General features: G+C 39.3%; 4 protein-coding genes across 4 annotated transcripts in view; 2 read left to right on the top strand and 2 right to left on the bottom strand.

Moving 5' to 3' along the window:
• The window catches only part of DHRS9 (dehydrogenase/reductase 9), a 19,216-nt gene extending 8,245 nt beyond the window's left edge, over positions 1–10,971 (bottom strand). The window contains exons 1-2 of the mRNA XM_045867412.3: positions 10,791–10,971; positions 558–930 (exon numbers count right to left, since the gene is read on the bottom strand). Of these exons, the coding sequence (XP_045723368.1) occupies positions 558–930; positions 10,791–10,949 (532 nt within the window). The 5' untranslated portion in view covers positions 10,950–10,971. The remainder of the gene's footprint in view (positions 1–557; positions 931–10,790) is intronic.
• Positions 10,972–42,972: 32,001 nt separating this feature from the next.
• On the top strand, positions 42,973–121,958 carry ABCB11 (ATP binding cassette subfamily B member 11). Its single transcript, XM_045868488.2, has 27 exons — positions 42,973–43,048; positions 44,878–44,899; positions 47,757–47,808; positions 49,011–49,249; positions 61,568–61,655; positions 62,815–62,948; positions 64,642–64,813; positions 67,736–67,860; positions 69,419–69,593; positions 75,365–75,478; positions 77,905–78,015; positions 80,470–80,595; positions 82,010–82,213; positions 84,178–84,348; positions 84,857–85,058; positions 86,121–86,196; positions 90,936–91,038; positions 97,770–97,934; positions 102,714–102,818; positions 102,906–103,067; positions 108,617–108,820; positions 110,292–110,533; positions 112,893–113,049; positions 114,174–114,371; positions 117,890–118,096; positions 120,022–120,168; positions 121,017–121,958. The coding sequence occupies exons 1-27, from the start codon at positions 42,973–42,975 to the stop codon at positions 121,215–121,217; spliced, it is 3,978 nt and encodes a 1,325-aa protein (XP_045724444.1). The 3' UTR covers positions 121,218–121,958.
• Positions 43,320–43,496, top strand: LOC123838396 (ATP synthase membrane subunit K, mitochondrial-like). The gene has a single exon (XM_045867400.1). The coding sequence runs from the start codon at positions 43,320–43,322 to the stop codon at positions 43,494–43,496; it is 177 nt and encodes a 58-aa protein (XP_045723356.1).
• A 13,213-nt stretch (positions 121,959–135,171) lies between the features above and the next one.
• Positions 135,172–141,939, bottom strand: G6PC2 (glucose-6-phosphatase catalytic subunit 2). Its single transcript, XM_045867413.1, has 5 exons — positions 141,722–141,939; positions 141,041–141,150; positions 138,601–138,715; positions 136,480–136,595; positions 135,172–135,683 (listed from the first exon to the last, which is right to left on the bottom strand). Exons 1-5 carry the CDS (start codon positions 141,937–141,939, stop codon positions 135,172–135,174), a joined length of 1,071 nt encoding a protein of 356 aa, XP_045723369.1.
• Positions 141,940–144,179: the final 2,240 nt, after the last annotated feature.

Below are 144,179 nucleotides of genomic sequence, written 5' to 3'. Positions count from 1 at the left end.
TAGTTTGGAATGCTGTCATCTTAGCAGAAGCTGGAGGAAGAATGAGGTCCAATGGCTTACTACCCTACCACGATGATCCTAGGTACCTTTACTCAGATTCTCAGGCTATTTTCTACCTTTTCCATAGAAAATATGTGAGTTCTGGAATCATTTTGTATTGAGAAGTGGGTCCCAGGTATCCACATGGCAATTTGGGGATTGCTTGCATGATTTCCTGTAGCTTTTAGCCCTAAGTTCTTTTGCTGTGAAGGTGGCCAAAGTAGAATTTCATGAGAGAAGAGCAGGAAAAGTCAATACCTCCAACTCAGTTCTAAATTCACTCACTGGGACTTATAACTGAGGATAATGTGGGCAGTGTCTCTCATGCAAACAGTGAGCTTGCAACTTGAAACTACTGAGGGCTCTATCCTAACTATGATTTTTCCAATATTCTCCAGTACCATAGCTGGTATTTAGGAGACATTTTCTTGAAAGGCCGTTTAAGATCCAAACACATTTTATTTAGCTGTAGCTACTTCACAACACCCCCTCCATTCTGCCACCCCCACATCACTCACCTTTTTCCCCAACTTGATTTTTCACCCACTGGGCAGTCCTCTTGACATTCTCTGGGTCAGTTACATCCAGAAGCACGGTGTGAAGTCTTTCTGAGGTTTCTGCCTTTAAAGCTGTTGATTCTGATTCAGTCAGACAGGCAGCAATTACATGAAATCCTTTTTTATCAAAAGTTCTGGCTGCCAAATTTCCAAAGCCCGTGTCACACCCCGTTATGAAAACGTACTTATCAGTAATGTCGGCAATCTTTAGCTGTCTTTTATAATTCCATAGAAAACCACAAAGGATTAGGAGGGCTAACACCCAAAAGAACATTTTTTCCCCCTGTATATGATAGGGACTCTCCTCTCTTGAACAATAAAAGAAGATGGTGACCTGAGAGTTCAAAATTAGAAAGAAAATTTAAATTAGTACCATCAAAGTGCTATAACCCAACATTGATGAACTTCAGATATTTTAATGCATTCGAATGAATAAATAGTTAAAAAAATTAACTATTATTTGGCTAGGAAGATAGCCACTTAAGCGATAAACCATTCCTCTAAAGTAATGCAAAAACTAACCAAACCATAGCCAGAGAAGGTAAACAGGAGAGAGGTGCCATGGCAAAGCTGACACAAGTCATTGGGTTGATGTGACAGTAATCTCATGTATGAATTCATCTATCTGAAACATAGACTGTCACAGTAAAATCTTATCTCTTGCTACTTCATGAAATTCAAGAGTAGAATAGGCAAATCTATTAGAAAATGTTCAATTCCAATTGATTGATTAGGTTCTTAATTATTTTTATACTATCAGGCAAAGTAGTTGCCACTATGAAAATATTTCCAAGTTGGTTTCCATTTTCTTATTTTCAGTGGGCTATTGTCATCCTTCAACCCAACTCTGAGACCATCCCAACTCCATGCAGAGAGTATGCAAGTGCGTATCCACCAGGGAGTTCATGGAGAGAGGGTGGGATGAATGGGAAGCTACTGAGGGATGATGGCCGAAGGCACAGCATCCAAAACAGAATCAAGAAGCCTCAGGTTCTATTCTCTTTGGACACTAGCTTTCTATGAGAAAAAGAAACACATGACGTAGGACAAAGGAAAGCAAATTCTTTCTGGAAAATCATGAGGCTTTGACCGTAAATGCAGCAGAATGACCTGGAAAACTAATTATTCCGGGTAAGAGGTGGCCTACGGCCTAAAATCAAACAGGTGGAGGGTTTCCTTTCTCCTTTCCTCAGAAGACTACCACTTGCATTTTCCCTAAGCATGTATTACCTTTTTATCTTTTTCTAAACAAAAAAAAAATATTATTTCATGTAGGCTGACTGTACCAATTTAGAAATACCACAGTTGTTTTGGATTAAAAACAAATGTTGAAGAAAGAATACTATATTAATTTTATAGTTCTTTTTTTTAAAGTGGCTTGATCTCATGACCTTGAGATCAAGACCTGAGCCAGATAGATGCTTAACCAACTGAGCCACCCAGGTGCCCCTATTAATTTTATAGTCTTGGCCATTTAAATGCATATGCCATCTTAAAAGTTATACTAATTATTATACAATGTTTGGCTGCAAAATAACAGTCGTGAATGAATCAAGCTCTTGTATTATTGAAAACAAGTGTGATACTAATTTGGAAGTGTAATATCAAAAGTATCACAGGGTGAAATTTCAGACTATTTTGGGATATGAAATCCCATATATTACAGTGTCATTTACAAAGACAGCCAATACTATCATTTTATTGTGGGTACTGATGGCCTGGGAAGAGCAAGCTATCCCATAGTAGGAAGTGAACAAGAACCAGAGGGCATTTGACTGCTTGCCTCAGGTCTGACCATCACAGCGGCTCAGCCTCCTAGCTCAGTCATAGGCAACGCAAAGGAAGGAGATCATTAGGTCCTACCCCACATAGGAACAGCTCTGGGTCTGTAGCTCTCTTTGACTTTGGAAGCAAGAGGGGTCACAGAGAACATCACCTGTGGGAAAGATCTTACTTCCTTCCCTTTTGACTCAGAAAGTTTCATTGCTTTGCCCTATGTGCACACATATCTCTGCCCTTGATCTAGATTCACCCTTAGAATCAAGAGGGGCCTTGAGTGCTTCATAGAGGACAATGGATAAGCCCTGGAGTTGAAGTTCAGACCTCACGGATGCTTCTGGAATCATGACTGTTCATGGACACGGTGTTCAAAGTACTTGCAAGGCCAAGCAATTTTATAAACTTTGGGCTTTCTTTCTTTCTTTCTTTTTTTTTTACAGGTATTTCCTGGTTTTTCATTTGAACCATTAAAAAAATTGTTCATTTTTTTTTTCTGCTTGTAAAAGTAACTTATGCTCATGGTAAAAATAATTTGGCAAATACAGAAAAAATTAAAGAACGAAGTAATGATTATCACATTTGACTCTTAATATTTTTGTTACATATTTTCTTCCAGTTTTTTTTCCTGTATATGTAAATATTTCTTTCCCTAATAAGGAATATAAACATACACACAGAATTATACACATATACTCATGTGCACACATACACACAACTTTGTTTCTACTGCTTTATAAGGAACAGATTATTTCAGACAAAAAAAATCACTCAATGTAATATATCTTCTTCACTTCTCAGGGAAATTTTGGGCTCTGCTTTCATCTTTCTTCCTGGCAAAAGATCTTTAGCTAAAGAAAGAAGAGGTAAGAGAACTGTCCGTTGATAAAACTAAGTCAGAGGTAAATATTAAAATATGGTAGGTTTGAGCAAACTGGTTGATTCTTTTGATAATAGCTGTGCCTATTCCTTTTTTTGTTGTTGTTGTTAAAGCTTTTATTTATTTATTTGACAGAGAGATAGAGAGAGAGCACAAGTAGGCAGAGCGGCAGGCAGAGGGGGAGGGAGAAGCACGTTCTCTGCTGAGCAGGGAGCCCGATGCGGGGCTCAATCCCAGGACCCCGGGATCATGACCTGAGCCGAAGGCAGATGCTTAACCGACTGAGCCACCCAGGCGCCCCTAGCTGTGCCTATTTCTGAAGCAGTCAAGTTTTTAGATGATCATGGCTTAATAATTTGGCATAGTTTCCCAAATCTTTCTTGTGTAGGAGTTAATGAGTTGTGGCAAATTAATGTCCATGTAGTAGAATTTTCCTTTCTCAAATATATAAATATGTTAAAAAGTGTATAATTTTGAGGTGAGGTGTTGGTGTACCTACCTCTTGGGAAATTTCATGTTTAGACATTTTAAGGAAATTTCATATTTATAAATTCAACTAGTATAGTGCTTTCTTCAAGTCTAGCCTCAATAAATTGAATAATTGAATAACTAAATGTTGTATTGTTTTCTAAGTGGATTCTGTAGCCTTCATTGCAATCCAGATCTCATGGAGTTATTTGAAGAAGCCAAATGCTCATGGGGTTTAATGTGTCCTAGATCAGAGAGTAGAAACTTTCTATGTCATCATGTTTTGCTGGGGGCAAGCGGAAGGCGAGAATAGTGAAAGAATGGTTTGCATTTGTGAAGCATTCTACACTGCACTTTTACATATAGATCTCATTTGATTCTCCCAACAGCCTTTTGAGTTAGGGCACATTATTTGCCTCATTTTATAGAAGAGTTAATATGCCAACTAATAAATGTAAAAGAAATGATGGAGTTAGAAAATCACCATTTGGCAACTGTAATAGTAACAATTACATCAGGCAAGAATGATCAATGGATGCTAACACTAGTAGGTGAAATTCTGATAAGACACAATAATTACAGAATCTCAAAAAAAAATCTCCCCATAAGATATGTACTAAGGAAAAAGAGAGCAATAATAATTTCACAGTGGAGAAATCTGACAGATACTGCTTTAATCAAGTGATACAAATTAACACTGCTAGCTGTGGGACAAACCAACATGATGTGCCTCCTGGTGTGTTGCACTGGGAAGGACACAGCAGCACTTTTGTGCATAAATGGAAGCTAATCCTGCATGAAGACATATCTCCCAATTCCGCACAATATGTGGCTAAGTCATGAAGGAAAAGAAAGATTGAAGACTTCTCCAGATAAATGGAGAATAAAGAGATGTGATAACTCAATGCAGTATGTGACACTGGACCAGAAAACTTTTTTTTTCTTTTGCCAGAAAGAACATTATTTGTTCACCTAGTGAAATTTGAGTAAGATTTGTTCATCTGATAAATAATATTGCATTCTCAATAAATATTAATTTCTCAATTTTTATAATTTACTATGATTATGTAGAAAATGTCCTGTTTTTAGGAAATACATACTGAAGTATTTAAAGATTAAGTAGCACCATGTCTTCAACTTACTCTCAAAGTTAAGAAAATAGTAAGAATATTTAAACACGTAAACATATTAAGGAAGCAGCCTAAGTGTCCATTGATAGATGAATGGGTAAGGAAGCTGTGTTTGCCAAACCACAAACAGGTGGTTGCTGGGGCACTGGTGGGGCGGGGGGGGGATGGGTGAAATAGGTGAAGGGGATTAAGAGAGACAAACTTCCATTTATGAAATAAATAAATCCCAGGGATAAAAATAGAGCATAGGAAACATAGTCAATAATAACATAATAACTTGTATGGAGAGAGGTGGTGAGCATTTTGTAATGTATATAAATGTCAAGTTATTACCTTGTATACTTGAAACTAATATACTATTGTATACCAACGATACTCAATTAAAAATAAAACAACAACAGCAACAAAACCCCCACATACATATGGATATAAAGAGAGAATGACAATGCAAATGTGATAAATGTTAGTATTTGGGGATTCTGGGTTGTATTATTCTTTCAACTTTTCCAAAAGTTTGAAATTATTTCAAAATAAAAAAGTAAAAATTTGGCAAGGGAAAATAAAGAATTTTTTTTCTTTTTTTAGAGGAAGTGTTTTTTTTTTAATCACACATGGATTTCTTTCTTTTTTTTTTTTTTTAGATTTTATTTATTTACTTGACAGAGAGAGACACAGAGAGAGAGAGGGAACACAAGCAGGGGGAGTGAGCAGGGAGCCCGATGCGGGGCTTGATTCCAGGACCCCGAGATCATGACCCGAGCTGAAGGCAGACGCCTAACGACTGAGCCACCCAGGCACCCCGCATTTTTTTTTTCTAAGAAAAGTCTTCATTAGATCCACAGGGGTTTCATGCATGAAATAAGAACTCCAGCATTTCAAGATCTAGTGATCTTGGACTTCTACTCTTTGGTAAGTTCACCTTCACAACCACTAGAGAAAAGCAAAAACTCAAACCGAAACAGTCAGAATCCCTCCTCTCTCCTCATGCTCTCCATTTCCCCCCTCACTTCCTCTTTCAATAGCCAAACTCATTTTTCCTCGGTGACAGGCAACAGAGAGAAGCTTTTTAGTTGTTAAGGAGGGGCTCACATTAAAATGTGTAATCACAGACCTGTACCTCTGAAACAAATAATACATTATATGTTAAAAACAAAAAAGAAGAAGGTAGTAGGAAGGGAAAAATGAAGGGGGGAGAAATCAGAGAGGGAGACGAACCATGAGAGACTATGGACTCTGAGAAACAAACTGAGGGTTCTAGAGGGGAGGGGGGTGGGGGGATGGGTTAGCCCGCTGATGGGTATTAAGGAGGGCATGTACTGCATGGAGCACTGGGTGTTATACGCAAACAATGAATCATGGATCACTACATCAAAAACTAATGATGTGATGGATGGTGATTAACATAACATTATAAAATTTAAAAAAATGTGTTATCTTCATTAGGTAACCTCTGGGCTAAGAGTCATTTCAGATGCTGGTGTCCCAGCCTACAGCCTGAATCCAGGCGACTACCAACTCCGACCTAGAGTTTTATATAGTCTGTTCTTACCCCAAATATTATTGTCCAAAAAATACTGGTTCTTCAATTCCTAAGGTTCACATTCCTCTAGGTCATTGGATTGAGTCAGTCACAAACCAATACCTACATACCTTTGACCTCTATTTTAGCCAAGATTCCATGCGTTGTCATGTTTCCTTACAGCAGCCCTTGGTTAGAGTCATTGGGAATACGACCTGTACACAGAAGCTGATTGATGGCCGATTGGTTCATCGACCACCAAGAAGTAAATGAATGACTGTAACTACTCTGGCCACCTCAACCATATTCCACCAGCCTGGCCAACTCCACATGGCTCCTTCGTCCCGATAATTAAGAGAGTGGGGGCACTGACCTTAGTTGCTTGGGCTGTTTGCTCATCTGCTTTGTCTTCCAGTTTATCTCACAACAAAGTGCTTAGCAGGGGTACACATAACTTGGCTCAAGGCCAGAGCCCCTCATATGTAACAGTCTTCTTAGGACCCAGTGGCTGTGAGCCTGTGAGCTCATCAAAGCTGAGGGCAGAGTAAGGGAAAGCAGATCAGCAGGCCCCCCGCCTCCCCAACCACAGTGCATGAGGACTGCTGCAATTCTATATATGCATCCTCTGAACTGGGCCTGGAGAGGTTTCCTAAGCCAAAATAAACACTAGCCACTTTGCTAGTAAAAATAATGTGGGAAGGGAGGACTGAGGCCACACACACACACACACACACACACACACACACACACACACACACGACAGCAGGGCAGCGGTTAGGAGCCCAGGTCTCAGAATCAGGCAGGTAGAGGTCCAGTCCCAGCTCCTCGATCACCAGAGGTCTTTGAGCAAATTATTTATCTTTTCTTAGCCTCCATTTTTCTAGCTGCAAAATGGAAATAATAACTTCTCTGTTGGAGAGTATCTGGTAAAGTAGAGTGACCAATGCTTGCTGCCCGCGAAGAACCTTATCATTATGGTGGGATCAGTCAGGTTTGCTTGTGGGGGGCCTGCTCTATGTATTGCTGATCCCTCAGCATGGGTTCCTCACCTGTGGTACTTTTTCCTATTTGGGGTGAAATAAATATTTGTTGTGGGGTCTGTCCTGTGTATTGCAGGATGTTTAGCAGCACCCCCTGCCTCTATCCCTGAGATGCCAGGAGCACCCCCTGCCCTGTTGTGACAACAAAAAATGTCTCCAGACATTGCCAGATGTCCCCTAGGGGACAAAACTGCTCCCAGGTGAGAACCACTAGTTTAGAGCTTCTTTGTGTTGGGGGTCCAGAACTTCAAAGTATCAGAACTACTTTTCTAGAAACACAGTCATTAGTTCTTTGGTAGTGCCACATTGATAAGAGTTTTAAATAAAACTGTCCTTTCTCACTTCTGCTTTTTTTTAAATTGCTATACTGGGTGTCTTTTCCTAGCAAAAAATAAAAATTAAGATCCTTCAATTTCACTTCTCTTATGTTCCTTTGCCCTTTAAAAATAAATGACAGTTACAAACAAACAAAAAGAACTGAGAATAATGTCTCCATGTCTCATGTCATGGTGAGCCCTACTTTTCATAAGAAATACAGAATTCTTTCTAAATACTTCCTCCCACACGACTTGATTTTATTTCTACATAATTCCATGAGGGGCTTTGTTTTAGAAAGCAATACTAAAACTAGTCAATCACACTGATCGATAGGAATTTGTAGAATTTTTATTTACTTTCAACTTGTTGCGATCACAGCCCAAGTTGAATCAACAACTAAGTAGTTTCTTAAAAAAAACATCAAATAGAGAGCATTTAGCAGTAGCTTTCTCAAATATTTTCCTTTTGAAGTTCTCTTGCACAGCTTTCTTAATATCGATGGCATTCTGGACATGTATGTCCTCAGTACATTTAAATTTTGTTAACCTAGCTAAGTTATACTGAATTCCTTTTTATTTTGACCTTTTCCTTGAAGTAAGAAGTTGTTTTTTTAACCCAAGTGAGCTTTCACAGATTTCTGCTGCACCTCTAAGAAAAATAAATAGTTCGACCTAATGACACAAACTAATTCATATGATGAATAAATTACATTTCTGTGGGAAAAAAGTGTTCAAGTTGGGCACCCAGAAATCTAAGGAAATTTTTTTCAACGGAGCCAAGGGATCCTATATGAAATATGCTTACATGGAGCAACAAATGCTTCTCTGAGGGTCTGATTAAAATAATAGTAATAGTAATAGTAATAATAATTATGATGCTGCTGATGATACAATTGAGGTGGTCTTCGTCATCATGGAAACAGTAAGTTCTCTCACCTGATGGAATAAAGAAGCTCATCCACCAGTTACATTCCCTTGAACTCTGCTTCCACCAGGACAGAGGGAGCGTGTGGTACCCAGAGTGTACTCTGTGTGGTGGGACCAGTGAGGCCTGGAGGAGTGCGTGTATCCTCTGCAGATTCATTCATTCAGAAAGTCTCCTAGAAGAGGTAGGGCAGCCACTCCTAACGGAGGGAAGGCCTGATGGACTTACATTTGGCATTTTTAGTTCTAAGGATGAAAGTATCTCTGATTTTCTTTTGCCATCTCTCAAAACTTTTAAATTATAATTCACCATAATAACCACAATTATTAATTAATGAATTATTCCCCATTCCCCCTAGGGTGATGACTTTGCCAGCAGGTTTCCTGATGGTATTAAGAATTATTGTTAAAGCCATGCTCGCTTTACTTAAGAGATGATATATTGTATATGATTATAGGTTGTTATTACAAGGCTTCAAAGAAAGCTTAGATGGGTGCCCGGCTGGCTCAGTCGGAAGAGCACGCGACTCTTGATCTTGGTGTCGTGAACTCAAGCCCCACATTGGGTATAGAGATTATTTAAAAAAAGAAAAAACGACTTAAAAAAAAACAAAGAAAACAACATGGAGACAGTGTTATGTATAGATGCAGAAAGTGTGTTCAAAACTTCAGTGTGTATCTTTTGTACACAGTTATCTTTGAGCAGAAGGAAAGGTCTGAGGTTTTAGTCTGTACCTTAAGAAAGTAACATTTGGTATACGGGTTTTACAACCAATTCCCCCTTTCCTCATTTGAAATGTATGAGATAATGATCTTTTTTTCTTGTATTTAAGCATTGGGATTTGTTCTAAAAATCGGACACACTTTTCAAATCTCAAAAACACAATACAAAAATGATAAGACATTTAAATTTCATTTTATGCAGCATCTAGCCAAGGATATTCTTTTTTTTTTTTTTTAAAGATTTTATTTATTTATTTGAGAGAGAGAGAACACCTGAGAGGGGATAGGGTCAGAGGACGAAGCAGACTCCCCGCCGAGCAGGGAGCCCGATGCGGGACTTGATCCCGGGACTCCAGGATCGTGACCTGAGCTGAAGGCAGTCGCTTAACCAACTGAGCCACCCAGGCACCCTAGCCAAGGATATTCTTAGAGCATCTAACATATGCCAAAGGATTCTAAGATAAATAACGCATAATCATTACCCTTGAGCTAGTAGTGTAGGGGGACATTTCAGAGCTATTTGAACAACCCAAGTTTATTTTTAATTTAAAAATATATTTTATTTAAACTTTCCCCCCAGCTGCTAAAAATCAACCCACTGAGGGAGCACACCACACCACCATTTAAATCATAAAGCCTTTAACAGGGGCTGCCAGGATTAAGTGGCAACAAAGCTACTAAACTACCCATTGTATTTTGTGAGTCAAAGTGAAAACAGACTTGGACTTGGAGGAAAGCCCAATGTCTCCTTGGTAAAATGCTAACCACAGGGTCATAAAATGGAGAGTAAATATCTGAAGCAGGTTTATTGCTGTCGTCTTAGTGTCCAGGAATCCAGTGTGCACTGTGAGGAAGTTTCCTGATTCCTTCTGACCTAGAAGGCGTTTTTCTCACTCGCTTTAATGTGCCTGTGTGCATTCGCCTCAAGAAACGTCTGGTAACACTGGCAAAGCGGGTAGACAAACAGATCAGACCTATAGTTAGCTGATGGCACATCTTTGCTTCCAGTAAGAGACTCAGCTAAGATTCCTACTCTTTCTGGAGCCCCTCCCCCATCCAGTTTCCAGTTAATTGTAAGATTTACAGATGGTGTCAAATAGGCACAGAGAGAATAACTAGATACAAATTTGGTTGTAACTCTAGGGTGCGAAGAACATTCAAAGAGAGACCTGGGGAGCGTTCTAGGAAGGATCCAGGTGACACTGGAATCACTTCTATGGTAAGATGGACTCAGTGTCCATCACAGCCTTCTAACATCATCATCATCATCATCATCATCATTATTATTACTACTATTATTACTTTATAGCATGAAAGACAACTCGATTAATTCTGTAAGAGTGTGGAAAATCAAAAGCAGTTTGAAAACTGACATGAGAAACGAAGGGATAAATGACAGAATTCAGTCACTGGTTACCTTACTGGAGATGAACTGGAGTGGAGAAGCTGTTGGGGACCTGGGCTGGGTGCAGGGCGGTTCTGCCCGCTGTGCTGAGGAAGGAAGGATTGAGCCACCTGACACATCGATCCTCTGGAGGTGGAGGTTCTCTGGGCTTCCGTCTAGCTCTGAGTACATACATGTGTGAGGAGTCCTCGAGTTCCCTCCTCACTCTGAGTCACTCTTGTGTGACACTGGCTGATGATTAAATCTCTCTTCAGTGGATAAAGGAAGCCCAACAGCTGTGGGTCATGTGTTGTTGAAGGAATTGGTAGTACCTTCAGTAAATTAAATTTAACAACTTTCAGGAGGGACTTAAAAAGGATTAATAACATTCCTTTAACTCTGAGTGCAATCTCTTGACCAGATTCAGCAGTTGAAATAATGCAACATGGAAGCGTTGTGTAAACTGCCCCGTGTGTTGTTTTAATCAATTAATTTTGAATTATAATTACTGTTCATAGTCTCTAGGGTTTTTTTTTTTTTTCCTTCCTGTTAACACATCTGTACTGATTTAGTACTCCTTCCCTGCTAAGAGAGTAGGTAGGGGACACCAATCTTTGAGGATTCTTTTTCTCTCATTTTTTTTTAACATTGATGAGCAAGGAGATGAAAACGATTTAATGCAATGAGGTTCTGTACTTATTTATGAGTTTTAATTTGTGTTTGAAGGTATGACAAGGAGATCTTACTGAAGCAGTCTCTGGAATGGAGATCACTGAGAATGGGAGAGGATGCTCCTTCCCTGCCCAGAGCTGGTCTGTTTCAGAGCTTATCACAATTGACCTGCCATATCCTGGGGCCACAATGGAAAACACTGAGGTTGCAGGTGAGGAGGAGAAAGAGACAGTGCTAATATGTACCTCCTTCCCCCAGGCTACCACCTCCCCCTTAAGCACACAGCCAGGTACAAACTTCACAGATTGCTTACTTTCAGTATGTGTCAATTTATTGCTATATGTCTCGGATTTCCCAGGCTTTTGTCTTCCCTCTTTGAAAATGCAATTTATTATGGTTTAGCTGGGATAAACAAATGAATGACTATATACATCTAGGTAGAGTTTATACACTGCTTTCATCCTGTAAATTAAATGGGGATCTTTTTTTCCCCCCCAAAGAACAAAAAACCAAGACTGAAATTTACAGAGGTGAGGATGTAGGGTGCCAAAAATATGCCAAATGTACTTCTTCCCCTTTACATTCCGTGGGTCAAAGTAAGGCTTAGATAGATAAACCTCTTAGAGAAGTAATACATTGACTCAGATCCACATGAAGGAAAGTATAAATGATTAATATCAGACCCTTCCTGTGAGCAATTTATTGTCACTGAGAGATGGAGAGAACCATAGGCACCTGGGTGGTCATGGAGGAGAGAAGGGAAAGGAGCAAAGAAAAGGCTATAACATTAGATCGTTTCTCCCCTTATCAGATGGTCCCATATAGAGGTTCAGTTAATGGAATCATTTGTCAGCAGTGCCCTATCTGGACTACATTCAAATTCACATCTTAAGAGCTAAATTTCCTTTCATTCTATTCCTTAACAAAGCAACTTATGAAGGGCTACTTGTTTAGAACTCTCCCTACATTCGATTTCTGGTCATCAAAGGTAACATAAAAAATACAGAACCAAATTGCCATTCTATTTTTTCCTAGTTCTTTTTTAAAACAGAAGATTACACTGTGGAAACTGTAGAAAACGAAACACTAAGCATATGACTGTCCTTTTTCTTTTAAATCTCTATGTCGTGAACAGACATTTCTGCAAAGAAGACATCCAAATGGCCAACAGAAGCATGAAAAAGTGCTCAACATCACTCGGCATCAGGGAAATACAAATCAAAACCTCAATGAGATACCACCACACCAGTCAGAATGGCTAAAATTAACAAGTCAGGAAATGACAGATTTTGGTGAGGATGTGGAGAAAGGGGAACCCTCCTACACTCTTGGTGGGAATGCAAGCTGGTGCCCCCACTCTGGAAAACAGTATGGAGGTTCCTCAAAAAGTTAAAAATAGAGCTATCCTACGACCCAGCAATTGCACTACTGGGTATTTACCCCAAAGATACAAATGTAGTGATCCGAAGGGGCACCTGCACCCCAATGTTTATAGCAGCAATGTCCACAATAGCCAAACTATGGAAAGAGCCCAGATGTCCACTGACAGATGAATGGATAAAGAAGATGTGGTATATATATATATATACACACAATGGAATATTATGCAGCCATCCAAAAATGAAATCTTGCCATTTGCAATGATGTGGATGGAACTAAAGGGTATTATGCTAATGAAATAAGTCAATCAGAGAAAGACAATTATCATATGATCTCACTCATATGTAGAATTTGAGAAACAAGGCAGAGGATCATAGGGGAAAGGAGGGAAAAATGAAACAATGCGAAACCAGAGAGGGAAACAAACCATAAGAGACTCCTAATCTCAGGAAACAAACTGAGGGTTGCTGGAGTGGAGGGGGGTGGGAGGGATGGGGTGGCTGGTGATGGACACTGGGGAGGATATGTGTTGTGGCGAGCTCTGTGTATTGTGTAAGACTGATGAATCACAGACCTGTACTCCTGAAACGAATAATACATTATATGTTAATAATAATAATAAAAAAATCTCTATGTCACTCCTATTTCCCCCAATTTCTGCCCAAGGGTGCTTTCTCCATCTTTTCCAGACACCAAAACACAAGGAGCACATCCAGATTCAAGGCTGTCTCAGGCGACATGTCTCGGGCTTCTTGCAACTGCACCGTGCTAGGTTCCAAGCCAGAGATAATCTTGAAATGAGATCAGATGAAGAACAGCACTTACCCCAGCACTGCAAGCTGTGATGGATCCAGCTCCTGGAGCATGGCTGGTGTCACTCTTGTAAGGTGGCCAGGGGGGCAAGGCTGTTTATGGAGAGTGCATGCTGGCCTTCCTGGCATAGTATAATCCTCTCTCTAAGGTCACTCTCAGTGCAGTGTGTCTCTCTGAATAACGATGAATTGGTATTATGACATTGCATTTTTACAAGTGTCCATCGTAATTTGTACTTCTTCCCTTTGTCAACAGACAGCTCTCTTATTTTCAGTATAAAGATCCCCTTATGACACCAACAATGACTTTGATATTCGAGCAGCTTAATGCTTCCCATAAATGCATAGCTAGGCTTAGTCAAAACTAGGAGCTTTGTTACTCACTTGGCATTTCCTGATTCTCCCAACTGTAAGGTGAAGCTGGGCTAATCTTTTGTTCCCCCTTCACTGTAATAATCCTTAGCTAAACTAATAGTAAAGGACTGAATTGTGAGAACATTTGGTAGATTCATTGAAAAAAGATCTTTCTTATTTGCAGAAGGCACAACATTTTAGCTTATTCAAATAAGAGGTCTTGGCTTGAAAGGTTCGGTGAGGAGTATTGTATTAGGGAGCATTGTCCTGGAAGGGCAAATGGAGCAAGGGAGATGAATGAAGGCTTAATAAGAAAAAAGTGACTCTCACAGAAGTAGGGAGGTGGGTGCTCCTTTTGGTGTGATCATCACAGGTAGAACATTAAAAAACAGAATGTTCCATGACCTAGGAATGATTCTCTTGCCAAGTTTCCTGGTTTCTTCCAATCCAAGAATTTTCTTGAAAACCAAGTTTCTTGGTTTCTTCCCAGAATTTTAGTGGAGATGGATAAAGACTCAAATGAGATTAGGAGCAGATGCTAGATACATTCTATCGTGTAATACGCAAGTACCACCCAGTAGGAAAGAACTCACTGGGATCCATGAAATGGAGAGGAGTTAAAGGTAACTCTTAGCAGTTAGAGATAACTATTTTCAGACCCTGTTTTGGGGTATTCGGAATTGTTTGTTTTGTGCCAGGCCTGTGTTAGGCTCATGAGATACAAAGATGAATAGGGCCTTTTCTACTGAAGAATCGCTTACGGATAGCTCACGGATCGCTGATTAGGGAATCCCATCGAGCTCTTCCGCTCCTTAGATGACCCTGCTCCTTGCTGGCTCCCAACATGTGACTTTTACTTGTGACTATTTTTTTTTCTGCTCCTTGAGACTGTTTTAGATTGTGGAGGAAAGGGTAACCTCATCCTCTGCTGGTGGATATGTGAACTGCTACAGCCTTCCTTGAAAGCTATCTGGAAGCATCTATTAAAATAAAATACACAGCATACTTTCTGACCCCGCAATTTCACTCTGAAAACAAAAGCCAGTAGATATGTGTGTATGAACAAGATGTGGCAACAAGACCCAAGAATAAAGTATTTGCCACCTGAAATACGATGGCTGAATAAATTGTGGTAGATGTGCACATGGAATATTATTTTGGAGCCATTAAATAGGACAAATTAGAGCTCTACTACTTGGCTTGGAAGGCTTTTTATGATGTCATTTTTGTAAAGCAAACAATCTCTGCACGTGCATAAAGATATTTACGTGAACATGGAGAAAATATGGAAGGATATGCCTTGGAGTGTAAATATAGGTCATGGGAGTTAGGAGGTACAGGTGAAACAGGAGAGGATAGGCAAGAGAAAAAGGAAAGGATTTCTTTTTTTTTTAAGACTATATGGAGAATGAGGGCGCCCGGGTGGCTCAGTTGGTTAAGCGACTGCCTTCGGTTCAGGTCATGATCCTGGAGTCCCGGGATCGAGCCCCACATCGGGCTCCCTGCTCGGTGGGGAGTCTGCTTCTCCCTCTGACCCTCTTCCCTCTCATTCTCTCTCTCAAATAAATAAATAAAATCTTAAAAAAAAAAAAAAGACTATATGGAGAATGAAATGATCCAACACAATGGCAGCTAGGGAAAAGTCCTGCCCACCCCCATCGCCCCCCAGAAAAGCACCAAAACTTACAAAACTTGAATCTGTTAGAGCCTTTACTCTACATCCAATCACCAGTGTACAAGAAATACAGAGAATGGAGGAAACAGATTAAATTATACTCTGGAAGTCCCATCAGCAAACCAATGGAGGAAATCTTAAGGACAAGCAACTTGAGTACATAGAAGTAAATTGCACACAAAAAATAGAGAGGAAATCTATCGATTAAAGGAGGCTTAAATAAGATGTAATAACTGGGGTGCCTGGGTGGCTCAGTCGTTAAGCGTCTGCCTTCGGCTCAGGTCATGATCCCAGGGTCCTGGGATCGAGCCCCACATCGGGCTCCCTGCTCCGCCGGAAGCCTGCTTCTCCCTCTCCCCCTCCCCCTACTTGTGTTCCCTCTCTCGCTGTCTCTCTCTCTGTCAAATAAATAAATAAAATCTTTAAAAAATTTTTTTTTACAAATGCGTATAGTTTTAGAAAGACTAATTTTATATATATGTGTATATACACACACACACACACATAATCAATGTTCTTCTGAACTAAAGTTCAAAATTGAATTAAAGGCATTGTTGGGGAGGAGAGGGGCATACTGAGATTAGCTTCAGGCCTCATAACATGTGCCTGGAATAAATACCTTATTAAGAACAGACTGCTCCCCTAATGGAAGGTGTAGGTTTGTTGTAGGTTTTTTATACTTCTAAATATGCTTTCAAAATTTTCCTACTTCTTTGTCATAATGATATTTAAAAAGTAAAATACCTCATTGCTATTTTATAAAATACATCAGATGCTTCCCTTATGGTCATGGAGTTGAGCCTGTATTTGCAAGCACCCAAAGTGCTTTGGCTATTAATCAACAAACCCAGGCAGGCCCCAAGTATTTCTTGTGCAAAATACTTTGCCAGGTGTTATGGGAAATACAAGTAATAGGGAACAAACTTGGCCAGCAACAAGCTTGCGATGTCTGGAACAATTGTTGCTTTTAAACCTAAATATCTTTATCATTGAGATGCACTGGATTCATTTAGTTTGCAAGATTTATGGACATTATTATAGTGACTGAAATTTGTGAAATGCTATTAGCTTTTCTGAATTTCTGAATATAATGTTCTTGTTCTGCTTGAATACAGTTAAGTAAATTTGGCTTTTTGGTGGTTGTTTATTTTGCAATGTGAATTATTAGTTTGAAAGCAAACTGCCTATAAGCTGATTTGAGTGCAGAACGTCACATCCTGGAAATGGAAATGTTGTTATTAATGTTATTAATGAAACCTACCCCAAATAAAGGACACGTCCCTTGTTTTAATAGCCTGTTGATGTTGATTGGCTGTAGACACAGAAAATGACCCACAGTGAAGTATATCTGGCCTAATATAGGTTAGCTTCCAGTGGACCTCTGGTGCATCACCAAACATCTGTTAAATCAATGTCCCAAGTGAACTTTGTTTCTTATCTTTACAATGTACTGGGAGTACTGCCTGACAGCTTCTCAAAGCAGAGGGCTGGTTTCTCCAGCTTTCCCCTGAATGAGAGCCTTTCCTTTGCTGAACTGGGGCTACAGAACTTGGGTTTTGGCTCTGTTCCATCTGTATGGAGGCTTGTTAAAATTTAAACGAAATCCCAATAATTCCAAGAAATTTTTTTTACTATTCCTTTAGTTTTGTTATTAAGTAAAAGTAATTTAATCTCATCAGAGAAAAATCAACAGAAAAATCATTCCTTATTAGCAAATCAGAGTAATACTAACAAACTTCAATTTAGTTTGCCAAGCACCATACTACAAGCATTAGCTTCTTTAATCCTCATAACAACCCGATCAGTTGTTACACTACAAACTAATTTATAGTTGAGAAAACTGAGACCCAGAGAGGTTAAATAATTGATCTAATTTACTTATCTATTATTCAGACCCAGATCTGTCTTCAGAGTCCATATCAGCATACTTAAAATCACTATTACAATTTAGAGTACATTCATTCAGTCTTTTTCTCACATGATATATGTTTGTCTCCATGTGTTTTATCAAACGAGTATCATATGTATTGTTGGATGCTTTCTTGAGAGAAAAAGAGAGAGAGCAGCAGCGGGGGCGGGGGGCGGGGAGCGGGTGTTAGGGGAGAGGGAGCAGGGAGCCCAGGACCTAAAACAAAGGCAGATGCTTAACCAACTGAATCTCCCAGGTGCCCCTGTTGGCTGCTTTCTAAAAAATTTACCATAAACTTATCTAGAACCTTTCTGCTATCAGTATTCTTTTGTTAAGTGATTTAAAAAACAAAAAGATGTATTGTATCCCATCATATAGGTTTGCCTCCTAACCTTCACGAATTGGGCATTTAGAACGCTTCTAATTTTTCATTATTATGAATAATCCTTTGAAGAACATGTTTTGTTTTTAAGAATTTATTTATTTATTTATTTATTTATTTATTTATTTATTTATTTATTTATTCATTTGAGAGAGAGAGAGCACGCAAGAGCACGCAGAATTGGGAGGAGGGAGAGGGATGAGCAGACTCTGAGCTAAGCGCAGAGTCCAATGTGGGGCTTCATCTCACAACCCTGAGATCATGACCTGAGCCGAAATCGAGAGTCAGGTGCTTAACTGACTGAGCCACCCAGCTGCCCCTGGGCTAAGTTGCTAGAGTCCTATGAAAGAGCAATCTGCCAGCAACAACGGCCATGCGTGTGAGCAAGCCACCTCAGACCGTCAGTCTGTTAGTCCATGAGACCCTGGGTTACCAGATGACTGCAGCCTGGTGCGTGAGCCCCAGGGACGTGAGACCTGCTTCCACTCCCACCCCAACTACCGCCCAAGCCAGCAGAGCCCACCGCAACACTTCCCTCACAGAATTGTCGGTAAATAAAACAGTGTTTTAAGCCACTAAGTTTTGGGGTGGTATGTTATATAGAAAAAGCTAACTGATACACATTTGAATAGCAGATACTTGCTTTTATGTAAGGTCATATGCAAGTCCAAGATGGAACATGGCACTGGGAGGGCTTGATAACATTATACCTGGCAGTAAGTGCTTTCTTAGTCTTTTCTAATTATCAGGTCATTTATATGGATTTTTAAATATGCAAAATATCTTTTAATTTCCTTGGCATTTCCATTAACTCTGTGGGAAGCAACAGTTTATATGCTTACCTATTCAAAAAGCAAATTTTCTGTGGTTCTCTGGACAAAGACAATGTTCTATATTTGCGAAGAGTTGAAAAATTATTTAATCATTACTACTACAGCACCAATAACTTTTTTTTTTAAAGATTTTATTTATTTATTTGAGAGAGAGAGAAAGAAAGAGAGCACATGAGAGGGGGGAGGGTCAGAGGGAGAAGCAGACTCCCTGCCGAGCAGGGAGCCCGATGCGGAACTCGATCCAGGGACTCCAGGATCATGACCTGAGCCGAAGGCAGTCGCTTAACCAACTGAGCCACCCAGGCGCCCAGCACCAATAACTTAAAAATGATCGTCAGCCATGGAAAGCAATCCCACTCAATAATAGTCTTAAAGCTTAACCTTTTTTTCAGACTGGAAGCTTTCAGGACTTTTCCCCTCTGTCCTTGTAATTTGATTTTTTTTTTTTCTTTGCCAAGAACTAACTAGATATGGTTCTGTTTTTGTTGACCTTCAATCTTTACACTTCAGAATTTTTCAACTCCAGATGTTAATTTATTTCAATGATGATTACTTCAGTTTTTTTGGCTTTGTTTCTTCCATGGAGGGCCTTATAATTCTTCTCTTGTCTTTTTTTCCTATCACTTTTATTTATAATATCTATTTCATCATTTTCATATTTTTGTCTTCTTCCTCTACAGTCTGGAATAATTCCCACATTTATGTAATATGTCAGTGATTCCATTTCCTACAGTGTTGGCTCCTTGTTTACTGTTTGCAATGAGAATTTAATTCTGATAATACATTTTTAGTTTCTTAGTTTCTTGTTTTTCTTCCTTATCTCACTCTATTATCTTTTTTTTTTTAAAGATTTTATTTATTTATTTGACAGAGAGAGATACAGCAAGAGAGGGAACACAAGCAGGTTTCCCACTGAGCAGGGAGCCCGATGTGGGGCTCGATCCCAGGACCCTGAGATCATGACCTGAGCCGAAGGCAGATGCTTAACGACTGAGCCACCCAGGCGCCCTTCTATTATCTTTCTAGGTCATTGTTCTGTCTCCTCATATATTTTACTTCTATTTCACTTAATCTGTATCTTTCCATTTCTTTTCTTTCTACTAAGACTGCTGAACAGTTTTCTAAATATGTGTGTGTGTAGATTCTATAGAAAGTCACTTTCAGATCTGTGCACCTGTATTCTTTTGCTAGGGCTGCCATGACAAAATACTACAAACTGGGGGACTTCAACAACAGAAATTTATTTTCTCACCATTCTGGAGGCTGGAAGTCCAAGTTCAAGGTGTTGACAGAGTTCATTTCTTCTGAGGCCTCTCTCATTGCCTTGCAGATGGTCACCTTCTATGTCCTCCTATGGCCTTTCCTCTGTGCTTGCTCAGACATGATGTCTCTGTGTGTCCAAATTTCTTCTTTTTAATAAGGACATCAGTCAAATTGGATTGGGGACAATCCACCCTAACAGCCTCTTTTTATTTTTTTTTTATTTTTTATTTTTTTTAAAGATTTTATTTATTTATCAGAGAGCGAGAGACAGAGGCAGGCAGAGGGAGAAGCAGGCTTCTTGCTCAGCAAGGAGCACGATGTGGGACTCGATCCCAGGACCCTGGGATCATGACCTGAGCCGAAGGCAGACGCTTAACCGACTGAGCCACCCAGGCGTCCCAGCCTCTTTTTAACATAATACTTCTTTAAAGGCCTTATCTCTAAATACACTAACATTCTGAGGTACTAGAGATGAGAGTTTCAACATATGGATTCTTGGGGGACACAATTCAACCCATAACAGTACCTCAGTTGTAAAAATGATGTTCCCTTTTCCTCGATGCTTAGCCAGGCCATTTATAATTCCAGATTGGCCTTCACCTCCTGCTTATGCTAAGCCTAAAAATCAACCAGAAGTGAAAGCTTATTGTCTTCTCTAGTCTTCTCTGAGCATGCTTGCTGCCCTGGGCATGCCCACAGTTTTCTAGATGAGCTAGTATACTCAAGAACTTTTCAGTTCTTATTCCCCAAAGAATCTCACTCCCCAACTTTTTCTTCCTGGCTTTTGTCTTGTCTACTGTATGCTTCAGTTATTAATTTTTGTGACAGGTGGCAGCACTTGGCTGTCAATATTCTTGAGGAACATCTCCCACCCTAGGAGGGTTACAAGTTAGGTGAACAAAGACAGGCTCCTTGTGTTAGTTCTTCAGGAAAGCCACAGACAGGTCAAAACAAATGTGACTCCTTGGGAACAAGGTTTTCTCTCCTCCCTCTAGTACCATGTATTCATCCTGAGGATTCAAGTTGCCATCTTGAAGAATGCCACCATACTGGGAAAGGGATGGGGTGAGGCTAAGTCAAAATGCCACAGAATTCTCTTATTGTGTTCTAGCAGACTTTCTCCTGGTTAACTGTTCCCTTGATTGCTGTAAACACTTGCCATCTTGCGGCGTTCCAAAAGATTGGTTTTTACAGTTTTTGACAGGTTATTTGGTGTTTCTGGGGAAGCACAAGCCCCTTGAAGTCCTTACTCTGTGATCTTCACTGATGTTATAAATCCAGTTGGATGATGTTTGAAGCCCTTTTGTGTATCTCCAATTAGATGGCAGATTGATCTAAATACTACTAACTTCACTTCTACAGTCTAGCATACTTTCTTCTTTGATGATTATGGAAGATAATGGCAGGATTTTTTTTTTTTCCTGGCTCAATGTCTGGATCTCTGTTATCCTAAAAAGATGGACTATCTGAAAAGCTTAGTTTCCAGAATGTGCTACTAGAGAGGCTTCTGGTTTTTAATCTACATTTCTGGCAGTCAGCTTTTAACCTCTTTTGCTCATTTCCCCTTCCTTGGCCCAACCTTAAATGATGGAGTCCTTCAGGGACCAATTGCAGGATTTTTTTTTTCTTCATTTTATGCTTTTCTAGGGGGGTTTAGATCCTCCTAAGCCTGTAAATGCCATGGATACTCTAATTATTCCAAAATTAATATCTCCAGTCCTGTTACCTGTTAAATTTCAGACCCAGGTGTTACTCAGTATTTCTTTTAATAGCTCACAATATCCCAGAATAAACATATTTAAAACTGAACACTTAGTTCTCACTCTTGCAACAATTTTTCTCCTTGGTTCTTCTCCATTTCACTAAATGACACTTCTATCCATCTAGTCATTTCTTCCAGGGATTTTGGACTTAACACTCCTGACCTCCCCAAACTGTTAAATTTAATAATTAATAAATAATAATTAATCATATATATACCTATTTCTTGAAAGTGGCCAATTCTTGACAACTCTCTGTCAGTACTATAAGATAAGCTGCCATATCATATTTTGCTTGTATTCCTCCAATAGTCTTCGACCTGTGTCTCTGCTTACAAGCTTGCCACCCACAACTCACCCCACAATTACAGTGAATGTTTAAGAGCACAAGTCAGATCACATCACTCTTCTTTTCAATCATAACTCATTAATGTGGCTCACAAGGTTCTTACATGATCAGCCTTCCACATACCTGTCCAGCCACAGGCCATGCCATGCTCTCCTTTTGTCACTACGATTCAGCCAAAGTGGCCTCCTTTAGTTACTTTAATCTACAAATTCTCTCCTGCCTTAGGATTTTGTATGAGCTCTTTTCCCTCAGCTCTTGTCCTCTTCCTCCCACCCTTTTCCTGGCCAATTCCTCTGGCCTCCCTTCTTTAGGCCAGTCTTCTCCAAATTCTCAATCTAAGTTAAAATGCTCTGCCCGACTCTCTCACAGCCTCTTGAACTCTTCCCTAATAGATCTTATAAACTTTTCTATGGTTATTTGTATAATTATTACTTACCATTGGTTCTCCTTAGGACTATAAACTTTATGAGACCATGTCTGTTTTCTCATCATCTCTATTCATAGTGCCTATCAAGATGCCAAGTTAGTAGTCACTGATAAATATTTTTGCATGACTAAATAAAAGAATGGGTGGATTAGGGGTCAGAAGCTGTCCTATTCTGCTTGTTTTCAAGGAGTTATGAGCATTAAGTATTTCCTGTGTCCCTGCCCACACTCCAGTAATGAGAGCAAACCCCTAATTTCCCTTGTTTTTCTCCCCCTCATTTGTGTCAGGAATGTTGTTTGCTTTGTTCAAAGACCTTGCGATGTAGGAATTGAACACCAAGATGAGCCAAAGGTGAGAGAGGACTGAAGATGCTTAGGATGTATTGGTAATTGCCAATGAAGAAGGAGAAAAGCCACTGGATTATTTAGGAAGTTTAAAAAGCCATGCATTTATACAAAAGATTTATCAGAAATGTTATAATAATATAAATGAAACAAAATGAGAGAAAAGAACACTGGAATTAGGATAAAATTCAATAGTTGTGTCAAAAAACACAGCTCCAGATCCTTACAAGGGGAAAGAAAAAAAAATGTGAATCCAATGGGAGTGTGAAGAAAAGAGGAAGTGGTTTCTCAGAATTGGAAGTTATCAGAAATTTAAAGGCCACAACTGAGAAACAATGCTGGAAGTCATGAGGAAGGCTGTGCAAACAGCATTGCTGTGAATTTTATCCCTATTATGACATTTAAATGAGAATGTTTTGGAATTTAGGATCTAGTAGGAGATATTAGAAGTTATAAATGGGGTTTTATGCATGAAGAAGGTATAGGTATTTTTTATTACACTTTATTTTATTCAAATACCAGTGTGATCACACATGGTCCATGAACATTCAAATAGTACATGAAATATGATCAGATGTTGAAGACTGGTCCTCAGACATTATCGCCAATGACGCAGTGCTTGCCCATGGTCTCACTGATATAAAACCACATCCATACATCAGTGGCCACCAAACCACTCAGCCCAGCTTCCTTACCTGTGAGCTGTTTGTAGCTACCAGTTTGAGCACTATTGATGATTATTTTTCAGACTCTAAGTAGTTCCAGGAATCTCAGCAGGGGTTGGAGGAACCAGCTCAACCTTAAAATCATGCCCAACGGTGGCTAATCCAGGCTTTGAGTGATTCACAACAGCATTGATCAGCACCAGAGCCTTCTCAGTGAGGTAATGGGCAAATAATACCATGGGGCTAGGGTGGAAAGTTTGTCACCCTGAGTGGCTGGCTGAATTAGGTCTAGATATTTTCAAGATTAGATATTTTACAAGACTGATAATTCCAAAGGTGATCCAGGAAGCAGAGGAGTGGAGGAAAGAAAAGCTTAATGCTTCAACAATAAACTTGAATTGGCAGTGACACATCAGGAATCAAGGTGAGGGATGAGGGGAAAGTCAATATTCACTTAGGTGGGGGAATTACTGGAAGAAGCCCTAATGAGTGATGGGAATGAAGATTTGAGATGAATCATCAAGGAGCCATTTAGTTAGACTGTTTTTTTCCTTATTAACTCTTACTTAATTTCTTGTGGCATCTTCTGAATTCTCCTTCATAAAATCTGCAGAATGCATAAAATTGTGTGTGCATGTGTGTGTGTGTGTGTGTGCATGCGCATGCACCTATACTTCCTTGAGAAGTAATGATGCGGAGCAATTTCTGGAGCTATCTAAGAATGAAAGGAGTATCAGTTAGCATATATCTGGCTGCATATCCTAGTGATGGTGACATTAGTAATAAGAGCAATTATTTCACATTGTATGAAATCTGGAGGTATTTGGTTTCAGGGTTGGTTCAGTGGCCCAATCCTATCATCAAGGCCCATGCTCTTTCTTTCTTTTTGCCCCATTATTCTTAGCATGTAGCCCTTATAGATATATGTAGATATAATTCCTTGAGGTCTGACTTGGAGGGAAATACTATAACATATATACTAAGTTATATGAGATGTTATGAGTTGTGCTCTGCTTGGAACACTTGTATACACACACACACACACGCACAACTCCATACACACTCATTTATACTAAAAATAAAGACATATACAACATTCCAGAAGAGAAAGGAACTAGCGACTGTCATTTGTACATGCCCATAAATGACAGGGGAAATCCCAAAATGAATTTCTGAGAACTTAGGCAGCCACCCTTCCATACTCAATAAGGAGGTGAGGATGTGCCAAATCAGCGAACGTGGGATGGACTGTGGTCTAAAGGTAAGCATGGCTGACTACATCCTGGGAGAGATAAGTATGGACTGTGACATGAGGTCTGCTGAAAGCCTGGTCTGAACTGGAAGATTCCCTAGTACTATGGCAGCAACCTCAACATTTCTAGCAGAGTCAGATGCAGGTTTAATTTGGCTGCAAGTCCTTAATTTTATCCTACTTTAGTTTGAGATTTGATGCTTATGACCAGGGTCCCCTAATCAATCACTCTTAATCATTGTTATTTGGAATTGTGACATTTTCAAATGTGTGCCTAGACAAGTGTCAATGAGAAGCAGTGAATTAGTGAATCAGGTCTAGACAGCTCCCTGCTTTAAAGTAGCGTTTCACAAACCAAGAGTCCTGTGTAGTAAGGAGTTACCCTGAGTTAGTAAGAGTAGAATTGGGGAGCTCTGAATGGCCATTTGCAAGAGAGCAATAAAAATAATGTAACTTCAATTTTTCTCCTCAAAGCTAAAGATATTAGTTTACCAACATCCACCTGGATTGAAAAGCTTACTGAAAAGAGAAGTGGATTTTGGTTTTATGAGGCTATTAGATTGTTGTCCAAAGATACGATTGGCTAATTTGGTAAAACTGGTTCCTTGTTGCCAAGGCATGTTGTATTAAGAATGAATTGCCTTGCATTAAGCTAGGGTGTAGTAGATACTCCCTCCCACTCACATGTTGTTTATAACCACTTGGGATAGATCATCATGACCTATGCTTGACTATAGTTTCCAAAACTGATACATCACTTTAAGAAGGGAGGTGTTCTGGGTGAAGCTGAGATATGAAAAGCCAGTCTTCCCAGAGCCTCAGCAGGCTTGTCCCTCTCCAGTGAGAAATGAATTTATTTTACAGTTCAAATGACTACTTAATGCCATAGACACAATCCCTGGGTAACAAATGTTGTTCTGTAGCAGGATTGTCTCTGATTTTCTTTCTCTTTATTTTTTTTTTTCACCTACTCTTCTCCCTTCTCCGGATACTAATGTTCCCTCATAATTTTTATGAGCCTCAGGGAAAGATGAGAACTAGCCTACTTGAAGGTATGAAAAGATTTGCTCATGAATAAAGTCTACATTTTTTGTGTCAGTTTTCCTCATTAGAAAGGGAATCAGAAATAGAAATTCTGGCCAAGTACTGAGAGCTGAAGAAGATAAATAGCTGTGGATTTCAACGCATTTCATCAGATAATTGTAAGCTACAACTTGCTGAGAGTGTGATGAGAAACTCTCATTTGGTGTTGTTAGTTCCATAGGGGGAGCATAAAACATCTAAAAATATACTGAGGTGACCTAATTCACTATTTTTAACTTTTATCTCCATAACCATCTTAAAGGAAGCATGATTTGAAGACCATCATGAAGTGTTTTATGTGCCAAATGTTTTACTCAAAATGGCCAAACAAGTGGGGCTCTGGAGGAGTCCTAGGAGCCAAAGCCAGACACGACATAGGGTTGAGATAGACTGTACAAGAGCCAAAGGGGACCCCAAAGCCTGTTCAGATTAGAGCCAGCTTTTGGGAGAAGTGGGCCCAGGGGCACAGGTCTGGAGTAGGATGGGGCTGCCTCTAGATTTAGGACCACTGGACCACACCACTGAGTAGGAGCTTCACGCACCACCACATGGGACTTATCTGCGTTAGGATAAACCAGGATTGCAATGCAGACAGAGACTTTGAATCCACAGAAATTTTGCCTGTGATGTTCAAATGAGGGGTCAAAATTTTTTGCAGACACTAGAGCCTTCAGGGAGAAGAGCATCGATTGAACAACAGCTCATATTTGGAGAGCATTCAAAACCTCCAGATAGATTTAAAAAATTATTAGTAGTTCAAATTTTATTAAGCATTATTTTTGTCATATACTTTATTCTTTTCATTTAATAAATCTTAAATTAAAAATAGTTTGCTTTTATTGTATGCAGTTTAGAAGATGCAGGAAAGCACAAAGAAGCAGATAAAACTCATCCACACTCAATTTTTATAACTTGCAGATAACCACATTTATATTTTTCTTCTAGTCTTTTTTACATGTCTACAAAACAAAATTAGGAATATACGGATTTTGGTAGATACAAGCTATACAAAATTCACCTAACTGCCTGCCTGGAGAAGAATCACAGGGTAAGGAAAGGGGAAGAGAAAAATGTACAGGTCCTTGGTTCACAGTGTTCCTACTACACTAACACTGAATCACCCCTGCACAACGAGAGAGCCAATCTTTTTTGGATATCACTGACTTATTTGGAAGGGCTTCTGGGAAAATACGTGCTATTAATACCTTATCATGGGTATCAATTGTGGATACGTTTGACTAGACGGAATGAGACTGAGAAAGTTCATTTAAAAAATCTTAAGCATGTATTTTTCAGGGCAGAGCCAGGCAGACTCACAGTGCAGTATGATTAAGGAGGGTACCCAATCATTAGCTTGGGGCATGTTGGGTCGGGGATGAATATCCACATGCCATCCAAATAGACTGAAATCTCAGATTCCAAATTGAAACTTACCCATGTTAGGGCATAATCCCTGGGGGTCAGATCAACTAGTGGTGGGCACTTCTGGAGGATTCCTTTGAGGATTAGGTAAAAGGATGTCCCCACATCCAAAATACTTTCTTTCCCACATGCAGCATGTTTGCCCAGGCTCTTGGCACAGGTAAGTTCAGGCAGACTTCATCACCCTCTAATGACGCTATTACTACTTCCATTTTACCGATGAAGGAACTGAGGCTGGTGGAGATTAAGTAACCTGCCCAAAGTCACGTGGCTGGGAAGTGAATTCAAATCATTGTGATTCCAAAGCCCATCTCTTGAGATTGGCTGCTTTTAACCACAGCTCCTGGGTGCACAGCTAAACCTCATCTCCTATTCTCTTTGGCAGTTAGATGGGGCCATGTGACAGAGTCCTGGCCAATGGCATATGGATGCCACTTCTAGGTTTGGTCTGTGGACACTGTCCATATGCAACACTCCATATTTTCTCTTACACTATGTGATGGCTAGATGCCAATGTCCAAGACCTAGAAAGTCACATGTTGAGGATAGCAGAGGCTCTATCAGCCTGGATCCCTGAGTGACTTATGGAGCTAAGCACCTTCTCTGGCCATCAACTTCCCTTCACTCAAAGACTGTTGAACTTGATGTGAGGGGGAAATAATTAGTAAGTATCATTACCTTAACTAAAATCACATCACAAGTAAGTGACAGAAGCAGGATATGAGCCCAGTTGTCATTACTCCATAAACCTGTGTTCTTTTCACTGTACAGTCCATTCTGCCTCCTTTTGCAGTGAACTAAACTATGGAGATTGTATCCTTCCACATGGGTTGCTTTAAAAACAGAAAGTTACCCAAGGAAGTTCTAATTCCAACATTTTCTCTCTACTAGTCTTTATGCCACAACAACAGAGCCAATTATATTGTGTCAAGCTGGATTTTCACAATTTATGTTGATTTTTCAGGATGGCAATGACCAAGCAAAAGAGCCTGTCATTGGTGTACATGTGCATGACTTCCTCTGGACTGAAGCTCCGGGCAGACTTTCTGCAACTCATCTTACTGGCGCTGAAAACCCTTCTTTGCCTGTCTTCACCTACCTCAGCGAACTTCAACGCCACTGTTGGCCAACAAACAAAACAACCCCACTGTTTTCTACCCTCTTCTCTCATCTGGTTCTTCTTAATGCTGCCTGTGTGTGTTCTATGACCTTGCTCATGCTGTGTTCCTGACTGGGCCCTCCTCATACTCTGAGACATAACTCCAATTCCCTCTCCTCGGAGACCGTTTCCCTGGTGATTCCTGTCCCCACTGATGTGTCATTTTTAAAAAATATTTAAGAGATGCATTGAACATTTTGACATTTGATGTTGTTCTGCCTTATTTTATTCTTAATTGCTTTTTATGTGGAGCTTTATCTTCCCTTTAAGATTTATACATTCTCGAAGACTCTAACTCTAATATGTACAAGTTGGCAACCAGCATAACATCTGACATGGTATCTTGCAAATAGAAGATGCTCAATGATTTGTGTTTGAATGATTCAAAGAATGAAAGTAATAGTGATTTCTTTTGTTTCTTCCAAAGTGCCCAGAATGATCCTCAATACAGTTTTTTCTTCCTCAGTACAGTTTTTGGAACAATTGTTGGCTGAATTCTGTCTTCATCATTTGGGGCCTTCCCTGAGGCATTTTTGGGTATGAGTTTGAACCATGGTCCTAATTGGTCTAAAGTGACCTCCAAGCTTCTGTGATGGTGGTTCTCAAACTTCAGCATGCTGAGTGCCACCCCAAGAGGTTTTTTCAGGACATCTAAGGTGGGCCCCAGAGTTTATATTTCTAATAGCTAACACTGATGCTGCTGGTCTAGTAATCACACTTTGAGAACCACTGACCTACTGCCATTACAAAGATACCATTTCCTACTCTTCTCTCTCTTTCTTACTCTACTCCAGCTATACTGACTTCCTTGTGGTTCCTTGAAGATAGCAGGTGCTCCCCTGCCCCAGGGCTTTGCACTTACTGTTCCTTCAGATCCTCATGTACTTGCTCCCTCACCTCAGGTCGTTCCTCGTATGTCACCTTCTCTAACCACCTCACTTAAGATGGTGAACCTCCTGCTCACCTCACAAACACACATTCACACATACACATACTCCCTATCACATTCCTTTCCTCTAATCTTTTTCTCCATAGCATTTATCACCATCTGCATGTATGTTGTGCTTGTTGTTTACTATCTATCTCTGCCCCTAGCCCCACCAGAATATAGGATACGCGAGGGCAGGAATTCTCATCAGTTTTGCTCATACTGTATCCCAGAGGTTAGAAGAGTATTTGGCACACAGTAAGCACTCAAAAATGTTTCAGTTGATGTTTTAACTGGAAGACAGCAGGCACCACAGCCCTATCTGTTTTTAGGCCATAAACCATAAAGAAAGCTCACCTACTGCTGAAACAAAATAGGAATGATTAACTTGGTATTCATCCTGTCCTGGCTAGTCGAGGGACCAGAGTTGAAGGAGCAGAAGAAGATGTTATTAAACCTCCAAGGCACTCAGGACAGGTCATTGCACTGTCCTCAGTTTTTGCATCTACAAGTTGAGGCGGTTGAACAAAATATCTGCAATATTGTTTCTAGCTCTAGAGCTCTCTTTTTTAAATCTTACTGTATATCTACATGTCACACAAAGGGAAGGCTTAGGACACTAGGACCAGTGAGAAGCTCCTTTCCATCCTGTGGCTATTATCAACAATTTCACCAGAACAAAGGTCACAAAATTCTACTGAGAATCTTCTCCCAATCAAGGCTACAACCCCACAGCTCTGCTGTCTTTTTGGTTTTGTGTAGAGAAAATTTCTTTGTCCTGGATCCTAACTGGTGCCAAACCCAATATTACTACATTTGTGTTGCCTCAGAAGTCAACGTGTCCCAGGTCTTCTCAAACCAGTTCAGAGAGGGGAACATCTTAGAATGTTCTTATGTTTGCTGACCTTGATATATGGAAATTTTAACATATACATATAATAACATACAAAATTTGGGGCTAAATTATAAACTGTCATATATATGGATTCCAGTAGAGACAAACAGTAGCGGATGCTGATTTTTTTAAAGATTTTTAATTAATTAATTTATTTGAGAGAGAGAGAAAGAGAGAGAGCACAAGCGGGGGGGGGGGGCGGGCGGGAGGGCAGAGGGAGAGGGAGAAGCAGACTCCCTGCTGAGCAGGGAACCCCATGCAGGTTTCCATCCCAGGACCCTGGGATCATGACCTGAGCTGAAGGCAGATGCTTAACTGACTGAGCCACCCAGGTGTCCTGTGGATTCTGAATTTTTAATAAAAAGTTTATGGCTGACAAATTTTAAGTTGAGAAAATTTGATCTGATTATTTGATCTTCTTTTCTGTAAACTGAGAAGCACTAGCTCATCACCTGCATTTTAGAGCATGGGGTGGAAGGTTAGTGGTTGGGGCATAGGCTCTACACCTTACTTGTAAGACCTTGGGTGAGTTATTTATCCTCTCTGTGCTTCAGTTCCCTCAACTCTACGATAGGGATGATGATGATAGCACCTAACCCCTATGGTTATTGAGAAATCCAAATAAAGGGGTACAAATAAAACTCTTCACCTGAACCAGGTACCCAACAAGGGCTTGACCAACATTGGCTATTATTATTCATCGCTGAAGGCCAGAGTGAGGCGCATTTAGGAAAGGATTAGCTTAGGCTAGGAGAGAGAAAAAATAAGAGCATTTGAGGGACGCCTGGGTGGCTCAGTCGGTTAAGCGGCTGCCTTCGGCCCAGGTCATGATCCCAGGGTCCTGGGATCAAGTCCCATATCGGACTCCTTGCTCAGTAGGGAACCTGCTTCTCCCTCTCTCTCCCTCTGCTTGTGCTCTGTCAAATAAATAAAATCTTTAAAAAAAAAAAAAGAGCATTTGAGAAAATGGAAGAATTAACAAGAAGGGAGAGGAACAGATCCAGATTTGTCTCTAATATGTACACAAAGCCATTGGAGAAGCTATATGTGTTTATTTGACTTGGATTTCTGTTAATTTAAACCTTTTAAAAAATCATTTATCTCTCCTTACACAAGGCTTCCTCTGGCGGGTAGAGCCTGAGGTCATTGACTGTGGAGGCCAGGGTGCAAGGGTCATGTGAGCACTCAGAGTTTTGAGCAAAAGGCTGTTTCAGGTGCTCTTCCAGGTTATCTATCTCCATGCAACAGAAATATCAGGGGCCTGCAACGTAAGGATTTTCCAAGAGTAATATTTCAAATTGAGGGGAAAAGTCTCAAGGTTTTTTGTTTTTGGTCTTGTTTGTTTTACAGTGACTTCTTAAGACCAAGGGCCTATGAAAAGAAGGGGTGGAGGGAGCCAAAATCACAGCGCTCTTGGTGGGGGGGTGGGGGGTGGGGGGGGCGCGCCGGGGTCTGTGTCCCCTTTCAAGGGAATCTGCACTTTCCAAAGCCTGTTGGCGCCCTCAGACGGCTTCCCAAGCGCACTGTGTTTGGGGTTATTGTTTCCAGTGTGCTCAACCTTTCCTCAGATGTCACTGAACTGTGCTTTGGGTTAGCCTTCGGGGCATTGACCTGTCAGCAAATAGATAATGTTTTCAAAAAGCTTGAATTCTGTTCAGTGTTTTATAATGATGAAAACTGAAGCTGGAAAAGGTTGTAAAACCCTTTGACTCTCCACAGTAGAGTCTCTTGTTTCTCTGGCTTCCTCAAGTTCACGCTCACAGGTAAGTGACTTCTATTCTCTATAGCATTGAGGACTACAGTCTGCAAGTCCATGTCCTCTAGCTTCTACTTTGTGGGGTGTTGTGTTTCTGGTTCACTAAAGGCTGTCCTCTTGTGATGCGATAATACTGTAATGCTTGGGTAGGAACTTGCAGAGTACATGATACTTGCATAATATGATGTACAGTATAGATAGCTCTTGGTCGCTGTCTCATTTAGAGCAGTGCTACTTTATGCATCAGCTGTCTTGAGAATCTGTGTGTGTGTGTGGTGTATGGGGTATGTGGTGTAAATGGGTGAATGAATCAAATAATCTGCCCAAAGTAAAAAAGCTAGTGAACTTTTAAATCTTGGCTTTATGAAAGCACAATGCTATTTGCACAGATAACCACAAATCCCATCCCAGAAAGCTGGTGCTGGTTTAATAGAGAACGATACCGACTTTCTCTTTTCTCCAACACCATGCTCATTTCCTCATTCTCCCAGTTTTCAGTAATTTAGATACTAAAAAATATGAGCCCTGGATGCATGGCTAGAGTGGGGAAAGGTTGGTTTCTAGAATCTACTTCCCCGTTTTAGGTTTCCCTAGCTAGTAAAAATCACATGTTGCTGATGATTTGGACATCTCTGAAGGATGTGCCTGCCGATCAAATATCGGATGATATCTGGGAATAAAGTGTGCTATTTACAAGTGTTTTGAGGGAAGACTAGCTTACTAGACATATTAGAGACAAATTATAATGACTGCACCCCAAACTCTTAATATTGGGATGTAATAGTGGTTATCATTAAACTTGTAAAGTATTAACTTATTTATAGGCTCTTGTTTAATAGAAGTTCTTTCTGTGTGCAGCCACACCCCCACCTCAGCCCCATGCGCCCCCTACCCGTCCAGACTTGGGTACCCTCCTCCTCTGCTCTGCAACCCTCTGCTGTTATCTCCGGAGCCAGCATTTCCCTGCCTGGGAGTTAACTGTTTACATGCCCTGCCCCCCACTTGATCGTAAGGCCCTTGAATAATTTGTGTGTCCTCTTACTAACAGTAATGGTGACAAATATTTGCTGATGAATGCTGGAAATAGATTAGGAAGTAATGTAAGGGGAAAAAAAAAAAAAACCCCTGCTCATTCCATGGTTTTAAAAGACACTGAAATTGCTAAAAAAAATAAAAAGAAAAAAAATGCCCAAGTTCCATTGCAAGAATTAAGTGTTAGAGTTGGGTGTTGGTTTGCGCAGATGGGAAAACTGTTCGTGTAGAGACCAAGAAAAGCTGGGAGTGACGTTGACCTTAAACTCTTTTGTTTGAGAGCAATACTTTAGTCCTCCATTTCATTTCATTCCCTTGCCCATCAGCTGCAGCCCTCGGGGCGAAAGGGGCCTCATTTTTATCCTACCCTAACTAATATTACTTTCCTCCTTTTAATGATCCTTGGGAGAAACAAATCATTTGTTGGGTTTAATAATATCAAAAGTGCGCTACTTGCATTTCTACATGTCAGCAGTGAAAGGCATTTTCAGGGCTTAAAAAAAAAAATCAGAATTTGTGGCTTAGGAGGTGACTTTCAAATTCAAGAGGACCAGGGGCAGTTCTGCTTGTCTCTCTGAGCAGCCCAGGGAAGGGGGTGTGGTGCTGGAGGCCTTGAGAGCTTTTACAAAAGGAAAAGCCTCACAAGCGAAAAACCAAGGAGAATATTCACAGTGTGCTGTGGGCTGGGGTGAAGGCCACTCCACCCCTGAGCCTGGCCTTGTACCCCTCGCTATCCCTCCAGCATCTCAATGGCTGGTAGGGCATTTAGATCTTCCTTATTATCTTGGTCTGGATGAGACAAACCTCAGCCTCTTCCTCCTGAATTCAGTCGAAGCAAGATCAACATGTTTCAAAGATAGTATTCGGGAGAAAATGAGATGGAAAGCAGAACAAATCTCCCCAGAGACAACTGAAAACATGAAACCCTGGTAGAGTAGAGAACCGACAAGAGCCTAAAGTGACAGGAGCTGGGCACTGATGGCTTAGCCGTGGGGCACCACAAGCCCATTTCATTTGGTCGCCTCAGGCCTACCTGCCCGGGAGAGAGATGAACTGTGTGGTCCGTGCCCTGCTAAATGAGGGTGCCCGCTGCCTGGCCTGGCAGAATGTTTCACCCTTCCCAACCAGATTTCCTAGTCCCTCTGCATGTGGACTCTCAAGTTCTAAGCCTTATCAGAGCATTGGCTTTTTTTAAACAAGTATAAAAATGATCATGTATTTATCTTGCCTAAAAGTCCTTATTAGTTCCCTTGCCATTGGGATAAGGTCCCAAGTCCTCAGCGTTAAAGACGAGGCCCTGAGGAATCCAGCAGCCACATCCTTCAGAGATGTCCATCCACTTTCCCTCACACTCACTGGACATTCTTCTGTCCTTGAGCCTATGTGCTCTCTCTGGGGTCTGGGCCTTTTCATGTGCTCTTCCCTGGCTGGGATGCTTTTCTTTTTCTTTTTTTTCTGAAGATTTTATTTATTTATTTGAGACAGAGAGAATGAGAGAGAGAGAGCACATGAGAGGGGGGAGGGTCAGAGGGAGAAGCAGACTTCCCGCCGAGCAGGGAGCCCGATGCGGGACTCAATCCCGGGACTCCAGGATCATGACCTGAGCCGAAGGCAGTCGCTTAACCGACTGAGCCACCCAGGCGCCCTGGGATGCTTTTCTCTCTCCTGTTTCCTTGGCTAACTCACCCTCATCTCTTATGTCCCATGCTGAAAATGCATTGGCTCCAAAGCCTCCCCCAGCTCTCTAGACCAGGGCAGGGCCTCTGCTTGAGGGTCTAGGAGATGCTCATGCTATCCCTTCACTCACAATCACCAGGCTTGTCATTTCTTATGTGGCACCTGTCTTCTCTGCCACACTGTAAGTTCCCCAAGGACAGGGCGGGTTGGAGGGCTGGTGCTCCATATGATTTTTAGGTTGGGTAAATCAGGCAATATTTCTCCTCAGGCACCAAGCTGTCCTGGACTGACCTCATAATACAGAAGTCAGCAAACAGTTTCTGCAGATGGCTAGAAAATAAATGGTTTAAGCATTGGTGGGTGGGTGGGGGGATGTAAGTATAGTTTCTGTCACAGCTGCTCAACTCCTCCATTGTAGCACAAGAAAAGCCAAAGACAAAATTAAAACTAATAGACATGATTGAGTTCCAATAAAGCTTTCTCTACAAAAACAGGCAGTGGACCGAATGCCCCTATTATATTTGTATCTTCAGCCTGGAAGGATTCCAGCTTCTGGGAGAACTATTTTCACCCCTGACCTGTTCTTTTCTCTCTTCTTTCTCTCCCTTCCCTTCCTTCCTTCCTTCCTTCCTTCCTTCCTTCCTTCCTTCCTTCCTTCCTTCCTTCCTTCCTTCCTTCCTCCCCTCCCCTCTCTCTCCCTTCCTTCCTTCCTTCCTTCCTTCCTTCCTTCCTTCCTTCCTTCCTTCCTTCCTCCCCTCCCCTCTCTCTCCCTTCCTTCCTTCCTTCCTTCCTTCCCCTCTCTCTCCCTTCCTTCCTTCCTTCCTTCCTTCCCCTCTCTCTCCCTTCCTTCCTTCCTTCCTTCCTTCCTTCCTTCCTTCCTTCCTTCCCCTCTCTCTCCCTTCCTTCCTTCCTCCCCTCCCTTTCTTTCTTTCTTTCTTTCTTTCTTTCTTTCTTTCTTTCTTTCTTTCTTTCTTTCTTCTTCCTTCCTTCCCTTCCCTCCTTCCCCCTTCTTTCTTTCTTTCTTTCTTTCTTTCTTTCTTTCTTTCTTTCTTTCTTTCTTTCTTTCTTTCTTTCTTTTCTTTCTTTCTCTTCTTTCTTTCTTTCTTTCTTTCTTTCTTTCTTTCTTTCTTTCTTTCTTTCTTTCTTTCTTCTTCCTTCCTTCCTTCCCTCCTTCCCCCTTCTTTCTTTCTTTCTTTCTTTCTTTCTTTCTTCTTTCTTTCTTTCTTTCTTTCTTTCTTTCTTTCTTTCTTTCTCTTTCTTTCTCTTTTTCTTTCTTTCTTTCTTTCTTTCTTCTTCTTTCTTTCTTTCTTTCTTCTTCTTTTCTTTCTCTCTCTCTCTCTCTCTCTTTCTTCTTTCTCTTTTTCAGCTCTCCTGCAGCATCAATAGCCAGACTGGTGTCTTGAAGTCACACTTAAAAGCCTTGATGTAATGGTCCAAGGTGGACACTGACATTTTATATTCTTTGGATTTTTGGTTTGTCCCTGACATGGCTTATAGAACTTTATCTCATCTAGTTTTGACAGCCTCAAGTCCTCCATGGAACTGCTTATTTATCCCCTTTCTGAGGTTTGTCTGTGTGCTAGGTTCTGTCAGGCAACCCATCCAGGTGTTACTTTCTGACTTCTCTCTCTCCTCCCCAGTAGTGGTCTTCCAGAATATTGTTGCTAGTGTTCTAAAGTAGAATTATCTGTGATGTGTCTACCAGTAAAGGTCAGGAGACTGTCCTCTGTGTTGATAAGATTACACATCTTATCAAAGAAAAGTAAACTTCAACCCTGGATAGTTAAACAGAAGTACAGATAGTCTGCACATAGACCACATGCCATTTAGCAGAGAGGGACGGTGGTGCTGGCATGGACAATTAAAAATTCTTGGGGGATTCCACAATTAGGTGGCCAAAGTCTGCTAGTCAGTGCTTAGAAATCTTGATTTCTGGCTTTCAACTCCTAGATTTTCTAAGTTTATTGAAAGACCATCTTCCTGGAAGACTTGAAAATTCTCAATCTGTTTCCAAAGAGATTTTTTGCAGATTAAAATCATTTACTTTATGGAAAGGCAGAGTGAAAAGAAAATAGCATGGTACCTTATTTTCAATTCTGAGTTCTTTTGTGTGGTTAAAGTAAAATTTTGTTATTGTAAATTGTTGGGAAAACTTAATTAAAGCTTCCTGCAATGTGTGATACCCAAGAAGCCTTCACACACTTTAGGAAGCTCAAGAACCAAATTGTTAGCTTAGGTACTATAGATAACAGCCGAGAGAGTAGAATTAGATGACATTACATCTGCTGATATTGATGGGGAAATGATGTGACAAAACACCATAGCATGCTTAAATTGTGGAATGTACCTGGTGAGGAGGAGACACACTCTTGCGACCCTGTGAAACAAACCTGTAAAGTATCGGAGATACTTTCCAGCATCTGCTATGTTTCCCAGGATCTCATCTAATAAAAAGGGAATTAACCAGTGGAAGAACACATGGTCTAATGATATACCAGAATTTCATTCTATGCTTATAATGATATGAGGCAATTCACCTAACATCTGGAAACATCGCCTTTCCTGGAAAATATCATAAGCAAGGCTTTTGCTTATTCGTTCTGGTAATTTTTGTATCTCATTGCACTTTCCCAGATTGAGCATTATAAAATTGCCACTGTCTTTGTGGAAGCAGCAAATCATAAACTTTTTCAACACCATGGCCTTCAAAAGTCATCACTGCCATTTCTAAGCTGGGCAGAGATAAGGGAATTAGCTCCAGTTTCTGACTGAGCAACCAACCGAAGGGCCAAGAACCAGCAGCTCTGACATCCAAGGGCAGGAAAGGATGGATGTCCCAGCTAAAGTAAAACAGCAAATTCATCCTTTCCTGACTTCAAAAAAATTAATTAACTTTTTACTCAGATGTATTTGACATATAACATTTTATAATTTTAAGGTTTACAACTTGTTGCTTTGATACATTTATATATGGCAATATAATCACCACCCTAGCTTTAGCTAACACCTCTATTATGTCACATAATAGTCATTTCTTTTTTGTGGTAAGAACATTTAAGATATAGCCTCTTAGCCATTTTGAAGTATTGCTTCAGATACTTGAAGGATATTGAAGAGATAACTGCACTCCTGTGTTTATTGCAGCATTATTCACGATAGCCAAGATAAAGAAAAAACCTAAGTGCCCATCGATGGATGAATGGATAAAAAAGATGAAGTGTATATATATAATCACTATAATATATATTATATATATAATCACTATATATAATCACTATGTTGTGCATTAGATTTCCAGAACATACTCATCTTCTAGTTGCAAGTTGGTATCCTTTAACATCTTCCCAATCCCTCCACCCCTCAACCTCTGGTAACCACCGTTCTACTATTTCTATGAGTTCAGCCTTTTTAGATTCCACATACAGGCGATATCATATAATATTTGTCTTTCTCTGTCTGGTTTATCTCTGTCACAATGCCCTCAAGGTCCATCCATGTTGTCACAAATAACAGGATTTCCTTCTTTCTTATTGCTGAGTAATATTTCATTGTATATATGTGTATATGTGTGTGTGTATGTATATAGTTTTTTAGATATTCTATATATGTGTGTGTATATATACATATATATATGCCACATCTTTTTTATCCACTCATCCATCGATGGGCACTTAGGTTTTTTCTCTATCTTGGCTATTGTGAATAATGCTGTAATAAACACAGGAGTGCAGTTATCTCTTCAATATCCTATTTTAATTTCTTTCAGGGATATACCCAGAAGTAGGATTGCTGGATCATATGATAGCTGTATTTTTTATTTCTTTTTTTTAAAGATTGTATTTATTTATTTGAGAGAGAGAGAGAGAGCACGAGCAGGGGCAAAGGGAGAAGGAAAGGGAGAAGCAGACTCCCACTGAGCAGGGAGCCTGATGTGGGACTCAATCCCAGGACCCGGAGATCATGACCTGAGCTGATGCTTAACCGACTGAGCTACCCAGGCACCCTTGTATTTTATTTTATTTTTTTAAAGATTTTATTTATTTATTTTGACAGAGAGAGAGAGACAGCGAGAGAGGGAACACAAGCAGGAGGGGGAGTGGGAGAGGGAGAAGCAGGCTCTCCACTGAGCAGGGAGCCCGATGCAGGGCTCCATCTCAGGACCCTGGGATCATGACCTGAGCCAAAGGCAGACGCTTAACGACTGAGCCACCCAGGCGCCCCTTGTATTTTATTTCTTAAGGAACCTCCATACTGATCCATAGTGGCTAAACCAGTTTATATTCCCATCAACAGGGCACAAAGTTTCCCTTTTCTCCAAATGGTTATCAACACTAGTTATTTCTTGTCTTCTTAATGATAGCCATTCTAACAGATGTGAAGTGATATGTCATTATGGTTTTGATATGGGTTTTCCTGATGATTAGTGATGTTGAGCATCTTTCCATGTACCTGTTGGCCATTTTGATGTCTTCTTTAGAAAAATGTCTATTCAGTTTCTCTGCCTCTTTGCTTTATTCAGGCCTTCAAAGGATTGAATGAATAATGCCCATCTGCACTGGTCAGGACAGTATTCTACAGATTCAAATGTTAATCTCTTCTGGAAACACCATCACAGCCATACCCAGAAATAATGCTTTACCAGCTATCTGGGCATCCCTTAGTTCACTCAAATTGATACATAAAATTAACCATCCCACCAACCTCAGACAAACTCACTCTGAAACCAGGATAAAAATGAAACAAAGCAAGGCCAGTCCATAGTTTTGCCCAAGCACAGGCAAAAACAAGGTCATTGTGCAACCCCCCAAAATACCAAACATCCTTCTGTCTTGCTATGCGTGACTATTTAGGCACCGAATCATGAAATTGCTCTGGCTTTCTGACAGCATCCAATCTGGAGCAAACCCCCACTTTCTTGGATCCTTTCCCAAATCACCTAACTGAAGCTCAAGTCCTATAAAGATATTCTTTCTAACACCCTCTTACTGAGGCCCCCATGATCTCCACCACATGTTCTTCCTCACTGAAATAAGTAACAAATCCAGATTGTTCAACTACAGTTGTGCTCCCGGTGGTCTTTGGCTGAAGGGCACTGTCAATACTAGGGGATGGAAATCCATGTTATAGATGAATTTTTGTGTTTGAGAATATTACTCTTTAATAGTAAAATAGAGATCCCAAAAATCACTGCATTCTGAAAGAAGTGAAATGTAAGCAAACCCAATGTGAAAACAACTGTACAGAATTGCTGAGGGCACAGACAGAGAAAATGAAGAGAGTAGGTTGGTTGATCATCATTCTCCTCCTTGACAGAGGGTGGCTTACTGCAAGTGACCCCAGAGGGGGTGGGTAGGAAGACAGTTTGTAAGCTTGAAGGCCAAAAGGAATGTTAGCTGTTTTCTCCCTTTGTGCCAACTGATGTGCAAACACAGTTTCATGTCATTCTCACACTAGTCCTGCAAGGCAGATTTTATCACCGTCACCACCATTGACTTGAATGATGGAGAACAGGGCCTGGAGAGAGGTTAAAAAACATATGCAACAACATGGAGAGAAGCCAGAGGATCTGCGAGACTCTGAAGTTCATGGACAAGATACTACACCACTGGTCTCTAAGTGCTGCCAAATATTTGCACACCAGTGGAAAGAAACCTTTTTAAATGAAGAGCTAAGCCAGGAAAAAAAACCATTGAATACTGAATTTTTTTTTAAAAAGTGTTATTTTAAAATTAGATGTAATATTACAACTATTGTTAAAGTATTCTTATTTTCTCATTATCCAAGTATTTTTTTTCCTTTTGAAAAATAAATTTTTGGTTAAAATTTCAAAAATGATATAACCTGTGAGCATTGCATTCTCTGAATGTAATACTGCTATAGTGAATAAATTTTGTTGTTAAATAAAAGAATTTTGAATCTAGTTGATGTACTTTTTAAAAATTTACTGACCTCCTAAATTGCTTAATGAAATGATGTTTCTCACTCTACTTCTTAATATTGACTTTATTTTTTAAAATTTATTTTTTATAAATCATGTTGATTGGTACTATTATGTTGATAGTACCTTTGATAAGATGTAATGAGAAGGGTACTTGACCTCTGTGGTTTTCCTCCCCAAAATATACAACCCCTGTCTAATCCTGAGAAAAGTCCTGAGAAAAATATCAGTCCCATTTTAGGGGACATTCTGCAAAATAACTGCTCAATACTCCTCAAAACTGTCAAGGTCATCAAAAACAAGGAAAGTGTGAGAAATGGTGGGAGCCAAGAGGAGCTTAAGGAGATATAATGACTTAATATAATGTTTCCCTCTACATCTTTGCAATACTTTGTACTACTAGATACTGAATCTTCGCCAGGATTTCAGTTAATGGTTTTAGTATTCGTTGCTGATCATTACCCAAAATCTATTCATTGGAGTTGTAGATAATGATTTCTCTAATTTTATGGGGTTTTAGAAATCAGTAATGGATATTGATTTTTATTGAATACCTTTTCTGCATCTATCAAAATGATCATATTTTTCTGTAAATGATTATTGCGTTCCTGGGATCAACATTGCTCATTATATTTTGTTCATGAACTGCTGAATTATACTTAATATATGTAGCAATTTTAAATCTATTTTCAAAAAGTAATTATAATTCTATTTTTTCTTATAACATTCTTGTTTGTTTTGATGCCAAGGTTATACTTGTTTTAGAAAATGAATGAGTAGCTCTTCCCCTGGTCCACGCTGGACTTACCATATCCTCGATCTTGAAGATGCATTTACAAAGGAGCGCTGCAGGCTACTCACCAGTGTTAAGTGTCGTCCTTCCAGACACTGACCCAAGAGTGTCACCAGTTGGTTGTGCTGCTCTAGTGGTTTTTATTTTTACTCATGAAAGGAAGGAAGGAAGGAAGGATGGAAGGAAGGAAGGATGGATGGAAGGAAGGAGGGATGGAAGGAAGGATGGAAGGAAGGAAGTATGGAAGGAAGGAAGGATGGAAGGAAGGAGGGATGGAAGGAAGGATGGAAGGAAGAATGGAAGGAAGGAAGTATGGAAGGAAGGAAGGATGGAAGGAAGGAAGGATGGAAGGAGGGATGGAAGGAAGGAGGGATGGAAGGAAGGATGGAAGGAAGGAAGGATGGAAGGAAGGAGGGATGGAAGGAAGGATGGAAGGAAGGAAGGATGGAAGGCAGGAGGGATGGAAGGAAGGATGGAAGGAAGGAGGGATGGAAGGAAGGAGGGATGGAAGGAAGGAAGGAAGGAAGGAGGGATGGAAGGAGGGATGGAAGGAAGGATGGAAGGAAGGAGGGATGGAAGGAAGGAAGGATGGAAGGAAGGAAGGATGGATGGAAGGAAGGATGGAAGGAAGGGGGGATGGAAGGAAGGATGGATGGAAGGATAGAAGGATAGACAAGCAGAAAGGACAAACAAATAAAAAGTAACTATCCATTCATCAACTAGAGAAAGCCATAATCAATGGTTTGGCTTTATCTTTCTTAATAATTGACTCTTTCATGGAGTTATTGACCAATTTAAAAAATCTGCTTTTTAACATGTATCATATGATCTCACTGATATGAGGAATTCTTAATCGCAGGAAACAAACTGAGGGTTGCTGGAGTGGGGGGTGGGGTGGGAGGGTTGGGGTGACTGGGTGATAGACACTGTGGAGGGTATGTGCTCTGGTAAGCGCTGTGAATTGTGCAAGACTGTTGAATCTCAAATCTGTACCTCTGAAACAAATAATGCAATATATGTTAAGAAAAAAAAAAGAAGAAGAAGAAGGTAGCGGGAGGGGAAGAATGAAGCGGGGGAAATCGGAGGGGTAGACGAACCGTAAGAGACGATGGACTCTGAAAAACAAACTGAGGGTTCTAGAGGGGAGGGGGGTGGGAGGATGGGTTAGCCTGGTGGTGGGTATTGAGGAGGGCACATTCTGCATGGAGCACTGGGTGTTATGCACAAACAATGAATCATGGAACACTTCATCTAAAACTAATGATGTAATGTATGGGGATTAACATAAGAATAAAAAAAAGATCTGCTTTTTAGTGAAGATTGAAATTGTTAGTGAAAGTTATTTCTTGCACCAAACTGTTCTTTCATTTGGCTACTTTGTTTAAAGAAGAGAAAATAAATAATTACAATGGTTATTTTATTTTATAGGGTTATTGACTGCAGATTGCAGTCACCATGTCTGACTCAGTAATTCTTTGCAGTGTGAAGAAATTTGGAGAGGACAATTATGGTTTCGAGTCAGAAAGCTTCCGTAAGTGGACTTTTTCTCTTACTGTCTCTAACATAAACAGAGGTTAGACAAGCTAGTGAACTTTCAAGGGGCAGAAGAAAACCAACAATAATATGGGGAACAATTACTGGATGCATTTCTTACCCACAAATGGGTGGTTCGCTCCAGAATCAATGTAATAGAATGTTTGAAAATGACAGGTAAAAACACATGAAGTGTGGGTGAATGCGGGGTGGCTGCGTACACTGAAGGACACACCAGTGGAACTGGTACCTTTTGCAAGACTGAAATCATGGCAGGTCCAGAAATTAATGCCCAATTCCATTTCACTGATATCAAAACATGTTTCAACTCTTATACTCTCACAGGTAGAATGAATTATGTACTGGCTACGTATGGAGGCATTGCTTTGATGGTCTTATACTTCAAATTAAGGTCTAAAAAAGCACCAGCTGTGAAAGCAGCATAAACGGATTTTAAACTGTACCTCACCTGTTAAGTTCCCATGCCTGGAGAAGCTAATGTCAACTCATCATGTAATACTCAACCTGTACAATAAATTAAGAACCTAGGAAAAAGAAACCACACGAAGTGTGGGTGAATGAAAGTATCTCATCTATAAATATCCAGCACTGGTTATTATTATTGCCTTTATCCATCTATTGTTGTAATTGATTATAGTAGTAATTATTTAGTGAGAAACTACCAAGACTATGTTGGTCAGAATGAGATAATGGGAAAGAGGACCCATACATTAGTACCTAACATCTAGTGAGCACAAGTGATTCCAAGCAATTACTATTATTATTAGTTTTTAAAGAGTTATTTACTTATTTGAGGGAGGGAGAGAGAGTGCCCAAGCAGGGGAAAGGGCAGAGGAAAAACATAGGGGAAGCAGACTCCCCACTAAATGCTGAGGGGAAGCCCAACTGAGGGGGCTCCATCTCGGATCCTGAGACCGTGACCTGAGCTGAAACCAAGAGTTGGACGCTTAACCGATTGAGCCACCCAGGTGCCCCGCAATTATTAGTTTTTTAAACAAATCCTATGATTTTACAACTTACAGAAGAAAAAATGAGACTTGAGTAAATTTTTTAAAACTTGGCAAAGATTACATAACCAATAATTAATGGAGCCATCATCCTAATCCAGTTCTGATTCCTAAACACAAGATATTTAATCTCTATCTGTGCTATAATGTCTCTTTACTCTTACTTAAATTAAATTAATTAAAATGCCAGGGAATCAGGATGTGTTGTCCCATGGCGGTGGTTGACATTAATACCATGAAATTCCTTTCCCTGTTTCTTCCCTACACCCATGACCCTGTACCCCACTTTCACTGCCTACCCTCCATTTGCTCTCATCTATGCTGGGGAAAATCATATCCAGCTCAATCCTGTGGTTTCTCCTGGCATGGGAGTGTTAACATCATCTTACTGTCTAGTTAATTTGTAGTCTCAATTTTAAACAGATAAATTCTCATGTTTCTAAGAAACAAAACAATAAATACTTATTTTACTCAGTAGTTCAAAAAATTAGATTTTATTCAGCTAATTTAAAAATGTTGGTCTCCTGTTGACATTCAGAAAATACAAATATGTCATATCCTGTAGAAATATTGAAAAATGTAGTCAAGCTAGCAGTCCTGAACCTGACAGAGTGTTTTCTTGTGTAATGAGAGACAGAGAGAGAGAGAATGAAAAAAAAGGAGAGAAAGGCAAATAGTCATTTTGCTGTGTTCCATGAATAAAGCTAATTTATGGGAATGTTTTCCTGGAGCAAAATTGTTAATGACTATGTTGTTGTGTCATTATTAACTGCTTTGTGCATTGTTTTTATCCTGACAGATAACAATGATAAGAATTCAAGGTAAGTGACTATTTCAACAATACATCATCTTTTCTAGAATAGCTCCCTAATATTCCTTTTAAAGGCACAAAACAGAGATAATATTTTCATGCATCTTGTACTTCTTATAAAATGGCATAGGTAATCCATTCCTTTTCTCTTTAAAACATTGCTGTAATTGATTTCAAAAACCTTTTGAAATATTCCTTCTGTATTGGGTCCAAATCTCCTCCATGTATCCAGCAACACCACAGAATTTCTAACCTAAATGGGCAGAGGAAAAGTTGAACAATTATGATTTCATGAGCACAGGGGAGATCCATAAACCTCAAATTCTTCCCATAGACAAATACAAGAACCCTAAAATTTAATTAGTAGATACTTCTCTTTAGTTTGAGAGTTTAAATTCTCACATAAAAATATTAATCATACATTGGTATAAATGTAGGACTAGACAGAGTCTAACCTGAGAAGACAGAAGGCAGGCACCAGGCAAGTTCCTAGAAAGAGGTGGTAGGAAGGCAGAGGTTGAAGTTATAAAGGAAATTCTAAGTAATTATATAAGAAAATCTAAGTAAGTAGAGTGCTAGGGTCAGCCTGGGCCTAGAAGAACCACGCTTTTCTCACTGGGTAGAAAAAAGATGAAAACAGGTGTGGGTGTAGATGAATGGCAATGAGAGAATGAATAGGAAGTTTGAGTGAATTCTTCAGTTTTTAGAGGAGATGAATCCATCTTCTGATACATGTGGTAATGTAGAATGAGAAGATCATGGTGAAAGTTTGAGAAAGCTGTGGAGGCAAATGGAACAATCTGTAGACAGATGAAGTACAGTGCTGTAGATTGAGCTAAGACTGGAGATAATATTCATTCATTCATTCATTCATTCATCCATTCATTTCACAAATATTAATTAAGTGCCTACCAGGTGCAGGCACTATTACAAGGGCTTAGGATACAGAAAAGAACAAAATGGGTCAAAACATCTGTCCTTGAGGAGTTTACATTTTAGTGAGGGTGACATAATATGCACCATAAATAAATACAATATATAGCATGGTAGCTAGTAATAATCTATCACTTTCTTTCTAAGAAAAAAAAAAAAGCAAACATGGAATGGAGATACGGAATGATGTGGGGAGAAAGTTGAAATTTTAAAGGCTTTGGCCAGGGAAGGTCCCATTGAGAAGGTGAGTTATGAGGGAAAGTCTGAAGGAGATGAGGGGGTTGGTCATGCAGGTATCTGAAGAAAGAGCTTTCTGGCGAGAGGAAACAGCAAGTGCAAATGGTCAGAAGTGAGGATAAATTTGACCTGAACAAAGGTCAGCAAAGAGGCCAAGTGGCTCGGGTGCTGAGAATTGGAGTGCAGTAGGAGGAGCCAAGTTCAGAGAGCCAATTGGCCAGACCGTGGAGGGCCTTGGGCATCTCAGCAAGGACTTGGGATTCTACTCTGAGCTGGAGGGGAAGCTTAGGGCAGCTGACTGTCAGGCATGGCATGTGTTGGCATCAGTTCACATGATGGAAAGCTTGTCTCCGGCAGGCCCCACAGCCTGGCTTTGGGAGGACGGGGCAAACAGCTGCATGGAGGCAGAGATGGAGTTTCCAAAGATGTAGTCGGGAAAAGGATTAAGGATGATGGTAAGAATGTAGTCCAAATGGCTGGTGTGGGGTCTGGGATGCATGGGGAAGAAAGCACAATCTTGATGGGGTTTTAACATTTGTAAATTAATGAGGGTTTAAGGGACTGCAGACCTCAACTAAGATGACAAATAGGTGTAGAAGGAGGAAGGAAGTAACAAAACAGGATGCATAGGCCATCCCAGAATGCCAATGGAGTAGAGTAGTTTCTGGTGAAAGAAAGGTCCAGGGTGTATCCATGAATGGATGACTCAGGTGAAGTAGAGATCCCTGGAGTTGAGACAGTCAAAGATGGGTTAAATACAACTTTATGAGAAATGAAATGAGTAAGAAATACTAAGGAAATACAATTTTATGGGAAGTATGGGAGTTTTTAAAACTTTCCCATCATATCAATACTATTTAATGTAGTTGTAAAATTTTTTTTTTAATTTAATTTATTTATTTGAGAGAGAGAGAATGAGAGACAGAGAGCATGAGAGGGAGGAGGGTCAGAGGGAGAAGCAGACTCCCTGCCGAGCAGGGAGCCCGATGCGGGACTCGATCCCGGGACTCCAGGATAATGACCTGAGCGGAAGGCAGTCGCCCAACCAACTGAGCCACCCAGGCGCCCAGTTGTAAAATTTTTAAGTGCTAGAAGGAAGCTTTAAATCAGCTAATCCAACCACCTCAATTTACATTACAATGAAATGTAAATAGAAACAGGTTAAGGGTCAAGGCTGAGGTCCAATAGTTTTATGTTAGTATAACTGGGAGTACAGAGCATTTTTATTTTCTTTCAGTACCTCTCAGAAAAACTTCACTGAATCTCTGCTGAACATGAGATATAGCTATACTGAAATCTCTGGAAGAGGTAAATCTTAAAAATACGCTTGTTTTTAGGATGCTAGGTTTGGCAAGAATTTCTGTCAGTGGGGACTTTTATTTCTCACTAAAGGATGACTCATAAGGGCGCCTGGGTGGCTCAGTCGTTGAGCGTCTGCCTTCGGCTCAGGTCATGATCCCAGGGTCCTGGGATCGAGTCCCACATCGGGCTCCCTGCTCGGCAGGAAGCCTGCTTCTCCCTCTCCCACTCCCCCTGCTTGTGTTCCTGCTCTCGCTATCTCTCTCTCTGTCAAATAAATAAATAAATAAAATCTTTAAAAAAAAAAAAAAAGGATGACTCATAAAATCCTTACCTAGGGAGAATTTCTGTTTGTTTTGGAAAGAATGGTCTATAAATCCATATGTTTTTCTCTTCAGGTTACAAGATGAGAGGAAAGGTGACAGCAGTCAAGTTGGCTTCTTTCAATTGGTAATAAAACTGTGCTGATTTTTGACATAAATTTTGCAACTGTAAATTGTTCAGATCATGGAGGGAGTGTTAAATCTTTAGTCACTGGCAGGTTTTTAAGTATGGGTTCACTTGTTCAGTCATAAACTTTGCCTATGTAATAACATGCTAAATGGTTAGAATATATTGGTAATTAAATATAAATCCTGGGGCGCCTGGGTGTCTCAGTCAGTTAAGCATCCAACTCTTGATTTCAGCTCAGGTCATGATCTCAAGGTTGTGAGATTGAGTCCTGTGTTGGGTTCCACACTGGGTGTAGAGCCTGCTTAAGATTCTCTCTCTCCCTCTCCCTCCGTCCCTCCCCACTCTCTCTCTCCCCCCTCTAAATAAATAAATAAATAAATAAATAAATAAATAATATTAAACACATAAATATTATCTGATAGATTAGAAAAGTGTCCTGGAAAATAATCACTAAGCCCATAATTATTTTAGTAAAGAAAATCAGCACAGTAATCACATGATGTATATTTATCCTTATGACATATCTTTGGAAATTCTATAGTGGGTATTTTCCCCAAATTTTCACAAGGTAGAGGCATTTCTAGGCACTAATAGTCACTCTTGTTTGTCACTATCAGTTCTGGGATACAATTTATGCTATTGCTGAATGCTTCACACAGTATTTCTACACAGCTATTGCATCAATGCCAGTGACCACTTCCCACTGAAGTTGTGAATCAATGGCTAAGACCTGAAGTCAGTTCTTTAGGTAAAGAGAATGAATTCAGAGACTAGGAAAGAAATAACATAAACTAGCAATGTAAGAGTCTAGTGTTTTAGATAATTGATATACAACTTATTTTTTTAAAAAGATTTTATTTATTTATTTGAGAGAGAGCAAAAGCGAGAGAGATCACAGAGGGAGAGACAGAGGGAGAAGCAGACTCCCCACTAAGCAGAGAGACTGATGTGGGGCTTGATCCCAGGACCCTGGGATCATGACCTGAGCCAAAGACAGACGCTTAACCAACTGGCTCACCCAGGTCCCCCGATATACCATTTATTTTGATAAAATTAGTGAAAACTCTACTGTTCAACTAAGATGATTCCCATAAATTTGGTGCTGAATGCTATTTATCAGAATCTAGTAACTAAAATTAAATAGTCCTACTTCTCCTGCTTTTCACCATAGATGATCTCTGAATCCTTTGTTTTTCAAGTTTCGATTCTCTTCAACGACTGACATTTGGCTGATGTTTGTGGGAAGTTTATGTGCATTTCTCCATGGACTATCCCATCCAGGCGTGCTCCTCATTTTTGGCACAATGACAGATGTTTTTATTGAATATGACACTGAATTACAAGAACTCAAGATCCCTGGAAAAGCATGTGTAAACAACACTATAGTATGGATCAACAGCTCCCTTAACCAGAATGTGACAAATGGAACTCGGTGTGGGTAAGCTGCTATTTTTTATTTTTTACTTTTTTTGCTCATATATTAAATTGTAATTCAAAATGTGTAAATGGGATTTTATTAGCTGAACTGCAGTGATATCTAACACAGAGTGAACAGAAACATAAATTTAACCCACATTTCTGCAAATTACTCTGCCCTGAGGTTCTTCCTATCTTACCAGGTTTTTAAATCCTAACAAAAAAACAGAATTGGAAATTATCCATTAAATGTGTCACCCAAATTTAAGCACTTGATAGACTATAGGCTTGAGGATGAACACTACCAGTATACTAGGAAGGTAAGCCATGAATTTTACTTGAGTCCTTGTCATGTCTCATGTCTTATATGTAAGACTGCTTTTAGTTCCTTAACTCCTTTCTGCCTCTTAGCTTCTGTGGCTGTGGCTAATGGTCCACTTGATCTTCAGCCTTCTTTCTATAATAGGAAATTCATTAGTGTGCTACAGCACTTGGAGTAGGGGCTGCTTGGTCTCAGTAGTTGAGTTTCTATGGAAGAGTGGCGTGGCACTATAAACAGAAGGGGGCCACGCTGTATTAGCTAGAACCCACTGTGCTACTACTCATTTTGTGATAAGCCCAACAGGCTGCCTTGTAAGCAGTGAGTCCGTATTGTTCATGGTGCTGACTCACTGTCACAGCATGAACTTTGCAGCCTGGCTCACACTGCCTCAGGGCCAGAACAAGCTCATTTGCATGTATGAACCTGCACACTCAGGTTCAAGAGCCAAGGGCAGGGCACATCCTGACTAGAAAGACACTTGGAATAGCTCCCTAGGCAAATTTATATTTTTCACCTTCATTTAAAAATTTTTCTATGTATTTCATTTAGATTATGAACAAATCCTTCTAAACCACCGATCTGTGCCATAATATTATCTACTGTTAGGGTGTTCCATTCATTCACTCATTCAACCAAAATTTTTTGAACACCAACTACATACCAGGAACTTGTGTAAGCCTCAAGTCATGGTCCTTATCTTCAACATGGCGTTTAGGTGTAGTCAGTAAAATCATCATTAAATCAAAGACCATTCAAATATATATGTAGTTACAGCTGGTTAGTACTTGACAGAAAAATACAAGACAATATGCAAAGTGCAGCATTACCCTTTAAAAAACAATAAGCTTAATATTAGAAATAAATTTCCTAATATGTGTGTGTATATATATATATGTGTATATATATATGTTCTTTTATATGTATGTGTATATATATATGTTCTTTTCTAAATTTGGAAGTAAGATTCGGAACAGTTTGTATAAAAGAATTACTGTTGTCAATAACAGTCTTTTAAGTCTTTCTTTTATGTTGCAGGACAAAAATGAATTGTTTTTTACAGAGTAGTTCGACTACAAAATGTAAGGTTAAATTACTTCCCCCTTTGAAAAAAATGCATTCAGACTTATGTATGATGTAAATTGATCCAAATCATTAATAACGTTTATGAAGGTAAAATTTTCTAGGGAAAATTCCTGAAAGTATAGCCTGTTATGCCTTAAAATTTGGTAATAAATGTTAGAGGGGCCAAAATTTGAGACATATCTATGATAACAAGTGCTCATAAATATTTATTAGATGATTTAAAGAATGAATTTACCATTAACATCTGTATCACTAACATCCAGTAGAAAAGAATTTACTGTGGCTACCCATTACTCACACTTTATTTGTTCTTACTAAGTCATATACTTGAAGGTGAGCAAATAGTGCAAAGCAAGTAGGGCTTTCAGAAGCTCATTGGCTTTTGCTGAATTCATATGATACAGAACATGTAAATGGATATTTGTCCTTTTTTTAAAAATTTCATATGAGTATCTGGAATTGTGTAGACCACACCTTTCTCAAGCCTTTTCTTTACCAGGATCTCCTTTGATGAGTTAAATACTTTGTGAATTATTATGGTCTCTGACATGACTACTGTTTTACTTCTGGGTAAATATTTGTTTAGCTTTTATGTAGTTAAGATCACTGTGAAAATGGACTTGGGTGGGACAGAAGAGAAGGGAGTGCACACTTTGCTACCTGTAAGTAGTTAACAAGCCTCCAGAATTACTCAACTCTTTTGTACTTTTTTTCTTGGAAAAAGTATATCATTAAAAGTACAATTTCTCCACCTATTATATTAGGTATATTAGTCTTGGACAAGGCTAATCCATGATTTTATCAACATAAGCATGCATGTGTAATGGTAGGAGCAGGTTTTTCTCCTTCATTTCACTGGTTGGTTTCTACATATCAATTGTAATCCACTGGATGGAATTTTTAGGCAAAGCCTTCCAAATGGCTCTCAGTGCATAATGCTGAAAAGTATTATAGAACATCAGGCCACCCGATTAGTTTATCAGTATTTATTTGCTCCGAATAGTCAAATAATAAGGCAAAAGAATGAGAAATGACTGAAGGGGAAGTCCAAAGAGTCCAAATACCACAGTGCAGCTTCTTTTTATTTTCTTTTATCCAACTGAAGTGTAAAAATTCAAACGGAAACCACAAAGTTTTGTGACTTAATTGTGGAAGTGACATACCATAATTGCTGCCATTTTCTATTGGTCACACAACCAACCCTGGTATAATCTGGGAAGGGACCATACAACAGTGTGAATACCAGGAGACAAGAACAATTAGGGGCTCCTTAGAGGCTGACTACTGCAGCCATTGAGAAGTTTGATTCCTCATTTCCCCCACATGTGAATGCATCAAAGTAGAAACCAGCCTGCATTTTCTCTTGGATTTCAGTCAGTTTTGTTAACAATGTTCAGTTAGTGTATGCATTCAAGCACTATGTTGAAGTTAGACACTGTAAAACCATACATTTTTAAAACAGCTTTATTGAGACACAATTCACATACCATGAAATTTACCAACTTAAGGTGTACAACTCAATGGTTTTTAGTATTTCACAGAGTTGTGCACCCACCACTATAATCAATTTTAGAACATTTTTATTACTACAAAAAGAAACCCATACCCCTTAGCTATCACTCTCCAATTCCCCCATTCCTCCTTCAGCCCTAGACAACCACTAATCTACTTTCTGGCTCTGTAGATTTGCCTATTCTGGACATTCCATACAAATGGAATCCCACAATATGTGGTCCTTTGTGATTGGCTTCTTTAACTTAAGGTTTTCAAGGTTCATCATACTGTAGCATGAATTAGGACAGCCTAGCATGTGTCTATCCTGGGGAATGCTCCATGTGCACTTCTGGGGAATATGTATTTTGTTATTATTGGATGGAATGTTCAAAAGATGTCTGTTAGGTCTAATTGGTTTATGGTGTTATTCAAGTCTTCTATTCCTAGTTGTTCTATCCAATACTGAAAGTATGGAGTTGTGATCTCTGACTATTATCATTGAACTATCTATTTCTACCCTTGAATCTGTCACACTTTGCTTCATGTGTTTGGGGGCTCTGTTTTTAGATGCATATATGCTTAAAATTGCTATAATCTTTCGATAGATTGACCCTTTTATCATTACCAAATGATTTTTATTTCTAGTAGCAATTTTTTTAAGTTTATTTTGTCTTATATTTGTATAGCCACTCTTGGTTTGTTATGGTTGCTCTTTACCATGACACATCTTTTTCTATACTACTTGCAACTTGTTCAAATTTTTGACTCAAAAATGTGTCTCCTGTAGACAGCCTATAGTTGGAGCTTGCTTGTTTTTTTTTTTTAAATTTATCCAGTCTGACAATCTCTGCTTTTTGATTGGATTATTTAATCCATTACCTATAAAACTAACCTACCTGACTCTAAAAGAGTGGATAAAAGAAGGTTAGAGATCTCAGGACCCAAATAATGACATGGTTGTGAGTTCCTTGGATTTTCTTTAGGCCTCATATGTACTAGATTGGGTGTTGGGAAAGCTGTAACCTAGAAATACCAATGAGCACAGACCACAAAACTCAATAAAATTCTGCTCTCTCTAGATAATAGACCACAAAGAGGCAGCTTGACAGAAGAATTTCAGGCAATAACTATTCTACTCAAGCCAACACCACAGAACAAAACAAAACACACATAACCTCACTCTTACCCATGCCAGCAAAGGTTGAGTTGGGGGCCTAGACTTTCATCTTTGCCAGGTATCAGTGAGCCCCTGCTGTGTCTCTCCCCTACCCAACTCCTGTGGTGTCAGTGAAGAATATGTGGAGGCCTCAACCACCCCCAATGTAATGAGAAACCTCTTTCCCTACCTGCTTGGGTAGGATCAGAGAGTCAGGACATTCATCACCACCCCTGTGGAAGAGAAAATCAAGACATTTTCAGATGAGGGAGATGAAGAGAATTTATTGCCAGCTGACTTACCTAAAGGAAGTTCTTTGAACAGAAAGGAAACAATAAAATAAATCTTGGATATTAAGTAGGAAGAACATGGTAAGCAAAACCATGGGTAAATATAATAGACTTTCCTCCTCCTCCTGAGTTTTCTAAATTATGTTTGATGGTGGAAGCAAAAATGCAAACACTGTCTGATATGGTCCTATTGTAACACTGTCTGAGGTGAGTGTGATTTGGAAATATTAAAGACAATTAAAACATTAACAGGGCAGAGTAAGGGTATATAAAGGGAGTTAGTTTTGTTTGTTTGTTTTTTAAAGATATTATTTATTTATTTGACAGAGAGAGACAGCAAGAGAGGGAACACAAGCAGGGGGAGTGGGAGAGGGAGAAGCAGGCTTCCCGCTGAGCAGGGAGCCTGATACGGGGCTCGATCCCAGGATGCTGGGATCATGACCTGAGCTGAAGGCAGATGCTTAACGACTGAGCCACCCAGGCGCCCTGGGAGTTAGTGTTTTTATACCCTGTGCAAACTGGTAAAATGACACTAGCTGACTATAATAAGTGATATACCTATAATGGAATTCCTAGAGCAACCACTAAAAAAGCTATACAAAGAGATACAGTCAAAAACCCTACAGATAAAATTGAATTCTAAAAAATGTTTGAGGGACGCCTGCCTGGCTCAGTCAGTTAAGCATCTGATTCTTGATCTCAGCTCAGGTCTTGATCTCAGGGTTGTGAGTTCTAGCCCAGCACTGGGCTCCATGCTAGGCGTGGAGCCTACTTAAAATAAAATAATAAGATTAAATAAAATAAATTAAAAATTTTAAAAAAGTTTGAGTAGCCCATAAGAAAGCAGGGGGAAGAAAACAGAAAAATAAAAAACAGAAAGAACAAACAGAACACAAAAAATAAAATGTTGCACTTGAGCCCTAACATATCAATAATTATATTAAATTTAAATGATTTAAATATACTAAATACAACAGAGATTGGCAGAATGGGTTTTAAGATAATCCAACTACATGCTATTTATGAGAAAATCACTTTAAAAAATATAGGCAAGTTGAGGGGTGCCTGGGTGGCTCAGTCGGTTAAGCGTCTGACTCTTGGTTTTGGCTCAGGTCATGATCTCAGGGTTATGAGATGGAGCCCGGCCTTGGGCTCTGTGTTCAGCTGGGAGTCTCCTTGAGATACTTTCTTCTCTCTCTCCCTCTGCCCCTCCTCCTGCTCGCACTTTCTCTTTCTAAAGAATGGAAAAAGATTTATCATGCAAACATTAATCAAAAGAAAGCAGAAATGGCTATACTGATATGAGATAAAATAGACTTTGGAACAAAGAAAATTCCAGAGACAAAGAGGGACATTATACAGTGATAAAAGGGTCAATCTGCCAGGAAGACACAGCAATCTTAAATGTGTACTCACCAAACAACAGACCTGCAAAACATGTGAAGCAACAACTGATAGAATGGAAAGAAAAAAGAGACAAATCAAAATTATAGTAGACCCCTGAAATATCCATCTCTCACCAATTTATAGAACAGGTAGACATAAAATTATCAAGGATATAGAAGAACTCAACACCAGCAACCAACAGGATCTAATTGACATCTATAGAACATTTCACTCAACAACCACATAATACATATTTTTTTCAAGTGCCTACAGATAGACCATACCCTGAGCCATGAAACAAACCTCAACAAATGTAAAATAATTGAAATAATAGAGTGCATTCTCTGACCACAATGGAATCAAAGTAGAAATCAAAATGAGAGATAATGGAAAGCCTCCAAATTCTTGGGAATCAGACAACAGACTTCTAAATAATCCATAGGTCAAAGATGAAGTCTCAAGGGAAAAATTTTAAAAATTGAACTGGATGAAAAGGAAAACAGAAAATGTAAAAATCTGTAGGACACAGCTCATACAGGGCTTAGAGGAAAATTTATAGCACTAAATGCATACATTACAAAAGAGGAAACATCTCAAATTAAACATCTAAGTTTCCAACTCAAGAACCTAGAAGAAGAGCAAAATACAGAAATGTATACAGAAAATGTATGAGAAGATATAATAAAGATAAACAAACAAATAACAGGAAATCAATGAAATACGCCATAACCAAGTAGAGTGTATTCTAGAGAAGCGTACGTGGTTCAGTATAAGAAACACAGTCAATGTAATCCACCATGTTAGCAGGTTAATACAGAAAACCACGTGATGATCTCTATCGATGTAGAAAAAGCATTTAAAATTTCAATATCCATCCATAATAAAAACTCAGAAAACTAGGAACAGAAAGGAACTTCTTCAACTTGAAAAAGGACATCTACAAAAAAGTCCTATGGCTAACATTATACTTAAAGGTGGAAGATTGAATATTTTCTCCCTAAGACTGGAAACAAGGCAAGGATAGATGCTTTCACTGCTATTATTCAACACAGTACTCAAAGTTCTAGCTTATACAGTAAGGAAGGAAAAGAATATTGATTTAATACTTAATACATTACTGAACTGTACACTTAAAAATGGTTAAGTTGGTAAATTTTATGTTATGTGTTCTTTATTACAATCAAAAAATTTTTAATGAAAAAAATACAAATCTAAAAGGAAGAAATACACCCATTTATTTTGGATATGATATTATTGTCAACATAGAAAATTCCAAAGGATCTACAAAAATATCCTAGAACAAATAAATGAGTTTAGCAAAGTCATAAAATACCAGATAAACATACAAAATTTAGTGGTATTTCTACCTACTAGCATTGAATATGTGGGCACCAAAATTCAAAATATAATGCCAAAACTTAAAATAAAATAAAAACAAAACAAAATACAATGCCATTTACAATTGCTCAAAAAATTTATTTAGGTGTAAATCTAACAAAATATGTACAGGACTTACAGGCTGAAAAATGCAACATGCTGATGAAAGAAATCAAAGACCTAAATAGATGGAGAGACATACCTTGCTAATGAATTGGAAAATTCAGTATAGTAAAGATGTCAATTCCCCCAAACTAATATGTAGCTATAATAAAATTCCTATCAAAATCTCAGCAAGATATTTTAATAGATACAGACAAGATAACTCTAAAATTTATATCAAAAGGCAAAAGAACTAGAATATCTAAAACAACTTTGAAAAAGAAGAATAAAGTGTGAGGAAACAGTCTACCTGATTTCAAGACATATTATATAGCTACAGCAATCAAGGTTGTGTGGTATTGACAGAGGAACAGAACAGAGAACTCAAACATAGACCCATGCAAACATGTCCAATTAATTGTTGGCAAAGGTGGAAAGGAAATTCAATGGAGAAAATACAAACTTTTTATCAAATGGTGTATGACTAGTTGGACATCCGTAGGGATGAACCCATACAAAAAATAGCTCAAAATGGGTTTTGGACTTAAATGTTAAAAATAAACTATAAACTTTTAGAAAAATATGTGGGTGACCATTTTCATGTCTAAGGCTAGACAAAGAGCTTTTAGACTTGACACTAAAAGTACAATCCATAAAAAGAAAAATTGTTGAATTGGATTTCATCAAAATGAAAAACTTTAGCTCTGCAAAAGACTCTGTGAAGAGGATGAAAAGAAAATCTACAGACTGGGAGAGCATATTTGTGAATTATATATCTAACAAAGGACTAGGATCTAGAAAGTAAAAAGAGCTCTCCAAATTCAATGGTTAGAAAAACTCCAATTTGAATATGGGAAAAACACAAGAACAGACATTTCACTAAGGATATAAAGACGGCAAATTCGCACATGAAAAGATATTTGGCAACATTGGTGGTTAGGGAATGCAAATTAAAATCAAAATGAGATATCAGCACAAATCTATCAGAATGGCTAAAATAAAATAGTAATAACACCAGAGCTGGTGGGGATGTGGGAGAATGGATCACTTATACCTTGCTGGTGGGAATGCAAAATGGTGCAGGTACTCTGGAAAATAGTTTGACAATTTAAAAAAAAAATTAAGCATGCAAGTCTTATACAACCCAGAAATTCTACTGTTGGGGATTTATCCCAGAGAAATGAAAACCTATACATAAAGGTTATAGATCCTTTATTTGTAACAAAAACTGGAAACAACCCAGATATCCTTCAATGGGTGAGTGGTTAAACCAACTGTGACACATTTATACCATGGAATACTACTTAACAATAGAGAGGAACAAATAATTTATGAAACTTTAAAGAATTATGGTGAGTGAAAAAAAAAAAGCCAACCAACACCAAAAGGTTATATACTGTGTGATTCCATTTATATAATATTCTTCAAATGACAAAACTGTAGCAATAGCGAACAGATAGGAGGTAGCCAGGGATTAAGGGGGGAGTGGAGGCTGGATGCAAGCATGTGTAGATGTAAAAGGGTGACATGAACAATCGTTGGGGTGATGAGAACATTCTGATCTTGATTATATCAATGTCAGCATCCTGGTTGTGATATTGTCCTGTCGTTTTGCAAGGTATTACCAAAGGGCGTATATCTTTTTGTATTACTTCTCACAATTGCATGAGAATCCACACTTACCTCAAAATAAAAAGTTGCATGAAAAACAAACCAACAAAAAAATAGCTTCCTGGGTGAAAAAAAATTGTCATAGATTCTCTGAAAGGAAATTCCAGCCATTCTGGCAGTAAGCTACCACAGTGTATAGATGTTCCGTAAAGCAGCTTTACCCAGTGATCTGCCATTTGTCCACAGGCTGATGTCCTATGCATTAAGACAGAGGCTCCAACATTCTGAGAGTAGGACGTGGGCACGTTTCTGCCAACCTGTGATGCTCATTTTGGAGCTGACACTGATTTCACTCTAAAATGTTAATGCTACAGGGTCTACAGTGCATGAAAACCATTGAAAGGAAAACTCGATGTTAAGCAATGCACCTTGTCATAAAGACCTCCTAGGTATTTAAAATGAAAGTCCTATGGCTTTAGTAAATCTGAAACCTTGAGGTATAAATTGAGTACTTTGATTTTATGCTGCATTTATTTTTCATTAAAAGCAAGTAAGAATCCACATATCTTAATAATTTGTAAAATATATCTTACCTCTCCCCCCTAATTGTCATCTTTCTGCCCTCTCCTCTCTTCAACAAATGAGCCAGGAGAATCTTAATTTAGTCAAGTAGATGTATGTCAATTTTGCTGTTAAAAAGAAAGGCACCCATTTGGTGAGCCAAATCACCTGCACACTTTAAAAAATCCTTGCCAGGATTTTATAACCACAAGAAAACTTTCCACCAGATGATAAAAAATTTGATGTGCAGTCAAAGGAGCCAAGCCAGCTTGCTTGTTTCCTTCCTATCAGTTTTTCTGATAGGTTTGTCCTGTTGTTCCAGAAATATTCTCAAGTAATTTTTAAAACCCCAATAACTTCTTATCCCCAAGAATAAAATAAAAATGAGTTCACCATTCATCTCTGGGGTGCCTCAGGAATGAACAGAATCATAAACTACACATGTCCTTATCCACACCATCCAGCAATGATATAATTCTCCTGAAGTTTGCCCCAATAAATTCTGGAGATGGGTCAGTGCTCAGTATTTTCAGTCTGAGTAGGTCTGTTTGTACCTCGCAGCTGTGTCTTCCATGGCAGCCATTTGTCCCCTCTGCTTAGAGCGTGTGTAGAAGGAACGCACCACAGGAAATCTAAGTAAAACTCTTTTGACAAATACTCCTAGTTCTCTGTTTTTGGACACCCAAATTTCATTTCACAATGAAAAAATTCACAGAAAACTAAGAGTGTGGCCTCATTTACACACTAGAAGTCTTTTTCTTCATTATGCATCCTATCCAGAGATACTTATTTTTGTGAGAACCTCTGATTGTGGATACTTACATATAAGCTTTTTAGGTCTTGTTCCTTCTTGGGGTTCCCTTAAACCATCATAAAAGACCAGAAATGTGGTGAACAGACATATTAGCTGTTTTGGAGACTATCCCTCCAAAGAAGGGTTGACCAAGGCAATTATTTCCCTTCCTTATAAGTATTTTAAAAGTCAAAGCAAAATAAAGAAACATTTGTTGAGGTATTGTGTCTGTTATGTGTAAGGTATTGTGCAAGGCTTCGGGCAGCGTGAGCAAGCAGCCTAAACCAAGCCCTTGCCCTCAAGTGGCTTGCAATCTAGCAAAACAAACAAATCTATTCAGTATAAATATATTCAATGAAGATATTGAGTAATAGTGTGAGATGGCAATAAAATCTGGCATAATAATAACAATAGCTTGTTCAGAATTAAAGAAATTTTCCTTCGCCACGTAGTCCAAGTTCAGCAGAGGGAGAGAACAAGTCAAGCTTGGGTCCCAGAAGAGAGGTCTGACGGGGAGCAGAGAGCTCGGAGGATGAGAGCCCCTCTGTGGAAGGTGCTGCTTCCCGGTTTTCTAAAGAAATGGACTCGCTATCATTTAGAGCATCCTCAAGGGTCGGAATTGTTATCAACCAAGATGTCAATGTTCCAAGTACCCTATTCTTTATTTTCTGAAAGCAATTTCAGACTACTTTGTGCCTCCCCTCCCTAGCCCTGCCAACCCCCAAGCCCTGTGCCGCAGCGCGGTAGCTGCGCTGAAAAAAACAAAAACAAAAAACGCTGTAGAGCTTTCTCGCTATTCCCCACAAATTCTCACCTTAGAAATTGTACCAGAGAGTGAAACCCCCTGGGCGGCAGTCAGCAGAAGGACTAGCTGATACAGTGTTTTTGTCCTTCTTTGGGATGACGACACACACATTTTTTTCTTTTACCTTTTTTTTTATTCTTATGTTAATCCCCATACATTACATCATTAGTTTTAGATGTAGTGTTCCATGATTCATTGTTTGTGCATAATACCCAGGACACACACATTTTTGAGTGTCACTTTGAGATGGAAGAGTTGAAAAGCTGGCTTAGATTCCTGGAGGAGGTAATAGTAAAGCCTCCCGATTTACAGTCCACGCCAGTGTCTTTGCAGACACCAGTCTGGCTTTTTATTTTATTTTATTTTATTTTATTTTATTTTTATTTTTTTAAAGATTTTATTTATTTGACAGAGAGAGACAGCGAGAGCAGGAACACAAGAAGGGGGAGTGGGAGAGGGAGAAGCAGGCTTCCCGCCGAGCAGGGAGCCCGATGCGGGGCTCGATCCCAGGACCCTGGGACCATGACCTGAGCCGAAGGCAGTTGCTTAACCAACTGAGCCACCCAGGCGCCCCAGTCTGGCTTTTTAAAAGCTCTCCCTAGCACTGATTCCTCCATCACTGCGTAACGAGCCGGAGTGAAGGGCCTCAGTAGACAGAGCACTGGGCTGCCGTCTTACTGCCTCTGGCCTCCAACTGCCAGCGAGTCATTTCTGCCTATAAACAGGAAGGGGGCGGGGGCGCCCGGGGGTCTCAGATGGTTAAGCGTCTGCCTTCGGCTCAGGTCATTGTCCGGGGGTCCTGCAATCGAGCCCCGCATGGGGTTCCCTGCTCAGCGGGGAGTCTGCTCCTCCCTCTCTCTGCTCTTCCTCCCCCCATGCTCTCTCTCCTTCCCTCAAATAAATAGATAATATCTTTTATTTTTATTTTTTTTTAAAGATTTTATTTATTTATTTATTTGAGAGAGAGAGAGAATGAGAGAGAGAGAGCACATGAGAGGGGGGAGGGTCAGAGAGAGAAGCAGACTCCCTGCTGAGCAGGGAGCCCGATGCGGGACTCGATTCCTGGACTCCAGGATCATGACCTGAGCCGAAGGCAGTCGCTTAACCAACTGAGCCACCCAGGCACCCTAGATAGTATCTTTTAAAAAAACAAAATGAAAACGAAGGGAGTAGGCAGCTTTGCTGGACTTGGTACCACACCAGGTCTAGGTAGAGATTTGGTTGGATGGATGGTAATTCTACATAGATAAGAAGGCTTACGCATATTTCATATTTTATTTTCCTCTGTACCCGCAAATGTAATCTTTGCTAAGCTTGACCCTACTTCTGAATCTTAACATTTCCCCCTCCTCTTTTGAAGGTTGCTGGACATTGAAAGTGAAATGATCAGATTTGCCGGTTACTATGCTGGGATCGCTTTGGTAGTACTTATCACAGGATATATTCAAGTGAGTGGCTCCTCCATTTTATTTATACATCAACATCTGGGCTCAGAGACATTACAATGAACTGCAAAGTGCACTCTCTAACTTTTAAGTTGTTCGGAAGCCCTAAGGACTACAGTTTTATTTGGAGGTGGAGGGGGGATGAGAGGATGGGGAAGGATTCTTCTCAGACAGGGAGGAAAATACACGCAGTTGTCTAGAGGGACGGAGACTAAACTGAATTTCAATGCCCTGTCCTCCCCCACCCCCTCTATTTCATCTTCTAAACTCAAAAATAGGTGGTTGTGGGTGTGTCTGTAAAGGGAGTGTGGCACCCTGGAGAAAGCCATGCATGAGGGGGGTTGGAGGAAAGCAAACTTTACTTTTTTTTTCTCTTTCATTGATAAAATCTCACCAATCTGTGTTCCAACCCCAATTCTGTAAAGTTGATCTAGTCTAGATTTAAGCCATGGAAGGGCCTGGAGTTACTTAATCCTTATTAAAGAAGAAAAATATTTCATCTTTTACCTTCTTCTGTAGAAGAAATAATGAATCCCCTCAACCCGCATTCATTCAAGAATTCCAGGAAGTTCATGTTCACTGTAAAGAGAAATGAATCCATTTTCCCCATTCTGGTACTGAGAGTTTTAATGACAGCCTGACTTTGCTTGGTTGGGGACAGCTAACAGTAGATTCCCTGTTTATGTCATAATTTTTGTCTTCCTTTCTCTGAAAAATCATTGTCCAACAGTCTGAAAACTATGCATACATGCTTGTTGGCAGGCCTCTCGGCGGGGGGGGGGGGGGGGAGTGGGGAGTGGCGGGGGGAATACACTCAGAAGCTCCTTGCAAAAATAGGGATATAAGAGCAAGAATTTCTTTTTGGCACTGTGAGCCTTCCTTTACGCATGCAGAAAGTGAAGCTTGGTAAGGCTAGATCTACAGGTGGCAAAACCAAATTCACACCCAAACCTTCTAGCTTCCCTGGCCACAGCTGTTCCGCTCACCCCACTTTCAGCAGCAGGTGCCTGAGCTCACATGGCACGTCCCATGACTTGGCATTCTGTGAATCACTTTCCTCTCTTTCTAAAGGCTTATATTGAAAGTATTTTCTTCTGAAAAGAGAAGGAATGAATGAATATTTTTAACATCACAATGCCAAACATCCTTGCTCCATTTTCAGATATGCTTTTGGGTGATTGCTGCAGCTCGTCAGATACAGAAAATGAGAAAAGTTTCCTTTAGGAAAGTAATGCGAATGGAAATAGGATGGTTTGACTGCAATTCCGTGGGAGAGCTGAATACAAGATTTTCTGAGTAAGTGGCTGGTAGGAGGTTTTAATGTATGTGTCCGCTTTTGATCATAGAACCCTTGTTTCTAAATTAAATAACAATTAGAAACACATTTTCAGTTATTTTGGATACATTTTGTCTCTTAAGTTGGGCTTTTACAGGTAACATGCTTTTTTTATAGGTAATGCTTTATCCGATATGATTATTAACAATTGAAAGCCAGGATACTACAATTTTGTTTGTAGGCCCTGGATTAAAATATTAGAAATGAAGGATTACAGAAGAGAGTTGAAAGAAGTAGGGCTATTTGGCCTCTAAAAGAGAGACTGAGGGATGTCACAGTCCATGTATCTATAGGGAAAAACAATGTACTTAGAATGAATTATCTTGCCTTGTCTGTTGAGGTCATTTCTGCACATAAAAACAAAGACCAAAAAAAAAAAAAATCCAAAATAGTTTGAGAAACATTGAAACTAAACAATTGGATTTAAATCTGGTTTATACCTAAAGACTAGTTGGGGTAATTGATAACCCCCCCTCCCCTCCTCCTCCAAGTATTCTGAATGAGCCCTGAGTAATTAGAAGCAATTGAACCCTATTGAATTGAACTTTGGGGTCCCATGAGGTCCCATGAGAGAGTGTGTAGTATAGTGAAGACCAAAGACTGAATGTTGGGATACTTAGATTCTAGCACTCATTCTGCCCCTTACTTACTGTGATCTTGAATAGATACTTAACCTTGCTGGAATACAATTGTCAAATCTCTGGGTAATATCTTAGGTCCTTTTTTGCTATTAAGTCCTAAGCCCTATTTGCTCCATCTAAACAAGAGATTATGAGAATGTTGCTAGGAATATGAATTTAATGTAATTATATTCAACCTATATTCTAGAGGACTTACCGTATGCAAGCCATAAAAATAAACCACACAACTCCTGATCTCAGGGAACTTACAGCCTTGTTGGAGGGATAAAAACTGCAAGTAAATAAATAAAGCTGACACATTGATAGCTTACTATACTCTAAGCACTGTTCTATATACTTAACATATATTAACTAATCCTCATTACAACCCATTGAGGTAGGTTCTGTCTTTATCCCCATTTTACAGATGAGAAAACTAAGGTACAGAAAGTTTAAGTAATTTGCCCAGGAAGAGCTTGTGCTCAAATTCGGAGTCTGGCCCCAGAGTCTGTGATCTTAACCACTATTCTATACTACCTATAAGCAGAATGCAGTAATTATATACACGTACACACACAAACACAGATTCATTACATTGCTATGCAAACACAGGGAGGACTATATTAGTTTTTCCTCGAGGGTTTTTATGAATTAGGTAGCATGTGGGTTGCACCTTGAGGCTGAAAGGATTTAGCAGGTATAAAGAAGGAAAGAAGGGCTCTTCAGGACAGACCAAGAATATGAGCTATAGAAAGAAAGGGACAGATAAGATGGTTTCTGAAAGTCTTTGTCAACATCGAATGGACACCAGTTGGGAAACCTGGGTTGAGGAAAACTTTACTTGGCTGTGAGGGAGGGAGAGGCTTGATGACCTCACAAGCTATAGCAAGTTTCTTCAAATGTGAAAGGCTGTTATGTTTCTCATAGGCAATGGGGTACAGAGATGGCAGTAGAAGGGAAAGGCTGGGTTTTCTCAACAAGGCATTTGAATTGACCAAATTCAGTTTTAGTGATCCAAGTCTCTCGTTTCTAGGGATATTAACAAAGTCAATGATGCCATTGCCGACCAAATGGCCATTTTCATTCAGCGCATGACCACGAGCATCTGTGGGTTCCTGCTGGGATTTTACCAGGGTTGGAAACTGACCCTGGTCATTATCTCTGTGAGCCCTCTCATTGGGATTGGAGCAGCCATCATTGGTCTGGTAAGAATGTCTTCTCACTTTTCTCCAGGACATCTGCCCTGAGAAACAGCCAGAAATGTGAAACTTGATTCCTTTTTCCTGTGTATGTTTAGTCAACATTATTTATCACTGTTTTGATTTATTTTGTTTGGTTATTCCTCAGTATCAAATAACATTCCATCAATCCAGGGACTGATGATATTTTAATAACATAAATATTATTGTATTAGTAGCAATAACAACTACATTTATTGAGCATTTACTATTTTGCCAGGCACTATTAGGAACTTCATGTTTATTATCTCTAATCTTTACAACAATCTTATAAAGCATTAATGCCATTTTAAACATAAGAAACGGAGGCTCAGAGAGGTAAAGAGACTTGTCTGGGACTGCACAGCTAGTGAGTGACAAAACTGGATTCAAATACAAAGGAGCCTGATTCCAAATCCCCATCCACTCTCTCATATGCCTATTGCTTCCCATGGTCTCCCAAGCTCAGATGTTTTCTTCAAAAAGGCCCAACAGATGTACCCAGATCAGTAACAAACACATAAAGGAGATTTCTGCATTCACAGCTGTGCTCTCCGGGCAGTCTAATCAGTTTCAGGAAGAGGTCACTTGACCCATTCCCAGCGGTATCTCCATTCCCCAGGCATGCAGGCCAAGAAAAAGTGTAGGAGTAGGAATTTTGGGTCATCCCAGTTAGAAAATACTCCCAAGGATTAATAAATTCTTGTATCATACTTTTAGAGCAGAGACATCAGATTAGCGGGTCACGGGATCAGGCAAACTAATAATTTGCTGTAAATGAGAATAGAATTCAGGTGGAAAGCTGAATACACTCACATCACTGAGCAGCAGGAAACCAATCTCCATAATATTTTCTAGCAAAATATTCTCGACAATCCACTGGCTATATTACTCAAACGTTTCCCAGGTAGTACAGACTGACAAAGGCCAAGAGCTCACTCCTCTCAGTTGGTCAGCCCCTGACTGGCTCAAGAAAGATATTTAGCATGTCAAAACTTTAGCTTCCTCATCTTGAAGATAAGGATAAAGGTCACTGTGATGACTTAAGGCATAATCCATATTATGCATTTAGCCTGGCATCTGGCACAGAATTAATTGCTCAAGAGATACTAGTTTTTATTTTTTCCAATCCATCATAACGTGTGAGCTTTGTGACAGTCTTTCCTACCAAACACTCTCAAGCTTCACTCCAGGGAAGCCTCACCATCCATGGGGGATCTTCGGGGATTCTGCAAACATTTGATTCAGCTTCCCCCACCCCCATACACTTAATCTCTTTCCTCAAACCTGTGGTTAATATTCATACTCAGATGGGTCAGATGTCACATTTCAACATAGTGGAGATGTAGCCTGGGTGACTTGATTTTAACAGGCTTAGGGCATGGTTTCTCTTGCTATCTCAAGTGCCCATATTTCAAGTTCTTGTAAATGTGTCACTGATTTGGAATGTTGTAGCTCTGCACTGGTTTCTTCTTGAATTCAAGTCTGTGCATGTTTGTATAAAAGGATACAAGCAACTTCACTAAGCAGTTCAAAAGCAGGACCAAAATAAAAAAAAAAATTAAAAAGTAGGAGTGGGCAAAATATATGACATGTTACATGTTATTGTGGGTTTTGTATGCCGAGTCTGACTTTTATATTTTCCATGAGAATCACGAGCAATCGTAGGTAGTTTAGTTTGACATGCTAAATAAAATAGGTAGGTAGTTTAGTTTGACATGCTAAATATTTTCCAATTTATATCTTTAAAATCCAATTTACATCTATAAAAATATTTTCCAATTTACATCTTTTAAACTCCTGTATCAATTTAATGGGAGTATCCTGAGGTTATTTAATGTACATTAAATTACAGTAAAACTATTAATATTCACAACTACTTAATTTCCTCAATACATAATTTAGAAATAAATTAGAAGAGGATTGTGGTAAAAACTGTAATGTCATTCATAACACCTAAATTCATATTTTCATGTTGATGAAAATAGCCCTACTTTCCCTATTGTTGCCTTTTCAATTCACAACTTTTATAAAATGTGGACTTGTGACATAAATTTGTTGTAACAATACTACATTTACTTATTTTGTATCTTAGAGTTCCATTTAAGATTTTGTTTGAGAAGAGTTAAGCTGCTAAAAGTTCGGAAAAACTTGGAAGATAAACTCCTTTAGTCTGGGTACTATATATATTTTAGATTTCTGAGTTAATCGAACTTCTACAATATTTGCTTTTGTTCATTCTGGTATCTTCATCTGTGCCAGGGATTTCTTTGGTGATTAATTGTAATTACAACTCAATCCAAGTCCAATTTTAGAAAAAGTAATTTGTTAAATATTAAATTTAATGTCTTTTTGGTTCCTTTTGTAAAGAGCAAAGCTAGTTAGTTGAGCCCCTACAGTTGAGTCAAAATGGCATAATATTTATCTGGAGCTTTCTCCTGTGCAATTACCTCTGCGGTATCATGAGCCTCTGTATGGTCAGGACTTCTCTCCCAATTATATACTCTGACTAACCTCCAGTCTCTGTCTCTGGTGTTTGTCCATAAATTGTGCAAACATCCTGTGGTCAACAGCAATGAAATGTGATATGGAATCATCTGCAAACTTCATTAGTATAATGAGTGTAACACTGTGGTCTCACAGAATGCCCTGTTGGGGACTTACTCTGTGAGAAGGCTTTTGAGGCTGACTTCTAAAGAAGTCATTTTGGTATGCTAACAACCAGACATTCGTGGATGGGGCTTAACACGGGTCAAACTTGGACCAGATTCTTTCCTCCGTGAACACTGTTACAGCGAGAATCTAGTCTTGTACGAAACCACACCACGTACTTACTCTGCTAAATGAATCACTGAATGACAGACTGACTTACCTAATTCCCTGGTTTTGTTTTCTTCTTTTGGATTTTAGAGTGTGTCCAAGTTTACTGACTATGAATTGAAGGCCTACGCCAGAGCAGGGTCAGTGGCTGATGAAGTCATTTCATCTATGCGAACGGTGGCTGCTTTTGGTGGTGAAAAAAAAGAGGTTGAAAGGTTGGTTTATTGAAACATCCACCACCTTCCTGAATTTTGTCGTTTGACCTACTACCCCGAATCTTCCCTATTTTGTACAAAGTGGCAGATTTACCTTGGTCTGTTTACTGTGAGAGAGATTTTATTCAAGAGGTAGCTGAGGGTAATTAGTTGGGCAAAGCACTACAAGGACCCCCAAGCCTTTAGCTGTGTGTTTTTGAAAATTTTGTAGTTGGAGATTTTTAGAACGCCATTTTAGGTTCGGTATTTATTTCAACTCTGGTGGTGTGTATGTATGCATATGTATGCATATTATACCTCATGGCCTGTAACACTGTTTGCTGTGAGATACCTAAATGCAGTTCAACACATTTTTTATTCAGTGTCTTTTATTCAGCTACTGTACTACATGCTCTTTTTAAAGTCTGATGAAATTTCCATTTATTCAAACAAAATTTAGCGTTGGTATATTACAGACCATCATTCCAGAAGATTAATTCTTAATGAAAATAAAAAACCTAAATAACCCAAACAACACAGTTGTTGAGAATTTGATTTTGTTAAATCTTCCTCTTATCTAGTATTTTTTAAGTGCCAGTGCCAGGTACTGATTTCATAAAATAGCCACCAATTTAATTCAACTCTTATTTCATGAGTTTGATGTCTAGTATGACGATGTCAGTCTCAATTGTTACCAAATAAAAAAAGAGAATAGAATTTACAATCTCTATTCTCTTTTCCTTTTTTTTTTTGTTTGTTTTGCTTCTTTTGGTTTATAGAGTGAAGCTACCTAGTTTCTCACAAAAAATTTCAGTAGGATACTTCCTCCACCATAAAAGATACTCATTATTGTTATTAATAGCAGCTTTGTAAATGTTTTGAAAATGGAACAAACATAGGATAGACCTTCACTTTGTCCTGCAAAATATTAAAAGTTCTCCATGAATTTATTTTTTGAGACTAAGGAAGGCAGTTACAGAATGTCTGAGCTTCAAGACAATGCCAGTTATTAATGGCTAGATCATAGAGTCACTGCAGTCTAGTGCTTAGATTGAATTTCTACATAGTTATCCATGTCCCATGGCTGTGAACCTGACCGGTCATGTTACAACATAGCATTCTTGGTCACGGGGCAGATGGATGAGTGCACGGAGATGAGTTGCACTGGTTCTGAACCTGGGGGAAAACAGTTGCATCATTTTCTGATAGAAAGCATGCCATGTGACTTGGTAAAAACAATTCAAGCACAAATAGTACTGGATCCCTCATGTCCAAACATTTGTGTTGAAAATTCTTTTCTCTTGGGGTAAAGTTCCCACTTTTCTCACACTGTTCTTATCCAAGAAGTAATCAGCCATGAGGTTTGGTTAGGCATTGTTCCTTCAACACATTTCATTGCCAGGTTGAAATAAGCTAAATAACTACACGGAAGTTTGTCATTTTCTTTCCCAAAAGCTGCTGTGTGTCTGGGGTGATTTTTATGACCATTGAGTAAAAGCACCGCATTGTGGCTGATTTAAACATTCTAACTTGAGTTGCTGCTGCTGCTGATGTAGATACAAATGCTTTCTCTTCACAGGTACGAGAAAAATCTTGTGTTTGCCCAGCGTTGGGGAATTAGAAAAGGGATTGTGTTGGGATTCTTTACTGGATTCATGTGGTGTCTCATCTTCCTCTGTTATGCACTGGCCTTCTGGTACGGCTCCAAACTTGTCCTAGAGGATGGAGAATATACGCCAGGAACCCTCGTCCAGGTACTTTGACCTTAATGACCTAGACATAACATTTCCTGCTGGAATCTCGGAAAAGCCTACAGTGAAGGCATTTTGTTTATTCCTTTATTGTCTGAGGGAGGAGAGCAGCAATGATTTGATGGAGTCCATCTGCAGAAACAAGCAATACTTACACATTTTATAGTAAAGGAACACTGAGCATTTGAGTTGATGAGACCAGTGATTTAATGATTTCCGCTTAACTGAAAATTCTGTAGCTGTAAAACAATGATTTTCTGACTGAGTCCAAAAGATAATATGCCATGAAAATGGGAAGTCAGGGATCTCTCAGCTAAAAATTAATAGCTCATGTATTTAAGTTTAATAATAGTACAAGATATGTGCTAATGGACATATTTGTGAAACACGATGAGTTACTAAAATACCAAGCCAATGATATCTTCAACTGAACAGGTAATACGACCCTATTTTATTGTTCACTTGTGCTAGAGCCATGTTATCACGAATGCCTTGGTTGCTTTAATTTTCAGTATTTTTTCCGTTGTTCTTTCAAGAATTATTGAGCATCTACTATATGCCAGCACAGAGGATTCAATAGTGAGCAAAAGAAATGTGATCTTTTCCTGGTGTGATTTATAGATCAGTGGGGAAGAGAGGCAATAATTAAACAACCACATCAATGCCTAATGACAATGCTATAGAAGACAAGGATGTTAGCAGGGTAACCGAGTGTGGCTAGGATCAGAGAAATCTCTTCCTCCTGCTCACAAACCCAACGTCTTTCCTCCTTAGCTTACAGCTCCTCTCATTACAGCTGGACTCTTGTCATTGTTCTAATTCTCAGCTGAACAGCACCTTCCCAGTAAGGCCTCCCATGCTCACCCAATCTTTTATTCTGTTGTATGGCTTGCTGAACTTTTCCTTCAGAATCCTTGAATGGAATTGAACATTTGGGTTTGTTTATATTTGTGCCCACCCCTTCCTGCCCCCACACAGGAGGTCAGGGAGATAAAACATGAAATACATGTTTCATTTGGCCTATTAATTATTTAATTAAATATATTAATCTTTTTTAAGATTTTATTTATTTATTTATTTGAGAGGAGAGATGGAGCATGCACGCACAAGGGGTGGGAGGGGCAGAGGGAGAGGGAGAGAGAGAGAGAGAGAATCTCAAGCAGACTCTGCACTGAGGTCAGAGCCTGATGCAGGGCTCGATCTCATAGCCCTGAGATCATGACCAGAGCTGAAATCAGGAGTCGGATGCTTAACCGACTGAGCCACCCAGGTGCCCCATAATTAAGTATATTAATTTTTAAAGCATGGAGATGTGAAGCGGTTTCATATATGATTCTTAAATAAAATATTTTGGCTCAAGATTCTAGGTGGGGGGGAGCCTGGGTGGCTCGATCGTTAAGCGTCTGCCTTCGGCTCAGGTCATGATCCCAGGGTCTTGGGATCGAGCCCCGCATCGGGCTCCCTGCTCAGCGGGAAGCCTGCTTCTCCCTCTCCCACTCCCCCTGCTTGTGTTCCCTCTCTAGCTCTCTCTCTCTCTATCAAATAAATAAAATCTAAAAAAACAAAAAAAATTCTAGATGAGATAGGTGCCAATTTAAACAATGAAAAATGCCAAAATCTTATCTACTAGAAATTTGCTAGCTGATAGCTTATAATTTGAGATCTACTGCTTTAATATAAATACATTTCTAGGGAAAGTTGAATGGAATTTTATTTATTTGTTTAAATTTATTAAACAAATAAATTTATTTATTTACAAATGATTATCAGTGGTGAGGTCAAACCATAGTCAATCTGCGCTACTGACTTTATCTCATTAACAGCTTGATGATACACTAAGAACAACTTTTTAAAATTCAGTTCTTCTTTGCAAGATGAACAACTGGCATCACTTGAACTTTGTTTTAAAAAATTAAATATGATACGACATGTTAAAATGTCTTTTGAACCTTAAATGGATAGTATAGATGGAAAATGTTGCTGTTATTATAATTTAAGCACTTTCTTAACAACTCTAATATAGCTTTGCACATTTGAAAATCCAGTGAAAGTATTGCAGGTCAGAAACCTGACTACAGAGTCCCTCATCTTTGTTGGTCTAATGACTCTTAAGAACTTTAAACATTTACCAGTTGACTGCAGTCCTAGATCCTTGTATCTGCTCGTTCTGCAGAAAAACATGTGCTGAGAAAAGACATTCTTCCTTTCATTCCATGACTGCAAGGAGAGGACAGAGGTGTGCCCAAATAACAGTTCAGAGGGAAGAATGAATTGGTAAATTGAAAATTAAATAATACACAATTCTAGTTGGAAACACTGAATTTAAAAACGCCTTGGTTACTCTCTCTAGCAGGAATCCAATGTTATGGTTCTAAGATAAACTGAGGCATACTAAAATTTTTAGGAGATTCTTTAAACAAAAATAATTCCAATCAGGCAGCACCAAGCCAGAAGTGATGAGAAGCCACTCTCTACCTACAGGATCCGGAGCGGAGGTGGGGGGGGGTGGGGAGAGGGGGGAAACTTTTATAGAGAAGAGGCAGAAGCAAAGCAAAACAATGATTTGATTGGCTCTGGCTTAAGCAGTTGCCTTGCCTGGGGAAGCTTAATTGACCATTTGTGATTGGTTGCCCTTAGGTTTTTGATGTCTTAACCTTGAGGCATTTGCGCTTAGGTTTTGGTTTGCTCATGCAGGCTACTAAGGCATTAAATCAACCTCAGCCTAATGGCCTCCTTGTTTAACGAATTTGACACTCCTCAGCTTCAAGTGTCCACTCTTGTCTATACCTTCTGTAAATAATTGGGCTGAGAGAGTACTTATTACGTGCAGATGTGACAGACTATGTGTCTCTCACATTTTAATCATCGATTATTAACCTTACCTCTTACTCCAACACCTTCCTAAAAGCCTCTGCTTACACCTTAAGAAAGATCCCTTTGGAAAAATGAGAGACCTCCATTAACAGTATAATCATTGATTGTTCTTTCTCTCTCTTCTTCTCTCCCTTCCTCCATCCCTCCATCTCTCTCTTTCTCTCAGTCATGTGTGCAGGCACATTTTTGGCCATACTTCTGAGTAGCAAACTATGAAGTCTGAGTACACATGGGCTGAGTTGAGTGTTATCAATCCACGAAGTAATTAACAATTAGGTTAATCGAATATATTTTTTGATGAATAAAATCGTTATTGGCTACATGGTAATTGAGCATACATGGTAAGTTGTTCACATAAATGACTGTGATTGGTATCACCTGTACACAGACAAAAAACAAACCCTGTGATCTATTAGGAGAGAAGATGAAAGGGAATTGAAGAGTGCAGAAGGCTGCTCTTTTGTGCTTCCCAGGTTTCAGGACTCAATAATAAAAAATAACAGCAGGAATAGAGAGTAACATTATTCAGTGTGTATAAGGTATCAAGCACTAAGTGACATATTTCATACAAATACCACATGTCATATCAAAACTTCATTCTGTATTGATGTCATTGTACTACCACTTAAAAATGAAATGGAGCCATAAGGTTGAAAAATATGTGTTGAGGGGCATGGAGGGGGATATAAGCTCACATGCCTGTGCCTCCAGAGGCCTGACTCATTAACCACTGTTTTCCTGCCTCTGGATCTGGCTTCCAGGGAGACACCTTTTCCTCAGCACAGCACACCCATAGATAGATTGTTCCCCGGTGGTTTCCTTGGCCTTTCCCACTCCCACACTTTTGTCCACGGGGCTAGAGTAAAATGTTTGGGGTGGGAAATGATGGTCGGTTGGGATGGGTGCTAGCCATTGTGATGATACTAGGTATATGCCTCTGTCCTGTCCCACCCACTCTTTCCCTAAGTACCCCGAGGGAGGCATTTGCAAAGCCAGGCTGAGCAGGGTTTGACTGCAAACCTCAGCTTAGGCCCCTAGTGATTCAACCTAGAACCTAGAGCAGGAGTCAGCAAACTATGACCCACCAGCCAAATCCAACCTGATGCCTGTTTTTGTAAATAAAGTTTTATTGGAACACGGCCACAATTATCTGTTCACTATTGTCTATGGCTGCTTTTGCAGTACATGGCAGAGTTGTGTAATTGCTTCGGAGCCCATTTGGCCTTAAAAAGCCTAAAACACATACTATCTGGTGTGTTATAGAAAATGTTTGCTGACCCCTGATCTAGGACATGTGGAGGGCTTCCTTTGTTCAGTTGGAAAGAAATCTGATAAATGTGGTCCTAACCCAATTTAGAGATGTACTGTTTTGTCTATTCACCATACCACTTCCTAAGTGTGGAATCTTGCTTCTTTCAACATCACTATTATTTACGTGGCTAACACTGGATTCATCACCTTCAAACTAATTATTTCATTTAATGCTCGTGAAAGTCCCATGAGGTGTATGCTTTCAGTACCTCTGTGTTACAGATAAAGAAATTGGGGCTTGAAAGATGAAGTAATCTGCCCATGGGAGGAACTACCTTCTGTAATTCAGGGAAAGGAACAAGAAAGATGAAAAGGGAATGTTTGTCCCGCACATGGAGAGGGGAATTCAGGGAGAAGGCAAGAGGGCACTGGTGCACATCATCATGATATGTGAAATGGAGGTTACTGAAGATGAAGGGAGGTAGCTGGGAGGCTCTGAGGAGTCTCATGGTCCAGACAGAAGATTGAAAGAAAGCAGGGAAACCATTACAGACTGGGTTCATTTGACTGCCTGAAGACTACATTCAGGCAGCAGCCGATCTTCAGCTCAGCAGGTAACTCTGGTCCCTGAAGGATGGTGGCCAATGAAACATCCCCCATGAGCATCATGTGACCAGCACCTGTTTGGTCAAAAGGACTCTTGTGCTCCTCCTAGAGGCATGTGACAAATTGCCTCATTGCTTCTTCCTTTATAAACGGCACTGATAAACACAGAGCGCTATTTGGTAGGAATATCTGCTCATGATCAAGTCGCCTTCCCCTAACTTAATGAGATGACTGGGTTGGTGAGTTAAAGGCCAGCTTCCTCATCATTGCCCAGGAACCTCGCCATACCAACTGCATGCCACCAGCAGCAGATGGGTCTGTTTGTGAAACAGAATGTCAGTCAAGAGCCTGGGTTTCAAATACTGCTCTACCACTTAATACATGTTGTAATGTAGGGTAAGTTAAGGAATGTCCATACACCTTGGTTTTCTCTTCTGTTGTATGGATTAAGTGAAGTAATACAGGTAAAGCACTTAGAAATATACATTAGTAAAAGTAGTAGTAGTAGTAGTAGTAATAGCAGTAGTTATCCTAGGAATAGTCTACTAGTAGCAACAATATGGTAGCAAACCGATATTGCTTGTACCTATCTCTACAACAATCAAGCTGATCACTGTCTTCATTGCTTCAGTTACCCTTTAACCAGAAGACTATATAAGCCTGTTTATATTACAAACTGAATTATCATATCACTATTCTAACTCACTTTGTGTCTATATGTTGCCTTGCTTAGACCTCATACTCATTTCAAAATATGTTCTTCTTTGTAGGATAGTGTTCTACACTCTTGTAATGTAGTGTTCTACACATAGATGTTCATTTAAATATAATGTAGTCTTTTAAACCATAACAATAGAAAAATTGGAGATACTTTGCAGAACAAAAACTATTCCAGGTGTTTCTAAAGAGCTATTTAGCTTTCAAACTCCCATGGAAGAATATTTCTGAGAAATATCTGAGCTCACATGGATAGCCCAAATGATGGCACTATTTACAAATTGACAAAAACACGCGAAAACTATGTTTATCTCTTTTCATTTCAGATTTTCCTCAGTATTCTATTAGGAGCTTTAAATCTTGGCAATGCATCTTCTTGTCTGGAAGCCTTTGCAACTGGGCGTGCAGCGGCCACCAGCATTTTTCAGACAATAGACCAGGTATGTGAAAGCCAAAGTAAAGGCCATGAACAGGTTGGGGGTGGGGAGAAAAATGAAGTTCTGAGGAATTTACCCTCAATGTTAAGAAAAATGAGGGGCTATCACAATGCCCTAATGTCATCAGCCAGACCCCATAGTGAGTTGGGACCGCAAGAGTGAACTAGAATAAGACCCTTGCTTTCCTATCATACTGGAAAACAGGCAATAAAGAAGTAAGCACGTTTATGGATCTAGAGGGTATTATGCTGAATGAAATAAGTCAGACAGAAAAAGACAAATACCATACGATCTCGCTTATATGGAGAATCCAAAAAGCAAAGCAAATGGACAAACAAAAAAACAGAAATAGACTCATAAATACAAGACAACAAACTGGTGGTTTCCAGAGAGGAGGGGGCTAGGGGGTTGGGGTGAAGGGGATAAACTGCCAGTTGTAAAATAAATAAGTCACTGGGATGAAAAGTATAGCATAGAGAACGTAGCCAGTGATATCGTAATAACTTTGTATGACAGAAGGTAACTACACGTATCTTGGTGAGCATTTGGTAATGTAATTGTCGAATCACTATGTTGTACACCTGAAACCAAAATTACTTCAGTGAAAAATAAAAGTTGAAAAAAGAAGTAAGTACATTCAAAGCTAGGATAATATCAGTGCAATAAAGGAAATAAAATAGCGTGGTAACGGTTGGGGTGAGGGGAGGAGTCTTCAAGTGAGGAGAACATCATCTCTGAGGAGGTAGTATTTGCGCTGAGAACAGCAGGGAGAGTCAGCCATGCAAAGTGAGGTTTAGGGGAGGAGCGGTGCATGGGAAGTGAGAGCAGGGAGGCTAGTCCTGGAAGATAGTGCTTCTGGTTGGAAAAGAATTGGTGAATGCAAGGACCTAAAACAAGGTCAGTGTGTCTGAGCAGAGTGAGCAAGAGTACAGAGGCTGGAGAGAGAGGAAGGGGCCAGATAATGCAAGTCTTTAAGGCCAAGTTCATAGGTTTAGATTATCTTTTAACTGTGACAGAAAGCTTCTACAAGCTTGTAAAGGATTCTGGTAGCCTAGCTAGGATTTAATCTACTGAAGTGCATTGAAGGTCCAGCTAGAAAGTCAAAATCTGAGAATGGAAGGAGGAAGAGAGCAAGATGTTGTTCTTCCTCTCTGGAAGCCATGGAAAGCCAGAAGTGTTTCTTTGGTCCCCCAAATCTTCAGTATTTATGAAGCATAAAACCTGCGTGAGGAGACTGTTCATCACTTTATCTGTTCTATATCTGGGGCTTCATATATTGCAGTATAAACAGATTGTTGAAAACCACATAGACACATTGAGTTATCCAAACTCTACCTCATTCTTAGGGTTATTATATGCTTAGATAAGATGATGAGTCTAAAAGGACTTTGAAGCTATTACAAAAAACTAAGGCCTTTAAAAATTACTTTATTATCTTTACGAGAGACCCGAGAGGAAGAAAGTAGATTACACTATTGCCCCAGATAGAGATATGATGATGAATTTATCTCACAAGTGTAGAAGGGAGAAGAAGCTGACCCTGGAGTGTTCTGGTGGCAGGAGATGGCCCTCATTCTAGTCTGATTAACTAGAATGGTTAAATTCTAGATTAGGCTCATTACTAACAACAACAGAGGTGAAATTCAGCATAACAACTGAAAGTTGTTATGTATTTGAGGATACCACTTAAGGACATTCAGTTAGTTTTAATTATCATCTACGATAGGTATTCAGATGTAGAGTACTATTGGACCCCAGCTTGGCTGACCAGTTGTGTGGCTTTAGGAAAGATACTTAACTTCTGTTGAGAGCTCTCTACTTCCTCAGTGAACAATTGAGCATATCACCTGTCTAGTTAGGTTATAGTGACAATTACATAAATGAAAAAAGACAATTGTAAATTGTCTTCCATGGTATCCCAATAATATAATAATACATAATAATAATATATTATATACTAATGTAATTATAGATCAATACTACATATTATATTACAATATTGCTATATATTGTTACTATATTGTCATACAATAATATATGTCATAGCAATATATCAACAAATAGTAATAATAATTAAATTAATTCTATTTAATTAATGTGAAGTTATATATCAATTATATACTGACATTTATTTCATATTCATTATAATTAATTATGTATTAATTCTTTGTGTATGTTGGTTATCTATTAATATATTATGTGTGTAATATGATATGCTAATAGTATTCATATTTAGTAATATATCTCATATTAATATCTCAGTATATGTTAGTATTATTACTATTATTAATAAATATTTAATGTGGAAGCAACTTTGATGCAGTGTTTTACCTGGTGGTTGTTCTGTTTTACGAGTAAATTCAAACCAGGATGGACAATAGATGCATATGTATTTGTTGTAGCTATATTCCTTTTATATTCTACTCCAGAAATCCAACATTGACTGCATGTCAGAGGAGGGTTACAAGTTGGATCGAATTAAGGGTGAAATTGAATTTCATAATGTGACCTTCCACTATCCTTCCAGACCAGAGGTGAAGGTAAGTGTTCATCTTTTCTCTGGGAATGACGGCATTTTTCTTCTTTGATGATTCATATCCAGGGCCACAAGTTACTTGTTTTTCTGAACCACGACAGTTTGCAGGAAGAAGGAACAGAAGCACGTTTCTCTACAAGTGCCCTTAGGCATCATGTCATTTCTTAGGCAACAAGTCACATTCCTTTGTGGTAACACCAATGTGCAAATCCCTGAGGAGGACACAGTCTGGCAACCCATTCAGGTTAGGTCAAGTTACGTGCGATCCTCTGTTGAAATGAGTGGCAGGGCCTGTCATTGTAAGCATAAGCTGAATAAACTGCAAGGCAATCAGAACAATCCAGAAGTACAGATGCAGAAGGCGAAACCCTGAGTGGGTAGGGTACTTCTGGCAAAGAAAAGCTGCTGTATTTGTAGTTTTCCCACTTCCTATCTGTAAGTTCACAAGGGTCACTAGATTAGTCTTTGGAAGAAAGGTAATCTTGTGGCCTTGTGCTCACGTGTCTTGGGCTAGGTGATTGCCCGGGACACAGGAGGAAGAACATTCAGTTTTCCTGTACCTACAGAGCAAGCATTTTTAAAGGCAATTTAATCTATAGGAAAATTAGGATCTGCTCTCCTTGAGTAGGTTGACTTCGAAATGAGATTTATTCCTAATTTTTTAACAGAATACCTCTAGCCGGGGCGCCTGGGTGGCTCAGTTGTTAAGTGTCTGCCTTTGGCTCAGGTCATGATCCCAGGGTCCTGGGATCGAGCCCCACATCAGGCTCCCTGCTCAGCGGGAAGCCTGCTTCTCCCTCTCCCACTCCCCCTGCTTGTGTTCCCTCTCTCACTGTGTCTCTCTCTCTGTCAAATAAATAAGTAAAATCTTAAAAAAAAAAAAAAAGAATACCTCTAGCCACCCTTAATATTTCTGTTATGGAAACTAAATCCCTTGCAACTTAATTCTGATACTACATACCTAAAACATAGGTAAACAAATACATACACATTAGATATATAAATAAATAAATAAATAAATAAATAAATAAATAAATAAATAAATAAAAAACACAGGTACCTATATATTCTGATTAAATTGCTGAAGTGTATTTTCAATTACTGTTACATATCACATATGTATGGAAACATTAAATGTCGCAACATATGTCAAAGTACCTTGTGAAAGATAAACCACAAGGTAGTACTCAGTAAAGATTTTTTAATGGATGGCTAAAAACTTGCTTTAGAAAATCTGTTCAGAACCAGCTCATAATAGCTGTTTCGTGAATACCAGTTGAATTAAAACACATTTACTTCATTTCTGTTTTATCCTCTATTCCCAACACCAGTGGTTTGTTTTAATAAAATCTTCTTACTTACACCTATATGTACTCAGCCCTGCTGGGTGCCCCACCGTCCTGGGCTATAATGAGAAAAAGCATACACTGTGCTTGCCCGCCCTGGGGGAGATTACAGTAAGTGAAAGTATATTTGCAAGCCTAACTCTCTAGTGTGAAGTGCGAGATGTGAGATTTTGTCACACAGAGGACCCCTAACCACCTTTACATAATAAGTATAAAAATCACCACTGAATTGGTGAAAATATCCAACAGATGCTTCTGAATTAGATTCCTCTTCTTCCCTTTCTAGACCTACCAGCATTCAGTCTCTACCTTTAACAGTGCTTTAAACTTAATAAACACATCACAAACATGTGTTAAGGAAAGTTTTTCAGATAATATGTTCACACACAATACAAGTGTATGACAGCTTAAAATTTGTAAGTTAATTTATTGTTAATCCATGGTCAGTAAATTAGTATTGTATTAACAATGAATCATGGAACACTTCATCTAAAATTGATGATGTAATGTATGGGGATTAACATAAGAATAAAAAAAAATTAAAAAAAATTAGTATTGTATTTCTAACTTAATGGCTTTCTTTCCTTAACAGTCTCCTTGAGGCATCCTAGTATATCAGAAGTGTTTTATTTTTTCAAAAGATTTTATTTATTTATTTGTCAGAGAGAGAGAGAGCGAACACAAGCAGGGGGTGCAGCAGGCAGAGGGAGAAGTGGGCTCCCTGATAAGGGGCTGGGTCCCAGGACCTTGGGATCATGACCTGAGCCGAAGGCAGACAATCAATTGAGCCACCCAGGCATCCCTATCAGAAGTGTTTTAAATGTGGATTCTGGAGCATGATTTTACAAGTTGGCGTGGTTTATTTACTTCAACAGTGTTACCCCACATCATTTTCTTTCTTGGGTGCCACTATCAATTTATTAATGAGTAATGTGCTAAATGCTAAAACCTCATCATAGGCACTGTTTGCTGATTTTCTGGTTATTGACGGATATTGATAGTTACTGCTTTGAGGGCATAAGTAAACACGTACAGAGTATCCTCACAAAGCATCCTAACTTACAAGTCTAATTGCTGACAATCTGAACATTGTTCTTTTCTTTTCTCTACAGATTTTAAATAACCTCAGCATGGTTGTTAAATCAGGGGAAATGACAGCTGTGGTAGGATCCAGTGGATCCGGGAAAAGCACAGCCCTGCAGCTTATTCAGCGTTTCTATGACCCCAGTGAAGGCATGGTGGGTGTCTTCCAGAAGCCTCTCAATACATGGGGATGGGAGAGTGCAAATGGGGATATACTGGTCAAGCACAAAGGCCTAGTATACACAGAGACCGTCCTGACGTACACACAGTTGACTTACTGAGTTTTTGACTGAATTGACTGGACTGATTCCCTGCACGGTGGTCGTGTTCGTTGAACGACCAGCCCGTTCGCTCAGTGATGTGCACACACATTCAAAATGGTATTTCTGCCTTGTCAGTGAATTCGCATTTCCATTTCCTTCTTTGTATTGTAACAAAATCATTATTGTCTCTTCAAGTTTTCCAAACGCTAAGTATAGGAAAGGTTGCATGGCTAGAACGAACAGATTGATGACTGCTTTGAGAATTTAGGTTTTAAAGATAAATCATATAATTTCACCAACTACTTCGTCTCTTTTTTCCTTGTGTGTTTATTTGCCTATAAACATAGACTGAAACTAAGAAAATAAATATCCATCATTGCCATTTGTTTATCACATATGTCAAGTACTTTATGAAGATGATTACTTATTTTCAAAAATGAGCCCCAAGGTATATATGCTCATTTTATGAAAAGGAAGCAGAGTCAGAGAGGTTGAGATTTGCTCCCGATTTGAACCCAGGGCCCTGAGATGTCAAAGGCTCTGCTCTTTCTACGCTCTCAAAGTCATTCTTGTCAACATCTCCTTGATGCTTTGAGATAGAATCATCTGAGTATATATCAAGTGACTTCAATGCAAGGTGTTCCCTGTCATGGGAGCACTGTTACACTGACATGACAAACGTAATGGAATGTTTCTTTGTTATGGACAGTTCATCCTACAGGTATTCTTTGCCACATACCAGCATAACTATATTCTGACTACATAGAAATCATGGTCTCTTGATGTAAGATTTTTACTTTTTTTTGCTAATAGTGATTTTTGCTTACCCCACTTACATTTTCAATTACTTTTGAACAGCAAAGTTCTATTTGATGAATCTGGCCAGAAAGTAAGAGTTACTTTAAGCACACCTACAAGATAGGGACCGTTTCTTCTTTTCTTTGTAGCTTTGGAGTCCATTTTAGGTCACAAGTCAAACGATAATAAAAATATATAAAGTATGGTGAATAACTGACTTGACTCTATTGAAGAATTAGATTTTTTTTTTCTATTCCTGGGCCAATCATATTACATTAAATGACCTTTACATCATTTGTGTTTTTACAACGAATTGTTCTACAGCTAGACTTGATTTCAACTATATATCATCACTCCTATATAAACAACCTCATTATGGGAGGAATTATTTCTGTTATAATCCTGTGGGTTTCTATTATTTCTCCCCATAGGTCAAGTAGAACATAACATTTTGATTCAGAACCCTGAAGGGTTCCAAGAGATGTGACGTTGTGCTTATGGTCTCTAGGTGACTTTAGATGGCCATGACCTTCGCTCTCTTAACATTCAGTGGCTTAGAGCTCAGATTGGGATGGTGGAGCAAGAGCCCGTTCTGTTCTCTACCACCATTGCAGAGAACATTCGTTATGGCAGAGAGGACGCAACGATGGAAGATATAGTTCAAGCTGCCAAGGCAGCCAATGCCTACAGTTTCATCATGGACCTGCCACAGGTACCCCTAGCCTCTCATCCCGGGGTGGGAGGGGGAGCAGAACTCAGAAAGTTATAAAAGGAAAAAGAAAAAGTTACACGATACTATACATTTCTTTCCATTTGAATCCCAGATCATTAAATTCTTAATGCCATGCTAGGTTTCATTCCTGGAAATGTACCACGAGTGTTCCCCTTTGCCTGAAAGCATATTGTTGTTGATATATTAAAAATCTACAAACAGGGGAACTTTCTTTTAAAAGCTCCCCTTGACAGAGGTACAATCTTCTTACTCCATCTGTTGAGAATTTGCCTAAGCAATTGATAAATTTGTTATGTGGCAATGACTTACACAATGTTCATTGATGCCTACCAATGTCATTGTTCTTTCATTTTCTTGGGCTTAGGCAGCTAATTCTGTGGCCTCAGTACTGTATCTCGCATATTCAAAAATTCTTCATTTATCTTCATTTTAAACAACAATGACAACAAAAACCAACTCCATATTATTACACTTATACGTATTTTGTGGCTGCTAAGTCAAATGGTCTGCTAAGTCAGAGAAGAGCTGTTATTACCAGTTAACATATGTATAGTGCTTACTACCTACCAGACACTGTTCTAAGCACTTTACATCTCATTTAACTCTCACGACCATCCTGTTGGCAGCTACTATTATTATTTCCATCTGTGAAGAGAGAACTAAGGTTCCAAGAGGTCAGATAACTTGCTCAAGGCAGGAGAGTCAAGATTCACACTCAGGTGGTCTGGCTCCAGAGTCTGTGCTCTAGATCATTTCCTATTCAGCCTTCTAGATTACCTGTGTGAATAGGATTGCAGCTGTGAGTATGACATAGTCCAGTGGTAAAGAGTATAAAGCTTTGGAATCAGACTGCGTCCATGAAAATCCCAGCTTCTCCATTTGCAAGCTCTATAAACTTGAGCAAGTTACTTTAGCCCCTTACACCCCAGCATTTCCTTACCCACTGATTGAGGAGAACAGCAGTACCTGCCTCATGGGGCATCTGGGAGGACTAATGAGGTGATATGTGTAAAGAACTCAACTTCATGCTTTATACATGGTAAATGCTCAACTCATGTTGGCTAATAATAAACAAGGCAAGAGCCTGACATCATTGTGAGATTCCAATATAATGCTAAACATGAAAGATACTCAGTAACTTTTTGCTGTCAATGGTAATGATTGTACAGCTAGCTTGATCTTTCATTTGTAATATAGATACAGATTTAATATTGTGCTTTTCTGTGTTGCTTAGATAGAGAAAAGAGGGAAGAATTTGATAGGTGCTTTAACCCTTTAAAATGGGTTTTCAGGACCCTGATCAACTTTTACTTTGGTGGAAACTTTTTTTTTTAAGTAGGCTCCACACCCAGTGTGGTGCCCAACACAGAGCTTGAACTCAGGACTCTGAGATCAAGACCTGAGCTGAGATCAAGAGTCGGATGCTTAACCAACTGAGCCACCCAGGTGCCCCTACTTTCGTGAAAACATTTTATTTGAAGTTGAGCTAGAGAGAAACGTTTATACAGCCCAGTGAACCTGGGAATGAAAGAATAAATTAGTTTCTTTTTTTTCTTTCAAAGATTTTATTTGTTTATTTGGCAGAGAGAGAGAGAGAACACAAGCAGGGGGAGTGGCAGAGGGAGAGGGAGAAGCAGGCTCCCAGCTGAGCAGGGAGCTCGATGTGGGGCTCCATCCCAGGACCCTGGGATTCTGACCTGAGCCAAAGGCAGATGCTTAACTGACTGAGCCACTCAAGCGCCCCAAGAATAAATCAGTTTCTTTATCTTACACACAAATATTGATCAGACAGTAACCTGTTTCAGGAAAGGGTATTTCTTTCAGTGAAAGTTGGGCCTGTGAAAATTCATGCTTGAGAAGGGAGCTAGAAAGGATCTTGTAATGATCACTGCCAGGAGCCATCAAATTGTTCGTCTTCATTATCAGTGTCACCTTCTTCCTAGCAATTTGACACTCTTGTTGGAGAAGGAGGAGGCCAGATGAGTGGTGGCCAGAAACAAAGAGTAGCCATTGCCAGAGCCCTTGTCCGAAATCCCAAGATCCTGCTTTTGGACATGGCCACCTCGGCACTGGACAATGAGAGTGAAGCCACGGTACAAGAGGCACTGAGTAAGGTCTGTTGAAAGTCTGAGTTCATTTTACAAGACCATGTGGAAATGTGCTGTAGGAAAGGCAGCTCACTGAGAGAGGAGGGAGAGGGAGAATGGAAGGATGGAGAGGGGGAGGGAAAGAGAAGGACTACATGGGTCAGTGTCTCCAGTCTGACTGTTTAGAAAATACTGACTAGACTGTTCCTCACAGTTGAATAGAAGTCAGTATGGCTTGCTTCCAAAAGCTACAGATGCAAAATTTTCAATCTTATTAAATCTAACTTATAATATGTGATTTCAAGAATTTCCATTTTGCTTTTAGCTGTTGATTAATAGCAGCAACTGGACCAACGTGTGGGGTGTTCATGACCTTGATAAAGTGCGCTGGCCTTTTCTAATATCTGCAGAGCGCCTATTTGAGGATTTTCCCAAGGACCCAGGCTCTGATTACTTGTGGATTCTGAGACCATCCAAATGTCAATGTCAGCTCTGTCTTACTGTTTGGTTAACAGTGCACTGTACATTCTTACAGATCCAGCAGGGACATACGGTCATTTCGGTTGCTCATCGCCTGTCCACAGTCAGAGCTGCAGATGTCATTATTGGTTTTGAACATGGTACAGCAGTGGAAAGAGGCACCCATGAGGAACTGTTGGAACGGAAAGGAGTCTACTTCACTCTAGTGACTTTGCAGAGTCAAGGCAATCAGGCTGCTAACATAGAAGGCATAAAGGGCAAGTGTCTTTTCCATTACACTTGTACATTCTATAAAGCATTATGTTTGTTAGCTCTCATAGTTCCGTGGATTTCTATACATTTTAATAAACACCGTCTTATTTGTTCCCCCAAAAGCCCTTGGAGGCATTATATAGATGATAAGAGAAAGAACAAAATCTTAGGACGTTCAGTTACTTGATCAAATCAGAGAGCTAAAACCCAGGTTTTGTGGGGAAGATGATTTTAATGCCAACCCCCTTGTTCCCCCCTCCCCACTTTGCAAATAGGAAAGCCTTCCTAGAGTGTCCAGCACCCAGTAGGACCTCTATTCTTGCTGATTGAGTAAATTAATCAGTGACTAAACACTGTAATGCTTATTTTCACTAAAGCAAATAGCAAATAGATACATCAGGCCCTAGTGCATCCTTTTTTTTTTTTTTTAGTTTGAATTTTCAGATTTGGTAACTTATCCCAACTTACATTAACCAACCACCACTTCAAACTTTCTCTACCATACCACATCTCGATTTGTGAACTCCATTGGGTAAAACTACTGTCTATATTTAACACATGTGATTTCTTCTGAAAAGATATATATTTTTTTAATTTGGTGAATCTACCATAGAAATGACCTCTAGTGGGTTTCCCTTCAGTTTTTATGATTCATTCTATCAGATATCTATTTGTTGGAGATAACACAGGGGGTATCACACAGCTTAAAAAATTCAATCCTGCTGAGTATTTTTTTAAGTTTATTTATTTATTTATTTATTTACTTACTTACTTACGTAATCTCTATGCCCAAGGTGGGGCTGGAACTCATGACCCCATGTCCAGGAGTTGCATGCTCTTTGGACTGAGCCAGCCAGGCACCCCCTGCTGAGTATCTTGACATTTTTTTTGTTGTTGTTAGAATGTGCTGGATAAGTGTTAAGTTTTATTTGCCACAATGAAGTTAATAGAATGTTTTAGCATCAGACATAGTAATGATAGGCTAGGCAAGCATAGTAAGAAGTTTTCTTTTGATATGGTTCTCCTTATTGTTTACACTAAGGAATCGTTCATGTTGTGTTGAATAGGAGAAGATAAAACTGACCGGGCCTCACTTGACAGCAAACAGACCTTTTGCAGAGGGAGCTACCAGGCTAGTTTAAGGTAAGCTGAAGCCATGGGGCAGATTTTAAGGTTTTAAAATATTCTTAGGAGCCCTCTGCACTTATGATCCTCAGGCAATATCTCAGGTAAAACCAGGATAGCCTTGAGCATAGCCCCAGGTTTCATGTAATATGAACATGCAAATGAATCCTTGGTTGCTATATTGACATTTTCTGTTTCCAGTTCAGGGGGATTTTTTTTGTTTAACTTTGGCTTCTTATCTTATTGTGGGTAGGGTCATGATAGAGATGCTTTGTAATTAAAATGTTGTTAATTGAGCTTGAAAGGGTATTTAAAAAATCTGTTTGGTCTTGTCCCCTAGATCTAACCATGGTATAAAGCATTGTTTTACATGGAGGTGAAGTTCATGGCTTTAGGTCCATTCTTTCACTTGCTGAGCTGCAGTTGAATTACAAATATTCCTTCTTCCAGAGTGACCCATCTGAATTCAAATCATTCCTTAACTAGATGAAAAAAGAAGTGTATTTTTTTAGCATTTGAAAAGATTTTCCTTGAACACCAGCTATTTATTTTTTTTGTGGATGAATATAGGGGTATTGACTTTCAAACATATTTTTGGAATATGCTATTAACAAGACTGTAAATTTTAGTCTTTCATCCTGACTTAAGAGTTTCAGTAAAATAGTTCCTTTAATGTTAAAAGTCTGCATATTAAGAAGAATTCTGCCCAAGAGTATCTGTCTCTCTTCATGAAGATACTACTTAAGATTTTTTTTCCTAAGTTAGGAGGTTGTTCATAAACAATGGTGACAGCAGATTTCCTTACTGTTGCCTTTACCATTTCTAGGATATTTAATTCAAGGCTGTACTCTGGGCAAAGGCTCAGTTATAAGACTTGCTTTTTCAAGGTAGTATATTGCTTATTGAAAACTGGCTTAAAGAGGCTTAAAATAAAACATTTAGGTAACAACTCCAAGTAATTCAAACACAGATTTATCTTTAATATTCAAAGAATAATGTATAGAGTTGTTGAATCACTGTGTTGCACACCTGAAACTAATGTAACATTGTATATCAACTATTCTCAAAAAGAAAAAAAAGAATAGTTCACTGAGCTTATGCTTAGAGTTTTTATTTTTCCTTTTGAGAATAAGTCTATTCATAAAAATTTCAAGAAATGCTGGTTTTATTAAATTTATTGAATTTGGAAAATAATAAAGCAATAACTTCAAGTTACTCTGTAAAGTAAAAGCTAAAAAAAATTGCCAAAATTATTAGGTCATTTTTATAGATATTAGGCATTATGTTTAACCATGCTTCTCTGATTGGAGGAAAAAAATTATAAGGGTCATTAGAATCACAACCTGAAGCTATGACTACCTTCTTAAACACAGAAAATGTCTAGGCACCTCTTTTGATTACTGGGCCAAAGGTTGCAAAAAGGAAGTGATATACTTCATCATCATGTCAACAAGAAAATAAGTATTTTCTTAACTTTTCAGATGAACAAAATTCTACTTGTTCTAAGTAGTTTAGTTACAGTTTATTATTAGGACCAAATAATCATTTTTAATATAAACATTTCCTATTTGGCTATTAATTCTCACAAATTCTACATTTTGGTGACTAGGATGAGAAATCCAGAAATACAATCTATACCCAGAAAGTAGCTATTAACCTCCTGCAGAGAAAGATTTATAAGTTAAGTAAGATGGTCTGTTAAAAATATCTCATTGTGTATGCTGACAGATTTTTTTGCTAAAAGATGACTAAATTAAGTGTTAATTTATATCTTATTTCCTTGGCTTTGGTGTTTCTGACAGCTCAGTCTCTCTTTAGTAATATATTTTAGGTTCAAGAACAATTTAATGGATAACAGGAACTAATTTCCTGAATAATAATGTTGAGAGAGAGACAGAAAGTGGGAGAGTTATTTAGTCCCCAAATTAGCTGTTTTTATTTGCAGAGAGAAGTGGTACACAACTTCTGAGAAAGGGACTGGCCTATGTTGTCAGTTTCTTTCTTTCTTTCTTTTTTTTTGAAGATTTTACTTATTTATTTGACACACAGAGAGAGAGCACAAGCAGGGGGAACAGCAGAGGGAGAGGAAGAAGCAGGCTCTCCGCTGAGCAGGGAGCAGGGAGCAGGGAACCCAATGCGGGGCTCGATCCCAGGACCCTGGGATCATGACCTGAGCTGAAGGCAGACGCCTAACCGACTGAGCCTCCCAGGTGCCCCACGTTGTCGGTTTCTAAAAAGGTGTGTGATAAAATTCTAACTCTGGTGCTTATGGTGGACCAGAGGGAGCTGCCAGGTGGGCCCAGGGTTTCAGTGGGACAGCCTATGCTAGACAGGTAGAATGGTCTGTGAAAGATTCAGGTAGCAGAAATCAGAAGGGACAAGGATATATGTTTTGCCATGCTCAAAACTGGGAGGAAGTCAACCATATTTCCTTTTCCTCATACTCTACCATGGCTTCCAATGCTCTAGGAGTCTCTCTAGGCCCATGACTTTATGGCTCAGCCCTACCATGTACTCTGCTCTGTCCAGCTGACACATGCCTCTTCCTCGTGCATTCTGAAGAAGACTTCTCTTTTTTTTTTATTCTTATGTTAATCCCCATACATTACATCATTAGTTCTAGATGAAGTGTTCCATGATTCATTGTTTGTGCATAACACCCAGTGCTCCATGCAGAATGTGCCCTTCTCAATACCCACCACCAGGCTAACCCACCCTCCCACCCCCCTCCCTGAAGAAGACTTCTTGACCTTAGTTAACTAACCCAAAGAAGCGACTCTATTGCTGGAGAGTCTCGAGCCAGGCGGGAGGGAGTTGGGGTGCCCCAGCCGGCAGTTTGATAGCAGGGAGGTGGGGTGAGGAGTGGTTTCAGGCCTGATCACCATGAGATTTGGCAAGAGTGTGAATGTGCAAGAGCAAGGAAGAGGAAGGACTGGAGCTACATGCACCTGTTGAACCTGGGTGACTAAGAGGGTGGCAGTGCCACTAACAGGACGTGGGAACAAAGCAGAGGAATGAAGGGATGTGGTAGTGCCTCCGCAAGAAGGCCAGATGAGCACGCATAATCGACAAGCAGCACATGATGTTTGTCTTCACCTGGATACAAATGAGGGAGAGGGACTTGTGGATGGTTCCGTCTAGATCCTTGGCTCTACATCTCTCACTTTACATCTTTTTACTGCACATTAGGTGCTTTGATAATGTAATGCCCTCCTCTCGTCTTCAGCATTGCCTCTATCGCTTTTGCAAATGACTGGAAACTTAACTCAACCAGGGAGAGGATCAGTTTACCTGACTAAGTAGTCCAAGGATGCCTTAACTCCAGGCAAAGCTGGGCTTTAATCAGGTGTCCAAGATGCATGCAGTTTCTCTTCCTTTCTCAGCTCTGCTTCCCGCCCCCCCTTCTTTTTTGCTTCATTTTTCAGGAGGCTTTTTTCCTTGAGGGTCTTGACATAATTGCCAGCAACTCCTAGTGGTGCCTACTTTCAAGTTTAACGTAGAGGAGAGTAGGAGTCTCCTTCTCAGAAATCTCAGGAAGAAGACAAAACCACCTGAACCAATTTCTTATATCTGTGCTGCACTAAGTATATGTACTAAGGAACCCTGTTCTCTCCTGTCTCCATGCTTCAGTTTATATTATCCTCTCCATCAGAAATGCTCTTCCTACAAATATCCAAGTCCTACCATAGCCACCCCTTCCATGACGCCTTTCATGGGAACACCTGCCATACATTTCTTTTTCCTTTAAATTTTCATACTTTCTATTCAAACCTGCTTTATAGCACTTAGCATATTTCTTCCTTACAGGGTTAGGGTTGAGTACATGTTTTGCTCTTCTGTAAGATTTTAAACTCCTTGAGGGTGAAGTCTGTGTTTGACCAGTCTCTGTAATCCCCACACCTGGCATTGGCCTGCATGCCATAGATGCCCAATACGCTTCTGTTAAATGAATAAACAAATCAAATAAATTTTATTTCAATAAGATATTTGTTAATTAAATGTATTTCTAGGGGCAGTACATAGCCTAAAGAAAATCTCACTCGGGGGGGCGACTGGGTGGCTCAGTCAGTTAAGCATCTGCCTTTGGCTCAGGTCATGATCCCGGGGTTCTGGGATCAAGCCCCGCATCGGGCTCCCTACTCAGTAGAGAACCTGCTTCTCCCTCTTCCTCTGCTGCTCCCCCTGCTTGTGCTCTCTCTCTCTTCTCTCTCTCTCTCTCTGTCAAATAAATAAACAAAATCTTCTAAAAAAAAGAAGAAAGAAAATCTCAGTAGGGGCCCTATTTTCCTCCTACTAGCTCATTTGTATCCAGGTGGCCTTACACTAAAGTAAACATCAGGTGTAACTATAGGGAGAAAGAGCTATCAAAACTACAACCTACAACCAAAAGGAAGGTAAAGGCGCTGGGCCGTTGCCATGGTAACAATTAGCAGACCGTGTGGATTTGGAATGGATTTGAACCTTGGACCTTTTGTTGGTAGACTGGTAGGACAGCTTTCCTCTCCTTCTCTCCCTCCCTCCTTGAGCACAGTCTGAGTCAGAGTCTAGCCTGGGACTCAGAGGATCCAATTTAAATAGCTACGCCATAGGAATAGTTCTATGAAACCTAACCAGGAAGCTCCCTTACCTGGTTGTGATGTGACCTATCAAACATTTCTGTTTATTTGATACATGTGATGTAAGCTTGAACAACAGCTAAATCCTGTTCCAACCTGCCCATAATCTACAGACTCTTTCATGTTTCTGTTTATTTGCAGAGCTTCAATCCGAGAACGCTCCAAGTCTCAGCTTTCTTACTTGGTACATGAACCTCCATTAGCTGTTGTAGATCATAAGTCTACTTATGAAGAAGACAGAAAGGTCAGGCACCAGTTGCTCTTGGGGATTGGAGGCAGTCTTTCGGGGACTATTGCATGACCTTTAAACCTGAGAATATGAGTTTTCAAGGCATATATCCAGTAATGTTCACTAAGTCAGATTAAATGGGAGAACCCATGAGGACTTGATGAAAACTCTAAATTCTATACAATATATTAAAAGAAATGCAGAGTAATTAATTACTTTAAGAACATCTGGTAACTAAAACTGGACTATAACATTTATTCAATAGTTTTTAGATGAACCATTGAAATAGACACAGGCAAATTACATGTGCTTAGATTATTTGATCATGTATGTATAATTTTAAAAGTTTTTAAGAATACTTGAAAATAATTTTTCTCAAATTTTTAAATCTCCTCCTTAAATTATAACTACTTTGGCAAAAGTGTTTATTCAGCAAAGGTATTTGAGAACGTTAGCCGTTACAGAAGTTATGATGATTTTTTTTAAGATTTTATTTATTTATTCATAAGAGACAGAGACAGAGAGAGAGGCAGAGGGAGAAGCAGGCTCCCCGCTGAGCAGGGAGCCCGATGCGGGACTCAATCCCAGGACTCTGGGATCATGACCTGAGCCGAAGGCAGATGCTTAACCATCTGAGCCACCCAGGCACCCCAGTTATGATTTTTGAATGAACAGGTTTTATGGACAGTTGTTTACCTCACATAGTTTTACCATAATTTTTTAAGGATACATCTAAAACTAACACTATTAATGTTAATATAATCCAAAACAACACAAAAATGAAAGAAATAGGAGAAGAATCAACAGATACAACAATATTTCTTCCTAAGGATGCAGGTCCTCAAAGCTGTCGTGGGCATCTTACTTTCACAGCAGGTACCCGTCATCTCCCTCCTCAAAGCCTTTCCTAATGCCTGCACTTTATTCTTCATCCTGAGAGTCTCACTTTCAATCCTCCACTACTCTTTATTTGAACCTTTTCATGACAGTTTTCTCATTGAGCCTCATTTGGGATCATGTTGTCTTATTCCCTTACTAAATTACAAGCTTCTTAAAGTTAGTGACTATATATTATTTATGTTTGTATCACCTTAGGCCCTTAGGCCAGTGCCCTGTACTCTATTAGCATATCAGGGGATTTTAAAACTAGGATGAAAAATTGAATTTCTACAATTAAATAAGCTTTGATAAATCTTGTGGTTTGGGACACAAGATTTATCAAAGCAAGTAAGTCAGAGAATATTTCAATTACAAGCACATCTATTATGCATGATGTCATTTCAAACTGTCTTTAAAAAATGTTAAATGAGAATCTGTTTTGGAAGTAATTATAAACCTTTGTTCACACTGACAAATGTGGAATAAAGTACAGTCTTCCTTACGATCTTATGACTGTGACAGAAGGATTATTAAGGCTCTCTTTGTTCTAGCATATTAAGAATGAATAAATAGATGTCTCAATAGAGTTGGTTTAAATAAATTTCATAGAGAAACACTTTTTCTCAGGAGCAGCAGAGAGAAGAAACATATTTAGCAAGCATGATTGCTTACTGCATCTTGCCATTAAGGAGTCAAATCTTCTAGATCTAGAGATAGGTATTTCATTCGTGTCCATGGTGCTGCCACTAATAGGGACAAGATGCCTTATAAAGGAGACTAGTAAAGCTTCACTGACAAAGAACCAAACACTACATTGAGATTTCAAATGTAAGAGTACTAACCATATTTGACTTTTGCATTATTTTTTTTTCTAGTTTCTGTAACTATTTGACAAGAAAAGCAAGAGAAAGGAAGGAAGGAGGGAAGGCAAGAAGGAAGGAAGGAGGGAGGGAAGAGGGGAGGGAAAGAAGGGAGGAAGGGAGGAAGGGAGGGGCGGAGGGAGGGAGGGAGGGAGGAAGGAAGGAAGGAAGGAAAGAAGGTAGGAAGGAAGGAAGGAGAAGAAAATCTGATTCTGTTGTTGCTGTTGAAACTGGCTGGTGGCCCAGCACAGCGGCAGAGATCAGATTCCTACTGGGTTCCCATGATGTGGAGGAAACTCAGAAGGGAACCATTTAAATAAGATGAAACCTAAATCAAATATACACACCAGATTTAGAGAAATAAAAATGCTCCATGTAATAGTCTACTTACCAGTCTTGTAAATTAGAATGGAATGATTAAACAAAATTGAATGTAAACCAATGTAATGTTTAAAAGATGTCACTTCATATTCTCTCTCCAGTTAAGAGAGAAAGAGGAAGAAGGGGGAAAAAAGGGATCTTGCTAAAGCTCCAAGAAAATAAGGTCTTAAACTTATATTATTGCTGCTCATTTGTATGGTAACGATATTAGAGTTTTTTAGATTTAAATTAACAAATTTTTTATTTAAAAATTTTTAAAAATGATTTTATTTATTTATTTGAGGGGAGAGGGGCTGCAGGAGAGGGAGAGAGAAGCCTCAAGCAGACTGCACGCTGAGTGCAGAGACCCATGCGGGGCTTGATCCCAGGACCCTGAGATCATGACCTGAGCTGAAATCAAGAGTTGGACGCTTAACCGACTGAGCCACCCAGGTGCCCCAACTAATTTTTTAAAAAGAAACAATGGAATTAGGGTTGATACCATTTAATTTATGGAATTTCTAATCCCAAGTAATATTTTAAAGTATTTTAAATATGTAGGATATTCTAATCCCAAGTAGATTCTAAAGCATTTTAAAAGTTAACTGAATTCCACAAGCCCAACACTGGCAAAATTCCTTTCTTTTTCTCATTTTATGGAGGAGTTCTAACCTTAATCTGTTAATTGGGAAGTGTTCTATCTTATGTTGCCATGCAAAAGGTTTACTTACACAAAGGAATTATCTCCACCTTGTGGTCTCTTAAGAGTTTTGACTCTGGGCATTTAGAAGAGATGTTTGCATGAGAGGCTTGTATTTCCAGATGCTAAGTGGGGTTACGTGAGACCAGGTCTCCTAGTTAGCTGGTAACAGAGCTAAGACTGCAGCCTGTTTCTTCCCACTCTCCAAGTTGTGCTTTGGGCTCCCAGAAGTGAGTGAAATCTTAGCTATAATGCTGGTAAAATTAAGTGGAGGATTAGGGGAAACCTACAGGCCAGAGGTGCCAGTTTCTGATATTGAGACATGTCTCTCAGGGAAACGAACAAAGTAGAATCTCTGGGAGTTCAAGTCAAATTCAAAGGTTTGAAACCCATCACTTCATCATGGCCAGTTTAGAAGATAAGGTCTAAGGATTGCTTAAGAGGACAGAAACAGGACTCTTTTTTTTTTTTTAAAGATTTTATTTATTTATTTGACAGAGAGAGACACAGCGAGAGAGGGAACACAAGCAGGGGGAGTGGGAGAGGGAGAAGCAGGCTCCCCGCAGAGCAGGGAGCCCGATGCGGGACTCGATCCCAGGACCCTGGGATCATGACCTGAGCTGAAGGCAGTCGCTCAACCAACTGAGCCACCCAGGCGCCCCAGAAACAGGACTCTTAAAAATGACTCTCAGTATATGTCCATTTGGAGAACCTCTGCTCCTTTGTCATAGTTACCATTTCTTATCATCAAATCTTAAAGTCATTATTGAGGCAGGAGATCCCTATGGATTGGCACACAGAAACCAGTGTAACAAAGTATGGAATGCAGAACATAAGATTTAAGTAAGAAGTTATATTTTCACTTGACCTATAGGAGGAGGTGGAAGGAAGGAAACTGGGAAAAGCCCAGTGTCTACTACTGAACCATCTGCATAGTAGGGCAGCTCCGTATTTTTTTAAAATAAATGTTTCGTTGCATGTATGCACCATGGGCATAAGAGTTTCATTCATTCTTTCATCCAGTAAATGTTGATTGTACATCTGTTGTGGGCCAGGGATTGTGTTATGGATGCAAAGATGAACAAGAGCCACGGTCCCTCTCCCTGCCCTGGAGTGCTAGCAGGATACTTTACATGTGATAAACACATATGCATGGTGCAACTTGACCTTGCTACAATAAAGGGAACATATCAACTTTTATAATTTCACCCCTCTCTGTGAGTTACTGGTTTGCCACAAATACAGGGAACATGAATAAAATCATCTTTAGCTTTTTTTAGATGACTAAATTTGTCTTTAGCTTTGCAAAGATCAAAGGAAAAAAATCTATACATCACGGCTTTATATTTTGTGTTCTTCTATTCTTCTACTATTCTTTTTTTAAAACTCTCCTACTTTTTTTTTTTTTTTTAGCTATAGAATATAAGTCAATCAGAAGTCAATTACTCAGGGACAGATTTTCTAGTTTTTGCATCATTCAGGCTTGCTGGTGCATCTTTTTGGGGGTGGATCAGGGGACAGTTTCCCTTGAAGTCTAACTCTAGTGAAAGGGGACAAAAGACAATTATTCAAATCAATTAAATTTTGCCTCTTGTTAGTTTATCTTGGAATGATATCTACTGGAAAAAATCACTTCATATTATTTTTACATGTCTCAGGTATTGTTGCTTGAGGCTAGGGATACCTTCAAGAATCAGGTCAGGGAAATTTCTGTCATGTCAGGCTGTGAGTGGGCTGTTTCATAGGGCAGTGGTTCTGGGAAATTTCGGAGTTCAATGTGCCCGGATGGTACAGCAGAGCTGACACTTTCCAAACCTATAATCATGGAATCCTAGGCATTCTGCTCCTGAAGGAGTCTTGGAGGTTACATACTGCTGGGAAACTCAGAAACTGGGCTTTATTATTAGAATTATCTGAGGAGTATTTTTTTTTAAACACAGATTCACACTCAGACTTATTAAATTTGAATTTCTGGTGATGGGGACCCAGGAATCTGTATTTTTAATCATTGATCCACCATAAGTCCGGCAAGCATCCTGATCTGGACACCAACCACTGTCTAGAAGTGTAAAGGGTCTAAATTTTGCTCTATTGCAAGCTTCCAAGTTAGCCTGACACAATTTCATGGATGCTGGCAGAATATACAAAGGCTCTGAGCCAGAGACAAAAAACTTTATTACTCACGGCCAGAGTAGTGACCAGAGTCTATCATTTGCACTGGTTCCCCAGGCCAACCCCCAGATTTAAAGAGGGCCAGATGATACCAGCAAATGAAGGGGATGTGTTAACAGCAGAGGAATCCTGAGCTGGAGGAGTTTGATTCTTTTATAATAGACAGTAAACACATCTGCTCTTTTCTTGGGATGGAGATACCATCTCTGTCCTCTGAGGCTATTTGATATGCAAACATCCTTAAAAAAATAGTCTGAATAGAGGTGGTCAATGCCTCTGCCTAAGATGGGCAGAAACACAAGACACCCATAGAGAGTTGTCTTCCCAAAGCAACTTAGTCCAACGCTCTCATTTTGAGGATGAGGTCACCGAGCCCCGGAGAGCTAAGTTGCTTGGTGATATATTCCATGGGTGGCTCCACTGGGCTCATCTAAGAACGCTGTTCTTTCTATGCTTGTCCTATTCATGCTTTCCTAGTCACCCCTCTTCCTCCCTGGAATTGATTTCCTAGAGTTAGTAGGTTGTCAGAGATGAAATTATTGGACAGAAAGATTTGCCACATGAATGTAGAGTGACAAGTGCAAATGTTGAGGGCAGACCAAGAGAGAATTTGAAATGGAGGCAATAAGAAATCCATCACCAGCCAAGCTGCCTTCCTCCACCCGAGTTGGCTTGCAATGATAATGCCATAACAAGACACAAGGTTTTACGTAACCTAAATTGGTAACGTGGTCTTTGACTTTGGAAGTGAAAGGAGAGTATCTGAATTTCCTTGAGGTTTCTGTTCCTGACATCCAACTACCTAAAGGGTAAATTACCATGTATTAATGAAAGAGAGCACTAATTAATAGTTTTGTAGTCAATTTGTTATATTTTTTATATATTTTAATAGAAACAGTAAAAAAATAATGCAAATCTATACAAGCCACCTAAAATCCTTTCTTGAATAAAGTCAGTAATACATTTAACAAATGATTGAACAATTAGTCCTACAGATCAAGCACTGAGTAATATCTATAGCGAGGAAAAATGATAGGAAAAATGATGGAATTCTGAGTATAATATCTGCTTTCAAGAGGATAAAAATTTGTGAGCTGTGACACTTCAATGACAACTACAGAGATCAGAATAGGGAAATATTAAAATAGTTTTCACGCCTTGCAAAGGATACATAGAATTTAGAAATCCCGAATGGATTACCATTTATTTCTGGGCACTAATTAAGGAAAATCTTATAGAAAGCATGTAAATGATAACTGTGGACACCGTTTAATACATTTTGATAATTACTTTGCCTTGTTTCAGATACACTGCCCTGACTTAGCGCATTAGTCAGTTACTAGATTGGAGAACTTTGCCATTTATGAATGATGTACCTTGAAATTGTTACGAGTCCTCAAATACGTAAACACCACCATAGCACAAAAAACTTCTTTAAATTAGAGGGACTTTTTTTCAAAGGTCCAACATATTTATTACTCCCCTAGAGTCAACGCATATCTAACTGTGAAATGAAAACCACAAGCTCGCCTTCAGATGAATGTCCAATCTAGCGTGTCCCTTCCAAGTCACGGCATGGTCTCAAGCAATTCAAAACCGTTTCATGCAAAACAACAAATCCCCGCATCTCATAGAATTTGAGGTCACTCATAACCCATCAAACCATGACTTTTAAATCTGTGAATGCCAGAGGGTCTGCTGTATAAGAAAAGAACATAAGCAAAAACGTCTGCGTGTACCTCGGGGTGACTAATGTAACCCTTTGTCCCCTCAAGGACAAGGACAGTCCTGCGGAAGAAGAAATTGAACCTGCCCCGGTTAGGAGGATTTTGAAATTCAATGCTCCCGAGTGGCCCTACATGCTGGTAGGGGCGGTGGGTGCTGCTGTCAATGGGTCGGTCACACCGCTCTATGCCTTTTTATTCAGCCAGATTCTTGGGGTAAGCAAACGCTGGATTAGCTTGATTCTTCTGATATTTTTTGTTTTTCGATCAGTGGATATTGTCATTTTTTGATAGGTTGGCTCTGTATTTTGATGGATTTAGCTGTCTTTTCCTCATCTCTAAAGCATTCCAAGTGCCCCGAGTCTCCATGACACAGCAGGTAAGAAGAGGGAGCTGAGCGCTCTCATTTGGGCTGGCAGGACGCTCCTAGTCATCGTGTCTAAAAAACTGCAAGATGGCTGCAAATATAGTGTCAGGAGAGGGCAATTTCCCTATATGCGAACAAAATTGGAATGCAAAGCAGGTTCGTTGAATAATACAGAAGGATTTTAGGGCCTTTTGATCTTGCTGAAACAGCCGAGGTGCAAAGTTGGCCTATAAAAGCAGGTGTGAGTGCATGTTGCAGAATGGTCTGCTCTGCTGATTGCACCATTGAAATGGCAAGGTGGGGGAGGAAACAGGAAAAGGAAGAGAGAAGTAAAACAAGGCATGGATAAAGAATAAGCTTATTTCAATTTTTCACTCCCTAGGAGTTTTGATAGTCTCCATCTGACTTCATTGCTACAATAAAAATAATAATAACTACAAGCATTAATTGACACTCTTTAAGCACTTTATATATAATAGTTCACTAAATTTTCCTAGTAACCACCCGAGGTAGGTATTCTTATTGTCCCCGTTTTTACAATAAAAAGCGAACCAAGGTATACAGAACTTAAGATAGCAAATAATGGATCTGAGATTCAAATCCAGTGTGACTGGAGAGCCAGGTTCTAATAAAACTCTCATTGCAAAATTAGTTATCGAAATGCTGCCAAGTTTTGTAGTTGAAATTTACCCACATACACAGATCCCATGAGATCAACAAGGGCAAACCGAGAATCTAGATAACTTTATTAATTTGTTCATGGTGGAACAGGCATTAGGTGGCAGGGCCAGGGCTAGAATTCAGCTTTTCCGAAGCCTAGGCTAAAGGATTTGCCAGCGCACCACACTGTCAGAGCTTGCCAAGAGTCCTGAGTGTTAGCTTCCCCTCTACTTCTCTTTCTTTTGTGGCCTCTCTCAAGAGGTCCTGACCAGAAAAATGTCCCCATGGGCATGAATCATACAGAAAGGCCTGGACAGTCCACAGAACAAAATCAAGTCAATTGGGTCGGGAGGGCCTCAGTCACCGCTTCACCTTCCATACTGCCCCCTTGTGGTAAGTGAGGAAATCATGGTAATTTCACAGAGGTAGGAGATGGGGAACCCGGCCCTTCAACTCTGGTAAATTGAATTTCTGGTTGTGTGAAGCCATTTATGATGACAGTCTTTTAAATAATTAATTTATATTCCTCACTTTCTGGTAAGTACAATGTCCTAAATATAATGGAAATGTTCTTTTATTCACTCAACAGGTATTTGCTGATTATTTCCCATAGACACTGTGTTCAAGGGACTTGAGATTGCATTCAATCGTGCTGCCTTCTCTGATAGAGTTTCTAGTCTATGAGGAAGACAGACATTAAACATAAAAATCTACTCATAATTCAGCAAATACTTATGAATCACTTATTGTTTGTCAGACATTGTTGCTGGGAATGAGGATAGAGGGAGGAACAAGAAAACCAAAGCCCCTCCCTGCTCTCATTACGCTGACATTCTAGTAGGGAAAGGCTCTGGAAATGCATCTCACGGAACAGTGATGAGATGTAGAAGGTGTGGTGGATAGGGTTGAATTCTGTAAAGACCCAACTGTGCCCTAGATGTTTGCTTTTAACCTAAGTCTGGGATACCATCTTCTTTGTTGATCATCACTTTCTTAGAAAAACAGAGCAAAGAATATACTCACTCAGCCGTATCCAAACCCTGTACATGAGCTTCTGTGGAAAGAGTGCTGGATTCCCAAACAGGAGATCTTTTTTTCTGAAACTAGCTCTTCTAGATACTTATCAAGCACTATATGCCCTGGGATCCCACCATGCCATTTCTCTGGGCCTTGGATTCCTCAGCTATAAAATGAAGGATTGACAAAAATGGTTTCTAAGATAATTTCCAGCTCTATTAGTCTATGAAATGGCCAAGTCAGAAAAAAATTTGATGATTCAGTTATAACCCCTGCTCTCCTAGAGCACCCACCAGTTGTTGGTAGTGAGAATAATTTCTGTGATTCTTCGGGTCACAACCAGAAATCCTAGGAAAAACTTAGTTTAAGCAATTAGCTTAAGGGCTGCAGTACAAGAGTAACAGGATCTAGCTGGTGAAATCCAAAGTCTGCTCACGGTTAATGTTCTCACAGGGTTATATTTGCTAAGCAAATGATGCTAAATGAAGTACTATTTTTCCTCTCTGATAAAGAAGATCATTTCTGTTTGTCTCTTAGCATAATTACCACATATTCATCAGTAGATTCATGATACTTCATCTCACAGGGTATAATCATGAGTCAGATAATAATCTGTTTGTAATTACGCTATTTTCATCCTGACATACCTAAAGGGCACAAATACTCACATTTGTTGTATTGAGACCACAGTTTGGAATGTAGACCCAGCAAATGATTGCACACTGTTAGGAGCCTGTTTGTTAATCTAGTGAAGCATCAATTCACACATAAGACATAATTTATCTGATTCACTTTCCATCGGTCTAGTTGACTTGGGAAATGTACAAGTGTTCCAAGCACAGCAATGTGTATGTAGCATGCTGGGAGAAAACATGAACTTTGGAGACAGCCAGCCCTGGATCTCTGCTCTGTATTCTCTGTGTGCATTTGAACAAGTGGCTTTTCCTTGATGAATCTTAGTTTCCTCATCTGTAGTAAGGGGCAAGAAAATCTACCTCACTGGGTTGTTTTAAGAAGCCTAACTTAAGGAAATCTTCATTTAAGTTAAAATAGGCTAAGGAACACGTTTGGCATCTGGTAAATAGCAAGAGTTTAGTGAATGTTTCTTTTCTTCTTAAACAAACTTACCATTACAAAAATGGCACAGATGTATCATAGAGGAACCTATGGATGGGTAGCTTTGGGGGCTGCATTTCAACAAGGTTATACCAAGGACTCATGGAGTAGAATTTTGTGAAAAAGGTTATGGAGAGACAGATGCCCAATCTTGAACTGGACAGTCATGGGAATTTAATATTAGCCAAATACTTGTTTAACACTGAGAAGATGAGTAATGCCAAGAGCCAAAAGAGCCTGCCAAGAAGAAAACCACTGGAATCAGAAAAATAGACATTTCCTTATCTAATAATAACCATTAGCTAAATGAACTTAGAAGTTCATTGATATTTTGGGCTCTAGTTTTCCATCTATAAAATAAGAGTTAAGCTGACTCACCTGCACTTCTATGGTCCTATAGTCCATGATTATAATAGGTGACATGAGGGAGCAATGGGAATTGTGGCATCACAGTTTGGGGGATTTGTATAGTGATTTTTTAAAACAAAATGAAACAGGCCTTTAAATCCCTAAATTTGTAAACTCTGTTAAGTAAACATATGAATTATTCTATGCTGGGAAGAATGACCATGGAAACTTCTGAACCCACTTCCATCTGTATTAAGAACTATGAAGACCCTAGAAACTGTCCTTGAAACAGTAAATCTTATTAATCTAGAACCCCTCCCTCCACTTTGGAATTTGTGGTGATTTGAATATGTTACTTTGCTTTACAAAAAAGGATTTGTTAATGGAGTAGTATACATTGTTTTCAAGAGATTTATTTGGTATGTGGCAGGCACTCAATACGTATTTATCGAATAAATGGTTTCTTTTGAGCAGCTGCTTGTTAGTATTGTTCTAGTTACTTAAATTAATTTAGAGCAATAAATAAGGCTGTCTAATGCATACTTTTTCTGAACTCAGAGTTCCCTTACTTAGCCCAAGTTAGGAATTTTGTTGTACCTGGAATCCATTTCATTATAGGGCAATGTCATTAGAATATGCAGCTATTCTCCTCTTGTCTTACTGCAACAGCTGAGTCCCCAGTCAGTTGCTTGAGCATACGTCTGCAAGTTCAGAATACACTTAGGAAGTATAGTTTACTCCTTCTTATGGACTCAAAAAACCCCATTCACAACTTCCATAGTTGTTTTGGGGGGGTGGGGGATGTTTTCATCCTGATTTAGAAACAACAACCTCAGCCTCAGATGGATGGAAAGTGTTTTTTCTCCTAAGCCAATTCCAGTTAATGACTTGATAGCTGGTTGCTTTTTTAATGATGCTATTATTCTTATATATATATGAAACTAATAACATGTAGGGCACCTGAGTGGGAAAATCATCTTTATTGCTTCTATTATTTGAGAAGGACAGAAATCATGATAATACTCTGTGCTTTATTCCGGATAACATTCTCATCTTCCTTCCTTCCTTCCTTCCTTCCTTCCTTCCTTCCTTCCTTCCTTCCTTCCTTCCTTCCTTCCTCCCTCCCTCCCTCCCTCCCTTCTTTTCTTCCTTCCATCTTCCCTTCCTTATTTCTTTGCCTTATTATATAAAGGACTTGAGATATTTAATCATGTTTTTCATCCGTATCAATGAAAAGCCAACACAATTACCTACATCAGGCTAAGAAACAAGACCAAAATTCTGCAAATTGTTGCTATTGGTTTTCATTTGCCAAGTTTCCTTTCCCATGGGGAATTAAAGTACACATATTCATAGCTAACTTTGGTTTAATTACTAGTATGTTCTCTTAACCCAATGCTTAAGAGAAATTTCTTTTAAGCATATTTTATTTCTTTTGCTATTGTTTGTAATAATAAAGTAGTATCTTTGCTTACTTTCTTCCAAAGACTTTTTCACTTCCTGATAAAGAAGAACAAAGGTCACAGATCAATGGTGTGTGCCTGCTCTTTGTAGTAGTGGGCTGTGTATCCTTTTGCACTCAGTTTCTGCAGGTAAGGAATTTTATTTTTTAGTAAGTGATTTAGCTATTTCCTCCCATTTCATGTTAAAATGTCACTAAAGACTCCTTTATGTTTCAGGGATATGCTTTTGCTAAATCTGGAGAACTCCTTACAAAAAGACTACGTAAATATGGTTTCAGAGCAATGTTAGGGCAAGACATTGGCTGGTTTGATGACCTCAGAAATAGTCCTGGGGCACTAACAACAAGGCTTGCTACAGATGCCTCCCAAGTTCAAGGGGTAAGCTTTGGGGGAAAACCAGGGGTGTTATCAACTGGAGTAAACTTCCTTTCCTTTGAGCATTCTGATAATCACCTATATGTTTCCCATGAAATAGGAACTCATGGGATTGAGATGTCTCAGAGCCACATTTCCCACCATTTCCAATGCTGACAAACAGCAGTCTCTCCCAGGCAATGTCCAGACTCAGTGCCACAAGTCCAAATCTGTCAGGGTTTTAGATTTCCTGGGAGTCTAGCAACTGAGAGCTTTCCTGAGACTCATTTCTCAGATCATTTTCAGGACCAGAGGCTCAGATTCTATAAGACTTAATGGCGCCTCCCAGAGGTGGAAGCAAAATCTCTTTACCCAGTGCCCAACGTGCAGGGAGTCCTAGGAAAAGAGATCTTCTGAGTTGCCTCTGTAAACGCTAGTCAGAAAACTGAAGAAAAGAAATAAATGATTGCCGTCTAGAATCCTGAGGCATTCATAGAGACAGAGCTGTGGTTTCTGAAACCCAGAACCTGCAGCCTTGTTCAGGTGACTCATCCATTGTAAGGCGAGGCAATGCTTTTAGAAAACCAGGGGTTTGTATTAAAGTGACGAGAGTCAAATGTGCAGTCCAGCACCTCTCCTCACTTTCTGTGGGAATAAAAAGAAAGAAAGAGAGGAAGGAAGGAAGGAAGGAAGGAAGGAAGGAAGGAAGGAAGGAAGGAAGGAAGGAAGGAAGGAAGGAAGGAAGAGGAAAAAGGAAAACCACAGTTTGTGAGGTTCTTGGAAGAACCCCCCTCCACCCCCCATGCCCAGATTGAAAAACTGAGTTATGTATGTCTTGACTCCTAGCCAGTTCAACCAGAAATATGGACAATGGTGTGAGAGACTTTCAGAGGAGCATGGGATCCTCTTCCTCAGAGCTTTTTTCTAGGTATAAATGTGTTTCCCACAGACTTTGGGTCACACTGTACATATTGTTTTGTAATCTTTCTGTTTTTCCCCTACAACAATCTGATGTGGGCATATTTTCGTTATTATATATTCTTCTAGAGTAGATTTTTGATGGCTGTATAATTCATCATCTTAATGTGTCATCGTTTAAGAATTCCTTATTTAAATGCCTGTTTTTCTCCCTTATAACAACTTATGTCATTTTACATCAAGCTTGGCATATCCTTGATTATTATTTTTTTGTTCTCAAAATATAATCATTGGATCAGAATGTATAATCATTTTGAAGGGTTTTAATGTGCATTGTCTTACTGCTTGAAGGAAGCTTGTAGCAATTTCACTTTTACCATCTGAGTATTCTAGTGTCCAGTTTACCTGACTCTTGAGCTTAGGTCAGATAAATAAGCCATCACCTTATCTCTTCTATTTTTGCATCCTTCAATCTGCAAGGGGCTTTTTAAGGTTATTCACTCTCACTTGAATTCATAGAGTAGCATCTAACCATCTTACAAAAATTTTACTTATTCTTTAAAAAAATGAAAAGTTTCTAAGAGTTTCTCTAATATTTTTGTTAAACTTTTTTTTTTTTTAAATGAGATTGCTAACCTGGGTGAAATTTATTTTAATATTGGTGTAAAGTAGAAATCTGGCTTTTTTTTCCCTTCAAACTGAATAGAAAATATTCCCCCACCAAAATTTAATGTAGATTTCATTTTCCAGCTATTTGAAATCCTCCTGCCCTTTGTGACTATCACCTTCCCATGGATACTTGGAGCTATGGGGATTCTCTATTCTCTTCCACTGATCAGTTTGATTTATTCTGTGCCAGGACCTTACTGTTTTAGTTATATAACTTTATGATAAGTGTTTATTATCTGGTAAGGTAGATCCTTGCACAATAATTTTTCCTCTTCAAAATTCTTTTATTTATTCCTGGACATTACTTATTCTAATGTACTTTAAAATCATCTTGGCTTCTTCAAAAATTTTATTTTAATTCCCATTGAATACATCCATGCAGCAACCCCCCCCCCCCCCCCCCCCCCCGCCACACACACACAAAGATTGCTGTTGTGGGGATGCTAACAGTTCCCAGGAGAGACATAAATAAGAATCTTTAGTTTTTAGTAAGATTTATAACTACATGATATGCTATATGCTATGCATAGTATATATACACAGATACATTAAATATCACTCTATCTTGTTCATTTTTTCTTATGTATTTTTTTCACAATTTTGAATGAAAGTCATAGATTGAGATTTTAGCTATTAGTTTTTGTATATTTATCTTACTGCCGTCCATTTTTTTTTAGATTTCTTTCTTTATTTATTTGAGAGAGAGAGAGCATGAGAGGGGGTAGGGTCAGAAGGAGAAGCAGGCTCCCCGCCGAGCAGGGAGCCCGATGCGGGGCTTGATCCCGGGACTCCAGGATCATGACCTGAGCTGAAGGCAGTCGCTTAACCAAATGAGCCACCCAGGCACCCTGCCATCCACTTTTTAAAGTTTTCTTATTAACTAATTTTTAAAAAATTTAATATAGTCTTTTGAATTTCTAGGTATATAATCAAATTATATGCAAAGAAAGATAATTATATCTCTTTTTTTCTTTTTCAATTCTTATACCAACTATTTTATTTTCTCATTTTATTTCAATACTAGAAGTTTCAAACACTTGAGTAGAGTGCTAAGGGGAAGTAGAGGAGATTCTCGTAAGTAAGACAAAAATACATAAAGTAGACTTGTCAGACTACATAAAAACTTAAAACTTTGTATAAACAAATGATAGATTATGAAAATATTTGTAACAAGGATTAATATACCTAATAAGTCTAACATGTGTAGTGTTCCTAAAATTGGTTAGAGAATAAAAATAAACCAAATAATAAAGGTTAAAAAAAGGTATATGGACAAGCAACAAAAAAAGAAATGCAATGGGACAATTAACAAATGAAGAATTGTATAACCTTATTAATAGAAAAATACTAATAAAACAATGAAACACCATTTTCCACCTACCAACTCAATAAAAACTATCATGAATGACAACTTCCTGTATTTGTGAGGATGAGGAGAAACTGACAGTCTCATAAGATATTGGTTACAGTTTGAATTCTTCCAACATTTTTTAGAGAATAATCAGGCATGCAAATCCTCTGACTAAAATTCATATGAGTAAATTCTCTCCTATTTTGTGACAGTGTGCATTCAAATGTATGTTTATATTGATCAAAAAAATTAATAAAATCCCCTGGAAACTACCTGAATATCCACCAATAAGAAAATAGTTGAGTGAATATATCCATACTAAGGAAAAGTAGGCAGCTATTTTTAAAGGTATTAATGTAATGATTTGGAGGGATGGTTACGTTACACCAAGTGAAAAAAATCGAAGTACAAAATAATATCTAGACTGATGCCTTTTTTGTGAAAATGTTTATTGTTATGCATGTATATATATTTCACATGTCTTGAGCTGCATTACTTTTTAAATTTTTAAAAAATATTGATTGAATAAAATGTGAAAGAAAACAAAATGATGAAATTCCAAAGAACTATGCAGCTATTTTCCAAATTCTCTATAATGCCTGACTGTCCTTGCCAACTAGAAATTCTTTTGTTCTTTTTGTTCTTTTTGTTCTTCTTGTGGTAAAATATACAAAACATAAAATTTACCATTGTAACCATTTTTAAGTGTACAATTCAGTGGCATTAAGTATATTCACATTGTTATGCAACCATCACCACTCTCCATATCTAGAACTTTTTATCATCCCAAATAGAAGCTCTGTACCCATTAAATATTAACTTCCCATCCCCCCCAACCCCTGATAACCACAATTCCATGCTGGCTTTATGAATTTGACTATTCCAGGAACCTCATATAAGCAGAATCATATAATATTTGTCCTTTCATGACTGGTGTATTTCACTTGGCTTAGTGTCCTCAAGGTTCAACCATATTGTAACGTGTCAGAATTTCATTTCTATTTAAAGGCTTGGATAATACACCATTATTTGTATAGACCACATTCTGTTTGTCCATTCTTCTATCAGTGGGCACTTGGGCTACTTCCACCCGTTGGCTATTGTGGATAATGCTGGTATAAATATAGGTGTACAAATAAATTCTTAGTTTAGCTTTTCTTTCCTGTCTTCAAGGAAGTTATAACCAATATATGGGAATTCTTGGGACCAGAGAGTTCGTATTCCATTTGCGTCTTCAATACAGTATGAAGATGCAAATTATTCTTGCATAGCACTTCCTTAGTACCTATGGTTACCTAATAGTTTACCTGTGATTGTTTTGCCTTCTTTATTTTTTAAATAATGCTGAAGTTTCTACAATACTGACAAAAATCTTGCAATTGTACCCAGGCAAGTCTTTCCTACACAGAAGACACTAACCTTTGGTCACATCTGCACAGTTGCAACTGAAAGAAGAGTTGGAACCATCAAATAATTTTGCTTATAAATAGTAATTACCACCAGTGTCCATTCTCCACCTATATTGAGAATGAATCCGTTTTCTCCATTTTGTGTTGACTGAACAGCTAGTTATTAAGTCAGCATGTGATTTTGTACCAATGAGCAGGTTAACTTCAATGAGAATCAAAGTGGGCTCTTATAATAGTCTTGTACAAATTTCAAAACTATAATTAAAGAACAAGCATCAGTCTTCACCGAATAATCAGAAATATTACCATAAGACCAAGGCCTGGGTATTTTCAAGCAGACCAAATCCCTAGTCACCTGACATACATGCATGCTGTATTATACAAAACATAAAATTTACCATTGTAACCATTTTACAGGGCTGAATTAGTCTCATACTGACCGCTCTAACTCTGACTCCCATGAAATGAATTAGTCAATAGATGAGCTTCCACAAAGCTGTGAATAAAATGGACTTTTCTTAATCCAGTCTTCAAGTGCATTAGGGAGCTCATTATTTTAAAAAAATCTTTTTAAACATAGAACTACCGAATGACCCAGTAATTCCACTCCTAGGCATATATCCAAAAGAAGGAAAGCAGGGACACAAACAGGTATTTGTACATCAATGCTCATAGCAGCATTATTCATATGGTCAAAAGGTGAAACAATGCAAGCGTCCATCAACAGATGAATGGATAAACGCAGTGTGGTACATACATATAAAGAAATATTATTCAGCTTTTCAAGGAATGGAATTCTGATATGTGCTACAACATGGATGGACCTTGAAAATGTTATGCTTAGTAAAATAAGCTAGACACAGAAGGCTATTGTACGATTCCACTTAGATACTCAGAAGAGGCAAATTTATAGAGACAGAAAGTAGAATAGAGGTTGTCAGGGGCTAGGGAGAGGGAGGAAGAGGGGTTATTATTTAATGGGTACAGATTCTTGTTGTAGATGATAAAAAGATTTTAGGCATAGATGATAGTGATGGTTACACAACACAATATATTTAATGCCACAGAATTTTATACTTATGAACGGCTAAAATGAGAAACATCATGTTATGCACATTTTATCAGAATAATTTCTTTTTTTTTTGTATAAAATTGCCTTTTCACATAGTGATATTTGGTAAAAGAGACTGTGTGTCTCAGATCGGTTGATTGCTTTTGGTTTGCAGGCAGCCGGCTCTCAAATCGGAATGATGGTCAGTTCCTTCACTAACATCACTGTGGCCATGATCATTGCCTTCTTCTTTAGCTGGAAGCTAAGCCTGGTCATAATGTGCTTCTTTCCCTTCTTGGCTTTATCGGGAGCCATACAGACCAGAATGTTGACAGGATTTGCCTCTCAAGACAAGGAGGCTCTGGAGATCGCCGGCCAGGTAATCTTACAGACCCAATTTTCAAACTGCTTACAGCTCAGTGGCTGTCAGACAAACCCTTAAGGATGAGTAGTACAGATAGACTTAAGGAAGCTGTTAGCCTACAAACGTTCATCCTTGGAAGCCTCCCACTAGCCTTTTTTAAGCTGTGGCAATAAAGCTCTGATGCGGTGAGTGTGAGCAGGCGTAGAGAAACAGCGGGGCAAACAGAGTGGGTTACATATTCAATTTCCTCTCCAATGGTTATTTTCTCCACCTCCCAATTCGGTGTATTCTCATTCACAAGAGTGGAGACTTCAGTTTTCTGTTTGCTTGGTTTCTTAGCTAAATGGTTTCCGCAGGTCATGCTGCCCACAGAGAGAGGTGCTATCTTCTTTTGAATGGCACACACTTTTAATTTTCACACTTTAGTGTCTGCTAGACTTATAACAAATGTCTTTCCCAAATGGAACTATGACATTCAGTTTAGGTCTCGATTACTCTTAGTTTTCAGTGATGCACTTTTAAAAGTGTGTCCTAATGAATATCTGGTTATCGGGTAAATGAGGAGATGGTGGCATAAACATTTATCAGATATAAGAAATCATGCACACGCATATACACACCTTTACTCTTTTAACAAATTTACTGTTATCTAGGTTTTGTCTCTTAAGGGAGGAAATGTGAACATCACCCAAGTAGACAGAAGCCAAGAAGATTTCATATACCAATGGGACAGAGTGGCCCACCTCTGTGCTATTTTAGGATAGGAAATGCCAATTCAGAAACAGTGATGATTTACCCTAGTGTACGGACTGAAACAAATACAAATTCATAGTATAGACTAAAGATCAACTTTATACTTATATAATATTTGGTCAGATTAATTTTTTTTAAAGATTTTATTTATTTATTTGACAGAGAGAGACACAGCAGGAGAGGGAACACAAGCAGGGGGAGTGGGAGAGGGAGAGGCAGGCTTCCCGCCGAGCAGGGAGCCCGATGCGGGGCTCGATCCCAGGACCCTGGGACCATGACCTGAGCTGAAGGCAGACGCTTAACGACTGAGCGACCCAGGTGCCCCGGTCAGATTAATTTTTTAAGAAAATAGAATCGTATTTTGAACTTACATTGTTCAGTATCTTTTGTGCCGGAAGACATCTAAAGTTATCGTTTTAGACATTTCAAATAAATTCACAAAAGAGCTAAAAGCTTTCAAGGATCAGTGTGGGTACATCTTTCCCCTTTTCTCTTCTACAACAAGTGGAGGCAAAAAAGCCATGTTAGTATTAAGTAGAACTTGAGGTTAGCCAACTCATGATCCAGGTAAGCTGACCTCAGACAACTTCTTTGTGTTCCCAGATGATGCTTCCGCCGCAGATTCATACCATCTTCTGCCATTTGCACCAGATCGAGTCCATGTGGCAGCTGAAATGTCATGAGAGTAGTTATTTCTGCTCTTTTGTTCCTAAGATTCTTTTTCACTTTTCAGATTACGAATGAAGCTCTCAGTAATATCCGCACTGTTGCTGGGATTGGAAAGGAGAGGCAGTTTATTGAAGCATTTGAGGTTGAGCTGGAGAAGCCATTCAAGACCGCCTTTCGAAAAGCGAATGTTTATGGATTATGCTTTGGTTTTTCCCAGTGCATAGTGTTTGTTGCTAATTCTGCTTCCTACAGATACGGAGGTTACTTAATCCCCAACGAAGGGCTCCATTTCACCTATGTGTTCAGGTGAGGACTATCAGGCCAAGGTCATAAAAGACCAGCACTCTAGGGAGGAATAGCCTGGCTCTGTAAGGTAGGCTTTGCTGCTTGACAAACCACACCAACCTTGGTGTCTTAAACAGTTGGATTTATGATTTGTCAAGATTCTGTGGGTTGTCAGGGTGGTTGTTCTGGACTAGACTGATTCAGTCAGGCTTCTGCATGCCTTTCTTCATATCACGGTCTCAGTATTCCAAGCACAACAAAAGAGAGCAAGCCCCGTTGTGCAGTGGGAAAGCACGTTTCGAGTCCCTGTGGGTATCACATTTTCAAAGATCTCTTTGGCCGAGGAAAGTCATACAACCAAGCCCAGATTTAAAGAAAAGAGAATGGAATCTACCTTTTAATGAGAGGACCTGAGTGTGTTTCTCCTTTACGGTCACACTGCTGTCACACACACACTTCTGAACCCTGATGGATCCCAACTTAATTCTGACACCATCTACCAGGAGATAGCGTCGGATCCCACAGGTTAAGGGCTCCGTCCTGCCAAGACTGCCCATATCACCTTCCTTAGACCCTTCAGACACCCTACCTTTCCAGAGGTCGGGGGCAGGGATAGGACTGAAATTTCCACCTCTCTAGTTGTGTGGTTACTTCCCTTGGCAACTAGCGGCCTTCCAAAGTCACCTCATTAACATAACCAAAGACACCTTGATCGCTCTCCAAATTTAGGAACTTCCAAGGATTTAAGAGCTCTGTGCCAGGAATGGGAGCCAAAGACCACATAGATGTTTCTTACTATAAATCACAGTATCACAGAGGAGTAAAAAAGTCATATTGCCAAGGGATTTGTTCAGAGTAATAGGATAAATGAACCATTTACACAGTCTGTCATACTGGTTAACGCTAAGAAAATCTAGAGGCCTTGAATCAGAGAGTTCTTTGAACCATCTTATCTGAACTCTACTTCTTGCAAGAAGGGCATGTTTCCCCCTTAATCCTCCCAGGTAGAGACAGCAAAGGCCAGGACAGGGGAATTATGTTCCTTTCTTATAGTCTGCATCTGCTCTTCTGATAAGATTAGTTTCTCATATTTCTAGAGGTGAGAGCCAAAGGGTGTCAGGGTACCAAGGGACTGGGGGTGGGTGTATATGGCTATAATGTGGTGGGGTGGGGGATGTTAGAGGGATGAGAGAGAGGTTGTCTGGGAAGGCCTTGGGAGGACATTAGGAAAAGTGGTCCCAACAGAAATTTGTTCTTTTGGGGTCATTCTCAAGCTATGAGTCTTCTTGCCTTCTAGATTTCTTCTAGAAATATAGAAGAAAATTTTCTCCTGCCCTGCTCGACCCACCCTAATCAGGAAAGCCTCTTTTCTAAATTTTGGCATATTGAGAGCTGTGAACCCCCAAATCAGAAATCACAAACTGTTGACTTGTTAGTTTCTGTGAGATATTTGAAGAATTATTTGCCAACATGTAAAAATTGGGAAACTATAGAAAATTCCCAACTTCTGGCTTCTCTTAAAAAACTGGTGAAAGGTAGAAGGTGAAAAGGAACACCTTCCACCATTTCTCATTTTATTCCAGGTGCTTTTCATTGCTTTAAGTTTTGGGCTGGGCTCCTAGAGATGTTTGGGTTTGCAAATCTGGCCTAAAAGAATTCCTTGCTTATGAACTGAGCAGTAAAACACACAAACACACTGCCCTCCACCACCACTGAGGCAGGCCCTCTGTGCATGGTGATGCAGGTGGTCAACCAGAGGATGCCCCTCGAATCTTCATCTCTACAGCACGGGAGCTGTCTGTCACCATATTAATCACTCATGTATTCACTCACCCATTTGCTCATTAATTATGCACCCAGTGAATATAGTTAAAAGTTTTAGAAGCAAACAGACAATTGTATCTTTCCCATGGTGTCTGAAGCATGAATGACACGCATGCTTGGTACAGAAGGATGCTTATATCACTAATCATTGTCTTTTTCAAAACTTACCATAGATTCAAAGAATGTTAGCTTTGTAAGAACTCAACCCAATCTGGTGATCTTTCAAACCCCTTCCCTCCTTTTTTTTTTTTTTTTTAAGAAGTCTTTTTTTTTTCCCCAAACAAGTTTTTGAAAAAGAGGCTATAGTAGCTAAAGCAGGGTTTGGAGGTGTGAACACCACTTGTGCGATTCTCCCCTCACCATTTTTACATAGAACTCATTGCAAACTGCTAGTCTCTCCAAGCCCCCATTCCCAGACAAGTCTAAGGCAACCTGCTCAAGGCTGCTCCGTTCTTTCCTAGCAGAACCAGGGCCGGACCCCCCCATACCTTCCTCTTAGGCTGTCATACCAACCACCCCACACTCCTTCTTTACCCGGGTGTCTGGTCTATTGCAGGGTGATCTCTTCAGTTGTACTGAGTGCAACAGCTCTTGGAAGAGCCTCCTCTTACACCCCTAGTTATGCCAAAGCCAAGATATCAGCTGCACGCTTTTTTCAACTGCTGGACCGACACCCCCCAGTCAAGGTGTACAGTAGTGCAGGTGAAAAGTGGGTAAGTACTGAGGGGGATAAGGAGGGAGTTGGGGGGGCACTGTGCTTATGGGTGTGTGTGTGTGCAGAACAGCCTTTGGAGCTGGTCAGAAGATACCACTTAGTTTTTCAGTTCCTGCAGTTTATGGGTTCATTCATATGCACTCAGAATGCACAGACAGTAGATTTATAAATGTAAAGGAATGAAGTAAATTAGCATTAAAATTATTCATAAAGCTGGCATTTGAATAAGGCAATGATATCCAGTAAATGCTAAACTCTGTGTAATATAAAACACACTTAGTTCCAGAATGAATGAAGCTGGATATCTTTTGAGACCTACCCAACCACCATGTTTTCTACCAATGTTCTAGTATGGGATGTAGAAACACCAGTTCTTCCTGTCCAATAATATTGATTCAATTCATGTTTATCTAGGCTCAAGTTTTAGCTCGTGTGGACCCCCAGAACACTAATTTGATCTCAACAAAATATCTTTTCTTCTGATAGTCCTCACAGATGTTTTTTAATCTTCCCTGCCTATTTTTTTTAATATTCCAGTGTTTTCAAGAGAACAAAACAAAACTAAAGCCTAGTAAAGCTGAACAAAATTCAGAAATCTTTGTAAATTGGTCAAGTGACCTGTTCCTCCTGTTGTTATTAAATTCTATCCCTTTCTGGAATTCATAATTCAGATAGTCCAACTGAAGGTATCTACCTTTGCAATACAAGGTGCAAGTAACTTTCTGAGTCATTTGAAGCATAATGCTAGTATTAGAAATCTTCAGGGGGAGCAGAACTCTAGGGGTTTGGACAGTTCCTGGCTTCTGTGATGGAATCATATCTTCTATTTGTTCTTTTCCATTCAGAATGTCCAAGAAAGGATGACGAGGAAATCCCTTTAGGTTAGGATGGGAATGAGAGGTCACATATCTTTCATTTCACTGCTCAAACCTCCCTTTATTCTCTACCTGCCAGAATAGGGAACAGAATGGCATTTCATCAAGTGGCTGTCTTTAGACTTTGCACTATGGCTGCGTGCTGTTGAAGGTACCTTAAGCAAGGACTTAAAACTCAGATTAGGTGCATTTTCAGTATTCTGGATTCTAGTAGGAACCTATGTAAGTCCCATCTTCCCATCCACAGGACAACTTCCAGGGCCAGATTGATTTTGTTGACTGTAAATTTACATACCCTTCTCGACCTGATATACAAGTTCTGAACGGTCTCTCAGTATCGGTTCGTCCAGGTCAAACGCTGGCCTTTGTTGGAAGCAGTGGATGTGGCAAGAGCACGAGTATTCAGCTGCTGGAGCGTTTCTATGATCCTGACCAAGGGAAGGTGGTAAGCAATGCAAATGCCTTAGAGAATTGTACTTTCTGCAGAATATCTCCAACCCCTTCAAAATGGTTTCAAGATCCCGCCTTGCCGGATTCACTCTAAAGTGCTTGCCTCGGACACTTAGCCCTGTGGATATTTTCCAGTTCCAGTCATTTGCTGGTTGACCTGATTCTACCTCACACTTTCTAACATCATATTCTTCCCAGTTCCAGATGGCCTGCTGGCTAGTTAGACAAAGCAAACTGGGCGCACGGCAAAGCTGGAGATGAGTGTGTTTAACAGAAGTGTTCACTTACCTCTAAATGGAGCAGAAAGTGCAAACTAATCAGGAAACTAGTGAGCGCGAAGGGAAAAACTGACGGGGTGATAAGTAACGCAATGATAAATAAGTTGGGGGGGAGGTTGAGTACGAAAAACCTGACACAATCCTGGTTCGAGAAGCTTATGTCTATATGACATAAAGAACTCAAATTGGTAGTTATGTGCCAACAAAGCTTTGGCAAGGAGATTTGAAAAATTGGTGAACTGCTTTGTTTCTCCTTTTCCAGAGCATTTCTTCCTCTTTTCTGCCCTTTTTCTAATAATATATGCAGAGGAATACAAAATAAAATAGGAAAGATTTGTAATAAAAAGCAACCTCTTATTCTACCCTTTCCACCATTTCCCATTTCTCTGTAAAGACAGCTATTTTTAACTACACGATGTTTTTAGATCTTTCAATGATTACCTCAATGTCTCTACAGAATATGATTACGCAGCTGTTTCACGATTTAACAGATTCAGACTCTCTGTTGACTTACTCTCAAGAGATGGAAATTTAGCTTACCCTTCCCACTCTCCCTCTTTTTACGCACCTCCTCCCAATATAGATATATCACTTTAAACGGTTTCTCTGCTTATAAATTTAATTAATATAATTCTGCTTCTTTTCCACCACCTACAGATAGTATCTCTTGAATTCTCATTTTTTTTGATATGAGGATAGTAGCAATCCTATGTTTATTTTCACCCCTTCCTCCCTCCTTTTATTTCTCCAGTCCTAATAACTGTACTTTTATATTATCAAAATGCAGAACACTAACATTCTGTTTAAAGCATTTATTATCTTTCACGCTTTCACTCTAGGCTGACTCTAAAAGTTAAAAATCAACTGACGACTTTTGTTGTGATTATGTAAATATTGTTCATCCCATAGTCAAGTGGTGAGATACATCAGCATTACATTTTCTTTCTTGATCGTTTTCTGAAAGGCTTTCTTTTTTCTTGCACCCTCTGCCTTTATAAAATGTTTGTATTCTTCCCATGTCTCTATCCTGCTACCTTTTCTGAAGGACCAGCTTTTTTCTCTCATGCCTGTCACTGCCTGGACTAATTACAACCTGTGGCTGCCGAACACTTGTCACCCTGTGAGTTTCCTGCCTGTTTTCTTAGGATTAGATCCATCATTTCCTAATTCCCGTATCTTCCTCTTTCTTGGGTTTCACTTTCATTTTGTTGGAGTGCATCCACTAGTAGTTTTCTAAGAAATGATTCAGAGGCATAGGTCTGAAAATGTTTTATTCTGCTCCCCAGTTGATAGAGTGCTGAATTCTGATATTTTGGGAGAAAAAAGGCCTTTTTGAGTTCCCTGGGTGGTATGATCTTCATTGCAATGAGGACAGGTCACATTATGAGGAGAAATGCTGAGAGAAACTCGAAGGAGGCAACTAAAGAGTCCCCTGCATAAAGCAAAACAAAGAAACAAGTGAACAGATAGTGGTAGAATCCAGGAAATTATGCAAATAAGGAGTAAGAGTTGATTATATATAATTTATAATCACTTTTTAATTAATTTTAGGTATAAAGATTTTAATGTGTTTAAAAGTACATAGTGATTGAGGAACCTAGAAAGCACATTGCACTGGGGTCTGATCTCTGCAAAGGAGAGGGTCCAGTTTCCCAAAATGTCAGATCATCCCATCTATCACCCCAGGTAGACTGTGAGCTATGAGACATACAGGGATCCAAATCCTTCACGTTTGACCTTTCCAACATTAACATATACATTAAGTATATTTCTCTCAATGTGCTCAGTGCCTGTTCTGGTCATAGGTAGGAAGCAATGCCCATGAAGAAATCAGCATGATTCCTTACATCTCATAAATACAATATATTTTATTGTATCACTGTAAAACATTTCTGCGAACTTTTTTCAAGGGGAAAGATACCACCTTTTATGCAATTTTTAAAAATTGTCTTTGCTTTTAAGGAAGCTACCAAATGCAACTTTCAATGTTTTCAACATTTAATTCCTGTGATATGCAGTACTGTGTTAGGCCCCGTGGGAGAGTCTAAGGAACGTGAAGCATGTCTTCTGTCTTTTAGGAGCTTACGATACTATCTCATGTACAATAATTAGCAAACAGCTCCAGTACTTAATTAGGTATCAGATTGTGCTTTGCAATATATAAGTACTATGGAAAATAAGCAGAGGAAGATGAGCCAGGGCTAATTGCTGAGGAATGCCCTACATTTTTTCCCACTGGTGTTTGCTTTTTCCATTGTTGAGTATTTATCTAAAATATCATATGTTCACAGCATTTAACATAATCTTTTTCTGAAATCAGAAGGCCAAACACTTTATAGTGGTATGTTAGAAATACCGTACCTTTACTATCTTAAGGATTTTAAGTGAAACAGCTCAAATGGTAGATATTTGAGTTCCTGTACTCAAGGGTCTAGCCCACGAACAACAAGAACACAGAGATTATTTTTTCATTATATAGCAGCCAAAAGACTGCCTAGTTTGGTGCCCTTGTGGCAGGAAATTCAATATATGTTTGTTGACTGACTAAGTGAATAAATATACTCGTTTCTTACTTGGGTCTATTATGTTAGTGTCAGTAAAATCAAGGAAACAGCTTTAATTCTTATACTGTCCAATGGTTTTACATAGAAGAGCCTTTTTTTTTTTTAAGATTTTTAAAATTTATTTATTTGACAGAGAGATAGAGAGAGAGCACAAGCAGGGGGAGCGGCAGAGGGAGAGGGAGAAGCAGGTTCCCCGCTGAGCAGGGAGCCCGACGTGGGGCTGCATCCCAGGACCCTGGGATCATGACCTGAGCCGAAGGCAGACGCTTAATGACTGAGCCACCCAGGCGCCCCCAGAAGAGCCTGTTTCATAACGTGTGGAGTCTCAAAATTGAGTAATTCTTCATACTTGTAGAGGATGTGCTGCACCAACGTATAAAGGGAAATTTTTTTTTAACAAAATACTGTCCCGAGTGCCTTTCTGGTTTGTACTGCCTGTAAGGCTAGAGTTTGGGAAACAACCAAAACCATAGTCTGATCATAACTTGGCACCACTCTTGACACACACTCCCTCCAGAGGTCAAAAGCAACATAACTTCTTTATAAGATTCCTGGGATTTTTATCTCATAAGCAAAGCAAATGTCTTGTATAATACTACCTCTAGAATATGAACTTTCCTCGCTGCTGGAATTCTAAAACTTAATGCTCTGCTGGTCCCCTCTATTGGCAGATGATAGACGGACATGACAGCAAAAAAGTCAATGTCCAGTTTCTCCGCTCGAACATCGGGATTGTTTCCCAGGAGCCAGTGTTGTTTGCCTGTAGCATCATGGACAATATCAAGTATGGAGACAACACCAAAGAAATCCCCAAGGAAAAAGTCATAGAGGCCGCAAAGCGGGCACAGCTGCATGACTTCATCATGTCCCTCCCAGAGGTGAGGACTAGGTCAGAGTCCTTCCCTATGGGAGACGGGGATGGGTAGAGGTAGAATGGCCCGAAAGTGTTATGATTATGGCTCAAGGAGAGGGTCAAAGGCAACACGGGTCATTTCCTGGTGCCCCGGGATTGCCTCTGTCTTTTAAGCAAAATAAATATCTGTCATCAGCATACTCTTTAGTGTTGGAAAGTATTATATTATCCAGTGCAAAAGACGCCATGAAACTTATTGCACTTAAAGCACGACTACACTGAGCATCGGTGTAGCAAGGTGGGAAACAATCCTGAGATTTGGAGCAGGTACAGCTTTGAACTCAAACTCTGCCACTTACTAACTCTGTTACAGTCGCTTATCTTTTATGAGACTCGGTCATCGGCAAAATGCACAAAATAACATTAAAATGAAAGCATACACATAATAGCCATCCAAAGAAAACTGCGGCCATTATTATGGTCATTATCATGATTGCATTACTTGGCAGCATATACTGTGCGTGGTGGGGTGAGTTGCATCTGCCTTCGTGCTTCTCACTTTTCCAGAGCCAAGTTTGAACTTAGTACAATATTGACTCTGCATTTTTCCATCCACCAAGAGCCTCTTGGGGGTCGATCACAGAGAAAATTAACACAAGGAAATGAAATTTTAGGAAGCAAACTTTTCACCTTTTCCCCTTCTTTTAAATACCACTGGGAAATTACTTTTCTTTGTAAGTGATTATGTTTATAAATTTTGTGCTGTTTGTGGTGGGCTTTTTCCTTTGTTCTTTTTCACAAAGCCTCCTGTCTTAGCCTGGTTCTAGCCTGGGTAGTGTAATCCATAAGCATGTAGAAATTACTGAACGAAAAGCAAAGCTCGTGTGTCCCTGAGAGATTCATTTGTTCCACGAATCTTTGCTGAGCACGTCCTCATTTTGTGGGAGACAGTGGCTTGGAGGCAGTTTATGGCCTCTTTCTCATACAGATTTACCCATCGTACCCTTCACTGAGCACTGTCCCTCCACGAGGGCAGAGCAGGCTGTCAGAAGTCTCCCTTGGCTGGTTAGCATTTGTCAGGAAACAGGGGAAACGGGGAGGACACACGCTTGTTGTGGAAGGCAGGGGAGAGTAGTGGTCAAGGGCAAAGTCTCAGAAACAAGACGCACCTGGATTTAGAGTTCACCTTCACTGCTTTGTACTTGTTTGTCTTTGCACAATGTTCTTACCTGTCTGTGCCTAAGTTTTATAACCCGTAAAGTAGGGAGAAAATTATTTCTGTGAATGTTAAATGATCATCTGCCTGGAATAGTTAACACAATACCCAAAGCATGGTAAATATTCTGTGAATGTTAACTATTTTTTTATGTAGCCATGCCAGGCATCTAGTTAGGGATTTTCCTTCATAACGTCACCTAAAACAACAAATATATGAACTAGTTATTAATATCTGCATTTTTCAGACAAGTTGGCGCTCAAAGAAATTTAAATAATTTTTCATGCTAATAAGCAGCAGAGTGGAGTTTCGCACATAGGCTTGTGATCCAGAAGGATGCCTTCTCATAAGAGGATGAACCAGAAGATCTCGCAAAGGGCCCTTGCATCATTCCACCTTGGGAAGATCTTCCAGACAAGAGTTTGGAAATCAGGGAATTTTAAATCAGAGAGATCTCATAGACAGGGAAAAAGGAAAAAAAAAACAAAAAAAAAACAAACTTAAAATAAATGCAGAGAAGGGGACATAAAATCCCCTATTTTCCCAACAAACCCCATATTTTTCTTATATCCCTAAGTGGATTTGACATCCTTTAGAGAAGGACTCATTTAGTATTCCCAATTTCAAAAAACAAAAAAATTGTTTAAATCCACAGAGAGGTCCTTGAGGTGGGCTCCATACAGCATAGGAGCAATGACTGTTCCTGCGTCTCAAACTTACCATACTTTTTCCAGAAATATGAAACTAATGTTGGGGCCCAAGGGTCTCAGCTATCTCGAGGAGAGAAACAACGTATTGCTATTGCTCGGGCCATTGTACGAGACCCTAAAATCCTGCTGCTAGATGAAGCCACTTCTGCCTTAGACACAGAGAGTGAAAAGGTATGTATTGATTTTCTAAAGTCCCTTAGATCATTATAAATGAGGCTTTTGCTGTAATATATGCCCTTATAAAATGGCACTATTTTCAATTTCCTGATTCATGGACAGTATAAATGGCACTACTTGGTGGAACAAAAAGACAATAATCGAGAGGAAGTGAGGCAAAATGGGATTGTTTCAAATAAAAAATTGTATTTTAACTTTAAAATAAGAATTGTTTTTAAGACTGTCTAAGCTAGGTGACACTTTTTCAAGGGTAAGTAATTAGCTTTCTTAAGTGAAATAAAGTAATCTAGGTCATCTGTAAGGCATTTCATATTTTATAATTTCGAAGTTACACAGCAGAGCAGGTAGATAGCATACAACACAAAGTAAGAGGTGGTACCTAATGTGCAGCTTGCATGAAAGCAAATGCAATTGGGCAAAACAGAATGACGAAATTTACCATTTACAATTAACTCCTTAAAAATCAGGATCCATTTTGGAGAGAACTAAAATGTCCTCAATGAAGAACAGTATCAGTAATGACCACTTAACTGCTATCTTACACGGTTTCCTTGGTTTCATTTTTGCCAACTAGACCATCAAGTATTGTAAAATTACATAGTGACCTCCAGTTTGCTTCATTCTTGCTTCACTGAAATTTCTCAGCTTGTAGAACGCAATTGAAATCACTGATGCATTGCAGTCAGCAAATACGTGTGTCATCCTTGCCCTCCTGTCAAACCTTTGGGTTTAACCCCTGTTTATCACAATGTTACTCAAGTAGCGTTCAGCAGAATTCTTGCAATGTTGGGCCAAGGAACAAACGTGTGTCTTTGCATCAGCTTTCCACCTTCTCTTTGCAGATGGTGCAGGCCGCCCTGGACAAAGCCAGAGAAGGTCGGACCTGCATTGTCATCGCTCATCGTTTGTCTACCATCCAAAACTCAGATATCATTGCTGTCATGTCACAGGGGAAAGTGATTGAAAAGGGGACCCATGAAGAACTGATGGACCAGAAAGGAGCCTACTACAAACTCGTCACCACAGGAGCCCCCATCAGCTGAGCTGACTCAAGAACGTCGTGCACAGATGAGGCGCCAATTACAGGAGGGCCGTGGGTTTTTTTTTTTCTTTAAGGAGAAGTGATAATATTTTACTTTTACAGACATTGTCATACACTGGGATCCAAGCTAATTTCTAATGACCTTCAATAATATCTTAGTTTTAAAAATCTGTATATAGAAAATGAAAGAAACTAGGGTTAGTGTGAGTGAGAATCCAATGTCAAGCAGGTGCTCAGCCATTACCCAGTGGCTTTCTCCATGCAGAAGCCAGTCCCAGTTACTACATGGGAATCAACAAGAAGTCACAGAGTGAATGAGACTTTGAATTCCTCAAGGCAGAGGACTATCCTTCAAATTTTAGAAACTTCAGTGTACAGAGAGCCTAGTGCACTCACAATAGGCACTCAGTGCCTGTTTATCAAGCTGGACCAAGGTCATATGTGAAAAGAACAGGAGGACTGACAACCAACTATTTCTTGACTAAAGTTTTCTTGCAAGTGAAAGCAGATTCATTCATCTCTAAGGATGGGGACAGGAAAAGGAGGGCTCTCAGGCTGAGAAAGGCAGAAAGGGGCAAGTATTTGCAGGGACTTACCGGTTAGGAGTGTGGATTTATAGATTCAGGGTGTAGTAGGTGGGTGGTAGAGTCAACATTTACTGCACTACAATCTGCCAGTGTGGCTTTTTTTGTATAACACTATATGAAGCTACAAAAAAATAAAAGGCACTGTCTTCATTTCATGAATAGACTGGAGAGACAAAGGACAGCAACCTGGGACAAAGACTCTATCCCAGGCCTTTAATCCTTGTCACCACCCTCCGCATTGGTTGCCTGTATGGAAACAGAAGTACACACCCCTCCTGCAGCAGGATGGCTGCCCTTCTCTAATTCTAGCAAAAGAATTGGGGAAGCTCACTGAGAAACATGCACTTAGAGACCCAAGTCACATTTGAAGGGGTGGCTAAAGACAAGGGGATTGAATATAAAGTGATATATGAACAGAAAAAAAAAATTCCAGCTCCCTCCTCCTCTGGCAGGAGATTTTAGGAGTAGCCTCTGGGGAAACTGGCTAATCCAGTTAAAAGAAAAGAGACTATCTTTTATGAGGCATAATGAGGAATAATGAGGTATAAAAGAGACTATAGAAAAGAGACTATCAGGGGCAGAGATCCTCCACAGAAACTCCCCAACCAAATTACTCTACCTTGAAGCCTGCCTGCCAAAAACACATACCCATTGGCTTTTCAGTGTCTCACTCTTCCATAGGAATAGATTGTCAAGAATCACCAGGCATTAAGGAAATATTTTAACACAAAAAACAAAATGACAACAATAGAATGCCCAGAACAATGATATTAGAGGTAACAGAGCCAATGCAAAGATTTGGAAAACAGTCAAAGAATGCCAATAAATTCACATAATGAGATGAGGAGATATTCCCATCTATTTAAATAAAAACAAGAGTTCACAAAAATGAACATACAGATAAAATACAAAAAAAGAACTCTTGACAACTGAAGTGAAAAATTCAGTAGCAGTTCCTATCAAGTCGTCCTGCCCTCAAGATGTCTTCCTGCTCTATCTCTTTCCCAAATGCACTTGATGTATATATGTTTTCTTCCCATGGCCAACAAGTGAAATTCTGCCTACAAATTAAGCTTGAGCTGTTGTATAATGAGGTATATTATTTATGTGTCTGTCCAGTGTTTCCTGGTAAATAACCATAAAGGTGGTTTAGCAAGGTAACTAGGTAAGTCAGAAGAACTGATGGTTGCCAAGTCAGGGAGGGAGAGGGTGGAGGACAGCACTTTAGTTAAGTCATGAAAAATGGCAGAGACAAGTACATTGCAGAATAAAGATGCCTGCAAGAAGGAATTAAATTTTGCAGTATGCATGGGCTCATCCTGTAATATTGAAGAAAGGAGAACAAAATCCGTTTGTGGAAGTGCACATTTCAAAGAAGAACATAAGCTTCGTGCTGGGAGGCTGTCAGTTTCCTGGAGTGCAATGTGTGAGGTGTGAAAAATGAATGAACAAGAGTCATTTTTCAAATAAGGTACTTGAAAGTTATTGATGAGCGGGATAAGGTTGACAACAGAGGGCTTGAAATAATGTGGGAAAACAATTGTTTTTTGAGGCTCAGGGACAAGGTAAAGGATTATAACCTTAAAAATATAGAATAAATAAAGTTGCAAATTTATTTTACAACACCAGGGAGCGCCAATGTTTCCCTATCTATCCCACATCCTATGTCACTAGCAAAGATTTGGTCTCTGCAATTTTACATTATTAATGTTTCTCAGATAATGTGGGTACTTGCTTTCTCTGTTCTATCTGACACTTATCTCAAGTCTTTCTATAGTTTCTAATGTTTTCAGGATGGGTTCATGCTATAACCCCAAATAATAAAAGTTTACAGGAGAAAGAGTAATTGAAGGATTGGAAGACAAAGTTGGGGAAATTTCCCTGAAGGTAAGACAAAAATATAGAGCCAAAAAGTAGAAAAAAAGAAAAAGAAAAATTTTAGAGGAACAACCCAGGAGGTATAATAATTAGCTAATTGCAGTTCCAGAAAGAAAGATTAGAGGGGAGTAAATTATTAAATGGTCCAAAGGTATTTCCTATAACTGGAGAATATAAACTTTCAACTTGAATGGGTTCAACAAGTGTTGAATATAATAAATAAGTAAAGATCCTCTGTGGGCACACTATTAGGCAATCTTAGAAAACTGGGAAAAGAAGATAGTCAAATGTTCCAGGAGAGGGCGGAACATGTTACATATAATAAAGAATCATAATGACATAGAATCTCTTGACAATAACACTAAAAGTCAGAAGATGTAAAGATTTGCCTTCAAAATTCTGAGGGAAAATTATTTCCATTCTAGAATTCCATATCCAGAAAACTCTTCTCAGGAGTGAAAGAAGCCTAAAGAAACTCTCAGTCATGTAAGGTTTCAAAACTTTCCCTCCCCATACATCTTTTCTCAGGAAGCCACAGAAGGCTTTCCCTAAAATAAATGAAGAAGGAGGAAGATATGGGACCTAGGAAACAGGTGATCTAACTCAAGAATGAGGTGATGGGGGGGTGCCTGGGTGGCTCAGTCGGTTAAGCATTTGCCTTTGGCTCAGGTCATGATCTCAGGGTCCTGGGATTGAGTCTCCCTGCTGATCGGGGAGTCTGCGTCTCCCTCTGCCTCTGCCTCTCCCTCACTCTCTCCTTCTCTCTCTCTTGAATAAATAAATAAAATCTTAAAAAAAAAAAAAAGAATGAGGTGATGGGAATATCCAGGATGATTAGGAAGGGAAATCCCAGGAACCCGGTTTGCTGGAGACACAGTGAGCAGCCAAGCCTGACTGAAACAAGGAAATGAGGTTCCACAAGGGATGTGTCTAGGGAAAAATGTGATGCTGCTAGACTATGGTGACATTGCCCCTGGCAGAGTTTGCCGATGAGTTAGCAATGCAGAAAGACAGAGAGAGAGAGAAAGAGAGAGAAGATTATTAACTATTAACTCTGGAGTAAAAGAAAACTTATACATGAAAGGAAATATATTTATATTACACTACATGACCCACCCAAGAATGTTATTTACAAAGCCATATCAATGTAAATGCTGAATGCTGATCTAAACCCAAATTAGAGACAGGTTATGGAAAGGGAGAAAAAAGGTGTGGGGAAGCTTGCATAGCTTCTACCATGAGGATCTGTGTGTATTCCTCATATTCCTTGGGTATGGGTGTATTCCTCATATTCCCTGGTAGAAATTAAACACTTAAAAATTTAAACAAATTTAAACAAATGTCAATTTGTTTAAATTAAATTTAAAAAATTTAATTAAATTTAAAAATTAAATTTAACAATTAAACTTAAAAAATTTAAGCAAATGTCAATAAAACATATTGCTTTAAGAGACAAAGGTAAGGGGCGCCTGGGTGGCTCAGTCGTCAAGGGTCTGCCTTCGGCTCAGGTCATGATCCCAGAGTCCTGGGATCGAGCCCCACATCGGGCTCCCTTCTTGGCAGGAAGCCTGCTTCTCCCTCTCCCACTCCCTCTGCTTGTGTTCCCTCTCGCTGTGTCTCTCTCTCTCAAATAAATAAAATCTTTTAAAAAAAAAAAGAGACAAAGGTAAATATAATCTTTTATGTCAATTATATCTCAATAAAGTTAGAAAAAATAAGTTTTTTAAAAAGATGAACGTAAATACCAAAAGAAGCAGCTGAAAGATTTATGTACATGTATATCTTAAATTTAAAAATAAAGTTAAAAAGTTAAAACAAAAGGACAAAAAATATAGCACAGAGGCACAATATTTAAAACAGTAGATACCGAACTGGATTTGAAAGACACATCACAGGAAAAGGGGAGTCCAAAATAGATTCACCAGGAATCCCAGTTGTCATAGTGCATGCTAAATTTCTAATCACAAAAGTGAGCATGGTTCTCTCTTCCTGCGTTACTCAGAATAACTTGGAAATAATCTAAAAGCTCAAAAAAAGAGGATGGGGAAAAGATAAAATTAGTTGAGACACCTATATATAGTGATGTTTACCATGAAGCCAACAAAATGATGATATTGACCTATATTGTTTTTGTGGAATGATGTCCATTATATGTTGTGCAGAAGTGAGTTTCTGATCATTATGAGTGGTATGATGCTCTGTCCATCTCTCTCTCTCTCCCTCTATCCATACACACACACACACACACACACACACAGATATACATACACACACACCTCACACATCTGTTATGTGTGTATATGTGTCTGTGTTTATGAGCTTATATGTACCTGTATGCATAAAGAGATATCTGGAAAGATTTCTACCAAAATTTTGGCAGCTTTTATTTCCAGCCATTTGTCCTCTACATGGACAAAGCTCCCTGCACATACTAAATGTCTGTGGTCCTTGAGGACTGGGACTGTGTTTGGTTCCTAATATCCCCAGTAATTTACTCAGTACTTGGTATAAAGTGATAGCTCAATACATCATGGTTGAATAATCATTTTAAATTTTTACAAGTAGTCAATAATTTGTCAGCCCCAAGACAACTAACCCATTAAGTTAGAGCAGTGTCTTCCAATAAAAATATGAGTCACTAATGCAAACTACATCAGTACTTTTAAATTTTCTAGTCACAGTAAGGAAAAAAGAAACAGGTGAAATTAATGTTAATAATATATCTCATTTAACCCAATATATACAAAACATTATTAATACATGTAATCAGGATAAAAATTATTAATAAGATAGTTTCCTTCATCATATTAAATATTCAAAATCAGATGTGTATTTATACTTACAGCACAGCCCAGCTCTGACTAGCCACTTGTCACGTTCCTGCTAGCTACATGTGACTGAAGCTACTATATTGGAAAGACAGGGTTAGAATATCCAGTTTCATGAATTTCCTGGTTTGGGCCTCCATTGATCCTACATGATTTGAGTCTTACAAAAACATGAGCCCAGCTTCTCCCTTGGAACATGTTCTTATACCATACCTGGAAACTTAGTAAAACTTGTTTCAGTTAAAGATCATGACGCATTTGGACTAACTAGCATTATGATAAGACCTAGCAGAAACAAACATTCTGATGTCAGAAGTTACAAACAGAATCATATTGGCCCTTATCAGAGTGATTAAAATTCTTTACATCATTTATTTTACTTGATTTACCTGTTTGAGTTAACAAAGAGAGAAAACTAAGATTGTTTAATGTAACACAATATAACTGCAAAAACTGCCATTTGATCTAATCCCCTTGAGTTCTCTTCCCAAGACATGTTTTCTTTCAATTAATTTAGAAGAACTGTTTATGGGTTCTTTTTTTCTATGAACAATTCTTATAAACAACTGGAGCAGCGTGTTTCCCACCTTATTTAGAGAAGAGATCTTGAGTCATTTGATACATCTCAAAATTGCACGAGAGTGGATGACCACAAATCAGATATGCTATTATTTGAGCATGATTTTGTCAAGAAACTTTTTTCCATATAGTTACTCTGGGTGTACTCTACATATGCTCTTAGGAAATTATTTCAATGAAAGGACACTTTGAATTTAGTAGTGCATTCATGCATGCAGTTTTTGGCAATTATATACTCATTTAAAAATGTAAACCCTGGGATATTTTGATATTGTGTCCTGAAAGAGGAAAATACATAGGATCATAATTAGGTATAGTTTGCCACATATTTATTCATGAATTAAATATAAATTTCCTATCCTAAGAAAATACCAGAACATTCCCATCAGGTTGGTTTAGGATCCCACCTCATATTTCCAACTAAGAGTTGGATTTATTAATATCGCTTATGCATGCAGAATCTTTCTGTAATCAGATCACATAAGTATGTTAGTGGAGATAAAAAAATTGCAAATTTGGTTGCTGTTTCCAAACACATCTTGAGATAAATTTACATATGCGTGTGTATCATTATAAAATAAGCATTTAGTCCATTTGTATTTGCTCTAAATTTCCAGATCAAGTGAATAATCTCACCTGCCTATAAGAGATGGGAGGTGAAAATAACTTAAATAAACTTTAAAACCCAATTCCAATTTCTTTCACACTGTGTTCAATTAAATGCCCAATTAATTTAAATGGATAGACTGTAAATAAAGCAGTGCACATGATTATCATCTAATTAACACTGGCCAGCATTATAATGTGCTCATTAGCGAGATGTCTGGTATCCTAAGGCTCATAATGAGTAATCAGGGTACACGTGATTGGCATGGAGCTGTCTGGATGCAACTACTCAACCCAATAAAGCAGCACGAAGACCGAATGTGCAGGAGAAAAAAGAAGAAGAATGCATGGCTGGTGAATTGGCAGTTCCCTCCTTTGTATGATTCAGGTACAACTCCTACTCTCAGATACTGAAGGATAAATTTGAGAACAACAGAATGGCTGGTGATAGAAAGGGAAATGTTCATCCAAGGTGACCCAGAACAAGTGCCTAAGATTATTATGAATAATTACAGGAAAGAAAGAAACTACTCTGAATTTATTTGTCCAGAGTACGTATTCCTAATACACCAAGTACGGAATCAAACGAAGAGATGAGCGATGTTTTAATAAAAGTTCTTGGAAGATGAAAATCCAATTAATCATTTAAATCTACCCCGTGATAACATTCACAAAGCATTTCATAATTTTAAAAAGTCTTTTGCCCTCATAGTTTTTGTATGTTATTGTGAAACCAGTTAGCAGGCTGCCGGTAAGGGATGCCGCCCTAAGTTGTATTTACCGTTAAATATGCGAGAAGTTGTTCTGGTGGGTATCGTAGGCTGGCTGGTTTGACCCCCAATTCTACATCACTTTCCTTTGCTGGCCTCTGTTACAGAGGCTGTAAAGTAAAGTCTTTACTTTTCCAGACTCCCTTGAGGCGAGGGGAGGCCAGATGATACTGTGATGATTAGTGAAATACAGGCTCGAGTCTCTTTGGAGGCTGTTCCTTCTGGAATAAAGACTGGGTTGAAGAAAGCTGCTTCCTTCCTCACTTCTTCCCTCCTGGAGGCAGAGCAGGCATGCTGTGGTCATCTGGTCAGAAGCCACACACCATGGCTCATCTCACATATGAAATTGTTGTTAGTCTGGGAATGATCAGATTCTACTGGCACAATATAGCCGGAGTTGAAAAGAAAGTGATGCAAAAAGAGAATGGACTTGAACCACAGAGGGTTGGAAGAGGTGGGGAATAATGTTACCATCGAATCTGTAGCTGGTTAGAGTCTCAACCTAATTCTTCCAAGCCCACAGGCCTATGTTGAACTCATCCTTGCACCTCTAGCACATAAAGTATTTGTCAGGTAGGCACCCAGGGAGATTCAAGAGGAAATAGAAGCATGGACAGGAGGGGTCCTGTTTGAGCTGCAGAAGATCTTAGAAGCAATTTGGAATGAGATCTCTAATTTTCATTTAGCACAGGCAGTCCTCAAAAATCTTGGCACCATATAATTTGGTGTTAGAATTTGTGTCACATTCAAGAAGCACATTTCGATAGCCATAAAGAGTTAAGAAGTAAATTTTGTTTTTACATCTTTGGGAGATCCATAACTAGTCCACAACAAACCTACTAAAATGCTCTTTCAAGCTTCTAGTCACTTTCTCCACGTGGCACAGTTGGTTAAGCACCTCCAATCTCTCTGCCACAAAGCAAACTTCCCTTCTCCTTCCCTTCTCTTCTCTCCTTCTCACTCAGCCTGTTAGTATGTATACCCCTTTATTATCTCTACCTGCAAGGAAAGGTTCCTCATTAGGTTGTTGAGGAAGGGGAAATGGAGCTGGTTATTTAATTATAGGGTCTCTTTTGTAAGATAGGTGAGCAGGAAGTCTGAATATTCTCATGTTAATTTTGTCCAGTAACATCGGTTAAATTATTCCATGCATCTCTTTCCATAGCTATAAAAATCGGATTCTAATTGGAATAGAATGTTTTAAAGATTGAAATGGGTTACATAAATCTAAAATTTTTTATTAAAGTAGCAAATTAAAAATGGAGTGATTTTTAGAATTTACAGCCTTTTTCATTGCATATGAGTAAAATTTAATATGCTCTGGCTCTTCTTCTGATTTGATTGAATGAGACCCTCAGGGTTGCAGAATGTCAGAGCTGGAATGCACATGAACCTTCCATTCTAAGCCCATTTTAAATCCCTTACTGGAGAAATTACTCAACTGAGGCCTCCAACATTAACTGGCCTCCCACCATCACAGTGGTTAGATGCAGAAACCCATTAGACTAGCCTAGAATGCAGGTCCAATGACTCCAGTCCGGGGAGCTTGTTACCAAACTCCTCAAAGTCTTTCATACATCTATCTGTCTTAGAATTTTCTGGCACCTCTCCTGCTGTGTTCTGATCCCCTTTGGGATCCACATAGGGATATGTGACACTGCCTCTCGATTGGCCAACATGAGCAGAGTATCAACATTTCGAAGCTAAGAGAATGAGATGCACAATAAAATCTCACAAAGTCAGACAGGAATACTTACTTTCCCTTTTTTTTAAGTCCGTGCAATCTTCATATAGAAGAATAGCAACACCTCTACTATTTCTCTCATTCAAAAAATTGTAAAAAGGCAGAGTTTGGAGTGATCCTGTAGAAAAAGGAATCTCAAGGACCAGATGCTTTTAACGTGGAATTATTGAGCTTGAGGGCAAGGCTGGTGTCTAGGAAAGGCAGTGATATGTAAATGCAACGGCCACCTTTAGAAAACCCCCCGTTAATGGCAGAATGTGTGAGCAAGGATGACAATCTGGCCGCTGCTATTCATAAGACACACAGTGAATCCAGGGAGAAGTCAGTTCCTTGGACAGAAGTTAGATTGTGATTGGCCCAAGGGATGTGCATGGGCAGGTGACAACTAGCGGAGGAAAGAAGCTCTTCATCTTAATGAGTTCTGGTTTTATTTTCCAGGCACACATACGGCTTGCTGCTCCTGCAGAGTATGCAGATTGTCCCAGGGAAATGGTCTCTGGTCTCCCCTGAGCCAGCCCTGGAACCGGGCCGAGGTCCTGCCTGAGCGAATGCTCCTCTTGCTGGGCCCTGATCTGTGTCCCGAACCCCACCCGGCAGAACCACAGCTGCCACCCTTTGCTCATTACCTTTCCCCATCCCAGCAGCTCCTTCTGAACGTAGTGCTTTTTGGGGGAAATAATCACGGTTTCTGAGCTGAGGACAGATTCCTTTTCAGTATCACATGGCAAAATGTTAGAGGAAAAAAAATTATAAGAAATTAAAAAATTCAAAACAGAAAATAATTAAGCAGCTTTACGCTAACCTTGATAACCTCAGTCTTTGAATTTTCTCCCTCCCTGAGAGCAATCACTTCTGTGCTGCCAAAAGAAATGAGATGTGATCCCTCCCAAGTCATTACTGTGATCTCCATCAAAGACTAGCAAAGACAGTAATTAGTACTCTACCCTAAACCAGCCTCAAATTTGATGGAGACCACACTTGTCCTTTGGACAGCTTAAGGGAAGCATTTCTAATTCCTAGAATTTCCCCATAAGTCGCTGTCATTTGGCAGAAGTTTCTGAAATTGTTGCTTCTTGTAGACCTCTCCTGCTGCTAACAATTCTTTTCAAGAAAAACAGAAGTCTTTTTTTTTTTTTTTAATTAACAAGCGGCACCACATTACTCTCAGTGTGAAATCACCATCAGAAAACATTAAAGGTAAGGGAGGAGGAAAAATCTAAAACTCCACCTTGGTTTCTTGGCAGCACTGAGGTCCACATATTCATCCAGAAAGCTGTTTGCAATTTCCAGAATGGCCAGGACAGCCATTCAACGAGGGCAAAATCCACAGGTGCAACTGGACGCTAGGGATCCTATTTTGACCAGTTTCCAAATACACAGCATACAGGTGCGGTAGACCCAGACAAGCAGGAAAACTTGGTCAGAAGGTCATCCAAACTTCCAGAATGTGGTCATGAATAGTGGATAAAACTCTACCCAACTCTGTGGGCCTTCGAGAGTTCTAGGACACAGTGCAGGGAGAGGGAACCTAGAGCCCCGGAGCTGAGGCAACAGAGAGCTAAGAGTCCAGGGAGACCAGGGTGGCTCGAGCTTGCAGGACAGAGAGAAGATGCTGTGCACAGAGAGCATCTTATATCTGCAGGGGGTCTCCTTGGGGGAAATGCCGCAGAGTCTACTTTCTAAAGGCACACTCTGGTCCTCCCAGCCCCAGAAATGTTTAGTGTCAGTTACCACACAAGTTGATTTTTTTTTATATGTAAATTTCACAATGGGATTTTCCTGTCACCATACATGTCTTAGACCTTGTTACAGTAACTAGTATTATTTTCATCTGGCAAATAACATCCACGGGTTAATTAAAGATCTTTGGGCTGGGGTGAACGTACCTTGTCCATGTTATATGAGCAAATCACTGATGCTTCACTTTCTTCATGTAAAATAAAGCAGTTAATACCCTTCATGTTGTCTCACACAGAATGGTGGACAGGTGACAGTATAAAAAATACTTTTTTTTTTTTCAGGGAAAAGCACTATGCAATTTGATCCGTCAGTAGCCACTAGACACACATGACTATTTAGATTTATATTAATTAAAAGTAAATAAAATTTTAAAATGCAGCTCCTCAATTACATTAGCTGCATTTCAAGATCCCAAGAGCCACATGTGGTTAGTGGCTACCATATTAGACAGCACAGATATAGAACATTTCCATCATTGTACAAAGTTCACTGAAGAGTGTTAGAATATACAGTTTTATAATACTTAAGAGATGAGGCACATTTTAAAACCAAGTCTTTGACTTTCTCTTATGGCAAGGTTTTTTGTGTATGTATGTACCAATTGGATCTTGAATTTATTTACAGATTGTAAATAAATATAAAGCATTTAGAAATAAAACTTTCAAGGGCATCTTATAATGTATTTTTTAAAATCTCCCTTCTGTTATACTGAAATAGGTCTAGAGAAGGCACCAATTTAACATTCCAAGGCAGATATCCAATCAATAGTTTGTCAGAAGAAAGGGATTCAACACTCGTCTTGAGAGCTAGTTTCAGCAATAATAAATTACTTCGCTTTTCTTTACAAAGTATGTTTGATTGGACAGTTTCTCAAGTTGCTTGTCTTGATTTTTTCATCGTGAAAGCTCATGATATTGACATTTTTCTCCTGAATATGGAGATGTAGACATTTTGAATATATGGATATATTAACAATGAGTCAAATGAGCTCAATTCCACTTACGTTTGGCAAATAAATTGGAAGCAGAAGAGTCTTTTCCATCATTATTAAAGGGAGGCATTTTCTCCAAGGCTGTGAGAAGCTGTTCCTCTTGCTGCCTAAGCAGTTTCCATTGCAAAAGCAATTTGCCTCCATATGGATCCCTCCAGGAGACTTCAACTAGAGTAAAATGGGAAATCTCATCACATGGGGGACTTTTGGGCTTTATGGCAGATGGGGGTGGAATTGTTGGGGATTAATTATAGATAATGAACACACATCTCATCTTATTCCCCTTCCGAAGATCACATGTCACCCAACAGATAGCCCTCAGTATGGGTGGGTGAAGAGAGCTTCTCTCTGGGAACCGAGGAGGGATGTATGGTGGAGTCAGCCCTGGAGCAGAATCCCCTGGCTGTTAATGCCCCAGTTTTCTCATGCTTGGTGACAGCAGTCTGAGACTGTGTTGAGATGGAGGATTCCTGCAAACTAACATTACTAATCTCAAATAAAGCTTTGACAAAGGGATCCCAGACAGGAACGAGCTCTCTGACAAGTGCAGAAGAGTATGAGATGAGACAAATGCATCGTAAAGTGTTAAAGAATTGAAGTGAACTTCTGAGGAAAACACTGGGGCAGGGGGACTTGAACCAATGACCAAAGGTCACCACGTTAAGAACATTCTTTTCTCCTTTCCCCCAAATGTCCCATCAACACGAGACAAATTTCATTCTTATCTTTCATCATCCCTCAGCTTCTTGCTTAGGAATCACCTGACCACTGAAACCAAGTTATATTACCTTTAAAGACAAAGTCGTTATGTGCGTTTTGTAAAAACAACAGCATATACTCTATAAATACATTTAGAAAAGAAACAATAATTACTTTGATTTTTAGAGGTTTTGTTATCTTCAACTAATATTTTGCCAAATAGTACATGCTTCAACTGTTATGTTTTCATAAATATTTATGGATGATTTAATACATCATCATCTAAAATAATTCATGTCTTGATTTTCTTGAGAAGAGTTACGTAAAACATTGTGGTGGACCACAGGTAACTAGGATGTGTAGCAAAATCTGACTCAAAATGCACTTGATTGAAATGACATAATTATCAACTTAAAGTCCAGAATTATCAGATCCAATGAGGGAAAAGAAGAAGAAGAAGAAAAAAAAAACAACTCTTGTTGAGAAATTCTTAGTATAATATCAATATTCTTTCAATAATAATTTCATAAAGTAAAGCTATAGATCTTCATCACAGCTAAGTATATACAGAGATTAACTCAACTAATGGTTTTCTTGGGTTGGAGAATGACCTTGAGGAAAGCACTTGATTTCCTAGGCTTTGAAAGACTGGTAAATAATGTTCTAAGCAGGACATCTTCAGCAGCATTTATTGAAATATTAGAAAGCACTACTGTAAAACAGAGACCAGGAGTTAGGCAGAGGTTCAAGTCCAGACAGTAACCCGACCTGTTTCCCCTGTATATGTAGCCATATCCAGAGCCATTGCCGGCCCCATCAACACCCTGCACGGTGCAAGTCCAACAGGATGTGGGATTTTAATGACATTTCTGGAAAAACAGCTGATTTACATGGCAATCATCACAGAAGCATTCACTCTTAACAGATTTTTACTTCTTAAAAATGAAGAAACAAAACAGTGTAATGAAAATACCCGTGAGAAAACTTGGGTTCTAATTCCTGTTCTGACAATGGTGTGACAACAGCGAGTGTTTTCACAGCTGAATGAAACTCCCTCTCCTTATCTGAAAACTGAGAGGATCGGGTTTGACTGGGGCTCCCACTAAAATGCCCACATGAGCCATAAGCGGCCTGACCTTCCTATGATGAAGGTAACTGATACTGAGGCTCCCCTTGGGACTGTGAGAAAATGGAGAACGCTGCTCCTTACTGGGGACAATCAGTCAGCAATGTTAGATTGTTTCCAGGTAGGAATGCAGGCCCCGAGGTGCCATATTGTCAGATTTGTCAAGAAAATACAGAAATCCAGATTTTTATGTCAAATATTCTGGTTTTCAAATGTTGGTAACTAATTTAAAATGGGGGCGGTGGGGAGACCACGGTGAAGGCAAAACTAAGCATAGGTTAGGATGGGGCCTGTGGCCGCCGTTTTGTAACCTCTGCTTGGAAGCCTCCTGTCTGCCCCTGCTCTGTGGTTCTGCTGGAGAATGGAGGAGGAGCTGGGACCACGGAGCACTAAGCCCCTGCACATCTCTAATTAATCTTCTTTTCTCTTGGTTTCATTAACACATGAATACAGTAGGGAATCAGAGCAACCACAGTCAGTGGGATGGATGCACTTTTACAGAAAGACAGGACGTAAAATAAATGCTCTGCATGAGTGGGGATCTTGATGAAATGGTAGAGCTGCAGTGTGATCAACGAGGCCACGGTACAGAGCAGCCGGAAGCTCAGCTTGTAGCCATTTTCCCCTCGGCAGCTCCTAAGGAACATCTCTGAGTTGATTGCAAAGCCCAAGCCAAAGAGCACCCCAAGATTCCTCACGAGTCCGGCAAAAGGCGTGGTGTCAATGTGGATCCAGTCAGGGTTGGCACACCATTTCTTGGCTATGGGCAGAGACCACAGCAGGTCAATGTCAAACAGTCTGAGAAGCAGGTAAAAGCCGAGCGCAAACAGAAAGAGGAAGAGGTTGGTCTTCAGATATGTGCTCAGACTGGCTGTTTGGATGCCTGGAGTGTGTTCAAAGGCTTCCGCCACAAGCATGCCTGGGGATTAGATAAAGACACTGCAGATGACCATGTGCCCTTGAGCCCCTCAGGAATCATTCCTCTCTGTATTAAAGAATTTACCATCGTGTTCATGATAAAAGGCTTTAGACATCTAGGTCCTATTCATTTTCCAAAGCCCTTTCCCTAGGCAGTAGCTAAAATACTTGCCCCATGCTTTTTCCACCATCCCTGCACAAGTGAATCATTCAGAAGTCCGTGGCACTGGGTGGCAAACACTCTATAGGCAGAGCCCTGACCTAGGTGCTCGCAATTAATATTCCAATTGCCACAGCCAATTAACTAGAGAGCTTTTGAAAGGTATGTGGGGCTAAAGGGCGGAAACTCAAGCACGGTGAATGCTGCTTCAGGGATACAAAGCAGCTGCTCAATGAAGTCCATGGTCATGTAATAATCACTTCAGGTGTATCGAAGAGAGTGGCTTGGCATGCAGCCTGGAGGGCCATTATGAAGTGCCCCAAACCAAGACACCAGCCCTCTGTCTGGGCTGATACCTTCCTTGGGTGTTGGATGTGGCGCTAACCACCCTTCAGAGAAGCCCCACTCACTGACAGGTTATGTATTTATGCCATCGAATGAGACCATGCCATCGTGTACATGGAGGATTTGAGAGCTGTGTTGAACTGCTTATGCTTCCAGGGCAGCATCTGGTATCAGTGGCTTGACAGAGTTACCTGAGACTGGGGTACTGACTACCAGGGAGAATCCAATGACATAAAACAAAGGACACTAAAGCTTTCCAAAGACACAACTCAAGGTAAGTGATCATATTTACCACCAAATACTCCAAGAATAACTTGATGAGGAAAATGCGTTGCTATGAATACTCTGGAGATGCAGACACTGATTTGAATCAACCAAAAAAGACTCCAAAGAAATGACCAGGTCAGTCTACGATGGAAGAATAGATATAAACGTAAAAAGCAAAGAAATTGTATCACTCTTAAAATTAAGGGGGTGACACCAGATGATCTTCCTCAGAGGAATCCATCTAACTGTGACATAACTATGATTCGAGAGTCGTTTTCTTTTTCACAATGTTTTCATGTGCTCCATAGGATCTGAAAAGCTTCAACAGAGGTTTTTCCATTTAGCAATGCATTAAGCTTAACCACTGCAATATCCTGAGATTTTAATAAGTGCTATAAAAGGGAGCCAATTTGACATCCTGATAATTATTTTACTGGAATATGGGCAATTCAAATTTGGGGGAATTGCTCATATCCAGAATGACCTAGAATGGATCATATACCCTTTTACTCTCTGTTGTATGTGCTGCTTCTTTTCTGTGCCAACATGTTTTTGTCTGAAGAAAACTCACTGGAGAGGCGGCTACCACTCTGATGAAAGTCACACAAGCATTTCATCAAGGACAAATTTTCACTGGGTTTAATTTTACAGATGCTCAAGACTCCTGATTCTTTGTTTTTTGACAAATGGAAAGTAAGAGACAAGGGAATTGACTTAGACATTATATACTTTAGATTGGAAGCAGGAATTTGCAAAAAGCTTACAAAAATACTAAAGTCCAAGCTCATCATTTTCATAAAGAATTAGCAATATTCAGTTATAGGAATCCTTGGGGTTCTGCTGCTGAATGTTTGTTCCTGATAATCGGACCAAACTGTTACTGAAAAACTAAGAAATAGAAAGAATGAGACTTTCCAAGAGGAAGTAAACAGAAGTTATCCATATGGAAGAAGAATAAACAGGGATTTGGTAATATTAAGATAAGGAATAGGCACTCAATAAATATGGATGGACAAAGGAAATGTTGCAGTTATAAAAATCTAAAGGGAATTATAGTATTTATTTTTTAAAAGAAACAAATGTTTCTCAAAGTCTGGAAATTTGAGGAAGAAATTAACTACAGAGAAAAGGTGAGGATTATTTAGATTCTCTTTCAAAAATGTGTCCATGGATAGAAAATGTTAATTTCTTTAAATTATAACTTTTGACTTGTTGTTTGGGGTTGGATAATGAACACATTAAGGTGCACAAGTTGCAGTCTCATTAGAATAAACTTTGAAAATACCCAAATTTCTTTGGTGGCTGGTTTCTTATATTGCCCAATACTACTCTAAAAAGTGCAATATGTGTTGGATCTTGGAATTTTTTTTCTTATTTTAGAAGAACTTTAAAAATGGTAAAAGTTATAGTATTTTTTAAGCAATTAACTGACAAATCTTATCTCAGTAGCCTAATAATGTATGATTAAAGTGGTGCTCAAAATTGTTTTAATGATAGGTAAGTATTTCAGGAGAAAAGAGAAAGAAACATCCCAATTCTTATAAGAATTATGAATAATCTTATATTAAAGTTCCAGGTCATTCTAAACACTATGATTCTACTAACATTAAGTCTACTAACAATCAAATTTAAGTTTGCCTTTAGAATGTACTTAATTAAAAAGGTTGCTAGTCTTTAAAGCTAGAATATATGTTATTGATGTCAAAAACATTGGCTATTCAAAGAAGGAAACATAATTTTTCTAAACTGATACATTCAAGGGGAGTGATAATTCCCAAACTTCTCGTTAATCTTAAAGTAAGGGAATATGCATGCAAAAATACGTCCTTATATAATTTTAGATGACTTATTTATGAGCTACCAAAGTGATTATTGTATTATGGAAACCTAAAGGCACTTCCAGCAAGTCATGAATCAACTAAACATTTCCAACCTTATAATGTGGCAATAGCTCGGAGCTAATGAGGACATTATCTTAAAGCAAAATATTAACCTTCTATTCATTTTGCTATTTTGGCTACGATCGACTAGAATAAACACATTTCAACAACTAAAAATACACCAAAGTAAATTTTTAAAGGGCTTTCTGTATTCAAGACTTTCTGTATTCACATTCCAGTGCTACAGAAACTGGAGCAAAGCTGACCTGTGCAGGTAAGTTGTCAACGACTTATCCATCCGACTGACCGTGCGGCTCAGGGCGGCTGTTACCATGACGTACCAGACACACGATGAGCCCATTGCATGGCCAGATGGACTTCCTGCAACAACAAAGTGCCGATCCATGTGAACGGTGGTTAATAGAGTATCGGTATCAGAAATAGACAGCAGAATATTAGCCATGAAAGTTACACATAACTCGGAAAAAAACCACAGGCTACATGTAATCTTTAGAAATGGGTAGAAATAAAAGAAATCGAGTCAAATGGAGCCTCGCAACACTATTTCAAGGAAAATTTTTTCAGATGTTTTCAAGTTCATCAAATGCCAGAAATCAAAATGTTCGAGGCTAATTAAGAGCCTAGGCTGGGGCGCCTGGGTGGCTCAGTCGGTTAAGCGACTGCCTTCGGCTCAGGTCATGATCCTGGAGTCCCGGGATCGAGTCCCGCATCGGGCTCCCTGCTCGGCGGGGAGTCTGCTTCTCCCTCTGACCCTCAACCCTCTCATGTGCTTGCTCTCTCTCATTCTCTCTCTCAAATTAAAAAAAAAAAAAAAAAAAAAGAACCTAGGCTGTTACACCAAAAGCTGTCACAGCCCTCCATGTCTTTCATGCCTAATTGTTTTCAATTGATGAGAAAATTAAAGTACTGGCATTGGATCGTCAGTTTATTTTCCTTGGGCTGAGAAGTCAAATATCTGAAGGGTATCATTACTATGTTCGGCTTTACAGATGACTTACAAAAGACTGCCATGTACCAGTGGCTAGCTCTGGGCCTACCTTGTGGCTGGTCACTGCAACAGGTGTCTTTGTCATTAAATGGATGAGGGAAGCTGTAAAGGGCATCAATCCTGACAGAAGCCAGGCAGCCTTCCTACTTCCAGAATGTCTTTCCCATGCAGCTTGATTTTTTATTTTATTTATTTATTTATTTTTATTTATTTTTTTGAGAGAGAGAGAATGAGAGAGAACACATGAGACGGGGGAGGGTCAGAGGGAGAAGCAGACTCCCTGCTGAGCAGGGAGCTCAATGTGGGACTCGATCCCGGGACTCCAGGATCATGACCTGAGCTGAAGGCAGTCGCTTAACCAACTGAGCCACCCAGGCGCCCCAGCTTGATTTTTTAAAAATTCATTTACTTTGATACTCACCATGAGATTTTACCAACTGGAGATTTATTCAGATTAAACACCAGTCTGTTTTTTAAAAACACTACATTAAACAATCTATTTCTTATAGCTATAGTTCTTTCAAAGCTATATCTTATACAGGATTTTTCAGAGCCTCTTATATGCTTACATGAGTTGTAAATCTACAGGGAGTGAATGTAGAATACAATCTCTCTCTCTCTTTTTTTTTTTCTTCAGAAAATGTCTTACGAGGTAGAACATTGCTGGGAAATGCTGGGATAAACCAAAGTAACATTTCAATTGTCTCAAAGGTTATCCATCCATCCATCCATCCATCCATCCATCCATCCATCCATCCATCCATTCCACATTGGTTTCACAAAGATAAAATACACATCATCCCTGTCATGATGGGACAGGTTATTGGGAGAGTCATATATATGTAAAGAATTAATTATAGTACAGTGTGATAAATATTATGACAAATGGATGTATACTTTTATGGGAGCAAGAAAGAAATATATTCGGAGAACTCATTAGGAACTTACACATTCACTATACTCAGTGTTAGTTTCAGGATGTCAAATGGCAAGAATTTTTTGCTATGTGACAAATTGTGGTAAGGTACAGTATCACACATTACATAACATGTAATTTTCCTTTATATATATATATATATATATATATATAAACCTTTTCAAAATCTTAAACTCAACTTTCATTAACAAAGATTTTACATTCATATAGAATCTTACTTATAAAAGGAAGTGGCCCAAGAAGTCTACTTATATGCTATATACACAAGACCAAAAAAGAAGTTTGAAAGAAAAAATGCTAAAATTAGAAATAATCTATACTGGTAATAGTAAAACCAGGAAGTCCTTACCTCATTCATGAGATTCTCAGAAGATCCATAATAACTTTGCAAGTTGCTCGGCAACAGATAAATCAACATTTCTAGGATTTTAATACAGTTCTTTGGGAATTTCTTCTAGCTAATTGTTTTTTGTTTGTTTTAGAACCAAATCATTCCATTCTTCCAAGAAATAAATGAAAAATATAAAATCATTTGGAAAGTAGTCTCCCAATTTACCTTTTTACGAATAACAAAATGATTATTCATAAAACTTCTTTCCTTTTCATTAGCAATTTTTATGCTTATGAACTTTTAGTATCCTCACCCATGACATTTTCTTTAATACCGTATATAGTATCATATAGTAATTAGGTAATAACCATACATAATGACTCTCTGTTGGAATATCTTTAGTAACTTGAAGCTGCTATAATTGCTTACCTGGACCTGTTTCACATGTAGTGGGGAACTGTTCAAGGCATGGACTTGAGTGATTTGGGTAAATCTGAGTTTCTTGGACCCACCAGTAAGGCCGATGACCAAACAATATCCTGTATTTAAAGAAATATAAATATGCACACATATTTAAACACACAACTATTGCTTAACTGAAGACTAGCTATCTCTCCTATAAAAATGACTCAAGCAGAGGGCTGACAGGGAAAGCTCATGATTAAGAGAGTTTGGGTTCTGGTCTGTCTCTTATTATAGGGGATGTCACAGTCATTTGGAGTTTTTGGCATCCTAGTTTCCAAGAAAAACAGGGACTTTTTTCCTTGGAGGGAAACTTCTGTGGGTGCTTTGGATTCTTAGACTGGGAATATCCAAGTGGTCCCTGGAATTATCAATCCATTCATTATGGTGCTGTTCATTTAACTATCTTCTTCTTTAATCACAGCATATGTGTTACAGGGTTTGGAATTTACTTATAAGTCAAATAAAGTATACATTTCTATGCTTTCTGTAAATTCTATTTATGAATAGGTGTTTCAAGTTAACTGACAGGTTTGAAAGATTTTCCAAGTAAAACTATACACATCTGAAATGTGATCATTAAGCCAAAGCTACCAATTTAAGAATAAACTTTACAAAAAAAAAACAAAAAACAAACAGAAGGCTTACCATTTAAAAATAAGATTGAACCAATCCCCAATGACTGCTACCCATATCATCTTGGTTCCAACTGTCTGATTAAGTTGAAACCAAAGTGGAAAATAAATAGAAAAGATATTCCGGGGATCGCCAACATTGGACATAAAATTTAGAAAATTGTAGTAAGCTCGATAGTCGTTCTGCAAATGCTGAATAGCGAGCACTCCATTCCTATGAAGGAAATCCATCTCGAAAGAGAGGCAATTCTAAACATAGAGCAATTGGAGCTGAAATGCTCTGGGTCCCACTGTTTTTATATGCTGCCCTCATGGCGGGTGCGGCCATTACCGCAACATGTGATGCTGACCATCTGTGAGAGGGCACGTCAGCCCTCCTCTGCCGAAAAGCTCATCTGTTGATGATTTTAATTGGTGCCAAAGAGGTGAAGTACATGCTGATCTGTGGCAAGTCGAGGGAAAATTTGGGTAGAGACACAATGAATTTCTTATGCAACCTCCCTTTTGTGTGCACAGTTGGATCATGTTTGCTTGAAATTTTTTGCACAGTTCATTTCCTTCAAGGGCAAAGACATTGGCAATTTCTATGCTTGGCTAGAAGACTACGCAAATAATTACTGCATGTCAAATAGTCCTTAAAGCCATGCATTTTAATTTAAAATAGACTGTGGCTCTTTGACTATTTTATTGGGTCTCTGAGAAAAATGGATGAGTAAACATCTGGGCATGAAAAATTTATGTGATATGACAGGTTATTTTCTGAATACAGACTTTTAAATAAAAATATTTTGATATTTCTTTATTAGCAGAGAGAATGGCATATACAGACAGAGAAGGAAATACATGAAATATATGAAATCTGCAAGGAAACCTGTTTTTTGACTCTAAGGCAAGAACGCAGACAAGGAGGTCACTTGGGTAATAGAACTGTGTTAGGAATGAGTCATATTTTTATGGACAAGAGAATATAGTTGAGAACACCGGGGAACCACTCATGTAATAGGAAGATAAAAATCATCTTTAAGGGGCTTTTCACTGATCAGGAAAATGGTTTGTTGAAAACAGCATTCAGCAGAAATATGAGGGAAGCACCCAAACAAACATGTAGATTGGGGATAAACAGAAGGGCAGCTCAGAGAGACCCAGGGGTCCAAGTCTACAGTGAGGTGCTGGAGCTAGAGGACGAAGTCTGCAAGGATTCAAGGGTCCCTGCAAAGCAATGAAGTCCGACCCAGAAGTGGAGGGGGAGGGTGGGTCGAGCGTTTGCTCTCCTATCATTCAGATCCTTGTCTTCTATCATCACGTCCTCCTCATGAAGAACCTTCTTCACAGGCTACGAATGGCACCTTGGATTTCTTTTGGAGGCCTGCCCCATCATTTAACAGCGCCATCGTCATGGGGATCCAATGTCTATATGCACCTTCCCAGCCTCTGCTGTCACCCCTGGAGGAAATGCTTTGACTGCCCGTTAAAATGTTTTGGGATGTTTTTTTTTAAAAAATTCAGGATCTTTGTCCTACCCCAGACAAATTAAGTTTCTGGTGATTGGCCCCAAGCACTGGTAATTTAAAAAATACTTTTCAAGTGATTCCAGTGTGCAGCTAGGGTTGAGAATCATTATTATAAAGAAATGTATACATTATCTGTTCTCCTTTCAGCCTTAAGCCCCTCCCCCTGCCCAAAGTCAATCTGAAAGAAGCTTCAATGACATCGAATATGTAAATTATTGCATATAACTGGATTTGCTTGTTCAATTCAATTTTTACAACGACTGATGTATCTTCTCAAGACTTCAGAGAATCTGGGGTGCCTGGGTGGCTCAGTCGTTAAGCGTCTGCCTTTGGCTCAGGTCATGATCCCAGGGTCCTGGGATCAAGCCCCGCATCAGGCTCCCTGCTCAGTGGGAAGCCTGCTTCTCCCTCTCACACTCCCCCTGCTTGTGTTCCCTCTCTCGCTGTGTTTCTCTCTGTCTAATAAATAAATAAAATCTTTAAAAAAAAAAAAGACTTCAGAGACTCTCTCTCTGATGAAAGAACCCTAATCTAGTGAGAAATTTATAAAGCTGGTAACAGTTGTATACAACCTTGGTATTGTGGTCCAGAAGAGGTGAAGCAATGGTGACGACTGAAATATGTGCCTCGTAAAGCAGGGCATGCTGATGGCAACCTCCCTCACCCGGTTTTCTGTGGTGCTCTTCTGGAAGGAGGTTAAAACACAGCCTCGTTTCTGTGGATGAGAACTCTGGTTTGACAGTCAAAGTGGGATGGCAAGTGGCACCAGGTCATTTTTCAGAAAATGATTTTATTTTATTTTATTTTATTTTATTTTATTTTATTTTATTTTATTTTATTTTATTTTATTTATGTAAGAGAGAGAGAGGGCGAGTGAGCATGAGCAGGGGGAGGAGGGACAGAAGCGGAGGAGAGGGAGAAGCAGACTCCGGGCTGAGTGAGAAGGCTGCTGCAGGGCTC

Source organism: Mirounga angustirostris, unplaced genomic scaffold (genome assembly GCF_029215605.1).
Source record: "Mirounga angustirostris isolate CCGP_5_RB_7025 unplaced genomic scaffold, mMirAng1.0.hap1 SCAF_3, whole genome shotgun sequence".
Taxonomy (NCBI): Eukaryota; Metazoa; Chordata; class Mammalia; order Carnivora; family Phocidae; genus Mirounga; species Mirounga angustirostris.
This window is presented reverse-complemented; position numbering and strand designations above follow the sequence as displayed.

What these genes read in the sequence shown, in the direction of transcription:
- ABCB11 (XM_045868488.2), top strand. Translation starts at nt 42,973, where the DNA reads ATGTCTGACTCAGTAATTCTTTGCAGTGTGAAGAAATTTGGAGAGGAC. An exon ending in AGCTACCAGGCTAGTTTAAG is followed by an intron (nt 86,197 to 90,935) that starts GTAAGCTGAAGC and finishes GTTTATTTGCAG; the next exon opens with AGCTTCAATCCGAGAACGCT. An exon ending in TATTCAGCCAGATTCTTGGG is followed by an intron (nt 97,935 to 102,713) that starts GTAAGCAAACGC and finishes TTTCTTCCAAAG; the next exon opens with ACTTTTTCACTTCCTGATAA.
- LOC123838396 (XM_045867400.1), top strand. Translation starts at nt 43,320, where the DNA reads ATGGCAGGTCCAGAAATTAATGCCCAATTCCATTTCACTGATATCAAA.
- G6PC2 (XM_045867413.1), bottom strand. Translation starts at nt 141,939, where the DNA reads ATGGATTTCCTTCATAGGAATGGAGTGCTCGCTATTCAGCATTTGCAG. An exon ending in TTGACAACTTACCTGCACAG is followed by an intron (nt 136,596 to 138,600) that starts GTCAGCTTTGCT and finishes CTTCCATCGTAG; the next exon opens with ACTGACCTGGTCATTTCTTT. An exon ending in TATTCTTGGAGTATTTGGTG is followed by an intron (nt 135,684 to 136,479) that starts GTAAATATGATC and finishes TCTAATCCCCAG; the next exon opens with GCATGCTTGTGGCGGAAGCC.